At 41.7% G+C, this 114442-nt stretch overlaps 2 protein-coding genes across 4 annotated transcripts; both read right to left on the bottom strand.

Moving 5' to 3' along the window:
* Positions 1-7992: 7992 nt before the first annotated feature.
* On the bottom strand, positions 7993-76349 carry RABGEF1 (RAB guanine nucleotide exchange factor 1). 3 transcript variants are annotated; one of them, XM_059693375.1, is made up of 9 exons: positions 76234-76349; positions 46570-46755; positions 42796-42962; positions 34650-34819; positions 22941-23022; positions 21917-22049; positions 19417-19508; positions 14544-14800; positions 7993-10530 (listed from the first exon to the last, which is right to left on the bottom strand). In XM_059693375.1, the coding sequence occupies exons 2-9, from the start codon at positions 46746-46748 to the stop codon at positions 10132-10134; spliced, it is 1479 nt and encodes a 492-aa protein (XP_059549358.1). In that variant the 5' UTR covers positions 46749-46755; positions 76234-76349; the 3' UTR covers positions 7993-10131. The 3 variants fall into 3 exon arrangements, with proteins under 3 accessions (XP_059549358.1, XP_059549357.1, XP_059549359.1); XM_059693374.1 differs by lacking the exon at positions 76234-76349 and having other exon boundaries at positions 34650-34816; XM_059693376.1 differs by lacking the exons at positions 22941-23022; positions 42796-42962; positions 46570-46755; positions 76234-76349 and having other exon boundaries at positions 34650-34784.
* Positions 76350-88520: 12171 nt separating this feature from the next.
* Positions 88521-100516, bottom strand: KCTD7 (potassium channel tetramerization domain containing 7). The gene is made up of 4 exons (XM_059693381.1): positions 100124-100516; positions 96969-97138; positions 93067-93245; positions 88521-92629 (listed from the first exon to the last, which is right to left on the bottom strand). Exons 1-4 carry the CDS (start codon positions 100265-100267, stop codon positions 92253-92255), a joined length of 870 nt encoding a protein of 289 aa, XP_059549364.1. The 5' UTR covers positions 100268-100516; the 3' UTR covers positions 88521-92252.
* Positions 100517-114442: the final 13926 nt, after the last annotated feature.

The raw sequence follows: 114442 nt of genomic DNA, 5'->3' as shown, positions 1-114442 counted from the left end.
CTGCATTGGCATGTACAGAGAGGTTGCCCAGGAAATTCTGCTCAGAGACAACTGTGTCACTTTTCTTAATTTAACAATTATTTTATTTATATATTTTAATTTTTATTAAAGTACAGTTGGCATACAATATTATATTAGTTTCAGGTGTACCATAGTAATTCAACATTTATATACCTTACAATGTGATCACCACACTAAGTCTAGTAACCATCTGTCACCATGCAAAGTTACCACACTATTATTAACTATATTCCCCTTCTCCTTTTTTACTCATTCTTCTACCCTCTGCCCTCTGCAACCATCAGTTTGTTCTTTGTTTCTAGGACTCTGTTTTAGTTTTGTTTGGTTTGTTCATTTGTTTCTCTTTTTTTTTTAATTTCACATGTTAAATGAAACCATACCGTATTGTCTTTCTTTGTCTGACTTATTTCACCTAGCATAATGCCCTCTAGTTCCATCCACATTGTCACAAATGGCAAGATTTTATTCTTTTTATTGCTGAATAATATTCTAATTCTGTGTTGTATAGTAATTTGGATAGCTTTCATTTTTATAGTCTTAAAATAATTTTTCTAATTTTCTAGTTATAAAACAACCATAATATTAAGTTTAAAGTTTTAGAAAATATTGAAAAAAAAATTAAAACCACCTGCAATCCTCAAATCCAATGGTAACTACTGATAAGATTTTGCTACATTTATTCCCCCCCCCTTTTTTTCCCTAGCATTGAATGGGATTTTAAAACTAATTTGGAACTATGCTTAATATTATCCTAGGATAGTTTTTTTGCATAATTATCCTCCAATTTAAACATTCCTCTCTGCAACAATTTACACTGAAATTTTTCAACTTTGGTGGTCGATATTTTTACATAAAATTTTATTGTGTTTACTACTATTTTCTTAGCATTGCTTGCTACAAATGAGATTACTGTGCCAAAAAGTAGAAAACATTTTTTGTTGTTATTCCTCACCCAAGGATATTTTTCCATTGATTTTTAGGGAGAGTGGAAGAGAGAGGGAAAGATAGAAACATCAATGTGAGAGAGACACATCGATTGGTTGCCTCCTGCACGAGCCCTGACCAGGGCCTGGGCCAGTGAGGAGCCTGCAACCAAGATACATGCCCTTGACCGGAATCGAACTCAGAACCCTTTGATCTGCAGGCCTACACTCTAACTACTGAACAACTGGCTAGGGCCTTTAAATTTGAATTTTATGCATTTTTAAATGATTGAAATGTTTTCTAATTTTTTTATTTGAAAAAGTTCTTTCCACTTATATTTGTACTCTGATAACCTTTTTTTTTTTTTTTTTTGTAAATGTTTATTCCTACAAACATCTTAGCAAAATCACCTGGGGAACATTTAAGAAAACAAAAGGAAAGCTGCTAAAATCATGTACAGTATATTGTCCTTAAAGCACATTTACTTTAGGTAATAGTAACCTTAAGACCAGTCTTATAGTAAATGCCATAGTTCAGCCTGGAGAAGTGGTTTGGAAAATTTTACATGCGACTAATAAGCTATTTTGATATTTTAATGCTTTATAGAGATATAACTCATAAAAGTCATTCATTTTTTAAATTGATTTCAGAGAGGAAGGGAGAGGAGAGGGAGAGAGAGATAGAAACATCAATGATGAGAGAGAATCATTGATTGGTTGCCTCCTGCACGCAACCCAGGCATGTGCCCTTGACCTGAATTGAACCTGGGACCCTTCATTCCACAGGCTGACGCTCTAGCCACTGAACCAAACCAGTTAGGGCAAAATTCATTATTTAAAGTGTACATGCTGAACCGGTTTGGCTCAGTGGATAGAGCGTCGGCTGCGGACTGAAGGGTCCCGGGTTCGATTCCAGTCAAGGGCATGTACCTGGGTTGCAGGCACATCCCCAGTAGGAGATGTGCAGGAGGCAGCTGATCGATGTCTCTCTCATCGATGTTTCTAACTCTCTCTCTCTCTCCCTTCCTCTCTGTAAAAAATCAATAAAAAATATTTTTTTTTAAAAAAAGTGTACAATTCAGAGACTCTTTCCCCCTCCCCATGTGGGAGTCTGTGCTGTGAGATTCTTTCCTCTACCCCATACGTGGGAGTCTGTACTTGTTCTTCAGTAAAATGTCCACCTTTGCTTACCAAAAAAATAATAATAAAGTGTACAATTCAGTGTTTTGTATATATTCACAATGTTGTAAAACCATTATCACTATTTAATTCCAGAACATTTTTATCATCCTGTACTCACTAGCAGTCACTCCCCTTTCTCTCCTCCACCTAGTCCCTGGCACACTAATCTACTTTCTGTCTCTATAGATTTGTCTATTTTGTATATTTTATATAAATGGAATCATGCATTACATGATTCCATTTATATAAATGGTATTTTGTTTTACTTCTTTATCACATAGAGTAATGTCATCCTTGTTATAGAGTGTATCAGTATTTCCTTCTTTGTATGGCTGATTAATTTCCCATTGTTTGATGGAATACTACTCTGCCATAAGAAAAGATGAAATACTGCCATTTGCAACTGCTGGGGTCCAACCCCAGCGGGTCCAGGGGTCCCCAAAGGCGTGGACGGAGTTGGCGAAGGAATGACACGGAGACAGCGTTCAGTTGATCAGCAGCCTAGCCAGGATCTCCAGCCCGGATCTCCAGAGAGGTTCTGCTTCGGATCTCCAGCGAGGTTCTGTAGCCATGTTCCCTCGCTAGGTTCTCCAGCCAGGTTCTGTCCAGGCTCTCCAGTCAGGTTCAGTGTCCAGGTTCCAGTCAGGTTCTCCTGCCAATCTCTGTAGTCAGGTTCAGTCCAGGATCCCTTGCCATGTTCTCCCGCTAGGCTCTATCTCTAGGCTCCGAGGCCAGTCCCGGTCCAGGATCCTCTGGCATGCTCTCGCCAGCGAAGTTCTTCTGTCTCTAGGCTCCGTGTAGGTTCTGTCTTCTGAATTCTGTCTCCTGAGTTCTGAGTCTTTCTGTCTTGTTACAACTGTATTTATACCAGTTGATTCAATCCTATCAATCTCTATTACAAAGGTTAGGGCGTTTCTTATCTCCATTCCAGGGAGAAAAGATTATGTAGTTTAAGCATGATTGTTCGTAGTTAAAGGGATTAATTACCCGCCTGGCACTTAGTTGAGGGGTTTTATTCCCTCCCTAACTTCAGGGGAAAATCCCTACCTGGGGAAACAACCTTTCTCGGAGAGGTGACTTTGGTTAAAACACAGCGCCAAGAAGGTGAGCAAACATATTAAGAAAAGTATGCCATATATGCCAGGTCCCTTGAAACAGCAAGGATGGACCGGCTCCCGGCATGCAACAACATGGGGGGACCTTGAGAATATTATGCTAAGTGACATAAACCAGGCAGAAAAATCTAAGAGCCATATGATTTCATCATATGTGGGATATAACACTCATGGACACAAACAATAGTGTGGTGGTTGCCAGAGGGAAGAGGGTGGGGAGGGTGAAGAGGGCCCAATATATGGTAATGGAAGATGATTTGACTTAGGGTGGTGGGCACAGTGCAATAGACAGATCTTGTATCATAGAAATCCACATCTGAAACCTATATGATCTTATTAACCAATGTTACTCCAATAAACTTAATAAAGATTTGGACATCGCCCATGTGGTCATGGGCAGTCTTTTTCTTCAATCTAATAAAAATAAGGTTAATTCACATACAAGTATTCCATTTTTTGTTTTTCCATTCATTTATTACTTAATGGGCTCTGGGTTGTTTCCATATGATTTAATAGATTTTAAAAATCCAACTTGTTATTTCAAGATAAATGCCAATTCACATCCAGGAGTAAGAAATAATAGGTAGAGATCCCATGTACTTTTCCCCCAGGTTCCCCCAATGGTAACATCTTACATTGTACAATACCACAACCAGGAAATTTACACTGAAACAATACACTGATTTTATACAGATTTCACCAGTTTTATATAATATCATTTATGGTTTAACATTTATAGTTTACATGTGTAAACTTGTATAATTACCGTGACAGTCAAGATACAGAACAATTTCACATGAATAGGAACCACTGTGCTGCCCTTTTATAACAACACTCAGCTCCCTCCTCAACCCTTTCTGAATCCCTGTAAACCACTAATTTGTTCTCCATCTCTATAACTGTTTTATACATATAACATACACATATATGAAATCATACAATATGTAACCTTTTGGGATTGACGATTTTTACTCAGTGCTTATCCTTTAAGATACATCCAAGACATTGTACCAATAGCTTATTCCTTCTTATTGAGTAGCAGTCTGTTGTATAACTGAACCACAATTTAACTATTCACCCGTTGCAGGATATGTGAATTGTTTCCATTGTGGGGTTATCATAAATAAAGGTGCTATGAGCATTTGTATACATGCTTTTGTGTAAAACATACATTTTTCATTTCTCTGTGATAAATGAAATAAATGTTCAACAATGCAATTGGTGGGATTTGTATGATAATTACATGTTTAGTTTTATACTAAGAAGTAGCCAAACAATTTCCCTGAGTAGCTATACCAAGTTAGATTCCCATCAGGATTCTCCACATTCTTGTCAGCATTTCCTTCTGGCCTCCATGGTTTCTAATTAGAAATCCAATGTCATTTAAATCTTTGCTCTAGACATGTCCTTGCTGACTACTTTCAAGACTTTTTGTTTGTCTTTAATTTTGAGAAATATGTGACATGTCTTTGAATAGTTTTATGGAGTTCCTTCTATTTGGGGTTCATGCAGCTTTTTATTATTATTATTATTATTATTATTATTATTATTATTCATTTCAGAGAAGAAGGGAGAGGGAGAGTTAGAAACACCAGTGATGAGAGACAACCACCGATTGGCCATCTCCTGCACACCCCACATCGGGGACGGAGCCCACAACCCAGGCAAGTGCCCCCGACTGGAATCAAACTCAGGACCCCTCATTCTGTATACCGATGCTCTATTCACTGAGCCAAACCAGCTAGGGCATCATGCAGCTTTTTGAATCTATAGATTTATGCTGTTGGCCAAATTTGGTCAACTTTCAGCCACTATTTAAATTTTTTTTAGCCATAGTACTTTTCTTCTCTTTCTGGGACTCCAATGACAAGAATGCTAGATCTTTCATTATTGTTCCAGAGATCCTTCCTAAGGCTACATTCAGTTTTTAATTTCAGTCTATTTTCTCCCTGCTGATCAGATTAATTTCTATCTTTAGTTCACAATGCATTCCTCTGTCATTTCCATTCTGATATGGAGCCCAATAAAAAATCAGTGATTATAATTTTCAGTTCTAACATTCCCTTTTGGTTCTTTTTTATATCTGATTATTTTGCTGGGGTTTTCTTTTTCTTTCTTTCTTTTTTTTCTTTTAACATATTTTATTGGTTTTTTACAGAGAGGAAGGGAGAGAGATAGAGAGTTAGAAACATCGATGAGAGAGAAACATCGATCAGCTGCCTCCTGCACATCTCCCACTTGGGATGTGCCCACAACCCAAGTACATGCCCTTGACCGGAATCGAACCCGGGACCCTTGAGTCTGCAGGACGACGCTCTATCCACTGAGCCAAACTGGTTTCGGCTTGCTGGGGTTTTCTGCTGTTTATTTCAAGCACATTCATCTTTCTCCTTGATGCATTTTTTTAAAATGATAGTGTCTTTAAAATTCTTGCCAGATAATCCCAACACAGGTCATCTTGAATAGAAGTGGTGAAAACAGGCAACCTTGTCTTCTTCCTGGTCTTACAGGAAAAGCTTTGTCTTTCATCATATAGTGTTAGCTTTGGGATTTTTTTATACACTTTACCCTTTATTTTATTTTATTTTTTTTAAAATATATTTTATTGATTTTTTACAGAGAGGAAGGGAGAGGGATAGAGAGTTAGAAACATCGATGAGAGAGAAACATCAATCAACTGCCTCCTGCACATCCCCCAATGGGGAAGTGCCCGCAACCCAGGTACATGCCCTTGACCAGAATCGAACCTGGGACCTTTCAGTCCACAGGCCGACACTCTATCCACTGAGCCAAACCGGTTTCGGCCACTTTACCCTTTAATAATTGTGGTAGTTTTCTTCTATTTCCTTCAATTTTGTTATTTAACAAAATTTTTGTATCAATTGAAATAATCATATTATGTTTTCCTTTCATTCTGTTAATGTGGTAGTGCATGGATTATCAAATGTTGAACCATTCTTGCATTCCAGGAATTCCTTTTAATTTGTGGTTGAATTATATTTGCTAATACTTTGTTGAGAATTTTTTGCATCTATATTCATCAGGGAAATTGGTCTCTAGTTTTCTTTTCTTGTAATGTCCTTATCTAGGTTTAGTGTCGGGGCAATTCAGGCCTCATAAGAATGAGTTAGGTTTTTTCTCTTCAGCTGTTTATTCTTCACCAATAAAGTCATCCTGACCTGGGCTAAAGCAATGATTTTTAAAATTCTATTATTTTTTCTACATTTACTAAGCATTTTTCTGTGAAGAAGGATTTTCCTCCATCAATTAGGTGTCAATTATAGTCCTTCCCAAATGGGTTGGTATAATGATAACCTCCAATATGTGAGGGTTAGTGTGTTTTTGTTTGTTTTTTTTCATTAAGAAAAAAACCTCCACAGTATTTACTTAATGTTTTTCACAATTAAATGCTGTTTCTTTTGTTCAAGCTGTCCCAAATTTGGCCAGTGGGAACTCTTTCAAGCTGATTCGTGTCCTATTGAGATATTCCTATTAGTCTTAAAGTACTTTCTTACTTCCTGACCATAAAAGATATTTCTCACACCATTTCTTCCCCATCCACAGCCCTAGGTTCAGTCTTTTCTCCAAAGAGCACACGAGATCAGATTAGATGTGTCCCTGCCCCGCACTGACCAAGATGCAGCTCCCAGCCAGCTATCCACAAGATGTGCCATCATGCTCTGCCCCAAGCCACCACAGGCATGCACACTCTGCCCCAACTAAAGCTGAGTGTCCAGGCCCTGGACAGACTGGTCACAGGGTGGGAGTGGGGAGACCAAGAAGTCATCCTGCGGGGTGATAGGAGGAGGTTTCAAGCCCTCCTATCACGTCACCCTGCCACCATGCTTCATCCCATCAGCCTTCACTTAAAAGCACAAATTCAAATATAAAATTATTAAGAATTCCAAGATGGCAGACAAAACATTAAAGCCCTAGCACAAGGACCTTCTGAGCACAGGACCCTATGCAACCACAGAGGCCCTGTGTATTTCTCTCTATTCTTTTGTTTCTTACTCAATTTTGTAATTTCTTTTCGTATAAATCCCAAAAGCTCTTGTTACTTCCAGGTGATTTATATGTGTATCTATTATGAATAAATTTTTCCCATTATATTTGCTAAGTGGCTAGTAAGGAGATAAGAAAAGTCATTTTGTACAGTTACTTTTAATGGCTATTTTAACATTTCATATCTCATACTTTAGTGAAATTTAATAATAGTTTCAATGTCAATTCTCTTAGGTTTTCTACATAGAAAAATCACCTACAAATAATAGCTATCACTTAAGCACTTAGCATTGCTATGTAGTGTTCTGAGTCATTTAATCCTTACAACAACCCCTTGAAGCTTGTACTATTATTATCCCACTTCACAGAAGAGGTATGTGAAAGACGAGAGACTTGCCCAAGGTCAAAGAGCTGTAAGGTAAGTGGCAGAGTCAAAATTCAAAACTAAATTCAAGCCTTCTAGCTTAAGTTCATGTCCTCAACCACCAGGTTATAACAGCTCTCTATTAGACTAACTCCTTTCCCCTCTACCTTTATTTCTGCTTGAAGACTGAGTATCTTGGATGAAACTTTCAGAACAGCATTAAATGTAGTGATAACGAACATCCTTCTCTTGCTATTTTTTCCCCCACTGGATGTCTCTAATTTTTCAAAGTATGACAATGATATCTGTGGCTTACAAGGAAAACCTTTTTAATGTGAAAAACATTAATAGTGTACATTTTCCTAAGATGAAGAACCAAAAATCAGTTTGGAAAAGGAATGGATCATGAAATTTTATTGATAAGGACTTCTGTTCCCAAGGTTTATTCTAATCACATTTATAGTACATGAAATATCAATACTTTCTGGCTGAGAAAACAGAAACTCTGGCCATAGTATTGATGCTTAAGAGAAATATAAGCCTCTACCTAAGGCAAGAGTCCACATCTGAAGAATTTAACCAATATGATATATACAAAAAAGTCAATTCAACATATTGCCTTAAGATATGTAAGAAATCCAGAGAAGACTGCTTCAGTGGGAGGCTGATACACACATTTCATTTAACAGACATAATGTACAATGACTAAAAGAACTATATATTCCCAGGAGAATTAAGAGTGTGCATATCTGGGTTAGCACCTAGAAAGTACATAGAAAATAAAACAGAAAAACGGAGAAAAGCTTTGTGTGAAAATCGTTTGGGCCCACGTTTCTAAGAGCAAGTTCTCATTCATATTTCACAGTAACTCATTCCATTCCATAGGAACTTGGTGATCAGCTGACTCATGTCTTCAGTGCTTTATGACAACAGACTTGTCAACTTGATGGATTTTATATGTAAATTCAAGGATAAAAAGTTTTATATGCACCCTAGTTTTATTCCAAAATTACTGACTACAAATTTGTGGTACATTATTAGCAAGATATTGGGAAAACAAAGGAAACTTTCTTTACTGCTTGTGTGATGTGATCTTGTTCAAGAATGGTGCCCTGGGAATTACTCACAATTTCACAGGTACGCTGATAATTTGTAGAAATGATTGCTGGGAAGGAGTATCATAAGCAGCATGTTTAAGTTATGAAAGGCTCCATTAGAATCAGAAAAAGTTTTGCATGGATGGTGACGGAAGAGGTCAGTTAACAGTATGGTGTGCACTTCATGCAATATTCTTTGGTTACAGCATATTAACCACCAGCAGAACGACCTTGCTTACAATATAGACCAGTGGTTCTTAATTGGGGGCAATTTTGCTCCCACCCCCGGTAACATTCGGCAATATCTACGATGATTTTTCGCAACTGGGGTGGGGGGGGGCTGCTACTTGTCACTAGTGGGTATAGAGGCTAGGGATGTTGCACCCCACAACAAAAACTCCTCGGGCCCCAAATGTCAATAGTGCTGAAGTTGAGAAACCCAAAAAGAGGTTTATGTGACATGTGTCTGGGTTGTCCATAAAGTCAAAAGTACACTATGGAGGCAAAAGGTCACCTGCACTTTATAGTTCTGAGAGCTCCCCGTCAGCTCTCATCAGCAGAGTCCTGGTCCCTGCTGTCCTTTGACCCAGAGCAAGGTCTCCTTTACATCAAAGAGCTCAATAAATATTTGCTGAATGGATAGAGGAAAGAGGTGTGAGAAGCATGGCTCAAAGCCTTCAACTGAGTATACTGAACAGTGAATTAAACTTAAAATTATTCTGAACCTCAATGGTGTCATAGTCTCTGACTATACAGGACCTTAAAATCAGGGTTACCATAGTGTCAAAAATAGAGTCAACATTTTAAGGGAAGTATGTCTAAAAACTTCTACATTCACTGTAGTGGGGCAAACCAAGTAAAATGGTGTTAAAGGCAAACATTCAATACACCATTTTAAACCCAAAAAATGAACATATGAAATGCCATGCACAGCACACACCATTCCTTTTTTCTTTTTTTACATATTTACAATTTTATATACTTACTTATCAATATATCTTCTATCTTTACAATTATAAAATTATTTTAAATTATAGAATAGTGGTACCATTGAATTCCCTTAAACATACATTTGTAGCATTCATTTGTTTTACCCTTTAAGAGGCAATTATTTACCCAAATCTAAACCACACTGAATACCACGTGGAAGCACATAGGAAAATCGTGGAGAAAAAATAGATTTAGACAAAAATTTCACACAAGCCTTAAATGAATCTATTTCAGTAACTCAAATAAATAGTACTTTATTATTTACTAAGCTTCCCCTGCCAGGAAAACAAAACAAAAACAATCCCCACAAACTGTACCTTGAAAAATGCTCTGACACTTAGAAGCAATTAAGTTATATTCTATATCTCAATCAGTGGACTGTAGGAAGGACTAGCTACAATTTAGGCTCAAATAAATACTATCTGTACATTTTATCATCCTGCATATACTTGAGGTTGCAATGGTGGAGGAAGTTTGTCATTTTCAACATTTTCAGAGTCAATAGCTGCTAAAGACTGATTTGGGGGCTTAATTTCAAGTGGACATTTCTCAACAATGTCTTGAACCTTTTTTGCAATTCCATCAGTCCAATCTATTAGGTCTTTTTCAAGTTTCTTGGCTTCAGTCATAATCCTTTCCTGTCGTTCATTCAATTGAGACAGGAGATCCAAGTTCTTATACATTTGCTTAACACCTAAACAAGCATCAGGAGACCAATTCTCAGATTCTTGCTTTCTGGGAGAAGTCTGGCCAGACATGTATCGATCAAAGTCTTCCTGACTTAAATTCAAAGACTGAGCGTCTAACTTCTCAATGAAAGTCACAGCACAGCACTACAAAAAGAAGAGAATGTTATTATAATCATATGAGCAAAGTCACAAATATTAAAATCGATTTTTTAAAATCCTTTCATTATGGAGAATTTAAAACTGAAGCAAAAGTAGACAAAACAGTCTAATGAACCTCCATGGATTTCAGCTTCAAAAACTATCAACACATAGCCGATCATGTTTCCTTTATGCTCTCATCTGAAATAGTACATTTCTTCCTTAAAAAAACAAAAAAACAATTAAATCTAATTGCCAACTCCCACTGAGCCTGTCAGAAATTCAATTCTCTACTTAGGTTGTTCAAAGGTGCTACAGTCTTGAACAGAGTGAAGTACTGAGGAGGCACCTTCAATGCTGGTTCCACCCTGGCTGCTACAGAGCTTCCTACAGGCTTTCTGCTGCTCTGCAGAGCAGAGGAATCCTTGTTGAGGACGGGAGCTCCAGGGCCAAGTACCTGGGGGCACACCCCATAAAACCATTTTGTTTTGGGGTCTTGCGAGCCCCACAAGGCTTACTAGGGCATGGCCAGACATTGGGAGCGTCCTCAGGGACCCCTGTGGCACACAGACCACCAGTTCCCAAAGAGATATTTCAAATCACATGTTAAAAGGACAAGTTTGTGTTTTTTGTTTGTTTGTTTTGTTTTGGTTAATCCTCACTAGAGGATATTTTTCTATTGATTTTTAGAGAGAGTGGAAGGGAGGAGGAGAGACTGAGAGAGAACATTGACAGGTTACCTCCGCACACTTGGGGCTGGGGGGAACAAACCCACAACTCAGGTACACGCCCATGACCAGAATCGAACCCAAGACCCTTCAATCTTCGGGCTGACGCTCTTATCCACTGAGCCAAACCGGCCAGGGCAAAAGTACAAGTTTTAAAACCAGACAACCTGAGTTGTCACCTCTGTCACTTGACAGTCAAGAGTTGTGTGATCCTAGGAAAATTACCTAGGCTCTGTGAGGTTTCCATATGAGTAAAAGGGGGGAAATATCAGATTTACTGTGAGAATTAAACACCGTAACACATGTAATGTGCTTAGCTCATAGATCTGTAGTAAGCAATGAATAAATGGCAACAATTATTAGTATAGAAATGCTAGGTCAAACAGTGAAACAGACTTCCATCAGTTACACATTCTTATATTGATTAAATTTTTCTACAATGAGCACGCACCATTTTTGCATTTTTTGTAAAAATGCTATTTTTACAAAAATATTCACCTGAATTTGTAAAAAAAAAAAAAAAAATTCTCACCCAAGGACATCTTTTTACTGATATTTAGAGAGAGAGAAAGGGGGGAGAGAGAGAGATACCGGTCAGTTGCCTTTCGTATATCCCTCAAGTAGGGATTGAACCCAGTATAACTTTTGACTCCTCCAAAAGTTAACTACTAATAGCCTGCTGTTGACCGGATGCCTTACCCATAACATAAACAGTTGATTGATAAATATTTTGTATGTTGTATGTACTGAATACTGTATTATTATAATAAAGTAAACCAAAGAAAAAGTATTATTAAGAACATAATAAGAAAGCCCAGCCGGTGTGGCTCAGTGGTTGAGCATTGACCTATGCACCAAGAGATGACTGGTTCTATTCCCAGTCAGGGCACATGCCTGGATTGTAGGCTCAATCCCCATTAGGAGACATGCAGCGGTAGCTGACCAATGATGTTTCTCTTTCAACGTTGTTTCTGTCCCTCTATCCCTCTATCCCTCCCCCTTCCTCTCTTTCTAAAAAAGAATCAATGAAAACACAATTTAAAAAAATTTCTAAAAACAAAATCAGCCCTAGCTGGTTTGGCTCAGTGGATAGAGCATTGGCCTGCAGACTGAAGGGTGCTGGGTTCAATTCTGGTCAAGGGCACATGCCCGGTTGTGGGCTCCATCCCCAGTGTGGGGTGTGCAGGAGGCAGCCGATCAATGGTTCTCTCTCATCATTGATGTTTCTATCTTTTTCTTCCTCTCTGAAATCAATAAAAAAATATTTTTTTAAAAAAGAAAACTATAAGGAAGAGAAAATACAGTTACAGTATTTATTGAAAAAATCCGCATATAAGTGGACCTGTGCAGTTCAAACCCATATTGTTCAAGGATCAACTGTATACAGAAAAGAAAAAAGACATCTGATTGGGAAGCAGTTTCAGTTTTGAACAAATTAAATCTGAGGCACAACAAATAGCTGGAAGTGGAGCTCAGCATGAGGTCAAAACAGGTGACACAAACCTGTACAGGTGACCAGCAGAGCTGTGACCAGAGGAGACAGCCTAGGGAGAGAGATGCACAGAGGACAGAACCCCAGGGAGTGACACAACTCAAGAGGAAGTAGAGGACACAAAGCCTACAAAAAGACAAGAAGGGGTGGAATTGTAGAAGCCAAGAGATCTAAGTTCCAGAACAAAGGAGCCATCAAGAATGTTAAAGAAGTAAGATGAAGACTGAGAGTTCCCCAGGGGATTTGTTAACTGGCAGATTTTTCACTTTTGCCAGAGCATTTTTATTGGAAAAGTGAGCATAGAAGCCGACTCTGGGTCCGGCAAGAACAGGATGAAGAAAGAAGGTGCAAACATAGTTAAGGCTGTAGGTCAAGGCACGGGGAAGCTGCAGAGTATAGGTGAACCAGCAGCCTCCAGTTTCAATAACGAGGGCCCCTCAAATACCTCCTGGTCTTGCTTCATTTCTCCTACTACCATGTCTCTCCATCTCTATTCTTCTCAGGATTTTCAGATCATCTAATCCTCTGTACATAACAATTGACTCCAAAAGGCTCTTTCTTCTTTAGTACTCCAGTGGATGCTTCCTTTATGTTAAGAAATAGTGCTCCAAATAAGGGAGCAAGCATCATTTTGAAATAGTCCCAAATTCCTCCACTTACAAACCACACTTCCCAGATGCTGGCACTACAGTGACAGGTAGGGGAACACAGTGGCTGAGGGTGATACGTAACAAGGGCAATCCAGGTTTTGAGGGACCTGAAGCTTATACGCTTTTGGGAACTCATTTAAAGGGAAATAAATAAAAGATGAACACAAAATTAGGTACAAAAGTGAATACCTATCTATATACATAAAAGCCTAATATGCAAATTGTCCCTGCGGGATTTTGACCGGGAGACCGCTCTCTCACTATGACATGTGCTGACCACCAGGGGGTGGCATGGAAAGAAGGAAGGCCCCAGCTGGCAGCCAGCAGTTGGGGAAGGGAGGCCCCAATCGGCCTTGATCACTGGCCAGGCCTAGGGACCCCACCCTTGCACGAATTTTGTGCACCATGCCTCTAGTGTAAAAATAAATCTCAACAAATTTTGGGAGGCTTGGAGATTCCTTACCCTGGCTTCCTCTCCTTACCTATTACCCTGTACAACTTCCAGAACAGGAAACAAAGCACTTACAGTGCTGAGGTTCAAGTTCATTGTTTGACAGTATATCTTGTCTAAGCAAACAAACAGAAGTTTAGTCTTCAGTAAAAGGAATTATTCTGCCTTATAACTTAGATATATATATACTTCAATCTTGTCCTGACTAGAATTAATTAGCACTGCAGCAAAACAATAGTTAAAAATCATTTCACATTCTCTAAACTGACCCTTTCTTAAAATATCTTAGTTTTCAGTTCTAAGTGGTAACTTGTAGAAATACAACAAAAACAAATCTTTTAATAAAGGAACCAAAGCCTAGGATTTGACTTATTCGTGGTTGAAACAAGCCACGTAAGTGAATGGCTCTTATACCCAGGACTCTGGGGAATGATGGACCAAGGCAGCAGGCTCCTCAATGTGGTTATCATGTTTCCCATACAAGCACTATAATCTCTAGTCAAGTATTGGGAGGTGGAGTGTTTGCATGGCCTGGTCACCTGTGCACTGTGGCACCAAGCAAACATCTGTAGTTTTATGTTGACTCCTCAACTCAGGAGCAATTAACATGTCGCAGGCCTATGAGTGACTGGTCATATCCCTAAACTCAATACCTTCATAGTGGTTCTCCATAACACCAAGAAATCACAAATACTCACCAGATTGGTGAAATAGTAGCCATCCTCTCCAGACATTAATCGGCTTGGGTTGCAGAAGCGGGTGATATACTGAATATTAGACTGAAGGCGTGGGGGGTTACCCTTCAAAACAATGTAAATGAGAGTGGGTAAGAAGTCATCGGCTGAAGCTGGCTCATCCTTGGTGATCTTGATGGCATTGAAGATATGCTTGCTACACTTGGTGATGCAGGCCAACTTATCTCTAGGCACCCGCTTCGAATCCATTTCAATAATATCTGTAAAACAGAAAACACAGTGCTTCCAATGAGAAAATAATTACATAAAAGAAGCATTAGGATAATCACTTTATCCTATTAAGTTGGCGAGGTAACCTCGCTAACCTCCTCTCCACCAGTTAACTTAATGTATATAAAACTTAAATGGGGGGGAGGGTGGGAAATAAAACTTAAATCGGCCGTAGCTGGTTTGGGTCAGTGGTTAGAGTGCTGGCCCGAGGACTGAAGGATCGTGGGTCTGATTCCGGTAAAAGGCATGTACCTAGGTTGCAGGCTCGATCCCTGGCCCTGGTTGGGGCATTGTGGGAGGCAACCAATTGATGTGTCTGTCTCACATCGACATTTCTCTCTCTCTCTGTCTTTCCCCCTCCCTTCCACTTTCTTTAAAAATCAATGGGAAAAATATACTTGGGCAAGGATTAACAAAAATAAATAAATAAATAAAAACTTAGATTGCACAAACAGTAAATAGCAGCTCATACTTACAGAACACATGACCATGACCTAGCACTACACAGTATGCTCTACAAATTTCTTTTCATCCTCAGATGATGCAAGTGATACTTTTTTAAAAATATATTTTTAATTGATTTTGAGAGAGAAGAAGAAGGAAGAGGGAGACAGAGATATAAACATCAATGTGAGAGCAACATTGATCAGCTGCCTCCTGCATGCTCCCTACGGGGATCAAGCCCAAAGCCTGGGCGTGTGCCCTAACCAGGAATCAAACTGGCAACCTTTCAGTGCATGGGACAACGCTCAACCAACTGAGTCACACAGGCTAGGGCAGGGATATTATTATTATTAAGAGAATTGAGGTTCAGAGAAGTTTAATGACCTGCCCAAGATGATACACATTACAAGTAACAGAGGGGGGATTTGAAACCAAGTCTGACTCTAATGCCCATTCTTTTAATGATGATGTAAAACTACTTATGAGTTTCATGGAGAAATAAGTCTCTTAATTAACTCTTAACATATTTTAAAACTCAGTTTAGAAATCCTCAATTTGCATACTGCTTTTTAGCAATGTGGCTACTATATGGTACAAAGCATCTTTGTATTAGATATCAAAATACAGCTGCTGAAACCCATCACACAGAGGTTCGCAGTGGCCAACCCTCAAAGCATGTAAATCTCCACTAGCTACAAACTTCTACAAAAACTTTACGACACTTACAACCTGCTGTTAGCAAAAGGGATAAATCAAGGGTATATATTTAATCTCATAAACATTTTATTTCTCAGGAAAAAATTGCTTCACTGCCCTTCACTACCACTAAGTCCAACTGGTGGGCTCTTTTTTTAAAATATATTTTTATTGATTTCAGAGAGGAAGGGAAAGGGGGAGAGATAGAAACATCAATGAAGAGAGAGAATCATTGACTGGCTGCTTCCTGCACGCCCTACAATGGGGATGGAGCCCGCAATCCAGGCACGTGCCCTTGACTGGAATTGAACCTGGGACCCTTCAGTTTGCAGGTCAATGCTCTATCCACAGAGCCAAAGCAGCTAGGGCCAACTGGTGGACTCTTATATGCACACATCTGTTGTCAGAGGACTAGGAGATGGTGAGGGAAAGTCAGATACAAACTCAGTGCCAGAACAAGGGCAGGAAGTGTGCCTTTGGATGCACATATATGCTTGCCATCTTGAATATCATCAAAGTAAACAGCTGAGGCAGCTGAATTTGATACCAGTTCTTGCCATGAGCAGGAATAAGTTTCAGACTTAGGTGACAGGGTGGTACAGGCCAGAGAGTTCTTTTTGCTCAGCTCCTATCCATGAGGTAAGCTACTCAAGGGACCCTCAAAGGACCATCAACCATGTGTCGAAGACAGAAACACCTGACAGTGCAGAGGCCTTACTTTAACTTACTAATGCTTTTATTCTCTTTACTTATGCACCTATATTGTGAAGTATATAATCTTCACTTTTTTTTATTATTAGTTCCTTTACTTTTTATCTCTGGATTATAATTATTGTTACTATGTCTCAGTCTATTTTTCTTTTTCTATGTAAATAGAACTTACTACAAAAAAAGATACTGGGGAAGATTTTTTTTTATACTTTCAAAGCCTTTTATTGTTGATTTTTATTCTTTATTTTAAACATTTTCTCATTAATTTTTATTGTTTATGTTTTAAAGTAAATAAAAAATGAATTATTTTTTATCTGGATGCATGTGTAGCTGCACTGCCAAGGGGCAGGGCCAAGAGTGTAAAGAAGAGTATATAATGGGGGGGGGGGGGGGCAGGGGGGGGCGTCCAAGGGATTTCTCCCACTCTTTTCATCCTGCAGCAACCCCTCCATCTCCTCCTTGAATATCATTCAGTTTAAAAGAAGTTTCTCTGTTGGACTCTTTTGGACACTCACACCACAATATGCAGTTCTATGATTTGCATTGTCCTAAAGTCTAAACTAGGAAATGCAGGAGGAAAAACAAACAAAACAGGAAACTCGCCATTGTATTAGCTGTTCTTCTAGTAATGATTTCCCTCCCCAATCTACCTGCTACTATTTACTTTTCAGAGTTCTTGCTTTGGGTCTCCTGTCCCGGGCTTTTTCTTCTAATCAGTAGGAAAGGTAGGGTTGAGTGTGCCTACTCTATCCTAGCAGATGTCTAGACTTACCTTTAATGGAGTTTTGAAACAAAGTAGTCTGTACTTCTAGGTTAGTTTGACATTTGGACAGGAAAATTCCATGTTGCAGGACTGTCCCGTACACTGCAGGATGTTTAGTAGCATCTCTGGCCTCCACCCACTAGATGCCAGATGTCAACTAAAATGGAAAATGCCCCATGCAGTGTATTTATAAACAAAAATGATAGTGCTGATTAGTAGCACATGGGATGACTTGGAGAAACTGAGCTGACATCTCTATATTTAAGAACTGTATTATTTTTAAAAAAGATGACTATTATAGACTGCCCTATAAATACTCCTGTACTTAGACTGACAATTTTAAAGATTAGGAAGAAAGTGATCATATAATCCTTGGTTCTCAAAGAGGTAGAATATTGCATTTGGATTGGCAAGGTATCAGCTAAAATGAGAAAGAGTAAGAAGGTGTTTACAATTTTGTGGCTGAATTTTTACTATCAAAAGATCACTTGAAACATCATCTCAGGTGCCTTGAAAGAAAATTTTTACCTCTCAAATTCTATTAACATGTACTGAAATCCTCTTTCTTAGTTCTATTTTTAAGTAAACAACAGTTGGGTACTTGCAGTTTCTGGTTTTGCAAGGTCTGTCCTGTGACTTTTCAGAAAAGAGTTATCGACATAAATTCCTATGGAGTACTTTAAACATAAACCAGTTGGTCTTGAACTTGGTAAAAGTCTAAAAGGTGCACATTCAGGCTTTTGAGAGGCTGTCACCTTCAATCTCTTATAATGTTCCCTGAGCAAAAAATAGGCCTTGACCCAAAGAACTCAATTCACTGGACCTATGACATAGCCTAGCAGAAAAGCTTTGAACAACAAAGATGACAGTATTTAGCTACATCATTTAGACTCTTCACGGGGAATTAAAAACAACAATTCATGTAATAACAAGAATTGAAATGCAAAGATAAGCAGAACCTGAGAAAGTGGAAAAGAATCATGTTAACAGTAGATAACTCAGTGCTCCATAGCCTGCCTCCAACACCACTACCGGCAACTGGCCTACTTTTTTACCCGGCAGAATTTCATTAACAATCTCTAAATGAGCAAATCTTCCCAACTCTTCTTAATGAAGGAGAAGTTGTCCAAGATTGGATGTCTTTTCCATTAGGAGTTTTTTTGTTTCTTGTTTGTTTTTTAAATGTTTGTGTTGCACTTCTACTCAGTTATTCCTATGACCAAGAAACAGAAACCTTATTAGGTCCCTAGACCTATCCAGAAATGGCAGAACCACATCAATATAAGGCACTTCATATACTTTCTGAACAAACCAGAAAAGTAATTCAAAGCACATCTCTGATTCACAACCAATTAGAAGCATCATTTTAATATGTAACTCTAGTTTGGGTATGACCTTGCCTCACCAATTCCCTCCCTTTCTCCAAACTTACTTTGAGTATATAAATGCAAATAAGCCCAGCTCAGTGGTTGAGCGTTGACCTATGAACCAGGAGGTTGTGGTTCAATTCCTAGTCAGGGCACATGCCCGGGTTGCAGGCTCAATCCCCAGTAGGGGGCGTGCAGGAGGCAGCTGATCAATGATTCTCTCTCATCATTGATGTTTCTCTCTATCCCTCTCCCTTCTTCTCTGAAATCAATAAAAATATTTTAAAAAAGAATTAATGCAACTGAGTTTTAAGAAATGTATTCTATCTGTATTTGATCTTAGTTTAGTTCAATACCCAAGAAATAAGAAGCCTGGGTTCTGGAAAGTGAAGGGGAAAAGTAGTTTACCTGCTAATCAGAATGCTTTTAATTCATAAAACTAACACTCCTGGAAATCATGTTTACCACATTCCAATATGTCTTTGGCAGTATGAATTTTAGAAATACTTTACTATCTTTTTGCTCACTGAAATAAGTATGGGTTTCTAAAACATATGTTAACTTCAAGGGAAAAATATCCAAATATAAAAAATATATATATATACATATATAAAGTTTCACTGACCTGTAATTGCTTTCACTACCATATCAGACACTTCAGGAATTTCTTCATTAACAGGGACACAAAGCATCTGAGGTGTAACCCAGTGCAGGGCTCTACAAGAGAGAAAGACAGTAAAAAAAAGTTCAAAGAATGGACTTTTTAGCCTGGCCAGTTGGTTAGAGCATTGACCCGAGGACTGAAGGGTCTCAGATTTGATTCCAGTCTACGTACCTTGATTGTAGACTTGATCCCTGGCCCTGGTCGGGATGTGTGCAGGAGGCAACCAATCGATGTGTCTTTCTCACAACTATGTTTCTCTCTTGAGCTCTATCTCTCCCCTCCCTTCTAATCTCTCTATAAAAATCAATGGAAAAATATCCTTGGGTGAGGATTAACAAAAACCAAACAGATAAAAACAGAACGAACTGCAGCCATTTATCTTATCATTTCCATCAGTTACAAGAAAATAAGGGACACCACTGATTAATCGGGCAATTCTAGGCCCAACCACATCACCCCTGTACAGATCAGAAGCTCACAGTAACTACAGTCCTAAAGTGAGGCTTCTCTTCTGCACTAATCACAAGAAAAGCAGAAGACAATTTTACTGGCTGTAATGAGATTATACTAGGTGTGAAAGCACTAGATATCTGAGAATGAATACTTGTGAAGAACCTGCTGCTCCCTGTCCTGTCCACCACCTTCATGTCCTTGTAGGCTCTGTCCTCAACTTCTGGAGCATACTGGAGCTTGTGTAAGGTCAACAAGCATGTGTCACCTCAGCCTGAATCATTGAGTTCTCCGATCACGTAACAGCTTCACTCCAGAGAGTCTGTTGCCTATGCCCACCATTTACTTGACTAATGCTCTCACCCTGAATCTCAGTCCAAAGCCCATTTAGGTCTATCTCCTATCTTCCCAAGATCAACTTCTCACTTCTAGTGTGACACCAGAAAGTACTGATCCATCAGTCATCAACCCAGCCGTGGGCAAACTACGGCCCGCGGGCCGGATCCGGCCCGTCTGAAATGAATAAAACTAAAAAAAAAAAAAAAAAAAAAAAAAAGACCGTACCCTTTTATGTAACGATGTTGACTTTGAATTTATATTAGTTCACACAAACACTCCATCCATGCTTTTGTTCCGGCCCTCCGGTCCAGTTTAAGAACCCATTGTGGCCCTCGAGTCAAAAAGTTTGCCCACCCCTGCGTCAGCCTCACTATCTGGGAACTCCATTTGACACTCCTTGGCCCCTCTCCTCCAGAAACACCTCATCATGCTCCGTCTTTGTGTGGTTCCCAAATTTGACAGCCTATCTCTGTGCTTCGCTGCCACTGGAATGCAGAACACTGAGGCTCATTCTACTGGCCATGAAAGACCGGATGTGCTGCAAAGTATTATCTACCCAGTGCTAGCGGAAAGATGTGATTGGAGGAATGGCTGACTATTGAGCATCCCTGGTAGAGATGAGAAAAAAATGATACCCATCACCTTGATATGGATATTTACAGCTTCCTACCTGACAAGATAGTTAGTACAATGAAATGAGAAAATAATGACATTTCCTCCTTAGAAAATTTGGCTATTTTAAAAAATCAGAAACATCAAAAATGGTTCTTACCTAAAACTGCTGACATTCAGATGGATAAGCAAAATGGTGCCTTGAGCTCTCTCCTCCTATCAATGTACCATATTCCTTTTCTTTCTGACCCCACAAATAAGCTCATATGCTTATATGCCAAGGATGGCAGGTACCTTAGCTTGCTCTCAAGGTCTGAAATTCAAAGGCCCTGTTTTCCCACAAGGTGTTCTCCCAACAGCTGGTGGTAAATACAATGGTAAATTAAATCCCTCCTTGTTCAGTTTCGCTTTCCTCAGTTTCAGTTACCCACAGTAACTGTGGTCCAAAAATGCTGTGGAAAACTCCAGAAATAAATAATTGATAAGTTTTAAATTGCTGTTCTGTGTGATGAAACCTTGCACAGTCCCACTCGAGACGTGAATCATCCCTTTGTCCAGCATATCTACACTGTATACTCTACCTGTCCATTGGTCACTTACTATAGTCACTCAGTAACTGTCTCAGTTATGAGATCGACTGTCACAGTATTGCAGTGGTTGTGTTCAAGTGAACCTTATTTTACTTAATAATGGCCCCAAAGTGCAAGAGTTAGTGATGCTGGTAATTCAAATATGCCAAAGAAAAGCCATAAAGTTCTTCCTTTAAATGAAAAGGTGGAAGTCCTCAACTTAGTAAGATATATTGGGAGAGAGAAAGACTAAATAACTTTTATTATAGTACACTGTAATTCTTCTACTTTATTCGTTATTGTTGTTAGTCTCTTATGCGCCTAATTTATAAATTAAACTTTATCATAGGTATATGTGTATAGGAGGGAAAAGTATATATAGGGTTCAGCACTATCTGCAGTTTCAGGCGTCCACTTGGGGTCTTAAGAACAAATCCCCTGCAGATAAGGGGGATTACTATACAACAAGACAAAGCAAAACAATCAACTACCTGATCCTCTTTTGAACAGCAAGATCTTTCTTCTCATCATCAGTCGTTTCTGGACAGAACACATACTTATAGAGACGAGTCATGATGTACTTTTCAATCTGATCCATTATCTTCTCAACTCTTTCAGGAGGCACTGAAATATCCAAATAGAAATAAAAGCCCAAGATTAGGATGGGCATGTATAATTAAGAATTATTTTCATAGTACTTTCTACATAGCAGAAAACTAACTTTCTAAAAATACATTAAACACACCCAAAAAGAAAAGTATGAGATGTTACATTGAAAAATACCTTTAAAAAATTTACCTGACTTTTGGGACTGCCTTTTACATAATCCCTACTTCTAACTTACGCTGTTTTGGCAAGACCTACAGGTGTTAGGGCTTCCTCACACCCAAGTGGGAAGACTCGGCATGGGTCCCTCCCTATTGCTACATTAGAAAAGCACTTGAAATCCCCAGACTGATGAATGCTAGTAAGACTCACCCTTTCACTTTTCTGAAGTTTACTATAAAACCTCAGAGATCTCTCCAAAGTATATACATGGGGTAGATTTCTCAAATGTACATGTATACTAAGTACATCCTAAAATATAACATCAACAGAAATTAAATTCAAGAAGAATCCCTATAAACCTAAAGTAAATCAGTGGTTCTCAATTTTTCTCCTGCTTTAACCTTTAAGAAATATATAATCATGACCAAATAACTCACCAAGATGGTAATTCTAAAATGGGGGTTTCATTTAGAAGCCTCCCAAAGAGTTTTAATCAGTTCTGCCCAACCCCTAATGAAGTTATTAAACCTTGCTCAATAAATTACCCTATTGCTCTGATTATCTTGGAACAGTACACATGATATTATTCAATGGCACTGCTAAATGTAAGACCAGCTACCAAAATGCTGGAGTTGGGCACACCAGCCAGGCCTTCAGAGAAAGAGAAAAACTGCTAAGAGATCCAGCAGTCTGGCCCTGTGCAACTACCAGCAATCCCTCAATTTGGGCTGGCTAACAAAATATTACCTTTCCCACGAGTCTGCATTCTTTCAGCCACATTCTGGTAAAAATCCTGAGTGCACTCTGACTGTTCCTCAATGCTTAAATCCTAAAACAAAGGAACAAAGAGGCAGCTTGGTAGCTGAAGAAAGATCAGGAGTAAAACTTTAAATTTTATGTAGTCTCCAAACCCACTCCTTAAACTGGTACCAATCTCAAAAGTACTCACAAATTATATTAACTGTGCAGGGGAGAAAAGCCTATTCATAAATGTTAATTATAACACTCTATAACCTCTCATTTCCTTTTACTATATACACATATTATTAAATGAGTATAATGCATATTTTGATAATTTACATGTTTATGTACATTTCTATTTATCTAATCTACTTAACCATTTTTGATGGCTTTATTATATTAACCAATTTTTTAGACCATCCTCTACCACTGTGCACTTGGGTTCCTTCCCCCTTTACACTCTTATGTATTATAGCTATAAACAATTATGTGGAAGCTGTTTCTTTTGGGTTATTTCTTTGTGATACATTTTCAAAAGTGTCACTAATAGTTTCTAAGATAGCTTTGAGTATCTATCACTAGATACAATCCTCAGAAACTGCAATGTAGTCATCAGCCAAGTATGTGTGCTTATTCCTCCATGGCCCCTACAACATTGCGCTTCATTAATCTTTATTTGGTTTTACTGACTTTTAGGTGTAAATACATATATTTATGTCCCACTTTCTTCCAAAGAATATTTGAAGTTTGCATAAAAGATAAACATAGTTCACCACAGCAAACTAGAAGGTGATAAACAAAACAAAAAGGAAGAAAGAAAAACAAAACATGGTGAGAAACAGAAAGTGAGCCAGGAATGACAACACAAAAATGTATTCCTTGAGATACAAAACTTAATCAACAGTCAATCCATAAATTTGTCTTTCAACTTTCTAGCAATCATCACTAAGATGAAAATAGTCACACAATTAAGAGTCCAACATATAGAAACAAACTAATTTTTTAGGTGAAATTCTGACTCCAAAATTAGAAACTTCTCCCAAGGATTCTCACAAAGATGTCACTGTAGAAAGGCAAACTCCATAGGACTCTCTCTCATAAACTGCCTCTGCACAGGCCCAGGACAACATACAGCAAGGGCTGACAAAACCCTGGTAAAGCATGCGGACCCTGATGCTCTGGCTTAATTCAGAAAGGATGTCCTGGTTCAGGGGCAATGACCAAACCTGACTTATCTGCCTTCCGTTCTTTCCTGGTTTGGCCCTTCATTACCTCACCTGTTTAGTTGCTCTCCCCACCTTTCATCTCTCTCACTTTTCAATCCATCTTTAACATACCACAGTCCAACTGATCATGCTAGATTGTGCCTCAAATCTCCAACAGTTGTCCTTCAGACAGATGCTGCCTTCAAAAACTGTCCAAGAAAGTCCCTAATAGTTACTGCCTTTAAGGCTCAGTTCATACCGTATCTCCTCTAAAACACTCTCATTCCTTTAAAAAAACCCACAAAACTTTGTAGGTCTCACAGCATTTGCAGCACTCTGTGACCACCTTGACAACAGTTCTTTACTGTCTTGATTTGTTATTTATATGAGAGCCATTTGGTTGAATTAGAAATATCTAGTAAGGACTAGGTACTACCCTTAGTAAATTTTATACATTTTGTAATGTTAAGCTTTTATTTATGTTCACCACAATTTCCCACTGTTTCCTTCCACTTTACCTGACTTTAATTTTTCATTGCACAGGTGTTTAAAAGTTAATAGCATTCTTCATTTCACCTGGTTATTAAGAACAATTCTTCAACGGTTCAATTTTAGCTCCTTTCCACAGGTAAAATAAATATCCTAATCTTCTAAGTTGTTTCATGTTTAGCTCTTTTATTTGGCTAGAGTGCAAGGTGAATAGTATGAGACACAAGACCTTAAATAATCTGTATACAAGTTCCTGTCTTTTTTAGCAGCAATTAGGAAAAAGCAACCCTGTTCTCCTTCGTTTTCCAGTTGTCACATAATTTGCTCCTGACAAACTGAATCCACTTCTGGAATCCTGGTTTATTTCACTGCTTTATATAGTATACTAGAGGCCCGGCACACAAAAATGTGTGCGCTCAGGGGGGTCCCTTAGCCTGGCCTACAACCTCTCGCAGTCCAGGAGTCCTCGGGGGATGTCCAACTGACAGGTTATTCTGACCTCCATCTGCGGGAGGCAACTGGCGGGCCAATCAGGGAACAGCGCCAGCCGGCCCTGCCCCCCTTCAGCCCCAATGCCACCACCGCCAGTGGCCTACCTCTGCAGGAGGCAACGGGTGGAGCAATCAGGGGACAATGCCAGTGAGCAGCTGGCCCCGCCCCCAATCACCCCTCTGCCGTCGCCAGTCACCACTGCTCCCCGATCACAGCCCCCTCCCTCTGCCCACTGGTACCCGCTTTGGCTGGCGTGGTGCCGCCTCTGTCCCCCACCGAATGGTCATTCCACCATTCGGTCAATGTGCATATTAGGCTTTTATTATATAGGACTAGAGGCCTGGTACATGAAATTCATGTGGGGGGGAGGGGGGTCCCTCAGCCCGTCCTGCACCCTCTCCAATCCGGGACCCCTCTCGCAATCTGGGACCGCTGGCTCCTAATCGCTCACCTGCCTGCCTGCCTGATTGTTCCTAACCACTCTGCCTGCCTGCCTGATTGCCCCTAACCCCTCTGCCTGATGGCCTGATCGCCCCTAACCGCTCTCCCCTGCCGGCCTGATCGCCCCTAACCACCTCTGCCTCAGCCTCTGCCACTGTGGCTTTGTCTGGAAGGACATCTGGAAGATGTCTAGTTGACCTGGTCTAATTAGCATATTACCCTTTTATTAGTATAGATCATAGAGGCCCAGTGCACGAATTCGTGCACAGGTGTGTGTGTGTGGGGGGGGGACTGCGGGAGGTTGGCCGCTGGCCCCAAGAAGGGAGCTGGCCCTCGACCCCCTTGGAAAAGGGGCGTGTCTGCCACCACCCACCCCCAGGTCCCCATCCCAGCCCAGGCCCTAAGGGCCTGGTGGGGTCGGGAGAGGAGGTGATTGTTGCCGGGCCGGGTGCGGAAGGAACGGATACTGAATGCCGCCGCCGCCATTGGCGCCCCACCACCGCACGGTTCCCCGCCTCCCAGCCCTCCCCCCTCCTTCCCTCGAGGCCGAGCTGCCACCTCGGCAGGTGGGCGGCCCCTGGGGAAGGGAGAGGACGGGAGTGAGACAAACCCTTGTGTCGAAGGCTGATTGCAGCAAGGGAGCTGCTCTGCTATATACAAAACCCCGACCTAGAAGCAGGTCTCTAGGAATGACTTAGCACCAATGGCCGATGGGGGATGGCTGGCCGGGGGAGGGGCCGTTGGAGGTTGGCTGTGGGAGGGCACTGACCACCAGAGGGCAGTTCCTGCATTGAGCATCTGCCCCCTGGTGGTCAGTGCGCATCATAGCAACTGATCAACAGGTCATTCCAGTGGTTCCGTCATTAACAGTCGCTTAGGCTTTTATATATAGAGATGTGTTGTTGGTTTTTAACTTTTATCAAATGTTTTATTTTTTCTTTTATTTTTTTTAAATTTTGTTATTGAATAAGTTATTACATATGTGTCCTTATCCCTACATTACCTCCTATCCCCCCCACTCATGCCTTCACCCCCTGTTGTCCATGTCCATTGGTTAGGCCTATATGCTTGCATATAAGTCCTTTGGTTGATCTCTCCCCATTACCCCCACCCTCCCCTACCTTCCCTCCGAGGCCCGACAGTCCGATTGATGCCTCTCCGTGTCTGAATCTGTTTTTGTTCATCAGTTTATGTTGTTCACTATATTCCACAAATGAGTGAGATCATGTGGTATTTATCCTTCTCTGACTGGCTTATTTCACTTAGCATAATGCTCTCCAGTTCCATCTATGCTGTTACAAATGGTAAGAACTCCTTCTTTTTTACTGCAGCATAGTGTTCCATTCTGTAGATGTGCCACAGTTTTTTAATCCACTCACCTACTGATGGGCACTTAGGCTGTTTCCAAATCTTAGCTATGGTGAATTGTGCTACTATGAACACAGGGGTGCATATATCCTTTCTAATTGGTGTTTCTAGTTTCTTGGTGTATATTCCTAGAAGTGGGATCACTGGGTCAAATGGGAGTTCCATTTTCAGTTTTTTGAGGAAACTCCATACTGTTCTCCACAGTGGCTGCACAAGTCTGCATTCCCACCAGCAGTGCAGGAGGGTTCCTTTTTCTCCACATCCTGGCCAGCACTTGTCATTTGTTGATTTGTTGATGATAGTCATTCTGACAGGTGTGAGATGGTACCGCATTGTTGTTTTGATTTGCATCTCTCAGATGATTAGTGACTTTGAGCATGTTTTCATATGTCTCTTGGCCTTCCTTCTGTCTTCTTTTGAAAAGTTTCTATTTAGGTTCGTTGCCCATTTTTTGATTGGGTTGTTTATCTTCCTTTTGTTTAGTTGTATGCATTCCCTGTAAATGTAGGAGATTAAACCCTTATCGGTGATAACATTGGCAAATACGTTCTCCCATGCAGTGGGCATTCTTGTTGTTTTGTTGATGGTTTCTTTTGCTGTACAAAAGCTTTTTATTTTGATGTAGTCCCATTTGTTTATTTTCTCTTTAGTTTCCATTGCCCTAGGAGCAGTATCAGTGAAGAAATTGCTTCAGCATATGTCTGCTATTTTGCTGCCTGTGGATTCCTCTAGTATTTTTATGGTTTCTCGTCTTATGTTTAAGTCCTTTATCCATTTGAAGTTTATTTTTGTGAATGGTGTAAGTTGGTGGTCTAGTTTCATTTTTTTGCATCTATCTGTCCAATTTTCCCAACACCATTTATTGAAGAGACTGTCTTAACTCCATTGTATGTTCATGCCTCCTTTGTCGAATATTAATTGTGCATAGTGGTTTGGGTCGATTTCTGGGTTCTCTATTCTATTCCATTGATCTACATGTCTGTTCTTGTGCCAGTACCAGGCTGTTTTGAGAACAGTGGCTTTGTAACACAGCTTGATTTCTGGTATTGAGATCCCACCTACTTTATTCTTCTTTCTCAGGAATGCTGCAGCTATTTGGGATCTTTTTTTATTCGGTTCCGTTGTTATAGGTTGCTTAGGCTTTTATATAGAGAGATGTTTTTTAACATCAAAATCACATATAGTTGTGGAGGCTCAAACTAGTGAAGGTTAATTAAATACATAATTTTCCCAATTGTTCTACATTTTGATTCTGAAAAGAGAGCTGGCTTTGCCCATTTCTTATTTATTTACTTTTTTAAAATATATTTTATTGATTTTTTACAGAAAGGAAGGGAGAGGGATAGAGAATTAGAAACATCAATGAGAGAGAAACATCTATCAGCTGCCTCCTGCACACCCCCTACTGGGGATGTGCCCGCAACCAAGGTATATGCCCTTGACCGCAATCGAACCTGGGACCCTTCAGTCTGCAGGCCGACGATCTATCCACTGAGCCAAACCAATCAGGGCTGCCCATTTCTTATTTAAAAAACATTTAGCCGAAACCGGTTTGGCTCAGTGGATAGAGTGTCGGCCTGCGGACTGAAGGGTCCCGGGTTCAATTCCGGTCAAGGGCATGTACCTTGGTTGCGGGCACATCCCCAGTGGGGGATGTGTAGGAGGCAGCTGATTGATGTTTCTCTCTCATCAATGTTTCTAGCTCTCTATCTCTCTCCCTTCCTCTCTGTAAAATATCAGTAAAACATATTTTTTTTATATATATTTTATTGATTTTTTATAGAGAGGAAGGGAGAGAGATAGAGAGTTAGAAACATTGATGGGAGAGAAACATCAATCAGCCGCCTCCTGCACATCTCCTACTGGGGATGTGCCCGCAACCCAGGTACATGCCCTTGACCGGAATCGAACCTGGGACCCCTCAGTCCGCAGGCCGACGCTCTGTCCACTGAGCCAAACCGGTTTCGGCAGTAAAACGTATTTTTAAAAAAACATTTAAAAATCATATAAAGTTCATTGTAGAATATATTTTGACGCTTGCAAAATTTAGAAACCTCCTCTCCAAAATCCTTGCATTCTACCCCCAAAGATTACATGGTATACTTGCTCCCTTGTTTTTCTAGAATAAACAATATAACACTGTAATTTAAATGATATCGTAAGTGTTCACATTAACCTGAAAAATATTTGTAAATTTATTTTTCTCGGCTAGAGCCCAGGTACAATCCTTAATCTTTTAATTCATTGAATAAACCTCTAACTTTCTATATTAGATGTTATTAACATTTAATTTTATTTATTGCTATTGTCTTTAAAATTGGTATTTTTAAAGAATGCGCTAGGTTTTTTATCACTGGAATGTTGTATTGTATCTGAATTTTGTGGACTTCTATATCGCCATATTGCCAAATTTATACCTCTATTAGTATTCTGTTTTTCCTTGGATTTTCCTGACAAATTTTCCTAAATATCCTGAATATTATATTTCTATCTATTCTAAAAACATTTATTACATTATTAGAATTCCCACAATTGCTTACACTGTATAAGCAATAACACGAAAGATTAATAAAATGCTCAGAAAGCATTCAGTTTCAATAGGAGGACAATACAAATAATTATCTTCTACTGTATGATAAATATAAGCCCGAAGGATAAAATGTCATAGGACATACAGTAAATCTCTCACTTATTTTACTTATTCTATCTCCATCGATCACCTAGAAACAGATAGGGTGGTAGCAGCAGCAAATACTTTTGTTTTATATTAATACCCATATGAGATGGTCATGAGGAAGGTTGTTTCCTTTATGCTCTGTTGTGTGAAATCAAGTAGACCCATCTTCGTACAAAACTTGATTCCAGAAAAATATATCCATGGACAAGACAAGTTTAGGTCCACTGAAAATATTTCTTTAAAGAACTAGTTTTAATATTATGCTTGGACTTCCAGGTGGATAGTCATAGCAGCAGCTCTATGAAGTGCATGTCCATAAGAACATATTTACAAATTCTAAATATAAATTCTAAACTCATGCCCATTATAAAAGATCCTTTTCTCTAACATAACACACTGCATTCACGGGCATTGCCCTGTCGGAATTGATACTCAAGGAATTGGTACAAATGCTGATTCACTCTGGCTTACTACTGTTATAAACTGGCCTTTATTTCTGACCCAAGACACTTATGTCTTCTGCCAGTATCCATGAAACTATGGCAGGCTAATTTGTTAACATGCAAGTAAGGTAAATCTCAGATCCTTCACAGTTCTTGTCAAAGAGCTAAATGATAGATTTGTGTTGGTTAATTCTTTCAGGTTCTATAAAATTCCAAAGGTTTTTGTCATATTTTCCTAAGAAAAAAAACACTTATAGTGTAAATCCTTAAGTATTAAGTATTCTCTAAACATGGCCTGGGATCATCTTTTCTATAAAGTCTCTATAAAGTCATTTTACTTTTTTTCCCTAAAACTGTTTTTTCTTTGTAGTTTAAAAAGTTTTGACAAGTGGCCCTGGCCGGGTGGCTTAGTTGGCAGGGCATCATCCTGTACATCAAAAAGTTGTAAGTTTGATTCCTGGTCGGGGGTAGTACAGGAGGCAACTGATTGATGTTTTCTAATCACAATGACGTTTCTCTCTCTCTCCTACCTCCTTTCCTCTCTTAAAAAAAAATTTGTTTTTCAATAAAAACATATCCTTGGTTGAGGATTTTTTAAAAAATGAAAAAAAAAATGTTTGACAAGTGGATATATTCCTTTGAATATTAATACTGAGAGGTTCTCTGTATACATTTCTTAGTTGTCTAGTTGAAGTCTTTTTTTTTTTTTAAATATATTTTATTGATTTTTTACAGAGAGGAAGGGAGAGAGATAGAGAGTCAGAAACATCAATGAGAGAGAAACATCGATCAGCTGCCTCCTGCACATCCCCCACCGGGGATGTGCCCGCAACCCAGGTACATGCCCTTGACTGGAATCGAACCTGGGACCTTTCAGTCCGCAGGCCAACGCTCTATCCACTGAGCCAAACCGGTTTCGGCTGAAGTCTTTTTTTATTCACCTCCAGTTTTGAAAATCTATTTCTGTAATTATGTTTTCTGTATATTTTATCTAGAACTCCCCATCTACAGAAATTGGATCTCTGTGATCATTTTCTGAATTCATTAACTGCTGCACTACAGTTAACTGTTTTTAATGAATTTAGGTTTTTAGTTTTGATGTCCATATTTTCTGTATGGCTGGTTTCTGCTGCCTTCAATAATGTGTGATCTTACACGTCCTTGGATCGTGCCACACTTGGACCTAAATGAAGCTTGGTTCTTACAGTAAGATTCTTACAGTTATTTTGTAATAAGAAGAAGGAGCCTCTGGGACAGCTTCAAGCGTACCAACATCAGAATTATAGGGGTGCCAGAAGATGAGAGAGACCAAGATATTGAAAACCTATTTGAAGAAATAATGACAGAAAACTTCCCCCACCTGGTGAAAGAAATGGACTTACAGGTCCAGGAAGCGCAGAGAACCCCAAACAAAAGGAATCCAAAGAGGACCACACCAAGACACATCATAATTAAAATGCCAAGAGCAAAAGACAAAGAGAGAATCTTAAAAGCAGCAAGAGAAAGAAACTCAGTTACCTACAAGGGAATACCCATACGACTGTCAGCTGACTTCTCAACAGAAACTTTGCAGGCCAGAAGGGAATGGCAAGAAATATTCAAAGTGATGAATACCAAGAACCTACAACCAAGATTACTTTATCCAGCAAAGCTATCATTCAGAACTGAAGGTCAGATAAAGAGCTTCACAGATAAGGAAAAGCTAAAGGAGTTCATCACCACCAAACCAGTATTATATGAAATGCTGAAAGGTATCCTTTAAGAAGAGGAAGAAGAAGGTAAAGATACAAATTATGAACAACAAACATGCATCTATCAACAAGTGAATCTAAGAATCAAGTGAATAAATAATCTGGTGATCATAATAGAATCAGGGATATAGAAAGGGAATGGACTGACTATTCTTGGGGGGGGGGGGCGTTTTGGGAGATGCGGGAAGAGACTGGACAAAAATCATGCACCTATGGATGAGGACAGTGGGTGGGGAGTGAGGGTGGAGGGTGGGGCGGGAACTGGGAGGAGGGGAGTTATGGGGGGGAGGGGAAGAGGAACAAATGTAATAATCTGAACAATAAAGATTTAATTTAAAAAATAAAAAATAAAAATAAAAAACTAAACCTTGTAAATTCTCCTTAGCTTTTTCTTCATACACCATCTCCCCTGCCCACAACCCTCTGGCCATTTCTATAATTTAAAATCTTGCTATGGTGATGTTTAAAAAAAAGAAAAATAGCTGATCATAACTGTGTGTTCAACCTGAATGGATTGTATATTAATGATGTAGCTGCCTGTCTCATTTACAATAGAAATATATCTTATTTTAAAGAATATGAAAAGGGATTACAAGACAATACATATCTTAATATTAAATATCTAATAAGATTAAGCAAAAAGAAAAAGAAAATAAATCAGTCTTAGCAAATGATAGTATCTGTTGAACAGAAAAGCATTACATTTCAATAATGCAGTGTTATGTAAATAAAATTTTAGCCAAATTCCCTTTTTGGAATGAGAAAAATTCTTTTTAAGTCTAAGTGCAGGTAAAGTACTTTCTTATTGATAAAGATAAAATGGCTGAAAAACTTTAACATAATTCTGAAAATATGTATTTTATTTTCTAGACTTGACCCATATGCAGAAAAGGCTGCTCATCACGGGCATACACTAGGGTTGGAGAAAACAGGAATAAAGTTAAAAAAAAAAATGTAGGTAAGAATGGTTCAGTGTTCTGAAACTCACACATTTGAAGAATAATATTGTGGGGGTGCATTAGGAAGAATTATCAACGAATGGCAACGAGGCAGTTCCAAACAGATAAGGCTGTATTTTCATAATGAGTAGATCATAAGAATAAGAAGCCTAGGAAGTTTAGTTGGGGATCATAACATTAACTTCAGATTTTTAAGCAGTTTTGATAAATTGAGTACCTCTCAGAGGGCACATGCGCTGTGATATATTTCATTATATCACAGGAACTATCCCAAGTTGTACTCAATCAAATTCTCTCAAGGAATTTATAATTAAATGATTTGAAGCTAGTTAGATAAGGTTGCTTCATTCAGGTGTAAAAACTGTTTTATTTATTTGAAACATTAACTTGCAGCTAAAGACTAGAAGGGCTTCCCCTTCAGTTTAACAAACATCTGTTCGGTATCAGGTATGTGCCAGGTACCATGCTAGATGCTGAGCATACATGCATACGACTCGGCCACTTCAACATAAAACAGTGCTGGTGTAGAAATGAAAACTAGGTTGTACAGTGGTTCTTCAACAAGGAGGACTCTGAGGCCATATTCAGGTCTCTAATATCAATTAGTGGTGCCTTGAAAACAATTAAGTATGGCAGTATCTGTACCTGTTAATTACCTCTTTACTTCAGTATATTGAGTCAAAAGTCAACTAAATTATTACAGAAAAAGGGAACATTACACTTCTGAGCAAAAGAAAAAGAAACAAATCTGAGCTCAGCAGTTTTTAAAAATATTGTGCTATGTATACTATATAGCATATATGCCAATACAGTATATATAGCCCCATTTCATATGGGCTAAAGAATAAATAACTACAAAAATTTAGTTTTTACTTCTGATAAAAGTGAAAGTTGTATATCACATGATATCTGAATTTTTCATATTAAAGAAGTCTATCATTACTTCTAACTCAAAATGTAAACGATATCTTGCTTGCTTTATTTAACTCTCACTATTTGCTTGCAAACACTTTCGGGTGGAAACAGAAGCCTGTTTATTTATTTTCAGTGTAAGTGCACACCAAAAGAAAACCAAGAAGAAAGCTTATTTTCTCCTGTACTAACTGAATTCAATATTTAAAAAATATTTTGACAAGAGCTAATTCTAAGTTTAATGGGTGAGCATAAACTTAGAGGTATGTTTATGGGATGAGGTATGTTACAAACACATTCATCACTATTTACAAAATGAGCCCCTTTATAGGTGGTCTTATGAATTATTGTAACTGAAATTATTGGTTAGAAATTACAGGTTAAAGACACACATGTGAAACACACAAGTACTAGTTCTGACACTGGCAGAACCTAGCTGTTAGCCTTGGACAAGTGACTTATCCTCTCTGGCTCTCAACCTTCCCATCTATAAAATAAAAGGACTAAAATCAGATAATTGTTAAGGTCCCTTTCAACATCTAAATTCTAGCTTTCCCTTCTCTATTTTAGCAAGAAGAGGAAAATTTAAAATCAAAATACAAAAAACAACAACAAAAATACCCTAAGATGGTTGCTACTGGTCTAACAATTATTACTTACAAGCTCAAGGTCTACTAACTATGGTAGTTTATACTGTTTATAAGGTACAGTTAGGAAGGCTTAGTACTAAAGTATACTATAAAAGTGTCTTGGATGTCACACTTTCCACGTAAAGATGATCTAAATGCCACTGAGTTGCAGTGGAAAAGTACTAGCCTGGGAGTCAGGTTTTCACTTTATTCAGTGTCATTTCTTAGGTAACTTAATATCTCTGGGTCTTGATTTTCTCAGGTATAAAATGACAAAGTTGCACTAAATTATCTCGAAGACCCTTCCTCAAACCAAAACTCTGTTTCTAAGTAGTCATTCTCAACCTACCCTTTTGTAATGCATTGCTTCCAAAAACATCTTGGTCTGCTTATAGATTTCTTGGCCTGTCTTGTGGAAGGTCTTGAGAAATTCTATGAACTCTTTAGACACTCTATCCGTTTCAATGCTGGTTTGCCGGTTTATGGAAGGACTGGGAGCTTTTGCTTCCTGAATTTCTGCTGGGAAAATTAAAAATAAGTTTCATTACACAGAAGAGCCATGCATGGAATTACTTAAAGTATCTAATTTAAGATTATTTAAATGACGCTTAATCAAAGTTAAACTTGACTTTAAATTATTTTATGTTTAAATATTTGGGCAACTTTCCTTAAAGTAAGCTAAATTTATTTTATGAGTAAAAATACAAATAGAAAAAAACCTATATGATATAAAAGATATCCCTATTCCAATAAAAGTTGCTTTATTTATATTTTCTTGGCCAAAATATATCATGCTTTGATCTATATATTTAATCATTAATACTAACATGGCACCACTGTCTTGAACAACTTTCTCAGGTTTGCATGAGTTTATAAAACTAATTAAGTGAAATAATCAGAAGTAAAAAAATTTAGATAACTTATAAAATATTAGACAACCTTTCCAAATCCATTTTACTTGCCAAAAAGGCAAAAGGCTAATTTGTTTATGTGGAGATTAACAATTATTTATCCAACATTCGGTTTTCAAGTCAGACTGCTCAAAGTAAAAGAATGCATTAAAGTAGCATAATGATCCTGACAGAGCATACAGCTAAGAGGCAAGGGAAGCAAATAAAACACTGTCTAATGAATTGGCCACATACTCTTTTTCTCTTCAATAAATACACTAAAGCCCTAGCCGGTCTGCTCAGTAGATAGAGCGTCAGCCTGAAACTGAAAGTTCGATTCCAGTCAAGGGCATATGCCCAGGTTGTGGGCATAATTCCCAGTGGGGGACTTGCAGGAGGCAGCCAATCCATGATTCTCTCATCATGGATGTTTCTATTTCTCTCCCCCTCTTCCTTCCTCTCTGAAATCAATAAAAATGTATTTTTAAAAAAACACCACAAAAGTATTAAATAAATAAATACATACATACATACATACATACATACATACATACATATATACATACATACATACACTAAAAGGAAAATGGGACAGTCATGGAACAGAGGTAAGGGAGATGTAAGAGTAAGCACTCTCAGAAAGTATGAACTATCACTTAGTCTCCTATCACATTCTAAACCTCCTACTTTTGAACTGCGCTCTCTAATTAAATACCTATAAGGAATTAGGTACCTTATACATCCATACTTCCCTTTTAACACAAAAAGAAAGATAATTAAAAAGAAAAATAATCTTTTTAAGATATCAAAAATCAACCTATTACATGTTTTCTTAGAGTAATTTCTTATAATCTTACTTTTTGAACTTTAGTATCTAATAGACATTTTAATGAAGTTGAAATAAAGTTTTTACAAATATATTTTTTTATTGATTTGAGAGAAAAAGGGAAAGGGAGAGACATAGAAACATCAATGATCAATGAGAATCATTGATAGGCTGCCTCCTACATGCCCCCTACTGGGGATTGAGCCTGCAACCCGGGCATGTGCCTTTGACTGGAATCAAACCTGGGACCTTTCAGTCCACAGGCCGACACTCTATCCACTAAACCAAACTGGTTAGGACAAAATAAAGTTTTAATAAAGGCGTTATTTCTATTAGATTGCCTGGTTTATTCAAGTGAAACAAACACATATAGATTACCTAAAAATATACACTATTACCTGTAACAAATTAATCACTCCACATTTCACTTATTACATAACTGGTTATTAAATGTATTACTTAATTACTTTTTTTTTAAAATATATTTTATTGATTTTTTACAGAGAGGAAGGGAGAGAGATAGAGAGTTAGAAACATCGATGAGAGAGAAACATCGATCAGCTGCCTCCTGCACATCTCCTACTGGGGATATGCCCGCAACCCAGGTACATGCCCTTGACCGGAATCGAACCTGGGACCTTTCAGTCCACAGGCCGACACTCTATCCACTAAACCAAACTGGTTAGGACAAAATAAAGTTTTAATAAAGGCGTTATTTCTATTAGATTGCCTGGTTTATTCAAGTGAAACAAACACATATAGATTACCTAAAAATATACACTATTACCTGTAACAAATTAATCACTCCACATTTCACTTACTACATAACTGGTTATTAAATGTATTACTTAATTACTTTTTTTTTTTTAAATATATTTTATTGATTTTTTACAGAGAGGAAGGGAGAGAGATAGAGAGTTAGAAACATCGATGAGAGAGAAACATCGATCAGCTGCCTCCTGCACATCTCCTACTGGGGATATGCCCGCAACCCAGGTACATGCCCTTGACCGGAATCGAACCTGGGACCTTTCAGTCCGCAGGCCGACGCTCTATCCACTGAGCCAAACCGGTTTTGGCTAATTACTTGACTTATGCTCTAATTAAAGTAAAAACACCTCCCCCCAAACTGTACTATTAAGTAGTTAGCAGAAGAAAACTGCACTTCATAGTTATCTTCCCAAAACAAGTATTTGCCTAGTTTTTAAATTATCAGGTGCTAACTATGATTCAAAATGTAGAAGCCATTAAAGAATTCAATCACATTAAAAGAAAAATAAAGGAAAAAAGCACACAAAAAATATTGTATATGTGACTAGAAACACATCAGTCAGAAGTTGGACAACAAACTGGGAAAAAATGTTTGTATGTTACATCACAAAGGGCTACTCTCCCTAATGTATAAGGACTCCTATAAAGAAGAAAAAAAATTGAACAGTTTAATATGAAATGGGTAAAGAATACTAACAATTCACAAAAAGGAAACATAAATGGATCTTAAACAGGAAATATGTTCAATCTCACTCCTGTTAACAAATATGCAAATTAATACTACTATGAGATGCCCTTTAAAAAAGTAATAAATAGACAAAAATTTGAAGTTTGATGTTGATGAGGATATGGGGGAAGGCACTCATGAAGGTGGGAACGTAAAATGATATAACTGCAATGAAGTGCAATTTGGTAATAATTATCAAAATTAAAAATACATTTATCCTATGACCAAACAATTCCATTTTTCAGAAATTTTCTGATATAACTGCATATGTAAAAAATAAAGTATGTATAAGGCTACTCATGTTAGCACAATACTGCAACTGTACAAAATGGTGACTTAAGGGATTACATAAATTATTTAATCCACAAAATGGAATATTGTGTAATTTTAAAACAAAAAAGTATGCCTTTATGTAGTGATAAAAGGAAGAAGTTCTTAAATGTATTGCTAAGTTTATTTATTTAAAATATATTTTTATTGATTTCAGAGAGGGAGAGGGAGAGGGAGAGATAGAAACATCAATGATGAGAGGGAATCATTGATTGGCTGCCTCCTGCATGACCCCTACTGGGGATTGAGTCCACAACCCTAACATGTGCCCTTGACCGGAATTGAACCCAGGACCCTTCAGTCCACAGGCCGATGTTCTATCCATTGAGCCAAACCTGCTAGGGCTGTATTGCTAAGTTTAAAAATGAGGATATATGTAGTGCTATCTTTTATGTAAAATAGGGAAATTGAGATAAAGATATATGTATTTATAAATGAAAACAAAAGAAACTGAGAATCACACATTCATTTAGTGGTCATGTATACTAGTCTTTTTAAAAACAACAACAACAACTAATGTATTTTTATTGATTTCAGAGAGGAAGGGAGAGGGAGAATGACAGAAACATCAACGATGAGAGAGAATCATTCATTGGCTGCCTCCTGCATAGCCCATGCTGGGGATTAAGCCTGCAACCTGGGCATGTGCCCTGACTGGGAATTAAACTGTGACCTCCTGGTTCATAGGTTGACGCTCAACCACTGAACCATACCGGCCGGGCACTAGTCTTCTTTAATCTGGAAATGCTCCCAACCTTCCTTTGTTTTTCAAGACATTCACAATTTAGAAACATAGAGGCCAGTTATGTCATTGAATGCCCCTCAGTTCCAGTTTCTCTGCTGTTTCCTCATGACTGCATTCAGGTTATAAATTTTCAGCTTATGCTGTGCTCTTTTCAAAGTATCATTATCTGGAAGCACATAATGTCTACCTTCCCCCTAGTTACATGGTTACCATTTCTCTATTTGTAATTAATAAGTTATGGGAGTTCATTTGAGACCACGTTCTTAACTTGTTCCTCAGGAAACTCTCTCCTCTCAACCCAGATGATGAAACTTGCCTGAATCAATCCTTACTATGACAACTGTGAAATAGTGATTTTTCTATCTCCATCATCCTTTTCATATTGATTAGTTAACATTCTTTGGTAAAGAAGAACATTCTCTTCTCCTTTATTGAATTATTTATCTATTTTACTAGTTGGCTGGACTAATGGATTATTATTTTATTCAATACGTTACACTCCATTGATTGTCCTTATTTATTCTGATACTCCAGTTTGGCCAGTGGGAACCCATTCAAGCTAGTTTCTGGGTCTTTGCCATGTCCCCAACATTTTTGGGGGTCCTCTTTCCCTGTTCCAGCCCTGGAATCAGTCACTTCTCCAAGGAACCATAGTTCAGTTTAGTGAAGAACAGTATTAGAATCTAATAACTAGGTAGAAGACTAGTATTTTAATTCTAGGAGCTTTTAGATTAATTTGTAAACTGTTTACAAGTTTTTACTTAGGGTGACAACATCTATTTGAGCTCTTAAAAAGTGGGAATTTTTAAATGTATGAGCAAGTATTTCCACTTGGCCAACCCACTATAAATTACTCTGTAAGCTTTAGCTCACTCAACCTTACTTTGGAGATTAGAAAACTCTATGTAAACTCTCTAAGTTTTTACAGTCAACCATCTCATGCTTGTTAAAATAGTCTTCAAATCTTTAGAAGGTTATTTGTGTTCTGTTTATTACCAAGCTGCCCTGGCTTAACAGCTTTCTTTTGTGCTACCAAAGAAGTAAAATATCAAGAGCAAGGGCATCATGTATTAATGAAGTAAAATAAAGAACACAAAACCCAAAAGGTCTATCTTAGCTTAGACTCAATAAATTAAAACTCATTTAGAATAGGCTAACCTCACCTACATGCAAAGGCCAAACAATCAGTCTAAAATGCTAAGTCCATCTAGCAAAGTTACATAAGCTTGTGGGAAAAAAAGATCCAACAGCATCCTCTTTACACACATTAATTTTTTCAATACTTTGAGGTCTTTTCCCCCATATGCTTTCTATAAACAAACAATAAAAATAACTAAAGATAAAAAATCAAAGTAAAAACATATCATTCTAAAAGAAAAAATAATAAAAAATATTCCATATAAAGGTTTTCTTTTTAAATTTATTTTTTGTTAATCCTCACCTGAGAATATTTTTCCAGTGATTTTTAGAGAGAGTGGAAGGGAGCAGGAGAGATAGAGAGAAACATCAATGTGAGAGAGAGACATTGATTGGTTGCCTCCTGCATGCGCCCTGACTAGGGCAGGGAATTGAGCCTGCAACTGAAACACATGCCCTTGACCAGAATAAAATCTGGGACCCTTCGGTCCAAGGGCCGACACTCTATCCATTGAGCCAAACTGGAGAGGGCCATGTAAAGGTTTTTAAAATAAAAATAACTTGGAATTGTTTCTTTTAATGTACCAATCTTCTTTCTATACTATGATGCACATTGTCAGTAGCTCTTAGAACATTTTTCTAAAACTGTCAAGGATGGTCAGTGAATGCACATGATTATTATGCACTTCAGTAATAGAAACCTCATCAAATGTCTATACATATAGGTAAAGATATAGGTAAACACACACACACACACGAATTCAAGGAAAAACACTAAGCCAGGAGTTAGGAGACCTGAGCTCTAATACATCAACTCATATAACTTTGGGTAAATTAGATAACTTTTATGAGCTTCATGTCATTTGTAAAATGAGGCAGGTTAGAGTTAATAGTTTTATAATTTCTGTATTATTTAATCTGCTGTCATATGCCATTTCATTATCTATCATCCTATATCAGTGATGGCGAACCTTTTGTGCTCGGCATGTCAGCATTTTGAAAAACCCTAACTTAACTCTGGTGCCGTGTCACATATAGAAATTTTTTGATATTTGCAACCATAGTAGAACAAAGATGTATATTTTTGATATTTATTTTATATATTTAAATGCCATTTAACAAAGAAAAATCAACCCAAAAAATGAGTTCGCATGTCACCTCTGACACGCGTGTCATAGGTTCGCCATCACTGTCCTATATAATAAAAAGGTCACATGCAAATAGACCCTACCAGAATGACCAGTCACTATGAGGCACACTGACCACCTCTCGGTCCCTTTCCCTGGCCGGCAGTCTCCAATCGCCCAATGGCGAATGGGGAGCCAGGGGTGGGTGGCGGGGGACATAGGTGGTGCCAGGCCAAGGCCCCCACCCCACCAGCTGCCCCACATACGGAGGGCAACCTGCTGCGGGGGCGAGGCTGGTGAGCGGGCGGAATGGCCGATCTCTCAGTTCCTCCCCCTGGCCGGCAGGCTTCGATCACCCAATGGCGAATGGGGAACTGTGGGTGGGTGGAGCGGGAGGCAGGACCAGCTGCAGGCAGCTGGGGAAGATGGAACTAATCACAGGCCAGGCCTAGGGACCATACCCATGCACAAATTTTGTGCACTGGACCTCTAGTAAATTCCTAAGATTAGTGAGACTTTTCCCAAAGCAGGAAACAGAATTTAAGCTAACTAGGAAAGAATGGTTTTGATCAATGCCCTTGAGTTCTCTACTAGCAGAGACTATTCTCTCAGAAAAGCAACATTTATTGGTTTTAAAATAATTAACACTTACTGTAGACTTACAATGTATGTCAGGTACTGTGCTAAACTCTTTACACACATCAACTCATTTAATCTAAAGACATGCCTATGGTAAATATTACTGTCCTTCAGAACTGACAGGCTTAAAGAGATTAGCTTGCTCTGAGTCACACAGCCAGTAAACCGCAAAGCTGAAACTCAAACCAGGATGACTCCAAAGTTTATGTTTTTAACCACCTTACTATACTACCTCCTAATAAATAAATCATGAGCCAAATATATTCTTAATTTAATCTCCAGCGGGTATTGACTATTCTCCAAATTAATCATGTGAACTAAAAGATTATTTAAAGATTTGTTTTTCTGGTTATAAGCAACCTTTCCTTTAATACAACTAAACAAGAGTCATTAAATCCAAGACCAGCAAAGATCTTAAGGAGTGATGTTATTCATTCCCTTGCCTTTAGGCAGGCCAAAAAACCTCATCCCAAATACCCCAAGTTGAGGGGCTGAGAATGAGACAGGGTTCCCAAGAAAAGAGCTCTTCTGACTGCATCAGTGTTAGTTCCCATGCTTCCTCACTATTCCAAATTCACTGCACAACGGTTACCAATATAAATGTTCAGAGACCAAGTCCTAACAGCAGACATTCTCTCTTGCTTCCTACTAGACTGCTCACTGCTAGAACAAGTGTGACTTTAGCGATAATCCTGTTGCTGGTTTATGGCATTTTAAGAAGAAGGATGAATAAGGTCAAGTACATACACATCCAGACACTAGAAAATGCATACTATGGGTTATGTTCACCAATCTAAAAGCCCAAAGTGAGTCTTTTTGTATATGTTCTCCATATATTTCCTCAATACTGTCTCTCAGATAAGCTCTCAGAAAACTTCCTTTTTAGATGACTTCAAGCCTAGAAACAGCCATTTCTGATAAGACATGAATGGTAGGGACAACATGTAAAGGAGAATAAACCAGGATCCAAAAATTAAAGGCACAAAAAAATAGAACATCCAAAAAGACAGCCATTTAGATGGGCATGAATTTTATAAAGAAAATTATATATTTCATTTCTCTTTATTTCTCCTAGAGTAAATAAACTTCTCTAAAAAAAACCAAAAAGCAAACAAAAAAGAGATTTTTTGTTTCATATATTGCCTGACCCTCAAACCCAATTTCATATGTCACCTGACCCTCAAATCTGAGTTCATGGTCTCTAAAAGCTTTTACAGAAATTAAAAGGCTGAGCCTACATGTATGTGGATCTACTCTGTACTTCATTTGGGCACAGAAGAAAAAAAGAAAATCAGAAAATTACCTTTCTTTGATCCAACCCTGGATGAAGCACTGAAGAACTTCTTCACTGTGGTAACCTTGCGAGTCTTCTCATTGGTTTTCTTTTCTTCAAACTTGGAAAATGTGAGGGACTGAGCCCCTTGGCTGGTCTGACTGCTGGCAAAGGCCTCTTCCTCCTCCCGCTGTAGTCTGTAATTCAAGAGAGGATTAATGACCCAGATATTCTCCAAGTTTTTCTTGTATCTAAAGGTTATTACTCAAGGAATTGAGGAGGATCTAAAATTTTTAGAACTAGAGGTCAAATGCACCAAATAATAGGTCTGGAGTTTCTGACATGAAACTATCCTACATACTACTATAGACTTTAAAAGAGACTTTCTCCACAGATCATGTTCATTCAGCAACTGTAAAAGGGTTACATAAAAGGAAGTCCAGTCCTTTTCCCTAATAAGCTCAAGGTCAAAAAGAAGAAAAAGATAAGTAAATAATTACAATATAATGTAACAGCTCCTATAGTAGAGAGTAAAACACAAGTGCTATGAGAACACAGGAAAGAACAACTAAATCTGCTGGAGGAGTCCAAGAAGGTTTCACAATGGTGACATTTATGTCTTAAAGGATGAATAAGATTCCACCAAGTCAAAAGGCATTCTGGGAAGAAGGAGCTACAAATGTGAAGGCATAAGGTTCGTGTTACAAACCAAGTCCAGTGTAATCAGAGCACCGATGGTGTGGTGAATATGAGGCTTATTTGTGTATTGGCACCAGATGGTAAGAAACTTTGGCTGCGGACCCACTATCATCCTGGATTTCACTATGTGGTGGGAAACCAAAAAGACTGTAAATCCAGTAAGTTACCATGATCAGATCTGTACTTAGAAAGATAATACAGGCAGTTGTGTGACAACGGGAGGGGCAGAGAGACTAGAGACAGGGACAATAATTAAGAATATATTAAAAATATTTAAGTGAGAGAAAATAGGACCTAGAAAACAGAAGAGGGTGAAATTAAAAAGACTTCTCTAAGCTCAAAAAAGTAGAACTTGCACAACTAGTTGTAGATAGTGTGAGAGATGAAGGAGAAATTAAGAATACGCCAATGTTTTTTAGCCAACTGAATTAATGGTAATGTCATTAACTGATTCAGAAAGAGGTTAGGAAAAAATGTTGAAAATGGGGATTAGAGTAAATAAAAGCACTAATTCTGGCCTTAGAACTGCTGAATTTGAGGTATCTACACTAATAAAAGAGAAAAATGGTAATTCGCATACGACGATACCCTTTTCATTGGCTAATCAGGGCTATATGCAAATTAACTGCCAACTATGATTGGCAGTTAACTGCCAACTAAGATTGGCAGTTAACTGCCAACAAGATGGCGGTTAATTTGCATATGTAGGCACAATGCAGGGAGGCGAAAGGGAAAGCAGGAAGAAGCCCCCTGCCACTGACAGTGATCAGAAACCCAGGGGGGAGCTAAGAGCTGGGGGCAGGGCAAAGGCGGCCCTGGGGCCGCCTTTGCCCTGCCCCCCAGCCATGATCGGAGTATCAGGCGCCTTTGCTGCCCTGGCCAGTGATAGCAGGAAGTAGGGGTGGAGCCAGCGATGGGAGCTGGGCACGGTCGAAGCTGGCAGTCCCGGGAGCTAGGGGTCCCTTGCCTGGGCCTAAAGCGGAGCCCATGATCGCGGGGCTGCTGCAGCTGTGGGTCCCCGCTGCCCGGGCCGGACACCTAGGCCAGAGGTGTTAGGCCGGGGCAGGGGCGGAGCCTGCAACCACGGGGAGCTGGGGGTCCCCTGCCCAGGTCTGACACCTCTGCCGGAGGCCTCAGGCCTGGTCAAGGGGCCGATCCGGTGATTGGTGATCGGAGGGTGATGAGGGTCAACTCCTCTGGCCGAGGCATCAGGCCTGGGTGGGGGGCTGAGCTGGGGATTCGGGGGATATGATGGTCCCCTTGCCCAGGCCTGAAGCCTGGGTCAGAGGCGTCAGGCTTGGGCGGGGGGTGGAGCAAGTGATCAGAGGGAGATGGGGGTCCCCTGCCCAGGCATGATTCCTGGGCCAGAGGCCTCAGGCCTGGGCAGGGGCCAGAGCCAGTGATCGGGGGGGGGAGATGGGGGTCCCCTGTCCAAGCCTGACACCTCTGGCGGAGGCGTCAGGCCTGGGGAAGGGGCCGATCAGGTGATCAGAGGGTGATGGGGGCCTACGCCTCTGGCTGAGGCATCAGGCCTGGGCAAGAGGCAGAGCCAGCAATCGGAGGGGTCTGGGGGTCCCCTGCCCAGGCCTAATGCCTGGGCCAGAGGCATCAGGCCTGGGCTGGGGGCAGAACCAGTGATGGGGGGAAATGAGGGTCCCCTGCCCAGGCCTGACACCTCTGTCAGAGGCGTCAGGCCTGGGCAAGGGGCTGATCCTGCGATTGGAGGGTGATGGGGGTCAACGCCTGAGGGCTCCCAGTATGTGAGAGGGGGCAGGCTGGGATGAGGGACACACCCAGTGCACGAATTTCGTGCACCGGGCCCCTAGTTTATAATAAATCTCAAAAGCTATCTATAGAACAATGGTTCTCAAAGTGTGATTCCTCAGATAGTAGCATCAGCATCACTTAGGAACTTGTCATAAATGCAAATTTTCAGGCCTCACTCCCAACCTAATAGATTCAGAGACTCTGGGAATGAGGTCCAGCAATCATTGTTTTTACAAGATTTCCATCGAGGCGATTCCCATGCCTGTAGGAAACCTCAAGGGAGATTACAATTGAAAGGAGTAAGAAATAGCAACAAAATCACAGGGAGAGGTGGTTAATCTGAGAATGGAATAGAGATACATCTTTCTCTGAAACAAAATAGAAGGTAATATAGATATTAGTACATTTGGCAGTGAAGAGGGGAGAAAGCTAAGAGCATTCATGTTTAGTATCCTCTACTTCTTCCTGAAATAGATCAGCTACTGAGAATATCAGGAATGCAGTGAGAAACCTGAAGGAATAGTTAATGTTCTCTATACATTTTTTCTCTCTTTGATTGACCATGGAGTCACCGAAAGCGGTGAGTGTACTTTTTAATTCTGTGCATCACCACAGATGTTAGAAAAGTGGTCACTCAAATGTGGCTAATTGGATATAAAACTAGCAAAAGTGGTCAGAGTTCAGCTTGACTTTCTTTTACTGAGAAGTTTCAGTTTCAAGGATTCTCTGGCAAAGGATTAACATTATTTGTGGCATTTTATTAGTTCCTATGCTCACCAGCTATGCCATCCTTTAATTTTTATCATAATCATATTTCTGGATAATACAAACTTCTCAAATAATACTTCTGTCCTACAAACACCATTTCAGAAAAGGTAAATTTTCACAATTCAAGAACTACAAATCTGTTGATTTGTATATACTACGTGTTTGTGATGTGCCAGATGCCATGCTGGATATAACAAAAAATGGGGGAAAACAATGCTTGACGAGAGCCATGTGCCAAGTCCTGTGCTAAGGACATCATAAATATTACCTCATTTAGCCTCCACCATGAAGTATGTTTACCTCCATTCTTCTACTCCCAAATGTTATTCTCTGTATTAGGAAACACACACACCTCCAAACACTAAATACTTAAATGGTAAGAAAAAATGAAGGCACTGAAAGCTATTCATTAAATGTTGACTGAGAAGAAGAGGGGAAGATTTTTTTCACTTAATATTAGGCTGATCTGCTGATAGCTCAAGACAGAAGAGAAAAAATGTATTCTGACAATAACAGTACTTTGTATCCAGTTATATCACTGTACAACCACCCCTAGTTAAGTCTTTTTACCGCTCTGCCAGTTCCCAATCCTCCTGAATCTGCTTCTGCCTGGCTTTGTGGTACTCCTCCCTCCAGCATTTGGAACAGAAACCCTGCCAAGCAGGGTTGCCGTAGTAACCACATCCTTTCTTGCAAAGGAGCTCTGATTGATCCACATGAATTCCTCGGCGTTCAGACTTAAGGCTCATTTTCTTCCTGTTAATCAAATAACAAACAAGAAAGTGTTGTTGAAAATGAATTATTCTATCAGCACAGCAATTAATATCCCAAAAATGATTCCATATCTTCAAGTTATAGGGGAGGGAAGAAGAGAAGGAAGAAAAGGGAGAGGAAGAGATAGGGAAGGAGAAAGGGAGGGAAAAAGGACAGTTTAAATAAAGCAAATTCTTGACATAGTCATATTAAAGAAAAGACTTCTTATTCCCTGCCCAGTTACATAATGAACACCTTAAGAAAGGACTAATGTTATATTAAAGACCTAACAGTAAAACATAAAATTATAAAACTCCTAGAAAAAAATATAGGGGGAAAACTTCATGACATTGAATTTGGCAACAATTTCTTGGATATTACACCAAAAGCACAAGTAACAAAATAGACAAATGGGACTATAGCAAACTTAAAAACATCTGCACAGAAAAAAATCAATAGAGTGATATAAAAGTGAGTATTTTGTCTCAAATAAAATAATTCAACATTTACCAAGAAAATGAATATAATGAAAGCATCAGAACAATCTAAACTCTTCAAGAAGGCATTCAGGGACCTTAGCAATCTAGGACAAATTAACATGAGCCCACTAGTTGTCACCACTCACTACATACACAATATTGTCACAGGTACTTAATATAATTATTTATGGCAAACAAACAAACAAACCCCAAGGTAGACATTATCTCCATTTTTTCACATGTGAAATCTCAGGTTCAGAGAAATTTTCAAAAGCACATAAACTCTACTGAAAACAAACAAAAGAGAAGGAATTTAAAACCAGGTGAGCTTCCAAAATCCTTGTACCACAATGTCCCCAATCTACTTGTCCAAACTCAACTCACATCCCTGAGCACAGTAATGTTCATATGATCATCTCCTAAACAAAACATGCATGTTTGTGCCTCAGCTTAGAATTCTTTCCTATACTTGTCTTCTGCTTTTTCAAAGATAATTCACTATTGAAAGTTCATTTTAAGGGACATCCCTTCAATGAAACTTCCCATGAGCTTCCTTCCACACAGAATTAACTGAACCTCCATTCTTGTAACATTACTTATTTAGGAACCAGTTAAGTCCATTCTACTTCATCATAAAGGATCATTTCTGCCCTGCCTGGATGACTCGGTTGGAGCATCATCCCATACACAAAAAGTTGGGGGTTTGATCTCTGGTCAGGGAACATATGGGAAGCAACTGATTGATGCTTCTCTCTCACATCAATGTTTCTCTCTCTCTCTAAAAAAAAAAAAAATCAATAAAAACATATCTTTGGGTGAGGATTTAAAAAAAAAAAAATCGCATGTTTGACTTCCTCTCACTTAGTCTAGAACAGCCATGGGCAAACTACGGCCCGCGGGCCGGATCCGGCCCGTTTGAAATGAATAAAACTAAAAAAAAAAAAAAAAAAAAAGACCGTACCCTTTTATGTAATGATGTTTACTTTGAATTTATATTAGTCACACAAACACTCCATCCATGCTTTTGTTCCGGCCCTCCAGTCCAGTTTAAGAACCCATTGTGGCCCTCGAGTCAAAAAGTTTGCCCACCCCTGGTCTAGAAGCATCTTGAGGAGCTGCTTTATATTCCCAACAGAACACAGTATGGTGCTAAGGTGCTCAATGTGTGTTTTGAATTGCATATGGAGATAGGGCTGCTTTCTATTCAGCCTTCATTTGAACAGTGAATACATTTTCCTTTAAGATTTGACACATATTATTTTTCTTTAATATATCTTTATTGATTTCAGAGTGGAAGGGAGAGATGAAAACATCAATGATGAGAGAGAATCATTGATCGGGTACATTCTGCACCACCACCACCACCACCCAATGTGGATGGAGCCCACAACCTGGGCATGTACCCTGATCGGGAATTGAACCATGACCTACTCGTTCATAGTTCGACACTCAACCACTGAGCCACACCAACTGGGCAAGATTTGATACAAACTTAGGGACTTATGTAAGATAAAAGTCAGAAGGAGAAACCAATTTAAATGTGTCATAAGTTGATTAGGAAACCAGAAAAATTTTTAGCTATGACTTTCCTTTATAGGCTATCAGCAAAATAATTTGAATTTTTTGCAAAGCTATTATCTAACAAGATTCCTTATTTGGTAAGGTAGTCTTCATCTCTGGCAATCAACTAGATCTTACTAATCCTGTTAGGTTGACTCATTTACCAATCCTTATTTTATTTTTGCTCCTATCATGTTATAGCTGTTAAGGGAGTGAGGAAGAACCACCTGAAAGCTCTGAAAAGGGGGATGGGGAGGTCCTGTCTAATGTCACACCTGTTAGAGTTAAAATTTGAAATAATACCTTAACAAGTCTCTAAGTCTGTTTTCTTTTCTACTATACCATGTCTTATTTGCCCATAGCACCAGGATTGTATTATAAATTGCTACCCACCAATTTCCATTTAAATTCACAGAATAAAATGGTCTTCATTCTTCTGCCCATAAACTAACTGCCAAGCAAGCACAGAAAAAAAGTGGTGCCCTAACCGGTTTGGCTCAGTGGATAGAGCGTCAGCCTGCGGACTCAAGGGTCCCAGGTTCAATTCTGGTCAAGGGCATGTACCTTGGTTGCGGGCACATCCCCAGTAGGGAGTGTGCAGGATGCGGCTGATCGATGTTTCTCTTTCATCAATGTTTCTAACTCTCTATCCCTCTCCCTTCCTCTCTGTAAAAAATCAATAAAATATATTTTTTAAAAAAGTGGCACTCCACAGCATGTATTCAAGAAGCTCACATGTCTAGAAAAAAGTAAGTCCTGTATCTTGTGGATCTTACCATAATTTACTAAGTGCCAATTGTGTGCACAGAACAGGCTAGATACCACTGTTAATACAACTAATAGAACATGTCCTTCCCCTCAGAAAGTTCATAACAACAAAAAACAAAAACAAAATAAGGCATACTGAGTAATGCATAAAGATACAGTGCTATGAAACTATGGGGAAGAAAAAGACAAGGTAATTCTGACTTAAGGAGCATGAAGAGACCACTTGGGCCAGGGGATGGAGGTGTAGACCTTAAAGAGTTTTGAGTTGAACCTTAGAGGGTCTTGGAGGAATGATACAAAAGTGGAAGAACATTCTAGACAGGAAGAACATCTTTTACAAAAAGCATGGAAATAGGAAAGAAAATGATGTAGTATAAATAGGTTAACTGAAGAAATTAAGTGTGAAGTCAACTATGACGGCTTTTAAAAACTTTAGGCTACACAGTCTGATTGAACCACCACTGAAAGCTCCTGAAAAGGGGAAATCATGATGAGATCTCTATTTTAAGACATTAAAACTTGAGAGATAAAGTTCTGTTTTATGAAGTGAGGTGGACAATAAATTCTCAAATCAACTATAAAAATGAACAAAACTTCCTCTATGCTGATGAGTCAATGTGTTAGCCAAGGAGTGCATTTACACTACAGGCCACCAGCTCTTTCTGTCTCCACCAGCTCTTTCTGGCCTCTCTCTGTCTCCTCTGTGTATGCACAGGCTCTGTTGGCCAGAGTGGAAGGAAGCCTTACTGGCTAGCAGTGTTTGCACACAAATTCTTTGTCTGAACAAACAACAATGTTAGACTGAGCATTAAGGTATGCAAGCACAGGGGTGACCCTTAGAAGGAAGTCAAGCATAAAAATAAAAACAAGAAAAAGCAACAACAGACATAAAGGGCCACATGAAATCTTAGTCCAGCTATAAAATGTATATGGTATATACTAAGCACTACTTGGGGATTCTCAACGGCAAAAGGGAGGAGGAGAATTGGGAAAGAAAACCAGAATTCAATATATCACCAAACCCTGGGTAAATTTATCATTTTCCCCTCCAATATCACTGAGCCAACCCAGAAACGCACACCAAGGCACAGAGATACATCCTCTAGTTCGGGCTCAAGGAAGGAGAAAGGGAACTTCTAACACTGAGAGGAAATATGAAAATCCCTCCAATTTATTGTTTTTAACCTCTTCTCCTGAGCCACAGCACCCAAGCAACCACATACAGCAATGGCTGAAAAGACAGATTGCAGAAACCAAACTCTGAGGAAGGGGAATTAACAATTTTCTCCACTCTCTATCCTCCCATTTCTTGGCCCCAACTGTGCGACAGTCATGGAAGTACAGTGTATATGACAGAGTAGCATAACTAACTCCACTGTTTTCTGGCCAGAAAAGATGAGAACCTAGGAACCAAAAAACATATAGGAGAACACACTGACAAGAACTCAAGAAAGCAACCTGAAAATGTTGATTGTGAACTCCTGGCCTCACCCACCCCTAGTTGTGTATAATGGATCTGATGCTATTCAGGACAAAAGACTAAAACTCAAACTAACAGACACTGCACAAGTTTCAAACTGGCACACAGATGAAACAGATCAAAATAGTACTGTAAAGGCTTCAAAACTAAAAAATTTTGCTCCGCAAATGACACTATTAAGAAAATGAAAAGACAAACTACAGACTGGGAGAAAATACATGCAATCACAAATTTAACAAAGGACCAGATTTAAAAATGCTCAAAAATCAACACTAAGAAAAACCACCCAATTACAAAATGGGCAAAAGACTTGAAAGAGAGTGATCTAAAGAAAACATACATGCTGGGAGACAATTCTCACAGTTTCGTCCAAGAGGTCTTTGCAAGCATCCTTGAATATCTTAACATTCTTAAAAGAAACACATAATTATCTCCCCCACTCACTCCCACCCCAGCAGAGGACAAGTTTGTGTACTGTCCAGTAAAATAGATACAATGTTTCCCTCCAGGTCAAAGGTCAGGCAGGTCTGTTTGCTGCCTGTTGTAAAAGATTTGGCTTCCCTAAGCTTGGATTCCTCAGCTGTGGCATCACCCCTATGTGACTTGGGAGTAAAGGTAGCCCAAGTGAAGATAAAGCTTGTTTTATAAATGCCCTTTGAACAGTAAAGTACTTTGTCTCTGACTCAGGATCTCATGTCTTCTGCCAGCATGCATGAAACTGTGGCAGGCTTACTTGTTACCTGTATGCTGGGTAAAAACTCAGGTCCTTCACAGTTCTTAACAACATGGCAAATAAGCACATGTTGTTCAACATCATCCATTAGAGAAAAAAAGTTGTTCAACATCATCATCCATTAGAGAAATGTAAATTAAAACCACCATGACATATCACTACACATTTATTAGAATGGCTGAAATTAAAAATACCAACAATACCTGTGGTAGCAAGGATGCAGAGCAACTAAACACTCATACATTCCTAGTGAATGCAAATAGTAAAGCCAACATGAAAAGCAGCCTGATAGTTTAAAAAAAAGTTAAACATATTCTTACCATACAACTCAGCAATCCCACTTCTGGTTATTTCCTCCAGAGAAATAAAACTGATGTTCACTCAAAAATCCATACACAAATATTTCCAGTAGCATTACTCAGGGCCATTAAAAAAAGGAGACAACCAAAATATCCTTCAATCAGTGAATGGATAAACAAACTGTGGTACATCCATGCAATGGATGCTTCTCAGCAAACAAAACAAAAAAAGGGGGGGGGGAGGGGAGGCAGTACTGACATAGCCAAAAATTGGCTTAAAGATGAGTGAATGAAGTCAGTTTTAAAAGCTTACATACTGTATGATCAGTGTTTGTTAGGAATTAGAATTAGGGGGAGGGTGTCTATCAAAAAAAAAAAATAGCACAATCCAGCAATCCCACTTCTGGGACTATATCCTAAGAATCCCTAAATACCAATGAGAAAGAAAGAATATATGCACCCCTATGTTCATAGCACCATTATTTACAATTAGAGGCCTGTGCACAAAATTCATGCATTGGAGAGGAGGCGGAGGGTCCCTCGGCCAGGCCTGTGCCCTCTCACAGTCTAGGACCCCTGGCTCCTTACTACCCACCTGCTTGCTGTTCTTTAGTGCTGCGGCAGAGGTGAGAGAGGCTCCCGCCACCGCCACCGCGCTCACCAGCCATGAACCTGGCTTCTGGCTGAGCAGTGCTCCCTCTGTGGAAGCTCACTGACCACCTGGGGGCAGCTCCTGCATTGAGCATCTGCCCCCTGGTGGTCAGTGTGGGTCATAGTGACTGGTCGAACAGTCGGACACTTAGCATATTAGGCTTTTATTATATAGGACTAGGGGCCCGGTGCACGAAATTCGTGCACTGGGTGTGTGTGTGGGGGGGAGTGTCCCTCAGCCCAGCCTGCCCCCTCTCACATACTGGGAGCCCTCAGGCGTTGACCCCCATCACCCTCCAATCGCAGGATCAGCCCCTTGCCCAGGCCTGACGCCGAGGCGTCCGGCCCAGGCAGCGGGGACCCGCAGCTGCAGCGGCTCCACGATCGTGGGCTTCGCTTTAGGCCCAGGCAAGGGACCCCTAGCTCCTGGGACTGCCAGCTTCGACCTTGCCCAGCTCCCATCGCTGGCTCCACCCCTACTTCCTGCTATCACTGGCCAGGATGGAAAAGGCGCCTGATTCTCTGATCATGGCTGGGGGGCAGCCTTTGCCCTGCCCCCCAGCTCTTAGCTCCCCCCTGGGTTTCCGATCACTGTCAGTGGCAGGGGGCTTCTTCCTGCTTTCCCTTTTGCCTCCCTGCATTGTGCCTACATATGCAAATTAACCGCCATCTTGTTGGCAGTTAACTGCCAATCTTAGTTGGCAGTTAATTTGCATATAGCCCTGATTAGCCAATGAAAAGGGTAGCTCGTACGCCAATTACCATTTTTCTCTTTTATTAGTGTTGATATGCATAATCCATGGACACAGACAATAGAATGGGAAAGGTCTGGGGTGGGGTAGGGATTGATGAAGGGGAGCAAAAAGGAAGAAAACTGGAGACATCCGTAATACTGTCAACAATAAAAACTATACACCCCTCAAAAATTCAACTTTACTGTATAAAAATAAAAACTTGAGCCCCAGTCGGTTTGCTCAATGATTAAAACGTCAGCCGGCAAAGTGAAGGGTCTCGGGTTTAATGCCAGTCAAGAGCATACACTTTGGTTTCAGGCTCAATCCTGGGCCCCGGTCAGGGACGTACAGGAGGCAACCAATCAATGTCCCTCTTTCATGCTAACGTTTCTCTCTCTCTCTCTTCTCTCTCTCTCTCTCTCTCTTTCTCTCTCTTCCTCTCCCTTCCTTCCCTCCCTCCCTCTCTCCCTTCCACCATCTTTGAAAATCAATGGAAAAAATATCCTCGGGTGAGGATTAAAAAAAAAAAAATTTGAGAGGCAATTTCTAGGTTGGATTGGAGGAAAAGTGCAGGAGACAGGGACAGTGACCAATAGACAACTACAAGAAGAAGGCAATGCAGTGGGAATGGAAAGGGGAGTGGTGGCAAAAAACTCTGCAGGTGGGATCTGTAACAATTAACTAATGAGACATGGCAGAGAGACTTGCAAGTTTATAAAAACTCTTTACTGTCTCTACAAAATTAAAGCCCTCCAAGAACAGCATTTAGATTTAACATACTTATTTAGTAGATGAGGTTGGGGTAGAGAGGAAGAACTAAATCTACCCAGAGTCTGACTCTAGAATGTTAAATTGAAGAAACTTTAAAGACTTTTTGTTCCCTAGGTTCTCTCCTTTTACAATAAAGATGAAGACACCGAGACTGAGAAGTTTATGATCTGTTCAATCAAAAAGGTAGTGCCTGGCCAGTGTGGCTCAGTGGTTGAGCATCAACCTATGGACCAGGAGGCTACGATTCAATTCCCGGTCAGGGCACATGCCCAGGTTGTGGACTAGATCCCCAGTGTGGGGCATGCAGAAGGCAGCTGATCAATGACTCCCTCATCATTGGTGTTTCTGTCTCTCTCTTCTTCTCCCTTCCTCTCTGAAATCAATAAAAAAAATATATATTTTTAAAAAGGTAGAAAGTGGCAGGGACATCACTAGAGCCTATATGTATACTAATCCCAATTTCCATCAAACTATTTTGAGAGTTTAAGCTAATCTTTCACCATTATCATCCTGTGGTCCCTTTCTTCAATTCCAAGAGGAATGGGCAAAATGAAATATCTATTTTTCTTTATATCAATTCAGTAAGTTTTTTAATTTTTATACTACAAATACTATAGCACAGGTCTGTGTCACTAAAAAAAAATCATTTTAATCCTCACTGAGGATATTTTTCCACTGATTTTTAGAGAGAGTGGAAGGGAAAGGGAGAGACAGAGAGAAACACGGATGTGAGAGAGACACATCAATTGGTTGCCTCCTGCATGCACCCAACCAGGGCTGGGGACCTGCAACCAAGGTACGTGCCCTTGACCAGAACCAAACCCAGGATCCTTCAGTCTGCGGGCAACGTTAAAATTAACCCATGTGCCAGCGACCTTCCTTTTCTTGAGAACTGTTACCCCAATCCACAAAGGTAGACTGCCAGCAGCCATGTCCGTATACCTGCCACTTCAGGGCCACAGTTGATTGAACCAGAGATGGACATGTGACCCAAACAGAAGTTTTGGAAATGAGACTAATCTGGGCTGTTCTCTTGAATGATTGACTAAGTGTGGCATGACCATCTTCCATCAGGTGACCTGAGTAACAGGATAACAGGTCTGCAGAGTGGAATAGATACACAACAACAACCAGAGAAAAGTAGCAGAAGAAAAATACTCTCTAGGTCAGCGGTTCTCAACCTGTGGGTCTTGACCCCTTTGGCGGTCAAACGACCCTTTCACAGGGGTCGCCTAAGACCATCCTGCATATCAGATATTTACATTACGATTCATAACAGTAGCAACATTACAGTTATGAAGTAGCAACAAAAATAATTTTATGGTTGGGTCACATGAGGAACTGTATTGAAAGGGCCAGAAGGTTGAGAACCACTGCTCTAGGTCCTGAAAGGTTTCCATTTCTCAGTTTCAGTCCATTCCTAAGGTTCAGTTGCCTGCCTACCCTCAGATTCTGAGACACAATCCTGATCCCCACTGTTCTTTTCTTTTCTTTTTTTTTTTTACACTTGTTCCAATACAGTCTATTTATCTGTACCCAAAGACTTGTCCAGGTACTATTCTAGAGCTAGAAAAATATAACAGTATTTCTATGAAGTCTGCTTAGCATATACTAAGAGCTCAATAGGTATTAAGATAAAAACAATAATAGTTGCTATGAGTCTATAAAGACCAATTTGGTGTGGTCATAAGATCATAATGATCAGTCATATCTGCATTCAAATCTCAGCTCTGCTACTTATTAGAAATGTGACTTCAGACAAATTAATATTTCTACAACTTTCATTTATATCTCTCTGTCCAACTTCTGCTCCTACTATTCTCAATCTTTTCACAAATCTAAGCCCCATGACCTTTGCTCTCTGATATTTCACCTGTGATTATGTTACCTTACATGGCAAGAGGGGAAAAAAAGGACTGCAGATAATTATGTTTACTAATCAGATAACTTTAAAATAGGAAGATTAGCCCTGGCCAGTTTGGCTCAGTAGATAGAGCACTGGGCTGCAGACTAAGGGGTCCCGTGAGGGTAGTGTGGGAGGCAGCCAATTGATGATTCTCTCTCATCATTGATGTTTCTATCTCTCTCTCTGTCTTACCTTCCTCTCTAAAATCAATAAAAAATACTTTTTAAAAGTAGGGAGATTACCCTGGATTATCCACGTGGGCACAATATAAGCACATGAACTCAAAAGAGGACAGGAACCAAGAATAAGCAAAACAATCTTAAAAAAGAATCTAGGACTCATACTTCCCCAACTTCAAAACTTACCGCAAAACCATGATAATCAAAACAGTGTGGTATTAGTATAAGAATAGACATATGGATCAATAAAATAGAATTATGAGAGCAGAAATAAACCCACATATTTATGATCCCCACAAGGGTGCCAACATTATTCAATGAAAAAGGAAAAATCTTTTCAACAAATGGCACTGGGATAACTGAATAGCCACATGCAAAAGAATTAAGTCAGACCCTAACCTCACACACTATACAAACATTAGCTCAAAATGGATCAAAAGCCTAAATGCAAAAGCTAAAACTATAAAAACTCCCAGAATAGGATACTTACATATGACACCAAAAACAAGAGCAACAAAAGTCAAATAAATTGTACTTCATCAGAACTAAAGCTTCTGTGCTTCGAAGGACCGCATCAAGAAAGTGAAGACAGATAACAGTTTGGTGATTACCAAAGCAAAGGGGGAGTGGGAGGAGGCAGAAGAGGGTAAAGGGAAGATAACGGGTGATAGAAGGAGACTTGAGTTGGGGTGGTGAACACACAGTACAATATACAGATGATGTATTATAGAATTATACAACTGAAATACCTATATAATTTTATTAATGTCACTCCAATAAATTAAATTTAAAAAGTTTTTTAAAAAGTAAAAAGATAACCCACAGTATGGGAGAAAATATTTGCAAATCACATATTTGATTAAGAACTTATGCACAGAAATATAATATAAAGAACTGTTATAACTCAATTTTAGGAAAACCAAGATGGCGGCATAGGTTAACGCCGGAGATTGCTGCCTCGAACAACCACTTCAGAAAAACAACTAAAGACGGAACGGACATCATCCAGAACCACAGGAAGGCTGGCTGAGTGGAAATTCTACAACTAGGAGGAAAGAGAATATCATACCCAGACTCAGAGGAGGCGCAGTGCTGAAGTGAAATACTCAGGTGCGGAGTGCGCGCGCGAAGCGGGCTGGCGGCGGAGGGCGCGGTTGTTGTTTTCAATCGGGAGGGAGTTTCAGACTCTGAGCTCCAGATCCAGGCGAGTCTCTAGAGACCCAGACTCAAACGGGAGAAGCAGGACTGTCTGGCTTCGGTCGGAACTCGAAGGCAGCTTTCTCTCCGAGGTTTGCAGCGGTTGCAGGGACTCTGTGAGGCAGAGCCCCTAGGGACGGAACTGAGAGCAGCCATAACTGCTCACTCCGGCCCGCCCTGCCCAAGCCCTGTGCAGAGCCATTTGCCAGATAGCCTCAGGCAAACGCTAGATTAGCACCGCCCTAGAGATCCAGCACAGAAGTTCTCCCACTGCAGACACAGCGGACTCTCATAGCCAGTTAGCCTGGAGGTCAAATCACCCCCGGTATTGCCGACATCAATCAAGGCTTAACTACAACAAGATTGCGCACAAAGACCACTAGGGGGTGTACCAAGAAAGCATAAAAAATGCGGAGACAAAGAAACAGGACAAAACTGTCAATGGAGGATATTGAGTTCAGAACCACACTTTTAAGGTCTCTTAAGAACTGTCTAGAAGCCGCCGATAAATGTAGTGAGATCCTCAAGAAAACTAATGAGACCCTCGATGTTATGATAAAGAACCAACTAGAAATTAAGCATACACGGACTGAAATAACGAATACTATACAGACTCCCAACAGCAGACCAGAGGAGCGCAAGAATCAAGGCAAAGATTTGAAATGCGAAGAAGCAAAAAACACCCAACCAGAAAAGCAAAATGAAAAAAGAATCCGAGAATACGAAAATAGTGTAAGGAGCCTCTGGGACAGCTTCAAGCGTACCAACATCAGAATTATAGGGGTGCCAGAAGATGAGAGAGACCAAGATATTGAAAACCTATTTGAAGAAATAATGACAGAAAACTTCCCCCACCTGCTGAAAGAAATAGACTTACAGGTCCAGGAAGCGCAGAGAACCCCAAACAAAAGGAATCCAAAGAGGACCACACCAAGACACATCATAATTAAAATGCCAAGAGCAAAAGACAAAGAGAGAATCTTAAAAGCAGCAAGAGAAAGAAACCCAGTTACCTACAAGGGAATACCCATACGACTGTCAGCTGATTTCTCAACAGAAACTTTGCAGGCCAGAAGGGAATGGCAAGAAATATTCAAAGTGATGAATGCCAAGAACCTACAACCAAGATTACTTTATCCAGCAAAGCTATCATTCAGAACTGAAGGTCAGATAAAGAGCTTCACAGATAAGGAAAAGCTAAAGGAGTTCATCACCACCAAACCAGTATTATATGAAATGCTGAAAGGTATCCTTTAAGAAGAGGAAGAAGAAGAAAAAGGTAAAGATACAAATTATGAACAACAAACATGCATCTATCAACAAGTGAATCTAAGAATCAAGTGAATAATCTGGTGATCATAATAGAATCAGGGACATAGAAAGGGAATGGACTGACTATTCTTGGGGGGGGGGGGGGAAGGGGTGTGGGAGATGCGGGAAGAGACTGGACAAAAATCGTGCACCTATGGATTAGGACAGTGGGTGGGGAGTGAGGGCAGAGGGTGGGGTAGGAACTGGGAGGAGGGGAGTTATGGGGGGGAAAAAGAGGAACAAATGTAATAATCTGAACAATAAAGATTTATTATAAAAAAATAATAACTCAATTTTAAAAGATAAATAACCTGATTTTTTAATGGGTAAAAGATCTGAATAGACACTTCCTCAAGGAAGATATACAAATGGTCAATAAGCATACAAGAAAACATGTTTGACTTCATTGATCATCAGGGAAATGTAAGTCAAAACCATGAGCTACCACTTCACACCCAGTGGATAACAAAGTCAGATAATAGTAAGTGTTAACAAGGATGTGAAAAAATGAGAACACCATTCACTGCAAGTCAGAATGTAAAATGGTGCAGCCACTTTTGGAAACCATCTGACAGTTCCTCAAACCATTGAACAGAGTCACCATATGACCCAGCAATTCCACTTCAAGGTACTGTATTTACCCAAGCGAAACAAAAACTTATGTCCACGCAGAAAGTTGTACATGAATGTTTATAGCAGTATTATCTTTAATAGCCAAAAGGTGGAAACAACCCAAATGTCCATCAACTGATGAATGGAAAAACAAAATGCAATATATCATACAATGTAGTTATTACTCAGTCATAAAGAGGAATTAAGTACCGATACATGCCACAATTAACCTTGAAAACGTGATGCTAAGTGAAAGAAGCCAGTCATAAAAGCCCATATATCATATGATCCCATTCATATGAACGTCCAGAACAGGGAAATCTACAAAGACAGAAGTAGATTAGTGGTTGCTTAGGACTGAAGGAGAGAGGATGGGAGTAAAGGAAATAGTTAAAGTGTCTGGAATTCTTTTTGAGGTGATGAAAATGTTCTACAGTTGGTCCTAGTGATGACTGCTATTGAATTGTGTTGTTTAAATGGGTGAATTATACCCCAATAAAATTGTTTTTAAAATAAAAATCAGAAGAGGAGGGCATAATGGAACTCCAGAGAACTACTGTTGGCTTTGAAGGTCAAGAAACCATAAGCCAAGGAATGTGGGTGGCTTCTAGAAGCTGAGAATGACCTCTGGCTGACAGTCAGCAAAGAAATGAAGAATTCAGTCCTATAATCACTTGGAACTCAATTCTGCCAACATGAGTATGTCTGGAAGCAGATTCTCCCCATAGCCTCCAGATAAAAGTCCAGGCTGGCTTACACCTTAATTTTGACCTCTAGAGATCCTTCAGAGTATCTAACTGAGCTGGCCAGGAGTTCTGATTTACAGAACTTTGAGATAGCAAATGGGTGGTGTTTTAAGCTGCTAATAAGTTTGTGGTAATTTGTTATGGCAATAACAGGAAACTGTTATAGGCCTCCTTTACATTTCTGTCACCTTTGCACAGGTGTTGTAATGCCTAGAGTGCAGTGATTTTAGCTGTTCATATGGTGATTCTCTCTTATCATTTAGGTCTCAGCTTTCACGTCACACTTTCAGAAAGGCCTTCCCTGGCCACTCTATCTAAAGTAGTAGCTACCCCAACCTACCTTAGGCCCAGCACAGTTTCTCCATATCCGATCTGTTTCTAACAAGGGAGGGTAAGGAAAGGTGTGCAGGAAAAAAGTAGCTAAGCAGAACTGAGTTGCTCAAATCATGTACATTCTCAGAAGGGCATGCTTGTGTGATTGGCCCTTGGCCGGATCCTAGACACTGAGGTGTTAGAGTGTCCTTATGTACTAACTGACCAGGGTGTTATATGCTTGGAGCCTTGAACCACACTGTGCCAACTTGTCTAGACAGTCTATGCAAACAGTGTAATGTATGGAGAACACCTGCTTTCCTCTGGGGCCCGAAGTTATAGCAACTATAGTTGATCATGAAGGCACTTGTGCCTACGTAACCAGCCTCCAATAAAAAACCTGGAATCCTAGTTTAAGTCAGTTTCCCTAACAGAAACACATCACACGTGTTGCTACAGTTTGTTGCTAGAGGATTAAATGTACCCTGTACAGCTCCACTGGGAAAAGACTCCTAGAAGTTCATACCTGGTATCCTCCAACTCTGCTAATTCTACCATTTTTCTGTATTGATCATTTTTTGTGCCATTTCACTATAATAAAAATAGCCAGGAGTACTTCTAGCAAATTACCAAACCTGAGAAAGTCTCGGGGACTACTGACACAGGGTGTGATTACAAAGGGGTGGCATGAGGGAGGCCTTACTGGTAATAGAATGGTTCTGGATCTTAACTGTGGTAGTGGTTACAGGAATCTAGACAAGTGATAAAATGACAAAACTATACACACACATTGTATAGATGTCAATTTCTTGGGTTTGGGATTGCACAATAGTTACGTGTGTTGTAACCATTGAGGGGAAACTGGATGAAGAGTACATAGTACCTCTCTGTACTTCCTTTGTAACTTCCTGTTAATCTGTAATTTTAAATTAAAATTTTTAAAAATTCCAATAAAATTTTAAAAATAAACACCTATGATTGAACCAATATGTATTGACAGTTAAACATACCATAAGATCATTTCTGTTTCTCAGTATGAAAAACAAAGCAAGCAAGTGAACCACCAAAAGTACATGTTATGATTTGAAAGGCTGTGTAGTGGTAATGATAGCTCTGTTTCAGTGGTGCACAGCAGGCACAGTCCGCATATACAGATTAGGCACCAGAGCTACATAGACAGCGTGTACTTTTCAGTTAGGGAGAAATATGGGAGATCAATGTTGAGACTCAATTCTGTTTTTCCTAGGCAGAAAAGACCTATCCAGAGGCAAGATACTGTCACCACTGCAGCCAGGAGAAAGATTAGAACAGACACACCCAGTTCCCGTTTGAGCACTGCACTCCAAGAAGTAGGCTTTTATTGAGCAACCTGGGCATAAAGAATACATCAATCAATTGGCCCACTCACATTAAGGAGGACAGAGTAAAAAAACTGTTTGAGACAGTTGAAATTCCTGTAAATTCTGCACCAGGGCTAGGATTTAATGTGGGCTGAAGTACACTAAAAAGAGCCAGAGGAATACAAAGCCTAGAGCTGTGTGTTCTTCCTTACGGCTCTGCATGCAAACCAGATTCTTCACCTCATTAAAAAAAAAGGGGGGGAGGGGAGGGATACCATCTTGTGGATTTGAGTACTCATAATAATTGTACTCACAATAATCTGACCGGTCATAATAATCTGGCCACTCAGTGTACATATAGATGTTTATTCTTTGAAAAACGGGAGCTATAAAGACAAGTAGATAATAAAGTAGAAAGAAAATAAAAACATCACCCAGAGACAGTCATTATTTCTTGTAGTACTTTCCCTACTTATCACTCATCTATTCAACAAATATTTTTATCCTGATTTACACTATATGGGAGGCACTTGGGAACAAATACTAGTATAAGTAAAAACAGTTTAAATCTGTATGGCGCTTACCGTCTAGTATGAAAGACATAAGAGAACTCATAAACAAAAGGAAGATAAATAATCCAATCAAAAAATGGGCAAAGGACCTAAATAGACACTTTTCAAAAGTGGACATACAGAAGCCCAAGAGACATATGAAAAAACTAGAGGCCTGATGCACAAAATTCATGCAAGAGTAGGCCTTCCTTCCCCTGGCTGCTGGCACCAGCTTCCCTCTGGCACCTGGGACCCAGGATTCCCTCGCAACCCTGGCTTCGTCCGGAAGGTTGTCTGGAAGGACGTCTGGTCTAATTAGCATATTACACTTTTATTATTATAGATGCTCAAAGTCACTAATCATCCAAGAGATGCAAATCAAAACGACAATGAGATACTATCTCACACCTGTCAGGATGGCTATCATCAACAAATCAACAAACAACAAGTGCTGACAAGGATGTGGAGAAAAAAGAACCTTGCACAATGCTGGTGGGAATGCAGACTGATGCAGCCACTGTGGAAAACAGTATGGAATTTCCTCAAACAATTAAAAATTACTGGGTCTATTTGACCCAGTAATCCCACTTCTAGGAATATATCCCAAGAAATCAGAAACACCCATCAGAAAGAATATATGCACCCCTATGTTCATAGAAGCACAATTTACAATAGCTAAGATTTGGAAACAGCCTAAGCACCCATCAGCAGATGAATGGATTAAAAAACTGCGGTACTTCTACACAATGGAATACTATACTGCTGTAAAAAAGAAAGAACTCTTACTATTTGCAACAGCATGGATGGACCTGGAGAGCATTATGCTAAGCAAAATAAGCCAGTTGGAGAAAGATAAATATCACATGATCTCACTCATTTGTGAAATATAATAAACAACATAAACTAATGAACAAAAATAGATCCATCAAACAGAATGTCAAACCTCAGAGGGAAAGTGGGGGTGGATGGGGGCGAGGTTAAGAGATCAACCAAAGGACTCGTATGCATGCGTATAAGCATAACCAATGGACACAGACAGTAAGGGAGCGAGGGCATGTGCTGGGGGGCAGGAGCGGTCAGGGAGAGGTCAATGGGGGGGAAAAGGAGACATATGTAATATTTTCAACAATAAAGAATTTAAATTAAAAACAAAGACACATGGAAAATGTAAAAATAAACAAAAAGATCTCCATGGCACTTACTGTATAGTACTAAAGACATAACTCTATATCATGCCTGAAGAAATTAAAACACTATGAACACTGAAGAATTAATTCATTTTAAAGTTTCACAAAAGAATTCATGTTTATGTGAAACAAGCTAAATATGTGTACATTAAATTTACAGAACTCATAATAGCCTAACAAATTAGGAAAGTAAAAAAATTAGGAAAATATAAAGAGAGGTCTCATTGACAATAGTATCAAAATGTAAAAACACCCAAGAAATATTTTAATAAAAAAATTATGTGACCTACACAAAACTGAGATATAAAGAAGGTTTAAATAGTTGGTAAGGCATACACTAGGATACAGAATGAGAAAACTAAATATTATAAAAATGATACATGCTTCAAAATTTCTGTTTATTGGAAATGACAACAAAAATCCAAAAAACTTTTTTGAACTTGACAAAATTATTCCACATCTCATCGGCAAGATTTTTAAATTTTTTTCTAAATTAATTTAACTTATTGATTTGAATTTTCTTCAAACTATTGTAGTTAAAATGCTGTGAACTTAGCCTGGCCAGTGTGGCTACATGGTTGAATGTAGACCTATGAACCAGGAGGTCAAGATTCAATTCCGTCAGGGCACCTGCCTGGATTTCAGGCTCGGTCCCCAGTAGGGGGCATGCAGGAGTCAGCCCATCAATGATTCTTTGTCATCATTGATGTTTCTGTCCCCACCTCCCCTCCTTTCTGAAATCAATAAAAATATATTTTAAAAAGTACTGCGAGCCCTAGCCTGTTTGGTTCAGTGGATAGAGCGCCGGCCCTCGGGCTGAAGGGTCCCGGGTTCGATTCCGGTTAAGGGCATGTACATTGATTGCAGGCTCAATCCCCAGTAGGGGTTGTGCTGGAGGCAGCCAATCGATGTTTCTCTCTCATCAATGTTTCTAGCTCTCTATCCCTCTCCCTTCCTCTCTGTAAAAATTAATAAAACAAATATATATAAAAAAATACTGCGAACTTAGCAACAAAGCTGGTAAATCACTATACAACAAACTGACCCAAATGCTAACATAATATACAAAATACAAATGCTAACATAATATACAAAATAATTTAATATTAGAGAAAGGAGGAGAAGGGGAGAATTTTCAATAAACTGTGTTGGAATAACTTGGCCAGTAATCTGGTAGCCCCCAAATTAATTACAGATATCTTAAAGAGTTAAAATTTTTAAAGACAAATGAAAAAATAGAAAAAACTAAAATCAAGTATTTATGCAACTTTTTAAATTGACTTCAGAGAGGAAGGGAGAGAGAGAGAGAGAGGTAGAAACGTCAATGATGAGAGAGAATCATTGATTGGCCGCCTCCTGCAAGCCCCACACTGGGGATCGAGCCTGCAACCCGAGCCTGCAACCTGAGCATGTGCCCTGACAGGAACCGAACCGTGACCCCCTGGTTCATAGGTCGACACTCAACCACTAAGCCACGCCAACTGGGCCATACAACTTCTAAAGAGGAGAGGTCTATCTAAGCTTACATGCTAAAGTAGAAATCAGAAAGAAAACAGATTTGAACACATAAATTGAAACTTCTATCTAGTTTTTAAAAAGGCCCCACTTAGACCCAAAATAGGAAAGCAAGCTCAGCCACGTGGCTAAGTGGATTGAGTGCCGTCCCATGCATCAAGAGGTCACCAGTTTGATTCTAGGTCAGGGCACATGGCCAGGCTGTGGGCTGGGTCCCCAGTAGGGGGTTGTGCAAGAGACAGCGGGTTGATGATGTTTCTCTCATTTATTTCTCTCTCTCTCCCTCTCCCTTCCCTCCTCTCTCTAAGATCAATAAAAACATATTTTTTAAAAAAGTAAGAGACTAAAACAATATTTTAATTGGACAATGAAGAATTTTATCATACTTAGACATTATGTTAATAATGATGATTTATAAATCTCTGAATACAGGATAAAGATATGAGCAGACCATTCACAAAATGGAAATAGCTTCCTAGAAACAGAAATGAAATGTCAAAGAGTTTGTGGATTTTATTTTACTTTATTTTTTTAATTGATTTTAGAGAGAGAGGAATGGAGAGAGAGAAACATCCATGTGAGTGAGAAGCATGGACTGGTTGCCTCCTGTATGCAACCTGACTGGGAACTGAACTGGCAACATGGGCATGTACCTTGACCAGGAATCAAACCAGGGACCTTTCAGAGCATGGGGCAATGCTCAACCAACTGAGCCACACTGGCCAGGGTGGTTTGTGCATTTTAAATTTTTATATATACTACCAAACTGGCCTCACAAAAAGATTATATCTATTTACATTCCCACCCTACAGTGTATGAAAGAATCTACTTTTCCACAAAGTCATAAACACTGGATTAACCTTTAATTTTTGCCAATCTGAAAGGCAAAAAAATATATATCATTTATTGTTTTAATATGCATTTCCTTAAGAAGGCTAACCATCTTTATGGATATTTATCGGCCATTAGTATATTTTCCTTGAAGAATTTAACACTCTTCATGTTCTTTGCTCATTTTTCTGTGTCATCCTTTTTCCTTTTTATATGTGCTCTTTTAGTCCTTAACTTTATGTTATGAAGACACCACAGTTTGAATCAAAGACTTAGTGTTTCAGCTGTGGCCAGTGTAGCTTGGTTGGACCATAATCTTGTACACTGAAAGGTCTCGGGTTTGATCCCTGGTCAAGACACATACCTAGGTTGCAGGTTTGACCCCCGGTTGGTTGGGGTTCGTATCAGAGGCAACCAATTGATGTTTCTCTCTCTCTCTCTAAAGTCAATAGCCATATCCTCAGGTGAGGATAAAAAAAAAAAAAAGACAGTGTTTCAAATCTGTACCCAAGTTTCACCAACTTTCATATCATTTAATACATTGCAAATGAATGTGAACCTCAGGCAGAATATCAAAGGCAAAGTTCCAATTTTAAATATAACAAAACAAAGTATCCAAACACTAGACTGTCCAATAATTCCAAATGATAATGAAACCTTGGAATAGAATGTAGAGTTTATAACTGCTGGAATGAGCTGAACCAGCTGAGCAGCATTCTTAAGGAATGAGTTCTAGACAACAACTTTCTGTTGTTCTAAATCAAACCCTTGTCTTCAAGTTAAGTGAAATCGTAACTCTAATCTCAGCATGCCATATTTCAGGCTAATAACTCAAAATTACATGCAAAATAACCTGGCTGCATTAGTCTACGTCAACCATGTGCTACCCTTCTTCCACAGAAGCAATGCCAATCCCCCAACTGGTCAATTTATTCAATAATTTTATGACCAAAATTATCTTCTGACTCCACTTAAAGTAACAACAAACTGAAATATATAAAGTGGTTTCAACAATTAATTGTTTTTTTAAGTTACATCTTAGTTTTAGCTTTGCTACAGCCATTTCATCCTTAGCCAATTGCTGTGGCTGGACAAAGTGACACACATCTCTCTGAGACAGGAAAAACAAAAAGCACTAGCCTGGATTGAACATATATTTATTCAGACTTGTTAGATAGCTCAAATAAATATTTGCATTATGTTTTAGGTTTTTGAGAGGTGCCTTGTGTTTAACAAAATTTTAATCCAATTAAACTGCAGAAACTTTCAAAGGCTGCTAACACCATCCCATGTTGTAGGTTGAATTGTCTCTCCCCCCAAAAATAGATTGAACCCGAACACTGTGAATGTGGCCTGATTTGGAAATAGGATCTTTGCAGACGTAATTAGTTAAAATGAGGTTATACTGGATTAGGGTGGGCCCTAAATCCAATGACAGGGATTGACTGGACCAAGGCTCTGAGAGAGACACACAAAGGCCATGTGATGCAGCTGCAAGCCGAGGAATTCCTACGACTGCCAGCTATCATCTTCCCTGGGGCCTTCGACAGGGTGGCTCTGCTGACACCTTGATTTCAGAGTTCTAGCCTCCAGACTGTGAAAGAATAAAATTCTGTTGTTTTAAGCTACCCAGTTTGTGGTAATTTGTTATAGCATCCCTGGGAAACTAATAACCATCCAGTAAGAATTGGTGTAAACTCTATAAACAATTAAAATAAATTAGTTTTCCACAGGATGACAAAGAACTGTGGCTTCAGGCATCACCTGCTCTTTGTAAGTGGGGTAACCATATATCCCAGTTAGTAAGGACAGTCCTGGCATAAGCCTATTGTCCTGGAACCCCTTTGCCATTGATTCCCAAAAGCAATCTGCTTTGGATAATAAATTACATGGTTGTCTAATTTATGAACAAGCCTAGAATACCCTTTTGTTTGTCACCTCCAAATCCCACCTTATTCAAGTAACATCTGATTTCCCTTTTCCCACTGACAGAATAGTTCTGATTCCTATAGCATTTAATAAGTACAGCTATCACAATACTTACAGAAGTTAGCATATAGGTATGAAAACATTGCCACCTGCTTATTTTCCAAAAATAATATTTAAGATGTATCCATTCATGACTATATAACATTTAAAACCCTACACAAATAAAATCTATACACTTAGCACACTACAATCCCAACTGAAATGGTTAATTTATCCAAATAAAAATATAATCTAATCTGCTAAATAGATACCAAGCACATTACTTCCTCAGACACTAATTATAATAGACTTTTGACATTTTATTTCATCAGCCAACAGTTTTTTGTTTTGTTGTTGTTGTTAATCCTCACCCAAGGATATTTTTCCATTGATTTTTTAGAGAGAGTGGAAGGGAGGAGGAGAGACAGAGAGAAACATTTTTTAAAATATTTTTATTGATTTCAGAGAGAAAGAGAGAGGGAGAGAGAGATAGAAACATCAATGATGAGAGAGAATCGTTGATTGGCTGCCTCCTGCATGCTCCACACCAGGGATCCAGCACGCAATCCAGGCATATGCCCTGACCGGGAATCGAATGTGACCTCGAAGCTCAACCACGGAGCCATGCTGGCTAGGCGAGAAACACTGATATGAGAGACACATTGATTGGTTGCCATCCACATGCCCTCCCCCGCACCAGGGCCAGAGATTGAGTCTGCAACCAAGGGATACCCTTGACCAGAATCAAACCCAGGACCTTTCATTCCACGGGCCGATACTCCATTCATTTGAGCCAAACCAGCTAGGACATGTTTTCATATTTTTTAATTTGTATCTTCTTATAATATCCTATTCAAAACTTTGGTCTCTAGCCCAATTTTTTTTTTCAGGAACACATTTAAGAAACAATGTCAAAAGCTCTATGGAAATGCAATTAAGGAACCACTATGTTACATAACTATATTTAGGCAAGGACAGTTCCACCCATTGTTTACTGATTAAGGATGCATAAGGGTGTTCTCTACTCTGTAGGAACTGTAATACTTCAAAATAAAGTGATCTGGGATTACATGGAATAGTCTCATATAAAATCTCACAATAAATAATGGTTTACTTATCTGTACAACTCTAATACAATAGAATTCCTAATAAAACACAAAGATAACTTAAAATTCATATCAAATCATAGCAGTGAGATCACCAGCTAAAACTTTACTCTAATATATAAATACAAACCTCTTTTTACAGAATGGCACACTATCATTGTGGTTCTCCTTGTGAGACAAATTTATAGCAAATAGAAAGAAAAAAATATATGCATTTTAGATGCAAACAAGTACATAAATATTCCCACTTCTCCAGTCCTGATGGATGCCTAGAAGGTACATTTTTTTTCTTCATCTTTACAAACCATGGCCAAATGCCCTGAACTTGTAGCTCCCAGCCCATTTTCTGGATGGGAAGATCCAGAACCATTCAAGGCCCTTTTGTAATGGTGGGTTCTGACACTTGCCAATGTGTTTACTTCTATTTACCGTATGGGTCCAGCCCCATGGTGTAGGCCCAGGCTAGTCCACCTCAGGGAGTAAAGTCATAGATAGGCGCAAACCACTGAGTCAGTCAGACTGCCTGAGTTTAAATATCTATCATCTCTTGTATGACTTTGAACAAATTACTGCTATGAATCATATTTGTTTATATTTTTCTTTTAAGAAGGAAGGAGGGGAGAGGAGCAAGATAATGCGTGTAAAGAGTTTATTATTAGCACGGTACTGGGCTCATGCTAGCATGGGATAAATTTGAACTATTATTACTGAAAAGAGCAACTTTTTAGCTGATGTAAAATAAAGATATATTAATCTACTGGACACTCCATCTATGATGAATGGATCTGTTTACTTCTTAAAAATAAATTATATGCCAGGACTTTTCTTTTTTTTTTTTTTTAAAATATATTTTATTGACTTTTTTTTTTTTTTACAGAGAGGAAGGGAGAGGGATAGAGAGTTAGAAACATCGGTGAGAGAAACATCGATCAGCTGCCTCCTGCACACTCCCTATTAGGGATGTGCCTGCAACCAAGGTACATGCCCTTGACTGGAATCGAACCTGGGACCCTTCAGTCCGCAGTCCAACGCTCTAGCCACTGAGCCAAACCGGTTAGGGCTACCAGGACTTTTCAAGTCAATGCTGTCTGTGCCAGAGCTAACACCCCAAACCTACTTCCAGAAATGAACCTTGGGTCTGCTGTATGGGATTCCCCTCAGCCCATCTCTGTGTGGAGGTTAAGTGATTTTCATTTCAATATCTGTCCTTGTCAGACTCCTCCATTTTCATACCGCCCATGATAAAGCATGCCTGCTAAAAATATGGCTCTGTGATTAACCAACAGCATAAAACATAGATGTATTAAAAAAAACTTGGCAGGAAGCACAAACTCTAACCCCACTGCTGATAAATTCTTAACAAAAGCTCCATTGAGAAACAAGATATTTATGGAAGGTAACCTGAGGAATATTTGATCCCCATCTACTTATCTAGATAATCTAAAATAGGTTCTTAAATTAAATCAGTCTAGAGATATAAGTACTTAGATCACATTATTTTGCCAGCTCTAAAACTGCTTTTACTGAAACGTGTTTTGAGGTTATGTCATCAACCTACACAAGGAGACATGAGGAATTTTACTAAAAAACAAAGTAATAAAAAATTTTTTTAATTAAAAAATAAAAAACAAACTAAAACACAGCATAGTCCTTTGAGATGCATGCTGTATTTAGCTTAGGATGTAGTTGAAATTCTCAATAGGAGCCTTTGGGAATGCTAAGGAAGAAATTGGTTTTTTTCCTCTTATGGTCACTGAACCATAACTGATTATGCAGGGTCAGGCAAACGTAGGTTTACAGTTGTCCGTATGAAAAATAATATGTAACAATACACAAATAAACTGTGTTTTGCTTACTTACAATTGTAAACCTACTTTTGCTCCACCCTGTATTTCTCTTTGAACTGTCTACTAAAAAGCAGCATTAAATTTGTGATCCTCTAACAAATACTTATGAGTTTAGGTCATATAGTTTGTGTTCAGATCTTATTCCTGTTTCCATCTTAAGTTTTCTCCCTTAGTCCTGATTTCATAACCCCTGATTTTTGTATGTTACCAACAATATGTTGTATGTATCTTTATAAGTCATTATGAATCCATTCTGGAACAAGATGGGAGATAAGTAAATATGCTCCACTTAAAAAACAATAAAATATTCTCTTCCATTAGCAAACACTGTATAAATTCAATTTCTAAAGGCATTACCTTTTTTGTGCTCCAAAAGAAAAAAAAATGTTTTAGCAAATATTCTATCTAAAATTAGGAAATTCTAACAAGGGAGGAAATACAAAAATAAAACACTTTCATTATGTATGTGTTTTTTTCTTTGGGGCACACAAAAAATTATAAATATATCCCTGTGTAAAAATCCCCCAAGGTCATTTTTGTACTTTAAAAATACAGAACAAATTGCCCAGCCAGCGTGGCTCAGTGGTTGAGCACCAACCTATGAACTAGGAGGTCACAGTTTGATTCCTAGTCAAGGCACATGCCCGGGTTCCATGCTCGATCATTCATGTTTCTATCTCTCCCTCTCTCCCTTCCTCAGATACAGACCAAATCCCCATAAATGTAATTACAACTGAGTATTTATTCTGAATGGGAACTGACTAGACTTGCTTCAGAAATGATTCACAAGATTTTTTTTATAACTCTTGAGTTGCCCTGTGCCTAGCATAGAGGATGCTGCCAACCACTCCTTAATGTGAGACAGCACAGAATTTAGAGGCCTAAAGGCTCTGGCTAAGTGCCTGCTTCAGAGATGTCAGCAATCTCCTTGCTGTCATTTAAGGAAAATAAAAAAAACTTAAGACTTTCTTAATGTGGCCCTGGCTGGTGGGGCTTAATGGTAAAGCATTGGCCTCAAACAATCATGGGTTCAAATTCCCGGTCAAGGGCACATACCTGGGTTGCAGGTTCCTTCCCTGTTCCCAGTCAGGGTATGTGGGAGGCAATCAATTAATGTATTTCTCTTACATGAATGTTTCTCTCTCTCTCTCTCTCTCTCTCTCTCTCTCTCTCTCTCTCTCTCCTCCCTTTTTCTTCCCCTTCTTCTCTTCCACTCTCTCTAAAAATCAATAGGAAATATAAGCTCAGATGAGAATCAACAACAAAAAGACTCTCTTAGTGTGTAAAAATTTCCCCACTCATGAACTCATACTTGTCATTCTGATAACTTCTGACTCACATATATATCTAATTAATTGATTATAATTACAGTTCTCCGGCTACCAGAAACATGAAAAATTGTTCTATACAATAAAAATTACAGAGTATTTATTCTGAATGGGAACTGACTAAACTGGCTAGTCAGCAACTTTCTATCCCAACAACAACTTCATCAAAAACAGGAATCTCACTAAGTAATTTGAAAGCAGCATCATAAATGCAGCCTTTTCTGTAAGCATTTTAGCCTTACCTAAATATCAGATAAAATATGAGTTACATAATATTGAGTAGGATAAAAATAAGGCAATTGTTGTTTATCCTGTTTTTTTTTCATTAATAGTCTAGCTTATATCAAGATATTTCAGTCATATGAAACAACATAATCCTATATAATAAAGAGGTAATATGCAAATTAACCCTCACACCCTCACAAGATGGCTGCCTACGACCAGGCCGGCAGGGGCATTAGTGAGGGATGACCAAACAACCGAACAAGCAGGCTGTGTGGAGTGACCAGGCCGGCAGGGGGGTTAGTGAGGGGTGACCAGGCCGGCAGGGAGGGACATTTGGGGGCAACCAGACCAGCAGGGGTGGGGGCAGTAAGAGGCAACCAGGCTGGTGGGGATGGGGGGGCAGTGAGGGGTGATCAGGCCGGCGGGGGAGGGGGGGCAGTTAAGGACAACCAGGGAGGCAGGCAAGCGATTAGGAGCCAGGGGTCCAGGATTGTGAGAGGGATGTTCGACTGCTGGTTTGGGCCCAATCCCTGGGATCGGGCCTAAACTGGCAGTCGGACATCCCTCAAGGGGTCCTGGATTGGAGACGGTGCAGGCTGGGCTGAGGGGTTCACACCCCCCCCCCCATGCATGAATTTCATGCACAGGGCCTCTAGTGTCCCTATAATACTTTATGAAAGAAATGAGCATTTAATAAGACTTTCAAAATGTTTGACCTCTACTGTGAAACTTATTTTTACTGTAATGACTTTATTTATGGGTTAAGAATTTACTTAATAGCATTTCTATTCTGAGTCACAGAATAGACAGGTGTTATTATTACACAGGCATTGCCTACATTTTAGGAATGGGTAATCTCTGCCAGCGATGTTTACTTTGCAACCAATAAAAACACACATGCCAAAAATTAAACTCACACTGTCACGACTGAAATGCTATGTCTCTAGCCAAAGACTGACACAGTAAATCAAATAGGATCTTAGTTCTTCTGTATATAGATATTAAAGTAAGTTAAGTACTAGAACAGTAGTTCTCAACCTTCTGGCTCTTTAAATACAGTTCCTCATGTTGTGACCCAACCATAAAATTATTGTCGTTGCTACTTCATAGCTGTAATGTTGCTACTGTTATGAATTGTAATGTAAATATCTGATGTGCAGGATGGTCTTAGGCGACCCCTGTGAAAGGATCGTTCAACCGCCAAAGGGGTTGCGACCCACAGGTTGAGAACCGCTGTACTAGAAGAACCATTTTTAAAAAAATAAAGTACTGACTGAATTTTTGTCATTGAAAAATATCAGAAAGCAATGAATTCTCATCAAGTTATCTCACAGTCATGTAGCATTTGTGAATGCCCAACTTGGATTAGAATACTAACAGGTAAAAGCAGAATTCCTGTTTATAGAAGTTTAAAAATTAACAGGGTCAGTCACTCATACACAAAGAAACAATCCTATCTAATGAAGGGGGAATATGCTAATTGACCCTCACGCCATTGCAAAGATGGTGGCACCCACAGCCAATAAGGAGGAAATATGCTAATTAACCAATCCCCCCTCAAAGAAGGCGGCGCCCACAACTACAAGATGGCGGCACCCAGTCCCCTCAGCCCTGCTGGGGCGGCAGGCATGTGGCTTGCCACGCACCTGCCTCCAGAGTCCTCCAGTCCCCTCAACCCCCCAGCCACCCAGGGCTGGCCCAAGACACAGGAAAGCCTTGGATGGCAGCTGCCTAGCCGCCCAAGGCTGCCCGAGGTGCAGGTAACCAGGGCCGTCCAAGGCTTGTGCTGCCGGGAGTGGCAGCAGCAGAGGTGTGATGGGGCATCACCTTCCCCTGATCGCTGGATCGCCTCCCGCCCTTGAGGGCTCCCGGACTGTGAGAGGGGGCAGGCCGGGCTGAGGGACGCCCCCTCCAGTGCATGAATTTTCATGCACCAGGCCTCTAGTTAGTAAATAAATATACAATGCAAACATTTAATGAGCAGAAAAGATAGCACATAAGCAAACACTATTGGGCACAATCCTCATCAACCATATAGCAGCCTGTGTGTTAAGATCTACATAAAATTCCTTTTTAACCTCACTATAATCCTCCCTAAATCCCTTCCCTGGTTCTGTCATCATCAGATAAAAGACCATGTTCCAGCATCTCTGTCCCTTTCTGCCCTGAACTTTTTTTTTTTTTAATATATTTTATTGACTTTTCACAGAGAGGAAGGGAGAGAGATAGAGAGTTAGAAACATCGATGAGAGAGAAACATCAATCAGCTGCCTCCTGCACATCTCCCACTGGGGATGTGCCCGCAACCCAGGTACATGCCCTTGACCGGAATCGAACCTGGGACCTTTCAGTCTGCAGGCCGATGCTCTATCCACTGAGCCAAACCGGTTTTGGCATTGCCCTGAACTTTTGTACTTTTCAAAAACCACCTCCAAGTAGTCATTGGCCTCTTCTCCATTAGTCGCTCCACCCCCACATTTCCACCTACTCCTAAAATTCCCACACCACTTTGTCAGTCCGAATGTTACTCATTCTTCATGGTACTCCGGGAAAGGTATCCCTGATTCGTTCTCCACCCTCCACATCGGCAGTCTCTCGGGGTGAGGGAAGCCACTTAGGGTGCTCTATCTTAACTCACGCTGCTTACCACCTTGTATTCAAAGTATCTTTTCTCTCTCTCTCTTTCTCTCTCTTCCCCTCCCTCCCTCCCTCCTAAACTGGCTAAGTTCTAGAGAGAAGAAACATCATTGTTTCCAAGATCAGTAAAAATCCTGAACACTTCTTATTATTCTGTATAAGAACCAGTAACTTAATTAACGTTATACAATCAGGTCTTGTACCTCTGCAAGCTTTCTTGATACAACTAGTTTAATTAATAGACTTTAAGCAGTTTTAGGTTTACAGAAAAGCAGTGCAATTATTTATTTTAATCTCAAAATCCAAAACAACTCTTCAGCTCCAAAGAAGGAAAGAAAAGAAAAGAGAAGGGAAGAAAAGGCAAGACAAGACAAGACAACTTCCCAGGTGATGCTGTCAACTCGTACTGGCAAATCCCCACATCTGATCTCCAGGACAAGAGCCCACCACCGCCCAGGACACATTTCCCGACCGCCGGCCTGGTCATCAGCCGGAGGCACCACCCGCGGTCTGTGACCTACACTCCAGAGCGGCGGGTGCCTCCCTCCCTACTAAACTTCCGTAATGGGCATCACCCTGCTCGCCCCCAGGACGGCGTGGGAGCAGGGACTCCGGCTCCTGAGCCCAGGTCCTCAACAGCCGGGCCAGGTCAGGACCAGTCTTCAAGGCTCCGCACCACCGGCGTCAGCGCCCTCCCGGCCCCGGGACGTGTCCCTCCCCACGAACGACGCGGGTCCGGGAAGCCCGGCTCCCTGCCAAGGCCAGCCTGCGAGGTGGGGCCGCGCTCTCAATCCAGAAAAGTGCCCGAGGGCCCCAGGACAGGACCCGGCGGGCCGCCACGACAGGTGTCCCCCTGGACTCCGCGGACCGGACAGTGAGGAGGGCGCCGGCCAGAGGGAAGCCGTCCCGCCGGGGGATGGCCGGTGGCAGCAGGCGGCCAGGAAATAAGCGTCTGCCCGGCGGAGCTGGGCTGGGCCGTGGAGAACTTGGCGACCGGAGCCTGACACGGGCAGACCGAGCACCGAGAGGATTCAGGGGGACGGCCAGGGCCGCGTTGGGACGGAGGAGGACAGGAGGCTCCGAACCGGCCCCGGCCGAGTGGACCGCACAGACCAACGACCCAGCAGCTCCAGCCCGGACGGCGCGCCACCCCGCTGCCCGGAGCGGAGAGCAGCGCTGTCCTCGGCCCCCTCCCGGCAGCTCCGTACCTCGTTGGCGGATCCACCGGCGTCGAGACCGCCGCTCGCCCCGCGTCGCTCGAGTGGGTCCCGGCCCCGCCAGTCCACAACCCGCCCTCACACCAGCCCACCCTCCCTCAGGCCCCGCCTCCGGCGCCGCGAGCGCGCGTCACGCACGCACAGACGTCACTTCCGGGGCCCAGGACTCGAGGTGGGAGGGTGCTCCTGCGAGTTCCCCTGGGATCTGCGCTGGGTGGGGCGAGGCCAGGTGGGGCGAGGCCAGGCCGGGCGTAAGTGACATCCTGGCTGTACCAAGCCAGCCGGGGGGCATCCAGGGGGCGGCGGCCTGGAGCGCCGACCTGGAGCGCCGACCTGGAGCGTTCGGGAGCCGGAGAAGCCGGCGTTACTCTGTCTTTTCCTCCGTCCTTGCTTTTGGGATCCGACTCGCAATAGCGTGAGGGCGACGGACCCTTGGGTGCTGTCCGGCCCCGGGCGTGGAATAGGAGGCGGGCGAGGAGGCATTGGATCAGAAGACTGCTGCCAACCCGTAGGCTATGAGGCCGCCTGAAAAACGAATGAGTCCCATCCCTTCACGGACCTTAGGATTTTAAAAGTTTCTCAAAGAGATTGGTTGATCCAGGAGCCGTTTTTAAATACCTGAGCATAAGTGAAATTAAAAGTTAAATAAGTTATCCAGTATCACACAGTATTAACGGTCGAGTCATAGATGGATTCCAGTTCTTGTGATTCCCATTTCAGGAATGTTGTGTTACAGTTGCTCTTAGCTGAAAAGGCCAGAAGCGATAGGAATGTTAAAAAAAAAAAAAAAAAAAAAAATTCAAGCCGTGACAGGGTGGCTCCGTTGATTGGAGCATCCTCCCTTTCACCAAAAGATGACAGGTTCGATTTCTGGTCAGGGTACATACCTAGGTTGTGGGTTTGATAGTCAGGGAGCATATGAGAGGCAATAGATGGATGTTTCTCTCGCTCTCCCTAGAAATCAATGGAAGCATACCCTGGGGTGAGGGTTAAAAAAAAATTCTGGAGATCTACTTGGCTTTATTGTCGTTCATGAATAGGGCAGCATCCCATCTAGTGACTAGAAGGGCGCTTTGAGGGGGTGTAGAAAATGAAAGGATTTTATAAGAAGGGTGGAGCAAGGGAGCTATTAACAAAAGAAAGGATTATTTTTGCACCTGGACATCTTTTCTTTGGGGGAAGAGAATGGGAAGGGTTTTTGTTTTATTTATTTATTTATTTATTTTTATTATTCTACAAGTTTTATTAATAATTTTTGATGCTTTACAACAGTATATCGTGCATTTATACCAAACAAATTTACAAATGAATTTGAATGTTTTACATGAAGGGATTTTTTTAAAATTAAATCTTTATTGTTCAGATTATTACATTTGTTCCTCTTTATCCCCCCATAACTCCCCTCCTCCCAGTTCCCGCCCCACCCTCCGCCCTCACTCCCCACCCACTGTCCTCTTCCATAGGTGCACGATTTTTGTCCAGTCTCTTTCCACATCTCCCACACCCCTTTCCCCCCAAGAATAGTCAGTCCATTCCTTTTCTATGTCGCTGATTCTATTATGATCACCAGATTATTTATTCATTTGATTCTTAGATTCACTTGTTGATAGATGCATATTTGTTGTTCATAATTTGTATCTTTACCTTTTTTTTTTCTTCTTCCTCTTCTTAAAGGATACCTTTCAGCATTTCATATAATACTGGTTTGGTGGTGATGAACTCCTTTAGCTTTTCCTTATCTGTGAAGCTCTTTATCTGACCTTCAGTTCTGAATGATAGCTTTGCTGGATAAAGTAATCTTGGTTGTAGGTTCTTGGTATTCATCACTTTGAATATTTCTTGCCATTCCCTTCTGGCCTGCAAAGTTTCTGTTGAGAAATCAGCTGACAGTCGTATGGGTATTCCCTTGTAGGTAACTGAGTTTCTTTCTCTTGCTGCTTTTAAGATTCTCTCTTTGTCTTTTGCTCTTGGCATTTTAATTATGATGTGTCTTGGTGTGGTCCTCTTTGGATTCCTTTTGTTTGGGGTTCTCTGCACTTCCTGGACCTGTAAGTCTATTTCTTTCACCAGGTGGGGGAAGTTTTCTGTCATTATTTCTTTAAATAGGTTTTCAATATATTGCTCTCTCTCATCTTCTGGCACCCCTATAATTCTGATGTTGGTGCGCTTGAAGCTGTCCCAGAGGCTCCTTACACTATCTTCGTATTTTCGGATTCTTTTTTCATTTTGCTTTTCCAGTTGGGTGTTTTTTGCTTCTTCGCATTTCGAATCTTTGACTTGATTCTTGCGCTCCTCTGGTCTGCTGTTGGGTGTCTGTATAATATTCTTTATTTCAGTCAGTGTATGCTTAATTTCTAGTTGGTTCTTTATCACAACATCGAGGGTCTCAGATTTCTTGAGGATCTCACTACATTTATCGGCGGTCTCACCAGTCTTTTCGAGGGCCTTACTAAGTTTATCGGCAGCTTCTAGACAGTTCTTAAGAGACCTTAAAAGTGTGGTTCTGAACTCAATATCCTCCATTGACAGTTTTGTCCTGTTTCTTTGTCTCCGCATTTTTTATGCTTTCTTGGTACACCCCCTAGTGGTCTTTGTGCGCAGTCTTGTTGCCTTTAAGCCTTGATTGATGTCGGCAATACCGGGGGTGATTTGACCTCCAGGCTAACAGGCTATGAGAGTCCGCTGTGTCTGCAGTGGGAGGGCTTCTGTGCTGGATCTCTAGGGCGGTGCTAATCTAGCCTTTGCCTGAGGCTATCCGGCAAATGGTTCTGCACAGGGCTTGGGCGGGGCGGATCCCCGGGGATCTACAGGGCAGGCAGAGCAAGCAGTTATGGCTGCTCTCAGTTCCTTCCCCAGGGGCTCTGCCTCTCAGAGTCCCAGCAATGGCTGCAAACCTCGGAGAGAAAGCTGCCTTCGAGTTCCGACCGAAGCCAGACAGTCCCACTTCTCCCGTTTGAGTCTTGGTCCCCAGAGACTCGCCCGGATCTGGAGCTCAGAGTCTGAAACTCCCTCCCGATTGAAAACAACAACCGCGCCCTCCGCTGCCAGCCCGCTCTGCGCACGCACTCCGCACCTGAGTATTTCACTTCAGCACTGCGCCTCCTCTGAGTCTGGGTATGATATTCTCTTTCCTCCTAGTTGTAGAATTTCCACTCAGCCAGCCTTCCTGTGGTTTTGGATGATGTTCGTTCTGACCTTTAGTTATATCTCTGAAGTGGTTGTTCGAGGCAGCGATCTCCGGCGTTAACCTATGCCGCCATCTTGGTTTCTCAAGTTATTTTTAAATATATTTTTATTGATATCAGAGACGGAGAGATAGAAACATCAATGATGGGAGAGAATCATTGATTGGCTGCCTCCTGCACACTCCCTACTGGGGATTGAGCCTGCAACCCCAGCATGTGCCTTTCTCCAGAATCTTACCCGGGACCCTTCAGTGTGCAGGCCAACGCTCTATGCACTGAGCCAAACCAGCTAGGGCAGGAAGAGTTTTTATCTTTAAGATTGCTTCTTCTTTCTATGAGGGATGGAGAGATTACCTTGTGACAGGTTACCTTACTGGTGCTTGACTAGGAAATTCCAGACTGGTTATTAAGATTATGTTTCTGGGAGAGGTTGAAACTGCAATTACATTATGGGCTTTCAGCACAAGTGACGTTATATTGGGTCTGGTTTTCTCTTTAACAGTTGGAAACAGCAGCTGCCTCTATGCTGTGTTAAATGAACTCAGAGTCTGGAGGCTTTGCCTAGAAATAAATATTTATTCAAGGGTCTTAGGGCTTGCAAATGGAAAACACAGGAAGACAATACCCAGTGTTTTGCAGAGGAAAGAAAAACTAAGAGTTCTTGTAACAAAAAGTACATTAATGAGAAGTGTTGTAGGCAGCTAGACAGACATGAGCAGAGCAAGCATGATGGGCCAGGTACAGAAGGTCACCAGGTGGAAAGTCCCAGGTGCCCAACAGAAGGACAATCGTAGGGTGGGCCCTGGTCCCCAGGGTGACTTTTCCTCCCCTAGCATATTGCAGGTCACGAGGTTTGGACCCCTTGACCTTTCCTCCCTAGAGATAACATCTAGACCTCAAGTTGTATTTTAGCTCCAGACCCAGATAAGCAACAAAACGAGCCATGGCTGAGGTCAGGACCAGCTGCAGGGAATAATGACCTACCCTGGTGCCTACCTATCAGTCAGGGAGACCACAACCCTGAAAGGACACACCTGGAAAACTGCTGAATATTCTATGAGATCTTCCCCTGGGACGTCCCCTAAAATCTCCACTCAAAAAAACCCATAGGACGGAAGACCCAGTGCACTCTCTCCCCCTCCCCGGAGCACGCTTATGCCTTCCCCTTTCTCATCCACTTCCCCCTCCCTCCCCTCCAGGCCCCAGGCACTTTACCAATTGCTTCCTCACTCCCGAGCTCCTAGGGCCCTTTACCTCCAGAAGTTTGCTAAACCCATTTTTTCTAGGAATTACTTTTTCCACCTCTGTAATTTACCCTATAAATGTTCTCTTACAGTTTGGGTCTTGCTCTGCATTCTTTCCTAGCCAGAACCCAAGTACCTGAGGTTGCTGAACCCTGGTTTGGTCTGACCCCACCAGTCAGACAATTGTTGCCATTCCTGCCCCCACCTACAACAGAAGCATTCTTAGCCTCTGGATTGGTCTGAAACGGAAGTCCTCTAGATGACAGGTAGTCTGGATACCTGAATATTATTTCCTTATTCCGGTGGTAATCAGGTTTATCTCAAAGTTTGATGTATATCCAGGCATTGATTGGAAAGCTCAAAAGTTAAAGTTCCCAGGCTAGTTATGATGTGGGGGGAACCAAACCAGGTCTTTATCACAGAACAAGGGGGAATTCAAGAGCATGACAGATTTAGCAATGCACAGTAAATTAATTAAAGCCATAGTATTGTGAAAGAAAGGGGCCACATGCTGACCTGACAAGCTCAGGAGAGGCCTGCATGGCAGTTTTGCAGACTCCGGAGACCTAAAGTAACCACAAAGGATGGTCTGAAATTAAACCTTAACTAAAAGCAGTTATGGTGGGCAGTTACGTCCTAAGCCGATATCTTCACTGATAAGGTCAACCTTTACTGTAGCTGAGCCTATCTGTCTTTTTGCATCTATGATAACATACCCTTGAAATGTCTGGGTAACTTGTGACTTCCCTGTATCTGGAGCCCCTGGGGCAGGGCCAGGTGTGCTGGGCCCAGGACAGATGCAGCAGATTCTTTCATTTGTCATGTTAATTGTTCCTGCACCCACCTAAGTATGTGTCCATCATTTTACTTTTTATCCTATCACAGAGGTTTCCCCCACTTCGCTTAATCCCACCTCCTTAAATGTGTCACCAATGAATTTCATGTATAAATACGGATGTAACCCTGCCATTCTCCGGAGCACTATCTCAATTCGTTGAGGTTCTGCTTCCCGGCATATGTCGACAGTTTGGCTCAAATAAACTCACAAAATTCTTTACAGGTTTCAATGTTTTTTTTTCCGTTAACAGTATGCACTCAAGAAATGAGAGTGGGTGACCTCGGAGAATGAGATGCTGATGGGGTCTAGGTGGAAGGTTTTTATTAAATGTGGTTAAGAGTGGTAGCAGTGTGGCCCAGCCTGCATGGCTCAGTGGATGAGCGTTTACCTTTGAGCCAGGAGGTCATGGTTCAATTCTCTCTCTCCTCTCTCCCTAAAATATCAATTAAAAAACTTTTTTAAAAGAAATGTTTGGTAGTTTTTAGTGTACAAATATTTCATCTTATATTAGTTCCTAAGTATTTTATTCTTTTTAATGCTATTGTAAGTGGAATTATTTTTTAAGTTTCCTTTTCAGATTGTTCATTGTTCATGTATAGAAACGCAACTAATTTTTGTGTGTTGCTTCATATCTTGCTACTTTGCTGCATTTATTAGTTATAACAGGTTATTTTGTATATGTAGAACCCTAGGGTTTTCTACATATACCATATTATCTTCAAACAGAGATAATTTCATTCCTTTCTAATTTGGATGCCTTTTATTTTTATTTTTTTTCTTGCTTGGTTGCTCTGGCTAGGACTTCCAGCACTGTGTTGAATAGAATTGGCATAAATGGGCATCCTTGTCTTGTTCCTGATCATAATGGAAAAGCTTTCATCTTTCACCACTGAGTATGATGTTAGCTGTGGGTTTTTCATGTTTTTCTTATATTGAGATTGTTTTCCTCTGTTCCTAGTTTGTTGAGTGTTTTTACCATGAAAGGGCATTAAATTGTGTCACAATTTTTTTTTCTGTATTAACTGAAGAGATCAGGTAGTTTCCCCCCTTTATTTTTCTAATATAGTGTATAACATTGATACATTTTCATATGTTGAGCCATCCTTGTATTCCAGGAATATTCCCATATGGCCACAGTATATAATCCTTTTAATATGTTGCTAAATTCAGTATAGTATTTTGTTCAGTTTTTTTCTGGCATAGTTCATGCAGAATATTGGTCTGTAACTTTGTTTTCTTGTAGGTCTTTGCTTGGCTCAGTTATCAGGGAAATGCTGACCTCATAGAATGAGTTAGAAAGCATTCCCTCCACTTAAAAATACATATATGTGTGTGTGTATATATAACATATATATGTGTATATATATTACATTTTTAAAATTGATTTCAGAGAGGAAGGGAGAGGGCAACAGAGATAGAAACATCAATGATGAGAGAGAATCATTGGTCGGCTGCCTCCTGCCCCCTCCTACTGGGGATGGAGCCTGAAATCCAGGCATGTGTCCTGACCAGGAACTGAACCGTGACCTCCTGGTTCATAGGTCGATGCTCAACCATTGATCCACACCAGCCAGGGTCCACTTTTAATTTTTTGGAAGAGTTTGAGAAGGATTGGTATTAGCTCTTCTTTAAGTGTTTGGTAGAATTCACCAGGAAAGCCATCAAGTAAAGGGGTTTCTTTGTTGGGAAGTTTTTGTGTGTTTTTTTAATCCTCACCCGAGGATATTTTGTCCTTTGATTTCTAGAGAGAGCGGAAGGGAGGGAGGAGGAGGAAGAGAGAGAGAAACATCAGTTTGTGAGAGACACATTGATTGATTGATTGGTTGCCTCCTGTACTGGCCCCTACTGGACCTGGGGAACCTGCAACAGAGGTAAGTACCCTTGACGGAGAATTGAACCCAAGATGCTTTGATCTGCGGACCAACATTCTAACTACTTAGCAACTCCAGCCAGGCTGTTGGGAGATTTTTGATTACTGATTCAATATTCTTATTAGTTATAGATCTACTCAGATTTTCTATTTCTTTGTGATTCAGACTTGGTAGGTTATGTTTCTAGAATTTAGTTCATTTAATTTGGTTATTCAACTTATTGGTGTACATATATGTTTATAGTATTCTTATAATCCTTTTCATTAATGTAAAGTCAGTAGTAATGTCCCTCTTTCATTTCCGATTTTAACTATTTGAATTTTCTCATTTTGCTCAATCCGTCTAACTCTAGCTAAAGATTTATCAATTCTGCTGATGTTTTTAAAAACCAAGTTTTGGTTTTGCTGATTTTCTAGTATCTTGTTTCCCTGTTCTCATTTCATTTATCTCCACTCTAATCTTTATTTCCTACCTTATGCTAGCTTTGCCATGGAGACGTAGAGATGAGGGACAGATGCTGCCTAGGTTTGTGCCACCTTGTGACCTCTACCAAGGCATTGAAGAGTACCTTGGTGGTGTAAGACCAGATAGGAGAAAAGATGTACAGGGTTTTCAGCTATTGGAATGCTGGGTCCATAGCAAGGGGTTGGGGAAACCCAACCCCTAAAAAGATAGAATGGTCAAGTGAAGAAACTGAGGGTTATGAACCAATGACCAGTACTGCCTGTAAGCCCCAGAAATCCTGGGGCACAGTTGAGTATCTGGAAAGCCTTCCACCTAAGAAACATCCTTGTACCATGCAGATACCTTGGTTGGACTTATTTTATCTGGGAGTTCTACCTCTGATCTTAATCCACAAACTCAGGTTATCCCTCAGGTGCTGCTGCCATAAAGGGGTCAGGATTGCCATCCTAGAAGGGAAGGGCACTGGCAAGGGTTCAAAATCAGGTAGTAAACTCCACCCCAGTGGAATTCTCTGGGCTAAAGGCCCAGCTAATGGAAGTGGTGGGATATTCCTGCAGGTGACTAGAGAGGGCGTTCCTCAATGTTTTGTGTCCAACCAATGGGAGTTTCCAAATAGAGCTGCACTTTGAAGAAGAATATTAAGCAATTGGGTGGAACATTCTCTGAATATGCCTCGGGGCAGATACATCTTGCCTTGATTTATGGGAATGTCAAGTGAATAATGCCACCCTCATTTCAGCTAATAGTGATGTGGTCAGCTCACAAAGGGAGTTCATATTTTTGTTAGGCACCTCTTGGTGAACTCGGTTTTCAGGTAAAGCATTTTGATTCCTTCCTCTGGGATAGAGGAGGGTGAAGCTAACTTGTCTGCTCAGTGGAGTCCTGTGGCATCCTCTGTGGCTGCTGTGGAGGTGGGTACAGAGCTTAGAGAGGGGGCTCAAAATGCTCTCCAGATCCTAGCAGGCCAGATGAGAAAGCTGAAATGGAAAGCTAGGGACCTCAGTGCAAACAAACACTTACCTGCCTGAGAAGAAGAGGGCAACCCTGGGCACAGTATCACCGCCACAGCTGGCTAGCAGATGCCAATGAGGCATGGCCAGAAGTGGCCAACCATCTATAAAATGCCATAGACAGGACACTCATGAGCAGAGGGAGGTGAAACTGACATAGTAAGAGGAGGGAAAGTAAGCACCCACAACATGTGCACACACAGATGAGCACCTGGGCAGACAGAATAAGCCAAAGTACAGCTGGTGATCAGGATGTAATGTTAAGAAACACACTATTAAAGGCATTTATAGTTGATAAACACTTAAGCCTATTCATTAAACCCTCCCACTCCCTCTACAAAAATAATAAAGGTATAAGATTTGACCCAAGTTGTAAACTTCTAACAGAGGTCAAGCTCTTAAGTTCTGTAGTACGTTGGGGTTCTATTTTTAAAAATATGTATTTTTTATTGATTTCAGAGAGGAAGGGAGAGGGAGAGAGAGAAACATCAAATGATAAGAGTCATTGATCAGCTGCCTCCTGCATGTCCCCTACTGGGGATCAAGCCCAAGACCCAGGCATGTGCCTTGACCGAAATCAGTCCGCAGGCTGATGCTCTATCCACCGAGCCAAACCAGCTAGGGCAAGGGTTTTATTTCTTGATTTAAGTCATAACTGAGAGAAGTATGGAAATGTCTATTCCAAAGATCTACTGGAGCCAGGCCATCTGCCAAGATCCCATGATATAGGAAAACATCAGGGTCTGTAATACATTAGCATCCTCTAAAAGTCATGGTTTGTTAAAGTGTGAATCAGGTTTCTGCTGAGATCACAGAAGGCTGGAAAATATGCATCAGAATCTGATTATAGGCCCCTTGTATGAAGTGCTTTTGTATGGTTTAAGGTGGTTTCATTCAGTCATTCTTGCAGCTGTGTTGGATTTTTTCCTGGTGCACAACAGTCCTCTTTCCATTTGGTGGTTAGGTGGTTGGAGGAGGCGAAATCCCAGAATCCCTGATCATGTCCACTGTATGAGGGAGGAAGTCCTTAGCAGTCCAAAAAGGGAACTGTCCTGTTTCTAAGACTGTATTTACTGTTATTTCGTGTAGGAGCGAGGGGACATTTTGGAGGGAGAGGTAAAAGTTTGGATATCTGGGTTATCGAGTAGATCTATAACTTTGATAATAGTGCTATCAGGTTTTCCTTATATTTACATGTTAGAAGGTATTTCTCTAAAGGGAAAAAATGAAGTACCTAATGTTCACAGCTAATAAGATCATTGTAGAAATTACCAGAGAAGGGGAAAAAAGCACATAATTACTCTTACTCAGAACAAGAACTACCTTCTTTGGTGTCCTAGTCATGCATGTACTTAAAAGTTATGTTAGAAATAAAGTTTAGGGGGCTTGACCCCCAGTAGGGGGAGTGCAGAAGGCAGCCAATCAATGATCTCTCTCATCACTGATGTTTCTAATCTCTCCTCCTTCCTCTCTGAAATCAATAAAACATTTTTTTAAGAAAAAAAAAATAAAGTTTAGTGAAATAAATCAGAGAAAGACAAACACCCTATGATTTCACTTATGTGGAATCTAAAAAAAAACACAACACAAAATAAATTAACAATTGAAACAGAAACAAAACTCATAGATACGGAGAACAATCTGATGGTAGCCAGATGGGAGGGAGTTTGGGGGAATGGATGCAAAGTGGAAGGGATTAAGAAGTACAATGGGCAGCTACAAAAAAGTCACGGGGATGCTAAATACAGTTTAGGGAATATAGTCAAACAATACCATAACCATTTACAGTGTCAGGTGGGTATAAGAGTTACTGGAGGTTTACTTCATAAGTTATATAAATGTCTAATCACTATGTTGTATACCTGAAAATAATATAATATTGAATGGCAAGTATAACTGAAAAAAAATTTAAAGCATAAGATCTGACCTTTAAAAAAAGTTTCAAATCATGTTTAAAAAATAGAGAAAGCTAAAGTACATGACAGAAAAAACAAAATGATAAGGAATCAAAGGACAGAAAGTTGAAAGTAAGTAAATAAAAGCTAAAGAAATAGGCTATTGGTTAAACAAATCAAAAGTACATAAAGCCAGCTAAAAGGTCATCATCTTCCAAATGATGACAAAAAACACAGGCAGAGTAGAGACCTGGAGTCCAAGGGCCATGAGCGTACCATGTCCCCTGAGCTAGAGTTTCCAATTCAATTATTCTCTTGACACCAGGGGTCCCCTGAAGGAGGCCCATGACCCTGGGTGTACCTCCCCACATGGTCAAGCTGCATGGCACATCTGTGTCATTAGATGTGTAGGCTGCACGGGTCTGATTAACTGGCACAGTCCCGGATTATCCCACTACACTGTGTCCAGCCAGGAATCATTACTCACCTGCTAAGTCATCGTCCACTCATTGTCCCATGAGTAGGGGCCTTCACCACCTAGTGAACATTGGGGACCCCATTATCTCAATACTCAGGGCTACTTGAGACCCACAGGTCTAAGTAAGTCTAATATTCCTTCTAGACTATTTGCTTTTCAAATCTTTATAGGTTAGGCAGGGTGAAGCCCTGAGCCTCAGAGGTGGGACACTGAGCTGCCAAGTGGAAGGGAAGGCTCTGCTGTTGAACACCCATGAGGATTTCAGAAAAGGGCTCTGGGTTTACATCCTGGCTCTGCCACTTACTAGCTATGTGCCCTTGGGGAAATTATACTTCTGTGAGCTTCAGTTTCCAATTTGTAAGATATTATTAGTGTATTCTTACTATGTGAGTGTTGCACAGTAATTAGGTCAGGAATTCATTTGGTACAGATGATACAGTGTTTTGTTTAAAAGTTAGAATAATCAGATTTTTTATTTAATAAAGACTTAAGTGTACAATTCTATAATACATCATCTTTATATTGCATTGTGTGTTCACCACCCCAAGTCAAGACTCCTTCCATTACCATTTACCCCTGCCCCCTTTACCCTCTTCTACCTCCCTCTGCCCCCTTTTCCTTCTGGTAACCACCATATTTTTGTGTATTTTTCTTTTATGCTTAATCCCTTCACCATTTTTAAGGGAATCAGTTGGAGGGTAGCGTAGCAACAGAACACTTCAGAACTCACCTTTCTGGGCTAATCCATGAAGTGACTCCAAGGGACTTCTTGATGAAGACACTCATTAGCCAGGAAGGTGTCAAAACTCTGCTTTTGGAGGAAGGGCAACTTATACCCATTTTCCTCAAGTAAGGGTCTTAACCACTGAGGCTCATGTACACTTAGACTCACTTATTTCCCCCTTGGAAAAAAGTGGTGAACTGACAGGAGGGACTTCGGTCCTAACTAACGTAGTTGTGAGCCATACAAGAGACTGTACAATTGTGCTACCTTCTTCCCATGGAGACCTCTCAGCAGAAGAGGGCGGAGCTGTCTGCCTAGGTGCACACCTACCTGGAACTGAGACAAGGCTAAAGGAACTGCAGAAGAACCTTCATGGGCCCATTCCCCTTTAACTTCAAGTCAGGGCAGACGTTCATCTGCCAATCTCAGGGAAGAGCCTGTTTTATTAAGCGTGGCAACCCGAAACATATCACATTTTAAGGAGAAATCAACACATATTTGCTGGCAAAGTGGGGGACCAAGGAGGGATGAGAGTAAGTCTCTAAAAAAGAAAGGCACAGCACCCAGGTTCTTATTGTTGATTTTAATGCCACGTGAGGGTACTGAGGCTCCATGTACCAAAGCACTCACAGATAAGTAATGAAAGAACACAGGAAGTGCTTTACTGTGCACACAAACCCAACACCATACAGAAGGAAGACAATGAGCCCAGGTGACCTCCCACACTCCAGACTCATCACTGCACCCAGGCTTTGTTCCCAACTCCTCTAACCCCCTGCCACCCCACCCTTCCCCCAATTAACATATGTATACATATATGTTTATTCCAGAAAGTGCTTCTCCTACCCCAGTTCCCAATACTCCAGCTTCTGATGGATTAAAGCCTCCCTCTTAAGGATCATGAGGCAGGCACCACCTTCATGAAGAGCCCCAGCAAAATGGTCCCCAAGAAAGCTTAATCACTTATATCAGACTCAAATACAGACAGGAGGTGTGCAGAAGGATGATGTTTGAAATTCTAACCTGGATCAAACTGCTCGGTGTGCGTAGTTTTTGTTCTGTTCTTGTTGTGTATCTGAAGCCTCTTTCAGGTTCCAGCTTACACCAAGATCACACACTGAGGCTCACCCCACTTTGTGGTTTGCAAAAGTCCGTTTCCTACTCCTCCAATGAGCAACTCAGAACAGCAAGATTGTACCACCTGATTAGCCTGAGGCTCAGACAGTTCCCAGAATATCCTAAGCTCCGGGAAGAAAGAATAGAAGCTTTCAGAGCACAACTGACTGCTTTCCAAACGCTAAGCACAGGACAGCCTGGTGAACTAGCCAGAGGTAGAAAAAGGATGGTGACGATCCCTCTATTTCTTCTATTTAGAGCACTGCCCAAAGAATTCCTCCACTGGGATGACGTAATGTGGTTCACTGTGGTTTTGTTCCCGTCTTTTTTGTTGCCATTAAGTATTTTATTGAATTTTGTTATGGCCCCCATTATACCATACAGTCCTGTCTCCTAAAACTTCCACCTTCCCAACCAGTGAGCATGGCACCTGGGAGAGAAGGTGCCCAAAGTCAAAAGGGAAGCTCCAGAGGCAGCACTTTGACACATCACTAACCAGGGCCTGTCCCACGGCAGGATGAATCTAGTCCATTGTCAGGGTGAGAGGCATTTACTGACATTATGCACAAGAATTCTATAAAAATATACCTTCCTTCGATCAGAGAGAAGCATTCAACCCTTCTTACACTCTGGGCCTGGCCATTTAGAGTTAAAAAGGGACCCAACTGGGAGAAGTCACTTTCTCAGAGACAACCTTTACTTGGAGGCCATCACCACAAACCACCAATTCCAAGAGCACTGTTCAGGCTGGCCTTGGCCTCTTATCAGAGAATGGCCAAACTGGGCCACTGAATGCGTTCACTCCATTTAAAAAGAGCTCTAAGTTGGATGCCAGTGTCCTGGCTCTTTCTGGTCTACTGGCCTAGAACCCGGTCTCCGCACAATGGCACAGAGCACACGACCTTGAGGACATCGCAGAGGGAAAGAGAAATGGGTGTCTCTAATGAGAGGCACGGGGACAGCGTCCCTGTAGCCCCAAGCAAGTCTTCCAGGGCCCGTTTTTAGCAAACCTGCGTTTGAGCATACCAGCTGCTTCGGGTCTTGCATGTACAGACGCTAAATGACCAAGCACTGTGATGCGCTGTGCTGGGGGTGGGAAAGAGGAGGGGTCAAGCCCGGGTTACTGAAAGCGATGGGCTTAATTATCTGCTCTCTACTCACATTGACTTCCTCCTAAATAGCTTGCCTCGGTGTCTGTCAAGAAATCAACGTGGTTGAACCACAGCGTGTATTAGGCAGTAACACCAATCAGAGCAACTTAAACCAAAGGCAAGAGGCATGTTGTTGAGCTGAACTCCAAGCAGGGACATCAGCTCCAGAAACGTGACGATCCATTGTGGATGAGAACAATAGAAAGAATACATATCTCGGAACCAAGGAGACTGACCACTTTCCTCTTAGATCTCCGTCTGTATCTCTGCTCCACTCATGTAAGAATAGGATATAAGAGTGTAAAGCCATGCCATGGCTCTCTGTTCCCACACAGGGGCCAGGAGGTCATTGCCTCAGGGAGGAATTCAGCCAAGGGTCCAGGGCTTGGCCTTCTCAGAAGGAGGCAGATGTTTTCGGCTCCCTCTTGCCCTACATCACCAATCTGGTCTTGTAAGACTTGAGATCAGTGAGGCTGTCCTCACCAGCTTTTCACATATAACAAAATCTCCCTACAAGAACACCCCAAAACAGCCAAGTACAATCACGAGTACAGAGAGAAGCCCTTATTGCAGCACAGAAATGCTACACTCCAAATACTGGTGCTGCAAAGTCTTCCTTTAGGAGATGCAGGTCCATACCCTGACTAGCTGCCCCAGGCTGCACACAGAGCGAGAAGGAAACGCAGTGGGAGCAGAACCTCGTGGATCTTTTTCTCTCTCTGAAATGTGGGGAGTAAAACATCACGGAGGTTTGCTGCTGTCTTCCTACAGCCCCTGGGACAGCAGTGCCTCTCACCCAGCCCTTCCGTTTTTTCTCTAGGACAGATACTCTCCGAGAAGGAGAATGTCAGTGGGATAAAGCAAGGTTTAAAAAAGAGAGGGTTCCACCTGAAACTAATACAAAATAATATTGAATGTAAACTGTAATTGGAAAAAAGAAAAATAGTCAAAGGGATGTAAAGAACAGCATAGGGCATATAGTCAATAATGTAATCACTGATGTCAGATGGGTGCTTTGTAAGGTAGGTAAGTGTCTAACCACTATGCTGTACACCTGAAATTAATATAATAAAATATGTCAACCGTAATTAAAACATAAAAAATATTTTTTTTAAAGAGGGGGCTCCCATCAAAGGGTTCACCACAAACTGGATCCTGACAGATGAAATGGCAGCCCAAGAGGTATTCGGAGCCTCCAGAAAAGGATGTGACATCTCAAAGATAACAGATGTAGACACCTTGCCTGCTTGACTTAGAGAATCTTCAAAAGGCGCCCCTCAAATTTATAATCCAGCCCTGTGAGAAGATAACCCTGCAAGCAAGGAAGGTTGGTGGAAGATAGAAGCCAAGGCCCAAAGCAGGGCTGTAAACATTGTGCTTTTCTAAGGCCAACCCGGTGCATAGTTTTGGTAACTATGGTTACATCTCCAAAAAGTGGTGAATACATTTTGAAAGGAAACAGTCTTTTCACATCTTCAAACAAAGTAGGGGACTCTTCTTGGGGAAGGAGGGAGAGAAGGTGCTCCTTCTTCAGCCAGAGACTGTGGAGTGGCTGTCTGGATAAAATCCCCCATCATGTTCTATGTCCACACCTATACACTGAGCACAAGGAAGGAACACCTGCACAGGGCTGAGGAAGTGATTGTGCCTATTTTATTTTGGTAATGTGGCTCTAAAAACGGCAGAAACTCTCTTGCAAAGTCAAGAAAGTAACAAAACCTCTCTGGACTTCCTGGCCAAGCCCAAGCTAGCCAGACCCATTGGCCTCAGGTAAAGACTGCCCTGCCTGGAGGAGAGGCCAGGTAAGTTCAGGTACCAGGATCCTGTGGGCCACAAGCCCTGAGCCTGACCCCAAGAAATAGCAGGGGAGACTAGAGCTGCACCTCCGTCCACTTGGAGCTGTGCCTCCGGGCTCAGTCCTCACCTCAGCAGGTTCCGGGGCAGTCAGGAGCCCTTCCAGGGATCTGACTCCCAGATCCACTAAGGGGAATGGACACCCTCCCTGAAGGGGCTCTATTCCCTACCAGGACTACTCACCACCACGTGATCTTGAACTCATAGATGGGGCGCTTGCAGTAGTAGTGGTTGATGAGGTGTTTGTCACACACCCCAATGCACTGGTGGTCCACGACAAGGCCCTGGGCTCTCAGGTCTGTGACCAGGCAGTGCAGCAGGTCATAAACATCAGCCACAGCCTCCCAGGGCCCAAAAGACACATCCACTTCACAGTGGTGCTCAAATAGCTGCCCATCACTCTCGCTCCGTTCAAAGCGCAGAGAGTTGAGAAGTGGACACTCATAGGGGGTGATGGGCATCTCCTCCTTGAAGACACAGACCTTGAGCTTGGCAAAGCGGGCCTTCCGCTGGACTGCGCGTAGCCGGGCAATCTCCACAATCCGCTCCAAATGGTCTATGGGGATGAATACAGCAGCCATCACTGGGACGGGGCTTAACAGGTAGGGAGTGGGGCAAGGCAGTGGGAGGGCACAGAGAGCCCCAGTGATGGCAGGATCCAAGTCGGAAGAGACAGATTCCTGGGGAAGAGAGTCTTTGGGCCTATGCAGGACACCAAGGTAAAGAGGGATCATGGCTCTCCACTGCAAAAGGAAGTCAAGGGGATGGGATGAGGACCATCCTTTTGAAATGTGGTTTGATGACAGTCACAGGCAAGGTGACCCCCCCCCCCCAACCTGTATCTTCCCAGTGGGACCAAGAAAGAGTGTTGGATTCTCTCGTGTCTCAAGTAATACACGTGAACCTTGTTCTGGTGGCGAGCTAGGCACTGCCAGATGCCTTGCAACCCTCCTTCCCCATGTACCCTGGCTGTCCCAGGACCTGACCCCTCACCTTTGTAATAGGGCATGAGTCCCAGAAATGCCTGGCGCACTTTCTCCCCCTTCAGTGGCTGCATGTTCTCCAGCTGCTCCAGGAGGGGCCCGATGGCATAGAACTGGGCCTCTTTGTACACAGCCCGCACACGTTCCCGGGGCGGCAGGTCCCCAGAGCGCAGGAAATTCAGCACATCTCTGAGCAGGAAGGAAAGAGGGTTGGTGAGGAGCTGATGGAACTGGGCAGTGCCACATAGTGGTTAGGGCACAGAATCTAGAACCAGACCGCCAGCTGTGTAACCTTGGGTATGTGAACTTAACCTTTCTGTGCCTTGATTTTCTCATCTGTAAAATGGGGGAAAATAAGAAAACTACTCCATAATATTATAGGATTAAATGAGTTAGTATATAAAAAGTGCTTAGAAAATACCTGGCTCGGAGTAAGTCCTCAGTAAGTATTAATAGTTCTTACTAGCAGTATCATTATTATAATTACAATTATTATTATTAGGTATATATAGGAATAATGGAAAGGTTACTAGTCTCTTAATATACACAGTTGGGCAAAAGTAGGCTTACATTTGTGAGTACACAAAACACAATTTATTTTCCTATTGTTATTCTTATATTATTTTCCATACGGACAACTGTAAACCTACTTTTGCCCATACAATCATTTACCCATTCTTTTGTTGATGGACATTGAGTAGTTTCCAATTGGGGCTCTTAGGAGCAAAGCTACGATGAACATTCCTGCATATAAGACGTGCTGTGAACACATGCACCAATTTCTCTTGGGTAGATGTTGGAAGTAGAATTGTTCAGTCATAGTGCATGTTTAACAAAGTGACTGTAGCATTTTACATTCCCACTAGCAATGTAGAAAAGTTCGTCTTCTACATATCCTTGCCATTAGTATTATTCTGTGGCTATATGGAGAAGGTCAAATGCTTAAACCTAACATCCTGGTTCCAGGAACTCAGAGGGAAGGGGGGAGGGGGAGATGGAAAGAGATTAACCAAAGAACTTATATGCAAATATTCATAACCTATGGACACAGACAATAGTGTGGTAGGCCTGGGTGTGGGAGGGTAGAGGGGAGTCAATGGGAGGGTGACATCTGTAATACTTTCAACAATAAAGAGAAATTTTTAAAAATCACATACTGCATTTTCTTAAAAATTTAGTTATTTTAATTCTCTTTTCAAATTCTTTTTTTAATATATATTTTTATTAATTTCAGAGAGGAAGGGAGAGAAACATCAATGATGAGAGAGAATCATTGATCGGCTGCCTCTTGCAGGCCCCCCTACTGGGGATCGAGTCCACAACCCAGGAATGTGCCCTTGACCGGAACCAAACCCAGGACCCTTTAGTCCGCAGGCCAATGTTCTATCCACTGAGCCAAATCAGCTAGGGCTCTTTTCAAATTGTTTAGTGCTAAGAGTAATCCCATCCATCACTGGACGGTGTGGCATGGGCTTTTCTGTAAAGATATGTGAGTAAATTCCATGATTAAGCTGTCACCCCTCTAGTTAGTCTATGACTATAATGCAACACCAGCTAACACTCAAATATTAATCCGTGTCAGCTACTATTATGTGTTATCCCACTGAATCCTTTCAATAATATTATTATGGGATAAGTGCCATCTTATGTCCATTTTATAAATGAGGAAAAAAGTGGGGGTTCAAAGACGTTAAGGAACAACCTTGCTCAAGGGGCCACAATTAGCCAGAAGCTCAGATGCAGAAACGGCTGACTCCAAGTCCACACCCACAGTGGTCCAGACTGTAATCCAAAGTGCTCTTCATTGATCACAATGGGAAACTGTCCCAAGTGGGGGCCCAAGCAGTCTCCGTGGCAGGTGCTAGGGGTGTGTGAGCTACACCAGCAGAGAAATTTACCCCAGCAACTGCCCTAAATTCCTATTTTACTTTATCTGAGTCTTTTTTTAAAATTGATTTTACAGAGAGAGAGAAACATCAATTTGATGTTTCACTTATTTATGCATTAATTGGTTGCTTCTTGTATGTGCCCTGACCGGGGATTAAACCTGCAACCTTGTTGTATCGGGAAGATGCTCTAACCAATTGAGCTACCCTGCCAGGACACTTCATCTGAGTCTTTCTTTTTTTTTTTTAAATATATTTTATTGATTTTTTACAGAGAGGAAGGGAGAGGGATAGAGAGTTAGAAATATCGATGAGAGAGAAACATCAATCAGCCGCCTTCTGCACACCCCCAACTGGGGATGTGCCCACAACCAAGGTACATGCCCTTGACCGGAATCGAACCTGGGACCCTTCAGATCGCAGGCCGACGCTCTATCCACTGAGCCAAACCGGTTAGGGCCATCTGAGTCTTTCAACAACTTCATCTGCTGCTGATGAATCATAGGCCACTGGAGCCTAGCGGTCTGAGGATAAATGCCACAACATCCTACTTTTCTGCCCAACACCCTTGCCTGCTCTGTCATTCTCCAGCTAAAGCCAAATCCTATTCCCCTCCCCACGACCCCTCCTAACACTGGTCCTCCAGGATCTTAAGCAAACCTTGGTAAGCTCTGAAAAACATATCCCTAGGGCAAGGCCCAGCCACGAGTGTTGTGGGAGCTGCCAGCTGGGGCCAGCGCTTTCCTCCCCCAAACAGCCTGCAAACAAAAACCTTTTTATAGCTCTGCCCAGCAATGTGACACTTTGTTTTCTCAGCACTGGAGGCTGCGGACAACCCGACGGAGAAACCCATATGCTTCAGAGCAAGTTATCTGACCAGAGTCTCCTTTCTGAGGAGGAAAATGACCTTCTCCCCATGTGGGAAATGCTACTTGGAGGCCATCACAGGTGCAGTGATTGAGAGTTTCTGCCTCCCTGGTCGTTTTGTCCAAGGTCAAGGACCACGCTCGTTCTTCGGTCATCTCCAAAGTTAGACTGAAGGGGAAAGAGCTTCAGCCATACACTCTGAATGGACCAGGCCAGGGGTCACACCAAGGCTCTCTATTTAATCCACATGACAGGCCTGCGGGGCTGCTATAACTGTTTCTCATTTCACCAACAAGGAAACTGAAAAAAGTCTTTAAATGGTTTATGTGTAAGGTTGTCAGAAGTCCTTTTTTGGGAAAGACTATTTTTTGAGAGTCTGTGCTTCCCTGTTTTAGTGTTAAAATGACAGTAATAATTGAAGGTTCTTTTGTTTTTTGGAAACTTTTCTGGGCAACATTGAAGGATGGCAACCCTTTGTTGGCCCTTCCCACACCTTTCCTGTTTATTTGTTTTAAACTTCTACGCCCAGCTGGTGTAGCTCAGCAGTTGAGCATTGACCCAGGAGGCAAGAGGTTACCAGTTCGATTCCTGGTCAGGGCACATGCCTGGGTTGTGATCCCCTGTGGGAAGCCTGCGGGAGGCAGCCGATCGATGATGTTTCTCTCTCATCGATGTTTCTATCGCTCTATCCTTCTCCCGTCTTCTCTCTCTAAAAAAATCAATAAAAACATTTTTTTTTTAATCTATTGAAAGAAGTCAGGGAACTACTGTCACACAACCTGCTTCCTCCCTAAGGGCAACGCTGACCCCCGGAATCTGATCTGAGGGTATTCTCCAAAAAGCTGTTTTGGAGCTCCCCACCTCTAGGTGGGATCACACCTATTCCTTTCCACAAGATGACAACTCCACAGTCTTACATGACGTAGGATAGAAGCAGGTGCATCACAACCAGCCAGTGTGGGTTACCTGAGATTTCTCCAGCTGTCCTTGTCTCCTCTGGAAAAGAAACTAAAAATTTTGATCCATTTTAATAGACACATTTATTAAATTCTGTCCATATGTTCTCTCCTAGGTTCTACGGAAGATACTAAAGCCCCATGCCCACCCAGGCCCCTCATTTGCTAGGACCACAAAGATGATCGTAGAGGGAGAAACATACCCGAAGTGCGTGCCGTCCCGGTCAATGAAGTACCGGCCCTCAGCATCGGTGGGGATGTAATGCCGCCCACTGAACATGGCTGCCAGCATGGTGTCTTCGTAGCGCCGCAGGGTGGACAGGCGTGTGGTGAAGTGAGCCCCTCCGATGTTAAGGGGAACAACCTCAGGAAACTGAAAAAAAAAAAAAAAAAAAAACCCACACAAAACAGCTGCATGTTCAGCCAGGCGAGAAAAATGACAGCCGGGCTGCTCTGTCTGCAGTCTTCTTGGGTCTGATCAAAGCCTCACCATTCACTCAGTCACCCCAAACCAAAACCCAGGAGTCTTCCTGAAACACTCCCCTCTCCTCCCTTTCCCCGCACGCACCAGTTGCCAAGCCCTATCCATCCTCCTGACAACTCCTAAATCAGGTCCCTCCACCCCAATCCTATTGTTTCTGCTCTAGAGTTCAAAGCCTTCATTGTCCTCCATTCACTTCCCAAATTTACCATTTTTGTACCCGTGCTCATGCTGTCTTTTCTGTCCAAAATGCTCTTACCAATCCATGTTTCTCTCTCATCAATGTTTCTAACTCTCTATCTCTCTCCCTTCCTCTCTGTAAAAAATCAATAAAATATATTAAAAAAAAAAAACAACAAAAAAAATGCTTTTACCGCTATCCCTTTGCCCATCTAGCAGCTGCGATTGCCCCACATGGTGGTGTACACTGTTCACTGCAGGTGCCTGGATGAGAGTAATCTGCTAGCCCAGATGTGTGTTCTTTTTCCAATTCACACCCAGGCACCATATAGGTTAGCAGCAGCCACTCATTCTAAGAGCTTCTATTCAAGTTCTACTTGGTGAGCATTTCTGCTCTATTGTCCCTTGCCAGCTCACAAGACAGTTAACCAAACACTCCTTCCATTGTTGCCTTCACTGTATGGCGCATTCTTCTCCATTACAGTGCCTAGCACACTACATTGGTGATTTATTTTCTTCTGGCGGCCCACTCTTCTAGACCCCAAGCTCCTGAGGCAGGAACAGTATCTTGTTCCCAATCGTGAGGCCGCCCACAGCAGGGCTTGTGGATGTCTGTCGAATAATTCCTTCTCCATCTGTAGTGTGAGATGAGTCCCAGTCCAGCTAAGGTTTTGGAGGCAAGGACAGGGTGAAGAACAGGGAATGATGGGATAGCGTTGTCCTGAGAAGCTCTAGGTCAGTGATGGCAAACCTATGACACACGAACTCATTTTTTTTTTTGGTTGATTTTTCTTTGTTAAATGGCATTTAAATATATAAAATAAATATCAAAAATATAATTCTTTGTTTTACTATGGTTGCAAATATAAAAAAATTTCTATATGTGACACGGCACCAGAGTTAAGTTAGGGTTTTTCAAAGTGCTGACACACCGAGCTCAAAAGGTTCGCCATCACTGCTCTAGGTTCTCCCTAAAATGCTTGGGATGTTTTCTGTTCTTTTTCTTTTTTGATATCTTTCACTGCTCATGATGTTGAAAGAAACAAGGGCAGTTCTCTCTAATTTTCCAACTCTCCTCTTCCAGATTAACATTTTGTCCCAGTGCATACTTTTCAATATTACGACATCTCTCAGGCTCCAGTGAAAGTCTATGTATATTTATTTAGTAAGTCCTTTTCCCCAGCTTTCAAATTCTTTGTGAGTAAGCAGGGTAAATATACATTAAATAAAAGTTACCCAGAGCCTTGCGCAGTGCCTGTCTCACAGTAAACACCCGAATATGCACTGAACGGGTGAATGAAAAAGTATCGACAATTCCATGTATATATGCAGTTACACTTCTGCACCCAAAGGACAGGAAATGCCTTCTACTCATTCTATAGCTCCTCTAAAGCTGTTCTAGGTGCATAGCAAGGACTCAAATAATCTATGTGCATACCAAAGATATCTCATACCAATCCAAGTGTTTGCTCCATATTAGAGAGGAAAAGACTGAGGCAGAGAGGAGAAAGCAACCAAAAAACAGTTTTAGATCTCCCATGGAGCCATGTACTCTGTGGGGGCGCTGGCCCTGCAGTCTTGGCCTCCAGTCTCTGAGTCCTGTACTCTTTCCTCCAAACCACATGGACCCCCAATGACAATGCACACAAAAACAGTACCACCGTGTCTCTAGATCAGTGGTTCTCAACCTTCCTAATGCCGCGACCCTTTAATACAGTTCCTCATGTTGTGGTGACCACCAACCATAAAATTATTTTCGTTGCTACTTCATAACTGTAATTTTGCTACTGTAAACAATATGTAATTATATATGTGTTTTCCGATGGTCTTAGGCGACCCCTGTGAAAGGGTCGTTGGACCCCCAAAGGGGTCGCGACCCACAGGTTAAGAACCGCTGCTCTAATGGCTCCTTTTTCCCAACTGCAAAGAGGACTTCTAGAATTTTGCTCATTTTCACAAGGGCCCCCTGATGTTAACGCTATGGACTTGTAGCCCCCAAATAACACTGTCTGGTTCCCCAAAGCCTCACCTAGCCCAGCCCAGCCCCTCTGGGGCGCTGACCATCCTCCAGGTTCCACACATCACATTCTCCCACATCTGACACTCCCTCAGCTCCTCCTCCTTTCTAGTCTCTCTCTTCAGGGCCCTGCAGTGCCAACCTCTCCTACTCTTCCCTCTTCCTACGGGTCATTCCAGGTGTTACTATGATACTGTCATTCACACGAAGGCCAGGGGAAGCCACTGGGCACCACAGCACGGCAGCTGGTGAGGGAAAGCCAGGGAGCTGTTGGATGAGGGTGGACACACCAACCACTGGCCTGCTTTCTACCTGCACACAGTGCTTTACTCCACTGTCAGGGCAGCCGGACACGGGGTTTGGGGGACCACCAAGGCCTCTTGGATTTTCTCGGAGGCACGATCATCTCTTGGGGCTCCCAGGTCCCCTTTGCACGGACTAAATCAACCTGCCTGGCAGTGAATACTGGAAGGAGGGGTTCGGGGACAGGTGACCTCTGTGGCAGGGAAGACACACCTGGTGCATTTTACAGGCGGGGGAGGGGACAGCCCCTCTGGAGCCGCCCTCAGCCCGACCCGGGATCCCCGAACCCAGCGGGCTGACACCCCAAGGTCAGCTCTGCCCAGCACCTGCGGATCCATCCCCCTGCGCTCCTCCCCCAACCCCCTCCGTGCAGGTACCTCCTGGGGTAGCAGGGGCAGCGCGTGCCCCGCCTGCGTGGCCGTCGGGGTGGCCGGCTCCAGAAAGTCGTCCTCGGCGTCGGAGCTGGACATGGCACCGTCCGGGCGACGGCTGTCTGGCTCCCGCCCCGTGACTACCACCATCCCTCTGGCTCTGGGTAGTGGGCGCGGCTTCGGGCAGGCGGGCAACGGACCCGGCGGCGCTAGCGGGGAGCAGCGCCTGGCATGACGCGAGGCCGCCGACGACGAGCGGGGTGGGGCGGAGAGCGCGGCGCGGGGGGCTGGGGCCGCCGCTCCCTCAGCCTGCGGACCGGGCAGCGGGCCACCGCGGGGACCACCAGCTGGGCGCCTGACGCTACCGCCTCCCGCTACTGGCCGGGCCCCGCTGGCCCCGCCCCTGATTGGCAGGAAGCTTGCCCAGTCCTAGGGCAGGGAGAGCGGTCAGCCCGCGCCTGAGTGGCTACTGGGGCCGGCCGGCTTGTCTGTCCTGCTCTGATTGGCCCTCTGACCTGCGGACACGCCTTCTCTCCATCACTGGTCCCCCAAGCAGCGGGAGGCACCGCCTCTGAGTGGGGGCACCACCTCGGAGTGGGCCTAATGGTTGGCTCAGCGGGTGGCTCCGGGGTCGCCGTGTAGAAACCTTATTTTCTTTCATCTGTCCTTTTATTTTTATGTTTTCCCTTTGACTCAAATTGGCCTCACAGCGCCCTGACTCACCTCCCTCTCACTTGCTGGATCATTCAGCGCTTCGGCCTGTTGACCACAGAGAAAGGGTTTTGGTCAAACTAGAGATAACATCTAGGCCTTCGCTGTTTCGGCGCCAGAACAGCCCACCCAGGGAATCCTTGCAAAACAAGACGAATCAAGGCCATGGCTGACATCAAGACCAGCTGCAATGATCAATTACCCGCTGCCCTCGCCTGACCCATCAGTAGAGACCACGACCCTGACCCTGACCCTGACCGTGACCCTAACTTAACTCCCTTCATCATGGATTAATGACTTTTCCCCTATGTAACCGCCCACTAAAAGCCACAGGGGAGCCAGTGTTTTAAGCGTTAGCTATCTGTGACTCCGGGCATGGTGCCATCTCCTTCATAAATCTTCACTTTCGTGGCTGCAAACTCCTGTTTGTGTCTTATTGGGCTTTGATGCGCACAGGCAAATGGACCCCTTCCGTCTGGTAACACCAAAATGGGGGCAGCGCCTAGTAACTTGAGAGGCAGAAGGGCTCAAGAGGTAGTCTTTCGTCTGCTTCCAGGGTCCTGGGTCCTGTGTCCCCTCAGGTGTGGAAGTTAGGGGAACCCGGGGTAGGAGGGGGTGGCTCACTTCAATAGAGGTGGGGTGGGAGGAAACAGCTGAGGTTACTGAGGTTGTAAGACACAGAGGGTTCCTGTTCTTCCTGATTGCAGGAGTCCAAAAAAGAAAACTCAAAATAGGGGCAACTGAGTTCAATTAAAAATGACAAGTGAGTATCCACCTTCTCCCTGCCAGTTCCATCTGGACACACAGATGGAGACAGGTCCTACACAAAGAAGCTCAGGCTGGTGGGGTGGGGTCCAGCCTTTTCCACATCTGTTTGCAGCCTTGGATGCTGTGTTCGCTGGTACAGCTGGGTCAGCTCAGGGATGCTCCTAGGGACCAAGGTTTCAGCTCTCTCAAACCATTTTTACACCCAGTTCCTCATCTGATTCTCACATTACTGTGACAGAAAAGGAAGATGAGGCCCAGAGGATTAGATCAGCATCTGGGAGGTTAGTAATGAGCTAGAGGCACAGCACTTCCTCTGTTGGACCCATCACACTCCCAGCTGTAGGTGTCTCCTAGGCTAGTGTTTTCTCCAACTTCAGTTGCATCAAAATCGCTGAAGGGGACCTTGTTAAAATATAGATTCCCAGCCCCACTTCCAGCGAATCTGGTTTGGTAGGTCTGGGAGGTAGCCCTTGAATTTGCAGTCCTAACAAACCGATAGGTAACTCTGACGCTGCAGGCCTTTGAATCACACTTTGAGCAGCACCACTCTGGCCCTCAGAGGCCTTCTATCTATCACTACCATTCCAGCCTTTCTCGGAAATATCTATAACAACAACAAAAATCTATGACAAAAATTGCTTTTCATCCTACGACAATTAGGATGTCTCCGCTGTAACAGAAACCTCAACCAACAGTGACTTAATTAATAAAAGAATTATATTATCTTGCATAACAAAAAGTCTGAGTAGATATTGGGTTGGTTCATTAAGTAACTTAACAAGGCGTTACCTGGACCAGCCTCCTTCCATTTACCCACCCTGCCAGATGGCCTCTCCTTCCCTAGGAATCCATATGAGAAAACCATAAAACTAAGGGCTGGCAAGGAGACATTTATTCCGACACCTTAAATCAGAGTTGTATCCAGAAAATGAGAAGGAAACCCAGAGATTCAGGAGATGGGAAAGTCCATGTGCAGTTAGTTGTAGGTTGCTGAATGTGTTGGAGTTTTCATTTCCATTTCTGCCAGAATTTCCTTCAGGAATGTAGTTCCCCAGTTGGTGTGTTTACACAGTAGGGAGAAACCCAAGGTCGGCAGCCTGGAATGAGGACTTGCTGAGTGAGTAGGAAAGGGCTGGAGCAGGCTTCCTGGGAAAGCAGGGCAGTTTGCTGGCAGCTGCTATCGCCACCTCCCAGTGGAATGACTTCCAGGCTAGTTCACATGAGGCCTGAAGGGAAAGTCAGTGAGCCTTTGAGGGAGGGATGCCCACGCAGAGGTGGGGGATGCTCTCTGAATACAGGCAGTTATAACTCTGGGATTACTTTTCCAAGAGTCAACTGAACAAATAGTTCTACAGGCATCAAGCCCTGAGATTCATAAACTGGATTCTATTTCCAATGCCTTCTCAAAGAAAAGAACTTTTGAATGTGACAAATCTCCAAAGTACCAATTCAGCTACTGAATTTTCTCTCTTGATTTTAATGTATTGAATAAATAATTTAACAATAAAGGAAATGAAAGTAGGAACAAAAGCATGTATTTTCTTTTCCACATTATCTTCTTTTAGTTTTAATTTTTATCTAAGTATTTTATTTTATTTTTTTTAAATATATTTTATTGATTTTTTACAGAGAGGAAGGGAGAGGGATAGAGAGTCAGAAACATCGATGAGAGAAAAACATCGATCGGCTGCCTCCTGCACACCCCCCACTGGGGATGTGCCCGCAACCAAGGCACATGCCCTTGACTGGAATCGAACCTGGGACCCTGGAGTCCGCAGGCCGACGCTCTATCCACTGAGCCAAACCAGTCAGGGCCTAAGTATTTTAGACATATAAACAATTATGGATATGATACATGAAAACCCATGTACTCAGAAACTGGGGAGACTTCCGGTCAAGATAGCTGAGTGGATAAATGTTGCGCCTACCTTCTCCACAACCACATCAAATTACAACTAAACTACAGAACAACCATCATTAACAACCACCTGAAGACTAGTTGGACAGAAATCCTATAACTAAGGATATTCAGAAGAAGCCACGTGGAAATTGGTAGGTGGGGCGGAGATGGTGAGGGAGCTGGTCCTACATCCAGGTGTGGTGGTTAAAATCAAAGGGATATCTCAGCCTCAAAGGCACCCCATGAGGAGAGAGGGGTCCTGGCCCCGCACTGGGCTCCCAGTGCTGGGAATAAAGGTCTCCTTAATTTCTAGCTGTGAAAACCAGCAGGGATTATGGCTGAGTGAGACGGAAGCTGCTGGAGTCCCAGGCGTTCCTCTTAAAGGGCCCAAGCACAGACTTACTCACTGACAGACTCACTCAATCTGTGCTCCAGCACTGGGGCAGCCCCTTGGAAAGCACCAGAGACATACAGAGAGGAACTAAATTGTCTGGCTTTAGGGCAAGGACTGGAGGGCAGCATTCTCCCAAAGAGAAGTGCTGGCAACCATCATTATTCCTTTGTTGAGCCTTCCCCTCACCCATCCTGCAGGCACAGGCAGGTGCCAGGCCTGAGTCTCCATCAACCTGGCTAACACCATTTGCCCTGCCCTGGTGATTCCCAGAGACCCCACTCCACCCAACTTGCAGGCCCACCCAAGCTGCTGCCAACAGCTATTCCATGCAAACGGCCTGTTTTTGCTCACGCTTTGGACTTTCCTAAAAATCTTTCAAAGGTTCAAAAACTGCAAACAAGCAGTCCTGGCCTCATCATGCCCTATATCTCTTGCTAAGCATCCCCAAGCCTGGCATAGTTTGCAGCCAGCATCGGTTTGCATCTTAGTCTCTCTCAGGTGCCTCCAAGCCCAGCACAAATGAAAACCATCTGCAGAGAACTTGGAAACTTATACCAGGTGGTCCCAGACCAGGCACAGGCAGTAGCTCACCTTGGCTTACACCAGAGCCCGTTCCAAGAGGCCCCAGTACCAATACACCTGGTGGCCAATTTCACACCCCGCCAGAGCAACGGCCAACCACCTCCACAAACAACACAACCAAAGGGTGGACTTGGCAGACACCAGAGCCCTCTAAATGGAATCCTGCTCCATGGGGTCAGCCCCTGCACGACAGTCCTCCACTGTAGTCATGGCCAGGCCTCACACCCAGTCAGCCTGAGGGTCAGTCGCTCCCATTGACATTCCAACAGCAATTAAAGCTCAACTACAATAAGGAGGCACACACAAGAGACACGCCTGGAGCAGCTGTGACCAGGGAGATATGCCACTGGGCACCACGGGACACCAACTATATAAGGTCACTCTACCAAGACTGGGAGACATACTAGGTCAGTGATTCTCAACCTTCTGGCCCTTTAAATACAGTTCTTCATGTTGTGACCCAACCATAAAATTATTTTCGTTGCCACTTCATAACTGTAATGTTGCTACTGTTATGAATCATAATGTAAATATCTGATATGCAGGATGGTCTTAGGCGACCCCTGTGAAAGGTGCACCTAATACATAGAAACAAATGCAGGGAATAAGCCAAAATGAAAAGACAAAGAAACCTTCCCCAAATGAAAGGACAGAACAAAATTCTAGAAAATGAACTAAACAAAATGGAGACAAGCAATCCTGGTTATAAGGATCTCAATGAATTTAGGGGAAGAGTAAATGAAGTCAGTGAGAATTTTAAGAAAGAGACAGGAAACATAAAGATGGAGATAGGAAACATAAAAGAGAACCAGTCAGAAATGAAGAATACAATAACTGAAATGAAGAATACATTCAAGGGGCCCTGGCTGGTGTGGCTCAGTTGGTGGGGCATTGTCCTGTGCACCGAATGATTGCTGGTTCGATTCCCAGTCAGGGCACGTCTGGGTTGCAGGCTCAATCCCAAGTGGGTGCGTGCAGGAGGCAGCCAATCGATGTTTCGCTCTCACATGATGTTTCTCTCTCTCTCTCTTTCCCTCTCCCTTCCCCTCTCTCTCTAAAAAGTAATAAAAATATTTTAAAAGAATACATTAGAGGGAATCAAGAGTAAATTACATGAAGCAGAGGACTGAATCAGCAATTCCACATCTGGATATTTATTCCAAGAAACACAAAACACTAATTAGAAAAGACATATGTAGACCTGTGTTTATTGCAGCATTATTTACAGTAGCCAATATATAGGAGCAACCTAAGTGTCCATTAATAGATGAATGGCTAAAGAAGAAGTAGCATACGTATACAATGGAATACTACTCAGCTGTAAAAAAGAATGAACTATCGCCATCTGCCGCAACATGGATAAGTCTAGGGTATTGTGCTAAATAAAATAGGTCAGAGAAAGACAAATACCGTATGATTTCACTTATATAGGGAATCTAAAATAACAATACAAATGAACAAAGAAAACAGAAACAAACTCATAGATACAGAGAACATTTTGATGGTTGCCAGAAGGGAGGGAGGTGGGGAATGGTTGAAAAAAGGGTACGAAGTTAATATGTGCAAATTACCAGTCACAAAAACAGTTCGGGGAAGTAAAGTACAGCGTGGGGAATATAGTCAATGATATTGTAATTTCTATGTATGGGGGTTCTAGACTTATCAGGGTGACCACCTTGTACATAAGTTATATAAATTTGTAATCACTGTTTTATACCTGAAGCTAATATAATAGTGTATGTCAACTGTAATTGAAAAATTAATAAACCATTAAAAAAATAAAGCACAATATTACAAACACAATTGTATCTGCATACGCCTTCCTAATCTCCGCTTCCTCCTAAAAATGGCATGTGTCAGTTCATGCATGTTTTCTTTTGACTTGGGATATGTGATGTAGAAAAGTGAAAAATCATATGTGTACAGTGTGAAGAAGAATTATAAAGGAGATACCCATCTAACCATTAAGAAAGAGAACATTGCCAACTCCCTGGCAAGGGCTCCTCCCTGATGAAGGCACCTCCATGTTCCAGAGGTCACCACTGTCCTCACTTTTCTAACAATCATTTTCTTGTTTTCCAAGCTTAACCACATGTGCCTGCATCCCTGGGCAATGCAGTGTAACTTTAGCTGTTTTGGGACTTTAAAAGAATGGAATATTATCCATGTCACTATTGATGAATAGTTAAATTATTTCTCAGTGTTGTTCTATGAACTTTATTTTTATGTCTCACTTAAATCTTTTATATCAGATCACATCACTCCACCATTTAAAGTTTTTCAAGAGTATCCTTGTTCCAGAAAGGGGTGAGGGAAAAAGTTTGGTTCTGAGTGGGGTTAGGGGAGAATGGGCAGCAAGAAAGAGAAAACAGCCAAGTGCAAATACTTCGTGGACAAGTTTTGCTAGCACCCAGAACTCTTCTACCCCCCAAGTTTATAACTCCAATATATCAATCTTTTATCACTAGGTTCTGTCCTTCCCTCTCTATCTCCCCAAACCTGGTTTACTTGATTTTCTGCTTCCTATGACTGATAGTCCCTTGCCCACCTACCCTTTTCTCTCAGGTATCCAATCATTTAATTATATTTTCTCCCCTCTCCTACCAAGACCCTATGTGTCCATTTAAGCATCTCTCTAGGGAACACCAACCCAACCCCTACAAAACCAAAACCTCAGATGAACCCATCAGCCTTCTGTGCTCTAACTCTGGGTGAGAACCACAACCATGAGAAATGATGCCACTATCAATGCGAGATGAACTCATAGTGCCATTGGGGCATCTGTTCATAGGTTTCTTTTAGACAGTTCTTTTTCCTTTATTTCTTTATTTTTAAATATATTTTTATTGATTTCAGAGAGGAAGGGAGAGGGAGAGAGAGAGATAGAAACATCCATGATGAGAGAGAACCATGGATCAGCTGCCTCCCGCACGCCCCCCACTGGGGATTGAGCCCACAACCTGGGCATGTGCCCTTGACGGGAATCAAACCCGGGAAACCTCCAGTCCACAGGCCGACGCTCTATCCACTAAGGCAAACCGGCCAGGGCTCTTTATTTTTTAAAAAATTGAGATCTAATTGACATATACTAGTTTTGGTGTACAACATATTGATTCGCTATGTGTCTATATCCCAAAATGATTACCACAATAAACCTAGTCAACACCCACGACAGCTCGCTTTTCTATTTCCAGTATCACCATTCTTTTCAAGTCCCCTCCTCGCTCCAGGAAATGCCCCTCTCCTTCTGGCAAATGGCAATCTGGCCTTTTCCTTGCATAAGAAACAGAGGCTCAGGCGCGAAGAAGTCCCTCGATCTCCTGCCAGCTCCCCTGCCAGTTAACTGTATCTGCACAATCTCGCTTTCCCTCCAGCTTTGCACAGATGTGTCTCTCCTCTGGGTCTCAGTCTACTTCTTCTCGTGAGGCTCCTGCTGGTCCAGGTTTGTGTGTGCTCCATCAGTTCACACTTCTCCCTCCTGGGTTTTCAGTCTCTCCCTCTGTACTGTAGCCTATGCGATGTGCCAGTTTCTCCCATCAGAACAAACAACAATTCTTCCTCAATTCTGCATCCTTTTCCAGGCAGCACACCTTTCCCTGTCCCTTTGTGGTCAATATATTCACCAGCATAGTCTGCACTTGCTTCCTCGACTGCAGCGGTTCTCATCCTGTGGGTCGCGACCCCTTTGGGGGTCGAACGACCCTTTCACAGGGGTCACCCTAGACCATCCTGCATATCAGATATTTACATGACGATTCATAACAGTAGCAACATTACAGTTATGAAGTAGCAATGAAAGTAATCTTATGGTTGGGTCACAACAGGAGGAACTGTATTTAAAGGGCCAGAAGGTTGAGAACCACTGCTCTACTGCCTTATCACCATTGCAAGTTAGATTCCTGATCCATCACGTCACGGAAACTGCTCTCCCGAGGATCAGTGTGGCCTCCTAATTGCCAAGTCAAACGATTTGTCCTTTTTGAACTCTCAGAAGCATGCCACTGCTGACCAGTTTCTCTCCCTCTTAAACCTCCTTCCTCCTTTAAATTTCATGGCCCACTTCTGGCTCTCCTCTGCTCCCCATCCCTTTTCCAACTCCTCTGCAGTGGTGTGGGATCCCAAAATTAGTCCTTGGCTTGCTTCTTTCCTGTTCTACATATGCTCTCAAGATGATTCCGTCTACTCCCGTGGTTCCAACCACGTTAAAGATTCCCAACTTTAAATTTCCAACCCAGCTTTCTCTTGAATTTCAGATCCTTGTCGGACATAAAACTATTGACACTAGAACTGGATGTCCCCAAGGGCACTTCAGACTTACCATGTCCAAAACCTAACTCAGCATCTTCCCTCCCAATGTTTCATCCTCCTTGATTTCCCCAATTTCCTCAACTCCTTGCTCCTCATCCATAAGGTACAAAGGGAGAAATATCATGATTGAGCGGGTGGGTTGGAGGGTTGGCCTTCCTTTGCTCCCCCAGCTTCGAGGAGATCATTTGCCAGCAGCTTCCCAAGGCACAAAAGCTTGGCTAAAGGCCCACTTGATCTCAGCCCAGCTCAGCTCTCTCTGCCCAGCCTCTGGTGCACCCCCATTCACTAACCACCGCTATTCCTTAGCCTGGACTTCTCTCCCCAAGGTCTGCTTGTTGCAGATGAGCTCTCACCTGTTTCTCACCCCCGTTTAAGTGTGCCTCACTGAATACTAGAAGCTGCCGTCTAGAGCTATTTTCCCCAGAGTACTTTGCATTCTGCTTGGTGAAAGCTGGGTCAGCTATGGAAGCCAACTTTCACCCAGCAGATCAATGCCCTTGGGAGTGGAAGGGGGACAGTGAACACTGAATTGGAGGCCATGCTCTGTCTCTTTTGGCAGGCCAGCTTGGACGTGGATGTGTTAAAACTTTTCCTTCAGCTGTCATGGTAGCAGAGGTCCCAGTGTTGAGTTCTACTTTCCTGGATGTCAAAAAGCAGGGTGAGGGCATCATTTTTGCTGTTTTATTTATCTCTGTAATATCTCCAAGGCCCAGTAAAATGCTTGGCATGTGATGGTAACTCAATAGGTGAATACATGAAAGAAATTTGTACTATGATCATGTTCAAATAATTACCTCTCTCTCGCCCTGACTGGTTTGGCTCAGTGGATAGAGCATCGGCCTGCAGATTCAAGGGTCCCAGGTTTGATTCCGGTCAAGGGCATGTACCTTGGTTGCAGGCACATACCCAGTGGGGAGTGTGCAGGAGGCAGCTGATCGATGTTTCTCTCTCATCGATGTTTCTAACTCTCTATCCCTCTCCCTTCCTCTCTGTAAAAAATCAATAAAATATATATTAAATAAAAATAATTACCTCTCTCCATAAAATTGTTTCTCGTGTGTTTAATTGGTAATATTAGTATACTAGAGGCCCAGTGCACAAAAATTTGTGCACTCAGGGCGGGGGGGGGGGGGGGGGATGGCGGGTCCCTCAGCCCAGCCTGTGCCCTCTCGCAGTCTGGGACCCCTTGGGGGATGTCCATCTGCTGGCTTAGGCCTGCGCCCTGGGGAATTGGGCCTAAGCTGGCAATCAGACATCCCTCTGGCAGCCCAGGAGACCTCGGGGGATGTCCACTTGCCAGTGGGGACCAGGCCTAAGCTGCAGTCGGACATCCTTAGCGCTGCTGAGGAGTGGGGAGAGGCTCCCGCCACCACCGTTGTGCTGGCAGCCATCAGCCTGTCTTGTGGCTGAGCAGAGCTCCCCCTGTGGGAGCGCACTGACCACCAGGGGGCAGCTCCTGCATTGAGCGTCTGCCCCCTGGTGGTCAGTGTGTGTCATAGTGACCAGTCATTCCCAGTGGTTCTGCTGTTAGGGTCAATTTGCATATTACCCTTTTATTATATAGGACAGAAGCATGGATTGCTGTTATTAATATCTTAAAGGTAGAGAATTTCAGGATGCTGTCATCCCTGGGCTGTGGGGACTGGCTTCCCTCAAGTTGTAAGAGGTACTAGGGGTCTTATTCAGAGCAGAACATGAAGGGAGGGCTCTTTGGTTTGGGGGGCACACTGTTAACCATGGCTACCTTTACTGAGGAAGAAGATATGGGCCCCAAAGTGCTCTCATCCCAAGTTCTTCACATGTAGGCTTTTGGTGGGTGTTGTTTTATATTTTCATTTATTATTTAATTAAATAAAACAAATAACAAAATACAGATGCAAAAATAACACATCTATAAATCCATGAAAATAGTGTTTTATGAGTCTGGTTTGAAGGTCTATAGTTGTGTTGCCTACTATTGCCTATTCATTTCTCATCCCTATGTCTCCAGTCACCTCGGGAAGCATTATAGTCAAATCCCACTGGTGGGCGGGTGAGTATCTTGGAGCCACATTCCCAATTCTCCCTCCCACTTCATGCCCAGTTTGTATAGCATTTCCACTGTTCTCTCAGCTCAGGGTTAAGCACCTCACTGCTACAATATCTGTCACCTCCATGGGTCTCCAACAAGTGGAGGAAGACGTTAGCTGAGAATATAATCCCCTGCAGTCTGTCTTCTAATGTTCCCATCTCTGGGGGCCTCTTCCATTCCTCAGACTTTCTCCCCACAGGCACCCCCCACCACTTAGAAACTGCCTTGGGTTTGTGGCTGGGAGGGGCCTCCTTCTCTGGGGCAGTAAAAGGGTATCTGGGAAAAACAACTTGCCTTTTAGGGGCTTCCTAACTCTGACATTTGTTTAGAATTGCCCGTTGAAAGTCCTGGTTGGTGAGCAGCATTAAGGTGTGCTGAAACATTCTCTATCCTGAGGCAGGAGCAAACTTTCCTGCAAAGGTCCAGATGGTAAGTATTTTCAGCCTAGCGGGCCATTCATTGGTCTCTACTCAATTTTGCTGCCGTTGAGGGTAAGCAGCCACGGCAAGACATAAATGATAGGTGTGGCCAGAGTCATTTCACCGGTTGTAGTTTGCCTAGACCTGTATAAGAAATCAATCACTGCTACCCTCATTGTGATCCTTTCATATGTGCTCCACTAAATGTCCTCATCGCTGATACCCTGCTTCATTTCTGGTTCAAGTCCAAGTTACTCATTTCTGAAGAACAACTAATACTCAAGTCTTCTGACTATTTTTTATATTGATTTTAGAGCTCATTGGTTGCTTCTTGTATGTGTCCTGACTGCGATAGAACCCGCAACCTTCATGTATCAGGACGATGCTCTAAACAACTGAGTATCTTGGAACCTGGCAAGGGCTTCAGATTATTAATAGTAGTAATTTTTAAATAAAAATAATTGCTAAAATAATGAGATTTATCACAAAATAAGTGAACTGAGAGTCAATGTTAACTAGATATGTAGCTGTGAATATGTCACTGCATTGTTCTAGCCCCCCGTTTGTGAGTGTTTTTAAGTTATACGATTAGGAGGATTCAATCTTTTATTTGTTTAAACAAAAACTCTCATTGTTTTCTACTTTTTATTTGCAGAAGTAACTCACATTTATTGTAGCAGCTCTAGAAAATAAGCAGAAAGAAGAAAACAAGAATCCCCACAACTCCACCAGGAAGAGATAACACTGCTAACATTGTGGCATATGTCCCTTCTGTTGTCTATCAATTTAGATAGCCTACTTACTTTTTTAACCTACTCTTTAAATAAAAATGGAATCATAATGAACAGCTTTGTGAGCTCAGATTTTTATTTACTGTAACACATATTTTTGATATTATTTTTTTTCAATTTCATATTTATAAGCTGAAGAATATTCTATTCTGTGAATGTACCATAATTCATTTAACCAATCCCCCCTTCGTTAGGTTGTTTCTAATTTTTTGCTTCTATAAACTACATTGCAATAGACATCTTTGCAGAGAAAGTTTTGCATACCCTGTGGTATATTTCCCCTTATTGCTTTCAATGTTAAACTTTTTCATATGGTTAACAGTCATTCCATGTTAGACCAATAGAGGGCATTTTAGGCTTGCCTTCTCAGGGTAAGGCCACAAAGCCATTTCTACAGCATATAACAAAAATAGTGGTTTTATTGTGAAAAATGATTCAATTTTGGATCTTCAGTAATAATCAATAAACCCCAAAGGGAGAGTCAAAGTCATTTATTTTCATGTCTAACAAGACCACACACACACACACACACACACACACACACACACACACACCTCAATGAATTGCTTTGTTAGGACTTAAACCCAAAGTGAATAAAAATAATCTCTTTTGCCCAATTCAGAATAACTAAGGAAGTGCTTTATGCAAAGCCTAAAGTGCCTGCAGAGGACTGTGTTGAGTGGTGACAAAGGGAACTCAATGTGAAAGCACTGACCTTGCCAGAGAAAAGGCCAGAATCCGTAGCTCCCTGGAAATGCAGACTTGGGGGTAACACTAAATGGAGTCTTGCCTAGACCATTATGTATCTATCACCTACCAGCCAGGCTTTATAGGCCTTGTTAGAGCTTGAAAGAATTGTTTCATGTGCATTTTTCTTGATTTTCACCAAGACCATAAATTCCCAAGCGCAGTGATCTGCCTACACTATTTGGCACACCCACTCTTAATTACACCTAGCAGGTTACTAAGTACAAGGGAGGTGCTTAAACAGTTGTCACTCGATGCTCATGACAATTTTCTTTTCGAGTGTAAATACAGATGATGATTGAGAGGTAGTGGTTAAGGGTGTACGCCCTGGAACCATGTTGCTAGTATTTGTATCCTGACTCTGTCACTTACTAGCTGCACTAGGTGTGTCACCTCCCTGAGCCAGTGTTTGTAAAATTATCTCAGATGGTAATTATGAGAATTAAATGAGTTTAAACATGTACAGAGGTCATCACAGGGCCTGCACCATGATACGCTCTTGATAAAGGTTACCGGAATGGTTACTTGACTGGTTACTAAGGTTCCCCCTCATTTTAAAAGTCTATGATTCCCACTGGCTGATGCTCTCTCCAAGCTTCTGCCATGGCCACTAAGGACACCGGCTTCTCCCTGACTCCCCGGGTTCACCACTGGCTGTGGCCATGGCTATGGTGGCTCCAGGAAGCCCTCCCATAGTCACAGGTCACACGTCCACTCTGATCCTTCATCCAGTTACCTCCTTTTAAAATTTTACTCCAGCCATCTTGCATTTGTTCAACAGGAGTTCAAATTGATTCCATCAAATCACATTTCACAAATACAGGCAACTTCAGGAAGGTGGTCGAAGATGTCATGTGGCACAGAGACGCTTTTCTTCACAGCCATAAAGGAAATAGAGCTTTGTGAGAGAAGGAAGGCCAGTAAGGATGGAGAGCCCACAGCGTGTGCTTCTCCAGGCTAGCTGTACAGTGGCGTCCTTTTCCCGAATCAACCATTCTGTGCATGGTTCTCTGTCCTCTTCCTGTTCAATATACTCCCACCCGTGCAAAGTGGACAGGTGTGGGAATAAAAAGCACATGTCCCTTAGAGGCAAGTATTGGAGTCAGGCTGGGTTAGTTGAATATGTCCTTCCCTCCCATTCTGATAGGCTCTATAGGAATATGTGACTTCTCCCCTACAAAGTCGGTGACGTAAGACTAACACAGAAAATAAGCAAAAGGAAAGTTAAGCTAATGCTGGTTTTTATTGCTATTTGGTGGTTGGAGCAGTTGAATAGCAAGAAATGGGACTTAAGCCAGCTGAGTCCTCAATGAGGCTGGCATTTCCCAGGTAGAGGGGAGAGGAGTGGGCTGATAGGCATCTGGAAGAAGCAGAAAATGAAGGGTATGTGAGGAGACAGGGAGGAAGTATACTGTACCCAGGGAGTAGTGAGGCTATATTGTGGAGGCAGAATAGTTTAATGTAACGTGTTAGCATTAGAGAATCAAAGAAGGCTTTTAAACAAAGGAGTGACAGGAGGTAGTACTGAACAAAGAATTGATCTGGCAGCAGTATTTATTTTAAATCAAAGGGGGCAGAGAATGCTGGAGCACAAAGGCAAGGTGGAAGAGATTGGCTTGCAACTCCATGGGGAG

The sequence above is a fragment of the Myotis daubentonii genome, chromosome 4 (genome assembly GCF_963259705.1).
Source record: "Myotis daubentonii chromosome 4, mMyoDau2.1, whole genome shotgun sequence".
Classification (NCBI taxonomy): Eukaryota; Metazoa; Chordata; class Mammalia; order Chiroptera; family Vespertilionidae; genus Myotis; species Myotis daubentonii.
This window is presented reverse-complemented; position numbering and strand designations above follow the sequence as displayed.

Bases quoted from the DNA above. Each gene is read 5' to 3' on its own strand.
- KCTD7 (XM_059693381.1), bottom strand. From the start codon at position 100,267: ATGGTGGTAGTCACGGGGCGGGAGCCAGACAGCCGTCGCCCGGACGGT. The intron at 97,139-100,123 runs GTACCTGCACGG...TTTTTTTTTCAG, and splicing joins TGCCCCTGCTACCCCAGGAG to TTTCCTGAGGTTGTTCCCCT. The intron at 92,630-93,066 runs GTGAGGGGTCAG...TCATCCCCATAG, and splicing joins ACTCATGCCCTATTACAAAG to ACCATTTGGAGCGGATTGTG.
- RABGEF1 (XM_059693375.1), bottom strand. From the start codon at position 46,748: ATGAGCCTTAAGTCTGAACGCCGAGGAATTCATGTGGATCAATCAGAG. The intron at 34,820-42,795 runs GTAATTTTCTGA...TAATTTTCCCAG, and splicing joins CAGGGTTGGATCAAAGAAAG to CAGAAATTCAGGAAGCAAAA. The intron at 10,531-14,543 runs GTGAGTATTTGT...TTCTTTTTGTAG, and splicing joins GCTACTATTTCACCAATCTG to TGCTGTGCTGTGACTTTCAT.